Source organism: Strongylocentrotus purpuratus, unplaced genomic scaffold, assembly GCF_000002235.5.
Source record: "Strongylocentrotus purpuratus isolate Spur 01 unplaced genomic scaffold, Spur_5.0 spur5_scaffold_20, whole genome shotgun sequence".
Lineage (NCBI taxonomy): Eukaryota > Metazoa > Echinodermata > Echinoidea > Camarodonta > Strongylocentrotidae > Strongylocentrotus > Strongylocentrotus purpuratus.
This window is the reverse complement of record NW_022145606.1, coordinates 11719302-11863480: the sequence shown is the minus strand read 5'-3', so window position 1 is coordinate 11863480 and position 144179 is coordinate 11719302. Positions and strand designations below refer to the sequence as shown.

Below are 144179 nucleotides of genomic sequence, written 5' to 3'. Positions count from 1 at the left end.
TGATAATAACAATGACAATAACAATCATAATGATAATAATAATAAGAAGAAAAAGACGAAGAAGGAGAAGAAGGAGAGAAAGAAAAGTAGAAGAAGAAAAGAGGGAGAAGAAGAAGAAAATAAATTTAGATTCAGATTTAGATACAGATTCAGATTCTAATTCAGATTTAGATTCAGATTCAGACACAGACTCAGATTCAGATTCAGATTAGGTTTCAGATTCGTATTTTTAATTGTTCGAAATATACTAAAATGTGTTTCTCATTAGTGTTACAAACAATGTTAACACAGAGATAAACATGATATTGCATGCTGAGAGCCAGAAGGATGTTAAATGCTCCTAAAACGAGAATGAGTCGGCCCGTACCAGCTATCAGCAGACAACTCAAGAACAATATTCTTAGTAGCATAATGAATGCATTCATAAATAAATAGTAAACTGTAATAAATAAAAATACCGATTACTGTGAAAGTTTTTTCCTGATGCCTTTTATGTTAGGTAGATTTATACAGATAAATGTGTGTACAAGCAAAGGATGTCACCGGCTATTTCTGCTCATCATTATACGAGGCGGTTGACGAAAGGGCACATTGTTATATTGAAATGAAATTTGATATCATGAGCATGAGGTTGAATATGCTGTGATAAGGGGCACTCTTATTTGACCGTTAAAAGGTGTGATTATTTTACAAACTGTTTTTTTTACCGTTTTTTAGAAAAAAATGTATTCAAGCAATTCAAAACTGAGAAAAATCAGCCCAAAGAGGGAGTAACACCAAACATTTTTTTAAAACAAAAACAAGATTTCCGACCGACCGACCCATGTTTTGGCACATAAAGGGCAATATAATATCTTTTTTGTTTAGGCCTAATGTAATGTAATTATCAAAATAGTTTAAATTCGAAGGTGAAATTCTTATTTTGATACATTTCAATAAATTGTGATTTAAGAGACAAACAAACGGCCATGGGGAGATATACAGGGTTTTTTTCAATTGTAAAAGTGAAATTATTTTCTAAAATCACCCGCTCTGCACGAAAATATTAATATTTATAACTGTTGTTGTTATATCTGTCATTATCATGATAATTATTATCACCATCATCACTTCCATTATATAAGATTTACACCCTAAAAGGGTCGGGTAAAGGTTTCAACCAATATGAGTAATTCCATAAATTAGGGACCCACGTTGTGACATTTTTGGTGTCTCTGTTACATAAGGAATCCACACGTATTTGTGGCTCTGCGTAAAGACTTAAATAGTGGAGTGAGATCGTAAAGTGATTTCCAAGCATACTATCGCATCCTCATACCTAGAATCACTAAACAATCATACTCCACTGAGTAACACTTTACTCAGAGCCACAAATCCGTGTGCGGGTTCCTTATGTTACAGGGATACCATAAATGTCACTAAGTGGGTAACCAATTTATGGAATTACCCATATATAAAAAAGGAACATACACAATAATTGATGGGCGGAAAAATCGTACAAAGTATTCGGTAAATACCCCCAATTAGGTAAAAAGAAATGTACTTAATATTGTGTAATGTTTTACCCGACTAATATTTTACTATTTTTTTTAAAGATTGTAATTCAATTTTTTGTAACTATAATTAGTATCATTACCATAATCATTTATGTGCAGTGGTTTGCGTGAAAATGATCTCACGACATACTATATTCAGGTGAGTGCACATAGTAAAGGATTTTCGCTTAAACATAAAGTTGAGTTCTGGTCATGCGATTGCATTGTGAAAGAAAAGTTGTGGAATGGATCAGGAAAAGTTGATCATGTAGCATGTAAGTATTGGTGTGTACTGCAAAGTTCTGGAGTCGTCAAAATCATAATAAATTCGGCCCAGTCTTGGTAAAGTAACCAGCACTGTACTCAGAAGGATGCATATGGGACTACACAAATAGTGTCGGGGCTACTAACCTTGATTTCCTAATCGTTCTATGCTCATTACTCAGCCAGTATACATTTTCTACCAAAATTGTTTGGCAAATGACATTTATTTGTAATCTTGAATATTCAGTGTAAGTTTCGTTTGATTCTGTGAGAATTCGTTTTTTTAATTTTTTTTTATACCATAACTCACTGGCCTTTATCTTTAAATTTAAACATTGAGATAATCAAACTTTTGTTTGCCTTATGTGCCGATCGGAACAGAATGCTCGTTCACCACTAATGAAGAATGGCACAAAGTAACAGACAACAATTAACAAAAGAATGTCTTTGTCCAACACGAAAGCTTTGCAGAATTACACATTTCTGCACTGATAAGCTACATGCCGACCCTTCTACATCACTGTGCAGATACATTTTACACTGGAGACATTCGAATAATCTCGAATCCCTTAAGCTACGGTCACAAAGGTTCGTACGAACGATTATTTCGTATGAATCTCCCTGTTTTTCCATGTCTGAAAATCGCTCGTACGGCGTTCGTAGCAGTTCGTAATGGCATTTGTGACCGAGGCTTTAGGTATAACTATCTCATGATAAATGCAAAGCGACAAATGGAGCTAAGTTGCAATGCTGTAATCAAACCAGGGAGAGTGGTGATCCGAGTATTCACAATGCGTTCCGGAAAAAGAATCATGGCAGATACAGCGAAATCCATCGAGTTCCTCCATGCAAGTACCTCCATGAAGACACACCTGGTAATCACACGCTGGTGAAATAAAAAGGGATGAAATAAAAAGAGAGGTGACGATGGAGAAGGAGAAGGAGACACGAATACCTAGGAGGAGGAGGATGAGGAGAAGAAGAAGAAAAGCAGCAGCAGTAGCAGTAGATGAAGAAGTAGAAGGTAAAGGGTCGAGGGGAGGAGAAGGAAAGGGAGGGGGAGGAGGAGAAAAAAGAAGAAGAAGCAGTAATAGTAGATGAAGCAGCAGTCGCAGTTTTAGTAGTAATAGGGACTTTTAGATTTACACGACGAGAGCGTGGACTGCCGCGTGTGACATTGTGTTAAGGCACTGGGCCATGCCCGGCAGTGCCTTAAAAGGACGTCACATTACCTTAAAAGGATGTCACACGTGGCGGTCCACGTTCTCGTCGTGTAAATCTAAAAGTCTCTAATAGCAGTAATCGTAGTACATTGTATACACACTTCTAAATTTTTGATGCACTCGAGAGGAAGTATGTCAAAAACTGCATCTATACATTTTAGATATATATTATGAGTAAATGTTCGGATTAAAATGATTGAAGTACTCAATGCAGGATGAAGCTGTCTTAATGTATCACCAAAATATTGAAAGATAGTGCTATACTATTTCCGAATGCTTGTTTTAATGATAAAATATACTTATATTTCACTTACATAATTATTCATCTACCTTTTAGGGGGAGGGGCGTGCATGTCAGTGATATATTCAAATTGGAACACTTTTGACTTGGTGTTAATGATAGAAAATATATAATGAAGTTCTGCAGTGTGTTAATATTCACTTCGTATTTGAGTGGGAAATACATGTGTTTTTTAGAATTATTCTTTGAAACAGATTGGCTTATTTTCACCAAAACTTTTAAACCACGGTTGCTTCACGATCATTGATTAAACACTTTCTCACGGGCTAAAATAACGAACGACAATCAATTCGTACAATAGAGAATCCAGCATGCCCAACACCCCTACAAAAAAACTCCCAAACAAATCGAAAAGTTTCATACCTGGATGTGCGCAGTAGAGATTTATTTTATCCCTTGCTTCTTTCGGCGTTCGGACGTCATATTCCTGATGATCACGTGGTAGGTACTTGGGAACCAACTTGATTACGTCCCCAGTACGTTCAGAGACACCATAGGGACAGAAGTCTTGTGTTATCAAAGGACATATTCCGTCAGCAAGAATATCTGTTTGAAGCATGTTAATTGTAATCATGATAAAATTCTAAAACATGTACCTTATACACGTATATAATATATGCACATAACCCAGTCACCTAAACAAGGACGACCAATAACAGACCGGACGATAATAGGGACTTTTAGATTTGCACGACGTGAACTTGGACTGCTCGTGTGACATCCATTTAAAGCGATGTGACGTCCTTTTAAGTCACCGAAAGTGACGTCACATTGCCTTAAAAGGATGTCACACGGGCAGTCCACGTTCACGTCGTGCACATCTAAAAGTCCTTAATCTACATTATCCCGACTGGCCAAGGATCGAGAGTCAGCTTTGAGTGTGTTTGGCGTTGTGGCTGAGGTCCTTGTCAAGCCGACAAACTGACTTAGTTAGCATTAATTTTTCTTTTTCTTTTTTTGCCCCCGGAAATTAGAAAATCGCGCCGGCCGATATTCCGCTCAATCCCCCTCCCCCCTTGAGCAAAAAAAGGAAAAGTTTTGGCCACAAATTGTTTTTCCTTTTTTTATTTTATTATTCTTATTTTTTATTTAAAAATAAAAAAATTAGTCAAGGGAGGGGGGGGGGGCAGGCCCCCTCGCACCCTGGATCCGCGCCTGATATAACCTTAATTTTAAGATTAAGTTTGAAATTTATAAGATTATGTTTATTGGATTGTTTTTCGTAACTTATATCAAATTAAATACACTTACTCTGGGACTGAAGCTGGAGTAGGAAGATGATGATCGCTAATTTGAAATGCTGGTTCAAAGTGTGAAATAAAAAAGACATATTGCAGTGAACAAAGGGTGCTCTAAAAGAATGGAAGCCGTTTCCATATTTGTAATAGGGTCGTTCACACCTACATACAAAAGTGATATTTTATTTCAATCACTCATTGGTGAAATATGCATCAGCTGAGTAGCATCAAATACAAGAGGAGGATCTAAGCTTTACAAATATGTGTCATTTATTAATTACAATTGTGATTAAGTTATGATAAAACAACGATAATTCTAGGTTTTGTTTTTTCTAGAACGCACTGTATTTATATTTCTATTATATTTGATAAAGAAATAAATTGATATAAAGATTAACATTGGATTTGTATTACAATAGAATAGTTATTGCTCTTGCTAGATGTATCCGGCCAATATTGTGTGTACCAGATATTACCTTCCTTCTCTACCTAGTTTGATTTTTTTTGTTCAGATTCCTCCAAACCGTCAACTAGAAAAATGATATACAGTGTTATATATTAGAACAAATCCATGCGTTACAACTATTTTAACAGCAATTTATCATATACACCTAATAGGAATGCTTATATACATGAGCTTCTGTTTTTTGTGTGTGTCATAAAACCTTTATAAAATATAATAGAAATTTAATTTCTTGCTATGATCATTTCGAAGTATATCATTTACCCAAACCTATCCTGGAAATAGAATCTCCAAACGACTTTTAAAAAAGCAGATAGCAAAAACATACCATTTTGTTACGGTTAGTCAAAACGCTGTCAGCACAAGCCGTTGAAAATTCCTGTTCTTGCACTGGCTAACAACCGATGATTAAATGTTGCTGCCCCTTTCAGAGTTTTTTCATAGCATTGAATGTGCTTTCCTATAAGATTAATGAAAATTACGTTTGTTCGTTTTCTGCGTTTAGTCCCAGTTTCACTGAACAAAAGCGGTTCACCTAGATACAGCGGCGAATACACAACTGGCACATGCTCCCAATCTAATGACGAGACAAAGAAGTTTAAAGGCAGGCTTTACTGCTTCAGCTAGAAGGGATTAGACCACCCAGCGAGCAAGCGAGGTCACTGTGACAGGTGGCTATCTCATTAACTCAGCTCTCATTTAATATAAGAAAAAGAGGATCATGGGGGACCAACAGGCACCGATTGGGGAAGTTTTCTATATAGCCTAGAAGGAGCAAGTAGCTACAAGTAGGACAATGTGCCTTTAAAAAAGAGAAAAGGGGAAAAGAAGAGTGAGAGAGAGAGAGAGGGAGAGAGAGAGAGAGAGAGAGTCGATGTGTGTGTGTGTGTGTGTGTGTGTGTGGGGGGGGGGGGTTATAATAAGAAATAATTATTATGATTTTGTTTAAGAGATCTTTTAATCGAATGTTTCTTTTGTAAACAAATATTTGCTGTTTGACAATTTCTTCCAGTCACTCTCTGTTGCAGTATTCATTAATGTCTTTAATGTTGTTTGAGTTTACTTGATGTATAACGTCCATACTAAAATTATACAGGCAACACGTGTATTCATATGTTTTAGTTCCTGAAGATATTTGTGAAACCAAGTGATAGAAAATTTGAGAACTCGCAAACCTAATTCTTATCCGAAATTGTTTTGTTATATACGGTTTGACGCATACTCCTCCGTAGGGGGGGGGGGGGGGGGTTCGGCGGTTTAATCCCCCCCCCCCCCATCTTGGGCGGCGAGGTGAAAAGGGGGGGGGGAGGGTAAAAAAAGAAGAAGAAAAAAGAAGAAAACAAATTGAACGGTATAACGGCACGATTTTGGGGAAATCTTGGATCCGCCACTGGGTCGACCCCCCCCCTGGTAAAAAGCTAGATCCGCCCCTGAAAATGTCCCTTTTTTCTACCGTATATTACCATCAGAACCTTCTTGGGTGAAATTTCAATGATGTAGATGACTGTAGATTATTGTTGGTATTAAAAGTCATCAACTTTTTATGTTGGAATGAGCGTTATCGGAAAAAATGCCAAACTGAAAATATGATACTAAATGGAGTTAAAACTTTTGGAGACCATTTTTGTCATCAGCTTGTGACAAATAATGTTACTGTGACATCGAGGTAGGGCACATTATTGTCTAATAATTTATAAACAGATTCTGAGCAATTAATTGCCATGTTCTCGCGGTCTTTCATAGGAAAATTATAGTGTCGTCACTATAATTATAGGCCGTAGCGACACAATGGTATAAATTAGAGTCGTTCGCAATATTCCAATCGAAATAAAGTAACGCAGATTATTTTTCTGTCCACGGCATGCACCACTTACTGTGTATTGGTCCATCTGCATGTATTTGTATGTGTTGGTTATTTATCTATGGTACATAATTACATGCGGTGTTCATCCCTTTCCAGTGTACATGGTAAAGCATGCATTGTTTTTTATTTTTGTAGAATTGAGCAATCATGTGAGGTTTTGTGGTCAAGTGGATACGTCGCCGGACTGTCGATCACAAGGTCTGCGGTTCGAGTCCCGCCGCTGCACTAATGTCATTTGGCAAGACATTGATCTACATTTGCCACACTCCACCCAGGTGAAGTAAATGGGTACCTGGTAGGAATTTATTCCTTGAAACGCAGCGCGCGTAACAGCTGCACTGCTAAAGCCAGGGTAATTATGCTGCATTATTGTGGAGCGCTTAGAGACTTCTGACAAAGTAAGTGTTAGGCGCTATATAAGCACTGTAATTATTAATAATTATTAATTATTATGTGAAATTCTCGCCTCAAAATGGCTCATGTGAACGTCCTCGGTAAGAAAGGGTCGTCATTTATATTTGTTGAGTTTTAAAAAGAGTCATGGATGAATGCATTTTTAATCATCCCAAATTAAACCCCTCGAACATGCAATTACGGGTGTAAATGAATAAGTTTTTGTGTCAGGCATAATTGCGGTTGTCGTGACAACTTTATTGGATTTAATAAGGTTACATTTTCAGAATCGATGAGTTGGTTCGCTTTAATTGAGTGTTTCCAAATACGTCAGCCTGTAATATCTCAATCACCGATGTGACCGAATTCAGAACGACTACCAACCGAAAAAACGATGTACATTACGACTAACGGCCAAGAGTTGTTATACAGGGGACACTTTTTTTTTTTCGGTCTCGAAATTTGAAAATTTGACATTTTGCTCCGTTGGGGGGGGGGGGGGGGGGGGGGGGGGGGGGGGGGTAAGGTCACCTTCTTTAGGTCAGCCATGAGATTTTTTTTTTTTTTTTTTTTTTTAAGGGGGGTTTATACACATAAAAATACCAAAGGGGGGGGGGGGGGGGTGTTTAACCCCCCCCCCAAACACCCCCCTGCGTACGCGCCTGCTTATGAATGTTTTCGTACATTATAGAAATTCTACAAATTCATCATTATTTTCCTCTACTTCCTTCTCCTCTTTTTCTTCTTCTCCTTCTTCTTTTTTTTCTTCTTGTACTTTATATCATTTCTATCATCAGATTAATGTTGTTGTTATTATTATTATTACCTTTAATATGTAGTTCTTTTAATTTTCTTATCTGTCTGTAAATATTACTATTTTAACTTATTAATTTTTATACATTTCTGTAAGGGACCCCACTGGAAATAAGCTCTCGAGCTTTCGTGGGTTATCCTGATCAAGCTGACTTATTTTTGATCTGTTATTATTGTATATTGTTGTATGCTGGAAGCTTGTCGAATAAAAATCAATCAATCAATCAATCAACCAACAACATCAACTATGACCAAAAACTAGTCTGAAATGAAAGTCTGAAATGAAAGCCTATGAAGGCGCGAAATCCAATATGGCGCTGTCCACATCCTTTCACGAGGTTCTTATTTTGAGAGGGGAAACACATCGTTGGAAAGATCTCACAATAAATTCAGGTATGTGAAGTAATTTCTCTATATTTCATTTAAGGTTTATATTAACGAGAGTAATCAAAGTGCGTGAAACTTACACGAATTTGGGTATTTTGCTGTCGGACGCACACAATACAACTTACATGCAAAACTCATTTCGTTGTCCCACGTATACAAATTGGTGTTAGGTTGAATTAAATTTTCAACTTGTGTCACAAATGCAGATCGGAGCGACTTCAGAATACCCCACCACAACAAATCGACCAGATTGTCGTAGGTTAAAACGGACAAAACGGGCTTTATACATCTATACAAATCAATTATAAGACCAAGACTCGAGTATTGCTCAACGGTGTGGCATCCTGTATTGAAAAAAGACAGCACGAAAATAGAAAAGGTACAGCGTAGAGCAACACGCCAAACTGACGCCAAATACACATGCTACGACACTTGAGCTACGAGAAGAGACTAAAACATCTCAACTTACCATCTCTTGCCTACAGACGCCATAGAGCAGACATGATACAGATATACAAAATAATGCATGGCCTAGATGAACTAGATCTAGCACACTTCTTTGACCATCCAACTGATAATAGGGTGTCTGAACGATTTTTCAATTTTCAATTTGGGATCGTTTTTCACCATTTTTGTTTGATATTTGAATTAAAAATGTAATCAGAATAATACATTTCAAATTTCAAGTCTCGCCGATGTTTCTATCAAAAGATACAGCCCCTTCAAAATGCTGAAATATTCATAGCATTTTGATCAGAATCGACGAAAAAGACGTACACGCAGAGTTATGTTGTTTTGCTAAATTTAGCCAAACAGCTGTATCGCGCGATATGCAAGCGTATGCATATCGTACGCAAGTTGCTCAGCCAATGCGCGACTTGCAAGCTTGAGCCACGCTGTCTCCGCGATATGTGCCATTGACTAGTATGGGTGGCCGTTCCCGCTATAGAACCCGGAAGTGAATACACGTTGTAGTCAATGGCAATATCGCGGAGACAATCTCCGCAATACTGCCATTGACTACAACGTGTATTCACTTCCGGGTTCTATGGCGAGAATCGGCCACCCATACTTTCATTCACTATAAGCGCACATGTTACGATGTAACCATGGTTTGGACTGAGCGGAGCTCACGCCTCCCTAATTAGCTGATTCCAAAAATGTGGGAAGGGTATTTTCAAACTGTTATAACAAATGATCCCTTGGGGCTAGCGAAAAAAAAAAGCATCTGGATATTATTCTTACGTCTAGCCCTGCTTAAGCCGCGGGGGCACAGCTCAGGAAAGTGGCAAATTTTGGAGCTAGGATGCAAACAACATTTCAATCGCTGTTTTGACCAAGATATTTTTAGAATTCTGGGGGTGGCCCCCTATGGGGAATATGGAGAAAAACCTGCTCTTTCATATGACACCTCATTTATTGAGTTTCACCTTCAGGATCATTTGTTATAAAGGTTTGAATTTCAAATTTTTTCATAAAATCATTGACCAATTTTGGATGGTCGCGCAATGCACGTAGACCACATAGGGAAGCGTACAATCTCTATGGGAAGGGTTTTAGCACACAACATTGGGTGCGCGATCAGACACCCTACTGATAATAGAACCCGTGGCCATCGATACAAGATCGTTAAGAAGAAAGTCTACTCAAAGCTTAGACATGGATCATTTTCACAGAGAAGTATCAATGAATGGAACAACCTCTCCTCTGTAGTTGTGGAGAGCAAGTCACTAAACAGCTTTAAATCCAATTTGTTGAAGTTTTGGTCGTGAAGAAAAGATCAATTTGACCCAGAGGAGTCCTTCGCTTGTCCATGTTCGTCAATTGCTGTATAGCGCCACTAAACATGTGCCAAAATATGGATTCTTCATCTGAATGTCAACGAGAGGCAAATAAGTTTTTAACTTTAAATGCCTACTTCCAAGGTATATTATCCAAGGTATAGGTTAACCAATGATTCACCAAGATGGAAGGAAGCTAGATCTTAAGTAGGCAAATTCTTTGAAAAATATGTTCACAAAATTGACTCCAAAATTCGAAAACACATCTGACAGAAAATCTGATTCTGAACTAACTCTGTAATTTATGTGTAACCGATACTGTAAACGCTGTTAATTTTGTGTGAATAAATTTTCGAGCTGAGCGACCCCTAAACATATTCGCTGGTAGTGGTCGTGAAATTCGCGTTGCACGCAATAAACTCTGTTCAAAACACGCACAAGAAGTCATGCTTACATTTTTGAAAGTTCTAAAATTCGCAAAAACCGCACATAGAGTAAAGGAGCCCGTTTTCGGCCACTTAAAGGACAAGTCCACTCGAAAAATAACTTACTCTCACTAAAAGCAGAAAAATCAGACAAACCAATCAAAAAAAGTTTGAGCAAAATCGGATAACTAATAAGAAAGTTATGAATTTTTGAAAAAGTATGTAAAACTATGGAACAATGAGATTTACAACACAAATTGCCAAGATGGTTATCAGTTTGTGACGTCATGTCCTCACAACTTATCAATTGCTTTATATATAGTTTATTCCCATTAATTTCCCTTTTTATCCCCCAAAACTTGATTTCCCCATGCCTTTGCCCAGGTTATATGATTTGTACCATATTGCGTGCATGACATTTCCCAAAAACTTTTATGAATTTTGAAGAATTGATACTCTTTTCTGAATATCGTATTTCATAATTATTGATTTTTATATAAATAGTTTATCAAAATTCAATATTTCATGATTTAATTGGACATAAATTACTCTTTATTTGTGCATCCACACAAACAAAATGTTACTAACAATCTAACTTGGATGCTGGTGTGAAGAAATAAGATTCTTAGGGTGAAAATAGGAAATTTATAGTATCAATATAAAGAAAATAATTAGTGGATAGTGAGGACCATACGTCACAGACTCATGAGTGAGTTGCCAATTTGTGTAGTGATTTTCAAAGTTTGTTATGTCATTAAAAATTCATAACTTTCTTATTAGTTATCCGATTTTGCTCAATCTTTTTTTTGATTGGTTTATCTGATTTTTCTGGTTCTATTGAAACTAAGTTATTTTTGGAGTGGACTTGGGCTTTAAGACAAAATCCTTTTTTTAGGACCCTTTACTTCCTATTTATTATCATTTTTTGTTCAAATCATGAAGCAAATATTATTATTATTTAAACAAAAAAAGAATCCCAGAAAAAAATCACGAATTGCCATGACAATATTCATTTCAATTTTCACTGTTTTGGAGCCAGTTATCGGCCGAGCGTTTCAGTTTACGGCCGCATGTACAAAGTCAATACAAAGTGCTCGCGCGCGCGCCGTGCGTTTCCGCGCTGATGTACAGCACAAGCGGGCGGAGCAGGTATCCCACGCCGGAGCTCCCGAGTGCTCGCCTGGCCGAAGACAGGCACAGCGGTGATCGGAAGTTGGAATCTGAATTAGACAGACATATCGTGTGTGCGTTGCGGTGTGCGGCTGCATTGATTTAATACATGCGATGAGATACTTTTGAGCTTGCGACTAGCACAAAATCGGGCTCTAAATCTGAAAAATACTTGAAATAAAGCTCATTTTATGGTACCCATATTTCTTACAGACACGCGTAAAATACTCGATTTTTCAGATTCGGGTAGCGGGACCGCCGATTACATCGCTAAAATGTGATATTTTAGGATATATTTTTCATTGCAAATGTGGTTCTTCAGTGACACTGGCATGGTATGGTATGTGTGGGATATGTGTTATGCTATTATGCGATGTATTTTAGAGTGATTTTACCTTGTATCCAACCAATCGGCCGAAAACGGGAGCTGGCCGATTACCGGCTCCTTTACTCTAGACTATTTCTACTTTTACACATTTGGCCTGCTATATTCCAGCTTAAAGTCGATCTTTACTTAGGCCTACTTACTTTGATTTACTTTGGTGTTGAGGCTTGAAGCTTCAGCTTATGTGCCCATCTTTACTGCATTGGATTCGCGTTGGTATGGGTGGTATTTCAGCGGATGGTGCTTCCAATGATTTTAAAGTTCTGACTTGAACTTATTGATTGATGAGGCAGTAATGGCAATTTCAGGAAGGTTCTTCCAACTATTTATGCTCCTTAGTCTTTGTGAAACACTCCCCTGGTCCCAGGTTAGTGGATTGCTGTTTACATGTTGTAGGGTGTCTGATCGCGCACCCGATGTTGCAGGATCATGCAAAATTGGTCAATGTTTTTATTACCGCATTGAGATTCAAACCTTTATTTCTTGTGATCCTGAAGGTAATACTCAATAAATGAGGTGTCATATGAAAGAGCAGATTAACCTCCATATTTCCAAACGGGCGTCATCTCGGAATTCTAAAATATTGACTCATTCCATACTTGTATTTGTTTCTCTAGTCTCTTCCCTCTATACATATTCATTTCACATCATTTGCTTATTCACTTACATAATAATTTATTTCAATAGGCCATTTTCGTAATGTAACCAAATTTAATGCATAAGTCTTTGTGAAGTGCCTCAATACAAGTTATTTAATTCACCTGATAAGAATAATAGTATTTCAAAAGTCAGAATGCAAACTGCATATATTAAGTGTTGCTATAGTGCAGGTAGGTCAAGCCATAATGTTTGTCCAACCTGACACCAACTAATGTATGCAATTTGAATTCTGTCTATTGAAATACCATTATTCTTTTCAGGTGAATGAAATAGTATGTATTGAGGCTCCTCACAAAGACTTATGCATTAAATTTGGTTACATTTCGAAAATGGTCTATTACTTGACCCAATTCCTTCCTCCATTCATCTCCTCTACATACCAAGTCTTCCATCTCACCTGGTGGTATGTTTCTTTGTTCTCTTCTCATTCTTTATTCATGAATCTTGTGTGAATGCTTTAGGTATTTCCACTTTTTACTTATCATTGGTTCTCTTCTCATTTTCCTTATGAATATTCAGTCTTACTCTCAAATCCTATTTTGCTATTGGTTGATGATGTATTTCATTTGAATATACTTTGCTTAAGAATGTTCAATATGATGGTGCATGGCAGGCTATAATAAAACACATGCAGACCTGCACTGGACATGAACTGAGTGAGTTATACTGATTTAGAGCTCTGCTACTTTTATGTTGGAGACTTAGGAGAGAGGTTTTAAGTGAGGATTTGAATTGGGTTGAACCCAGCACACTATAGGCACATGGCACTCTATCTTTCCTCAGGCTTTCTATTTGTTACTTACTTCATGTACAATCTTGTGATTGGTTGTTATTGTTTCATGGACTGCATGTCAGCCATCTTGGCAGCCATTTTGAAGATGTATTAACATATAGCAGTGCAGCTCAAGTCAACAATCGTGTCAGACTAGTTCTGTCTTGTGTGAGTCTTACATTATTCTTTGTGGAACACCCCCATGGACACTTGCCTTAATATTTTGTGCACCATTCTCATGACATGACTCAAACTCTGACAGTACCGTGTTAACAATGCCTCTATTTTCGGTCATGCAGGTGGAACACAAGGTGTCCTTCAAGATGTCAATGTCGCGGATAGCGCAGGGGGATTCGCCTACAAGGACAGTCACAAGGTCAACAGTGCGACCGCTAACAGGTTCATCTACTGGTAAGGACGCTTGAATATGTGAGAGGGAGAGAGGGAGATGGGGAGGGAGGGAGGGAGGGGGTAGGGAGAGAGCCGCTAACAAGTTTATCTACTGGTAAGGTTGCTTGAATACGTCAATGATGAGAGATAAAGAGAGAGACAAAGAGAGAGAGACAAAGAGCGAGATACAGACAGAGAGAGAGAGAGAAACGGACAGAGAGAGAGAGAGAGAGAGATAGGAGAATTAAGCTATACTCCTTTATCCCTTGATTGTTACACTATAAAGATGCCATAATCTAGAAATGTATCTTGTTCTTCTTCCCGTCAGGCGCACTTCTCAGAATCGTGTAGAACTGGTGGAGAGCTCTCTCAATCACAATCTCCATGGCAACGCCCTGCGTCTCAACTTCCAGGGCTCGCCCATCATTCCAAGGGTGTCAATCCACGAGACCCATTCACACGTCGTGGTTCTGATCGCTACGTTCACATCGGTTCATCGTCTCCCATTCCCCCATCCCAACAAATTGAATAGACAGGTAAGCTCAACAAAATATCATTTACCTCAAGTAAGAACAAATACATCTAAATTTTCTATTTTCTACTAGGGTCCGGTCTGTGTTCAATTCAATACTTAAGTTTGAAATATGAGAATTCTACTTAGTCTCTGGCTTAACATGGGTGCAGCCATTTTATTGAAAATGTGACGTACCAGGCGGAGTCGTACATGTTTTTAATTTTAAGATAATTTTAAGACTTTTTAATTCAACAACACAACCTTTACTTTTCAATGAGGGAAAATCGTAGCCGAGAAGGTAAAAATTATATTTGGTGAAAAATTTATAATAGGGTAACAATTGTAACTCATTTATTCAGAAATGTGAAACCTTCACCCCAGAACAGCACCAACTTATTTATGCAATTTGCGTTATGGCAATTGGAGTACTCGGTGAATGAAATGCTTCAACACCACAAACACCTGGGAAGTAAGAATTCATAAATTTGAATACATTTAGTAACGACTTCGCATAGTACGTCATGCAATTTAAAAAAAAAATGGCGATGCCCATGTCTTGCTGAGAAACTGTACTTTATTCTTGTTTTATACTTTTATGGAAATGTTCTTGGAAATTAAATAAAATTTACATAATAATAAAATAAACGTTTGTGTCACGTCTCCCAGAGCAATAATGTTGTTACTAATATTTTCATTATCAGGATTCCAACAACCAGTTCACAAGCTTTGATCTAACCTCCATCTTTGCCGACGCCTCCGTGACGAACTTCCGGGATGCGTCTAACATCCATGAGATCGTACAAGGCGGAGCTCAGACCTATGAGTTCCAGGCATGCGGGTCATGGATGACCGGGGATGGAGAGGCCTGGTTCGCTCTCTCGGTACGCAGCGGTAGCCTGGTCTTGGTCAAGATGGCCCCGCTTGGCTTGAGAGGTAAACAACATCATCATCTTCTTCTTCTTCTTCTTCTTCTTCTTCTTCTTCTTCTTCTCTTCTTCTTCTTCTTCTTCTTCTTCTTCTTCTTCTTCTTCTCTTCTTCTTCTTCTTCTTCTTCTTCTTCTTCTTCTTCTTCTTCTTCTTCTTCTTCTTCTTCTTCTTCTTCTTCTTCTTCTTCTTCTTCTTCTTCTTCTTCTTCTTCTTCTTCTTCTTCTTCTTCTTCTTCTTCTTCTCTTCTTCTTCTTCTTCTTCTTCTTCTTCTTCTTCTTCTTCTTCTTCTTCTTCTTCTTTCTTCTTCTTCTTCTTCTTCTCTTCTTCTTCTTCTTCTTCTTCTTCTTCTTCTTCTTCTTCTTCTTCTTCTTCTTCTTCTTCTTCTTCTTCTTCTTCTTCTTCTTCTTCTTCTTCTTCTTCTTCTTCTTCTTCTTCTTCTTCTTCTTCTTCTTCTTCTTCTTCTTCTTCTTCTTCTTCTTCTTCTTCTTCTTCTTCTTCTTCTTCTTCTTCTTCTTCTTCTTCTTCTTCTTCTTCTTCTTCTCTTCTTCTTCTTCTTCTTCTTCTTCTTCTTCTTCTTCTTCTTCTTCTTCTTCTTCTTCTTCTTCTTCTTCTTCTTCTTCTTCTTCTTCTTCTTCTTCTTCTTCTTCTTCTTCTTCTTCTTCTTCTTCTTCTTCTTTCTTCTTCTTCATAATCTGCCTCCTCCACGTGTTAAGTTTCATTTATCCATCCATTTCAGCCACTCTTGAGATCATTACACCGGCTTCCTTTGAAACAAAGAATAATTTTTAAAATACTCTTGCTTGTGTACAAAATACTCAAAAATAAAGTTCCACAATATTTAGATTCCTGTTTGAATCTAAATACAGGGCATTGAGATCAGTGATGGGACATTAACAATATCTGCTTTAAAATACTGGAATGATCTACCACGCAAAATTCATCAGTCATTATCTTCAGAAAGGCCTTGAAAACACATTTTGCAGTTTGTATAATTTACATGTATTTATGTAATTGTCATTTTCTGTAATTTTTCTGTAATAATAATAATAATACTACCAATAATAATAATAAGTTATCATATCTGTAGGTATTACAACACAGAATGAAGTCAAAGAGTCCTCTATCATGGAAAGGTTGTGGACTGGTCTCGTCCCAGTCGCCATCAGGTATTGCTATTTGTACTCTTTTTCTTTTTTCCTTCTATGACAAGCAAATGCCAAAATGAGATTGTGGGACTACAGACTCTGAACTGTAGAGACGATGATGAAGATGAAGATGAAGATGGTGGTGGTGGTGATGATGGTGATGATGATGATGATGATGGTGATGGTGATGGTGATGGTGATGATGATGATGATGATGACGACGATGATGGTGATGGTGATGGGGATGGTGATGATGATGAAGATGATGATGGTGATGATGATGATGATGAAAATGATGATGTTGATGAAGATGATGATGATGATGATGAAGATGATGATGATGATGAAGATGATGATGATAAAGATGATGATGAAGATGATGATGTTGGTGATGAGGATGTTAGTGATGACAATAATAAGGCCTAAAAAAAAAGATTTTGTGTTGCCCTTCAAGACCGACCCCAAAATCTTTTTAATTTTTTTTTTTTTTAAACCGTTTTTCAGACAAAAAAATACTAAGCAATCAAAACTGAGAAATATCAGCCCAAAGACGGAGGAAAAACAAAATTCTGACCGACCGAACGATGTTTTGGCTGCTAAAGGGCAATGCAGCATCATTTTTTGAAAGGCCTAATAGTAGTAGTAATAATAAACAGATCATCTCAGTGCATGTTATACTATTATGTTTGATATCTCTTTTTGTGTTGCCAGGAGAGGCCAAGATGCGATGTATCTGGCCCAGAGTGTGGCTGTTCGACCCCTAGGCCAGGACATGATGGCTTTCAGTGTATCTAGAGACCACAAGCTAAGGATCTGGTCGTGCAAGGTAATATTAGTTCCAATTCGGCCTTTAAATAGACCTTTTCTTTATGTCTTGATGGGTACAGCTGTTTTCTTTTGTATATCAGTTGTCACATTTCTTATGTAAATCAATCAAATATACTATTATTCTTGTTTGATTGTTTGGTATTTGATTTTTCAATGAATGCAGATATGTTCTATTTTTAAATATTTCTTTTTTTGTTCACTTTTCTTTAGACCTTGAACTGCCTGATCACCAGTGACCTGACCAGCTTCCTGCCAGAGGGCATGATGGGATTGGACGAGCAGCCGATCCTCCGTCACGAGATCCGCGTGATCCAGGGTTCAACGCCCTCTAGTCTGACCCTCGGCATCTACTTAACCATCTCACAACTTTCACTGGTAAGTGAATTTAATACTACTGCTGCTACTGATACTACTACTACTATTAATACTACTACTACTACTACTACTACTACTACTACCACTACTACTACTACAGCTGTTACTTCTGCTACCACTTTTATTACTTTTATTACTTCTACTTCTACTGCTACTTCTACTTCTACTTCTACTGCTAGTTCTTCTACTTCTACTTCTACTTCTACTTCTACTGCTACCTCTACTTGTACTACTTGTACTACTACTACTACTACTACTACTACTACTACTACTGCTGCTGCTACTACTACTACTACTACTATTACCACTACTACTACTACTACTACTACTACTACTACTACTACTATTACCACTACTACTACTACTACTACTACTACCACTACCACTACTACTACTACTACTACTACAGCTGTTACTTCTGCTACCACTTTTATTACTTCTACTTCTACTTCTACTTCTACTGCTACATGTACCTCTACTTGTACTACTTGTACTACTACTACTACTACTATTACCACTACTACTACTACTACTACTACTACTACTTCTACTGCTACCTCTACTTGTACTAATGATAATAAAAATAAACGTGATGATGATGATAATAGTGATGATGATGATGATTATAATGATAATAATAGTAATGATGATAATGACAATCAGTAGCTTATAACAAAAACTGTAATTAGTCACTGATGACAAGTTTTGTGAAACGCCCCCCAGTTCATATCATATCTTGTCTCTTCTCTTAGTTCCTGATCTTGGAGCAGCAGTGGCAGGATGGGCAGTGCCGTCTGTATCATGTGACCACGCTGGACGATGTCAAGGGTCAAACACTTGTTGACTTCACAATGACGGGTTCTCATGTTGTTGCCATGTGGGGCTTAGCTGATGGTGGCACGGTAGTGAAGACGACATGCTATTCAAAGTGAGTAGAAGATCTGATGAAAGCTATTCATGAGTTCTGGTTAAAATGGGATTCCCTTTCAAGAGGAATTAGTTTAAGCCCGTCTGCACTAGTTTGGCCAGGAGGATTACTTCCCTGCAAGGTCACTGACAGGTGGTTATCTCATGAAATCAAATAAAAAAAACAAAAAAAAGGATCAAGGTGGACGAACAGGCTCCGATAAGGCATTGTTTGCTACATAGAGGGGGCAAGAAGCTATAAGTAGTGCAGTGGGGCTTAAAATGGAATTCCCTTCCAAGATGAATTAGTTTAAAGTACAGTCAGATTATGTATGAAATCAAATGTAATATCTTTGTTTACCTTTTTGTTGGAAATGAAATGAATATGAATATATAACATACAGTTGGCCATTCTAGACAGGTTCTACAACACACATTTCCTTCTAGAGGGGCATATTGTTGACAGGTGGCATTTCTGGATGGATTTTACAACAGACATTTCTCTCTCAATAGCCCACAAAAAAGAAAAGAGAGAGATAAAGAGAGAAAGAGAAAATGCATGGTCACTATAGACAGGTGGCCTTTATAGAGAGGTGTCCGCTACGACAGGTTTGATTGTTCTAGCTTGTGAAGCACATGGTAACGTATTCCATATTTTGAGGATCCTTATGTGGATTGTTTCATATGTGAACCAATGGCCCGTTCTTATATTCTACTGTAAACCGCCTTTTTTGTGTGTTAAAGCAACATAGTAGTCGGTGTCCATGTGCATTGCATCATAATTCGCTGACACTGGGTTTGAATGAATTACCATTATTATTATACCTGGGAGTGCAAGAGCTTCTGAAGCAGCGAACCTGTGGTTGTAGCTTCTAAATGAAACACAACTCAAAATAGAGACACAGAAAATGAGGGTGTGGTTGCTGTGAAGGTTTAATCAAGACATACTTTCTTAGCGGTCAAAATAATTTTGAAAATGAAAACCTTGTTAAATCGTTGTAGTCGCTGTATGTGAACGTCCCCTTACGATTCTTGATTAATGTTTTGTATTATGCAGGCAATGTCAAGAAGGATGGCAGCCGGTCTACCTGGAAACTGACCAACTGACCAGTGTCCAAGTTCCAGCTTTTCTTGACCCTCGGGTAAGCTTAGAACATTTCAATGAAAAAAAAAGATAATGAAGTAAGAGAGAGTATAGGCTATGTTTGTAATGTAACCAACTTTATACTTGAGTGCCTCGATCTGAATTATTGAATTTACCTGTTACGAATAATCGTATATCATAAGACAGAAGGCAAATTGCAAATATTACGTGTTCCTATCTTTCTCCATCTCTCTCTCTCTCTTGCATAATCTCTCCTTAATATTCTCTTCTGTCTCTCCCTCTTTGATTTTCTGTCTGTCTGTCTCTTTCTGTCTGTCTGTCTTGCTCCCTCACCCTCTCTTTACTTATCTCTCTCCTTCATTTGTCCTTCCTCTGATAACAGGAGGCGTACCTGGATCACATCTTCAAACCTGGCAGGTTCTCAGTTCAAACCATCCTCAGAGCCCTTCATGTAAGTACAAATCAGCATTACATTTTCAGGTTGAGAGTCTTTAACACCATCTTACCCTATCTAGCGGGGAGGGTGGGGGGGGGGGGGGGGCTTTAGAAGCCCCCCCTCTACATTTTTCGCGATAATTTTGTAACGCAAAAGAATCTTGCGCTGAAATTTTATGATTTTTTTCTTACAAGTCTTATTATTTTTGTTCTTGGTAATTTCTCATGTACAATCATATGTTTGAGGTTTTTTACCTTGTTAGGCGCCTTGAGCATCCCTTGGGGTGGATATGTGCCATTATAAATTTTGTCATTATTATTATTATAGTATATATTTCATGATATGTTCATTATGTTTGTTGTCTCCAGACATACAGTCGCTCCGCCGGGTCTGACCTCGGTACCCTGATGGACGTTGACCTACCCGATCCTTCCATCCTGCGACAAGATGCGTCCATCGTCGTGGAAACAGAGATACAGCAGCGGGTCGGGGGAGGGGAAGTCTCCCAGGGGGAGTACAGGCAGCTGGTGGAACAGAGCATGAGCAAGTTTCTAGCCTGCTGCGTGGAATATCATCAAGTGAGTTGCTGGTCTATGTAGGGAAATTACTCTCTATGTGAATCATTGCCATTGAAAATTTCAAATAAGGAATTGGTGTTAAAAAAAGATGTAAACATCTGTATGTAACAAGAAGGATTATTACCGATTCTTTCATTTAATTTGAAGTGATGAATTATTGTATTATTCAATGAAACCATTGACAAATCATTTTTTATCCATGCCTGCAACAAAAGATATTAATATAACTCTCATACTTGAGAAGTTTTTTGTACCCCATACAATTTCATTTGTATATATACATTGTTGTAATTCTCTTTCTCTCTCTCTTTCTCTATCTCTCACACTTTCTTACCCTCTCTCTCCTTTTATTGTTTAGGTTGCCAACAAGCCGTTAGGATTGTTCTTGGATCGTAACACACACATGCCGTGCCTTATCAAAAGAGTAAGTAAATCCGGCTTACTTCGAAACATCGATTCATGGGTCGGGTCGGGGGTCGGGTCGGGGGTCGCGTTACCTGACCTTTTGTGAAGACATGCCCCTTTATTTACCAGATACGGGGGTAATGTTTGTGAAATAAACCCCTCTCATCTACAAATGGTCTGGTCCGATTTCTTTCCTGACACCTTGTGAAAATTCTACGCCAAATTTGTCTTGCATACTTTGTTTTTGGTCTGAAACTAAATTTGGGCATACCGGTAGTTAAATAGTTAATTTTCACTGCTTTGCTTTATTTTTAGAATGTCAGAAATTTACATATTTCTTTTTGATCTGATATGTTTTAAGTTCACAACACCTACTTCATGGTATGGTAGTGTATAGCACCAACTTTTTTCAGGCACTTTAAACTTATGGTTACATTTTGAAGTCGGGTTAGGAGGGGAAGGGGAAGGGGGGCTGCTTAATGAGTTGTTCTCTTTGTAATGTACATAACATTCAGAAATTCCCTTTCTTCAGGTTGATATTAGGTTGTAGGGCAAAATGATTTCATTTCTCTCTCTCCTATTCTCTCTCCCTCCCATTCTCTCTTCCACTCTCTCTTTCTCTCCCACTCTTTTTCTCCCACTCTTTCTCCCACCCTCTCTCTCTCCTACCCTCCCTCTCTCTCTCTCTCTCCCTTCGCTCTCTCTCCCTTCTCTCTCTCTCCCTTCTCTCTCTCTCCCTTCTCTCTCTCTCTCTCTTCTCTCTCTCTCTCTCTCTCTCTCTGCAGAACTTGTTGTCTGTGCTTCAACCGGTCGGCCTGCTCGAGGACCTTCACATGGGGGTCAAGCGCACTTTCAGTATGGATGACCTCGGAGTGGAGCTGTCTGATGAAGGTATGGCAGATTATCTTTACGAATAATTCAGAATATTACGATTTTCTGGATTTTTAGGACCTACAAATCAGAATATTCAGATTTTTTTGATGTTTTGAAATAGCTAAAGCAAAATTAAGCTCGTTTTATCATGTTCCGCTTCTGTGATCAGTCCGTTCAAAACCATCAATAAGGCTTGTTTTGTGTATATTTCAAAAGTGGTGATTATGATGATGGTGATTATGAAGATGGTGATGATGATGATGGTGATGATGATGACAATGATGATGATGAGGATGACGACAATGACGATGATGGTGACGATGATGATGATGATGACGATGATGATGAGGGCATTGTAGATTATCAGTGTAGTTTCTAGCTTGTTATTGCTTCTGTGATCAGTTCATTCAAAACCATCAATAAGGCTTGTTTTGTGTATATTTAATAAGTGATGATGATGATGACGATGATGACGATGATGATGATGGTGATGGTGACAGATTATCAGTGTAGTTTCTAGCTTGTTATTGCTTCTGTGATCAGTCCATTCAAAACCGTCAATGAGGCTTGTTTTGTGCATATTTTATAAGTGATGATGATGATGCCACATGTTCGTGTAATCCCATATACATCTTTCTGTGTACAGTGCTTGTAACTTTACCAAGACTGGGCCAAAGTTCTTATCATTTTGATGATTCCAGAACCTTGCAGAACACACCAATACTTATATGCTAGATGATCATCCTTTTCTGAGCGATTCCACAACGTTCCCGTTCACAATGCGATCACATGACCAGGCCTCCAACTTACAAAGAGTTGATATCAATTGCAACTATGTACATACAAGATAGGAGATTGCAAACTTGAGATTGATTGGAGGACTTACGATTGATTTGGATCAATCGGAACTCTTTGTAAGATGGGGCCGGCCAGAACTCTACTTTATCTTTAAGGTTATTATTGTTACTATTTTCAATTATCTTGCCTTGGATTCATTCTGTTTCCCAAACGCAGACCCCACCATTCTTCAAGACATGCAATCGCTCCAGGAATGCATCCATCTCCTCTCATCCTCCTCCTCTGTTGCCATGGAGATGCAAGGCTTCACCGACTCGCTGATGCAGCTTGAGAGACCGGTGGATGTCGCCCAGAAACTGGCCAGCAAACTCCTCATGCAGGATGGGTAAGTAGGGCCAGGAGGGAGTTTCACTAAACTTGTCATTGACAAATGACAGTTTATGTTATAAGCTACTGAAATCCTTGCTTCTGATTGGTTATCAGCAGATTTGACACTGATTTTTGTCATTTGTCATTGAAAAAAGGCTTTGTGAAACGCCCCAAGTACTTAAAAAGAAGAAGTGGGTAACGAGTGACAGATAGAGCAGTAGTAGTAGTAGCAGTAGTACTTATTTGCCAGTGTTAAGGCCGCACCCCCGACTTTCGCAGAGTTTCTTCTACGATTTCACGATCATCCTCAGGAATGCCATAGAAGTTAGAATGCCTGTTGTATATCTCCATGAGGGTAATCTTGTCATTGAGATTAGTGATCTGAGCTTGGAGATCGTGCTTGAGTTCAGGTATTTGTTTTTTCTCTAGATCAGCCACCTTGTCGGAGTTAAAGGTCACTGAAGCTTCTAGGTCATCAATCTTTGACTTGATTGCTGACACCTCGGTTGTGAGGTTGTCCAATCTAGAACAGACCACGGCAGTTGAGCTCGTAATTGCTGCGTGCAGGTCGGCAGGTGTGAGCGTTGCTGGCGGGATATTAGTAGACTCCGCTTGCGGCGGCCCAGGGGCGGTTGCGCCCACGTGTTCAGGGTCCACTACCGTCGTAGTGAACAGAGGCTACGCATGGTCATGATGGGAAACCTACCAGTAAAAAATGTGGAAAAAAAGGAAAATAATTCAACAAAATCTCACCAAAACTTGATCAGTTCAAAGGTCATGAAGCAGCAATAAGGAAAGCGATGAGCTAGTCGCTTAGAGGAGATAATAACTGGGCGAAAATTGGAGTGAAAGTCATCAATATGTCGCTGGCATTTATGAAAGGGGATAGATCCCTTATTAGAAAGAAAAAAGGGCACGTTTCATTGTGATGTTTTGTTTAACTCACTTGGCTCTGAGGTGTCACGCTTATCTTCACTGTTAGTAGGTCAATTACACAATTTCTGATGGCAAAATGTGTGTTGATTGGCAGCCGTAGCATCTTTTCGATCATATCCTTGTCAATGCTTGTTGGGTTATTAAGGTATAACTCATAGAGGGAGCTTGAGTGGTAGCCTGAGTAGCTTCTCGATCATTTCCTTGTTGAAGGTCGTTGAATTATAACGTATAACTCATAGAGGGAGTTTCCCCCCGCTTTTATTGTCACAACTCCTCGTACAAATTCTCTGCCTTTTCCCCCCTGCGTTGTGGTGTGCCGCTGTTCGAAAGTATCCACCACAAACTTGTATACAGTCTTATTCTTGTTGGCCATGATGATCTATAGAGAAAAAGAGCAAAATATGAGTTGAGTGGCAGCCTGAGTATCTTCTCGATCATATCTTTGTCGAAGGTCGTTGGGTTATTTATGTACAACTCATAGAGGGAGTTCCCCCCAGCTTTGATCGCTACAACCCCTTTTAGAAATTCTCTTCCTTTTCTCCCCTGCGTGGTGGTGTGCCGCAGTTGGAATGTATGGACCACAAACATGTAGATTGTTGCATTTTTACTGGCTTGTCAAAACGCTGCCATGATGATCGATCAAGCTAAATTCAAATGAAAAGAACAAAGATATAATTCTGACTGATTGATACACGTCTGTAAAATCCTATACACACACACACACACACACACACACTCTGACAATACAAATACAGAAGAATTTCATTTTATTCCATTCGTCATATAAAAACATACAGAATTATAACATTGATATATACAGATAATTAAAGAACATACAAATAACATACAAGAGATAAACACAAAATACAAATATAAATATATGAATGAGAAAACGGCAAGAAAAAACAAAGTCTTATGTGGTGCTGGCCCCTTGCGACAGCAATAAAACGTCAGGATTACTGTAGCTCTTGAGCTGGTTGACTATCTGCAGACTGTGGTACGGAACCTGCGTCATAATGCTATATTTTGACCTAGAAATGTTGATAAGAAGAGACAATTTACTAATGGAAAATTCGGCACTAATGCTCTTTCGTATCCCACATATATAATACCCGCATCGGTTACACGATCATACTTCTTGAAACATTAATGCAAGAAAAGAGATTGATTAAGATTCTCAAACTCCTCATGCATGATGGGTAAGTACATGTAGGGACAGTAGTAGCAGTAGCAGCGGAGATAGGATCATGGTGAAATGAAATAACCCCTGAATCCTTAAGCATTCCATTCAATGCAGGTGAACTTGTTGTTTGCAAAATAGGGCGGCGGCGTCGACGTCAGCAACGAAAGCTGGCCAGCAAACTCGTCATGCAGGATGGGTGAGTAGGTTTTACAATGCGGTGGGTCAAGAAGAAGTTGGTAACGATCGACAGATAGAGCAGTAGTAGTAGTAGCAAATATATATAGTCAAAGAAACACTTTTTTCATGAAAAGAATAAATGTGAGAACGTATGCGTGTAAAAAAAAGATAGCATTTTCGGTCAAAATGATTATAAATACCTGCCAAGTTTACATCAAGGTACATACAAGATAATACTGTAATGCCCTCTACATTTCTATTAACTTCTCCAAAGTTGAACATTCAAGTATTACACAACATAAATGCTGATAACAAAACAAATATACAGAGATGGCAAGATTATTTGTATACAAAAAAAGAAATGTTGATCAAAGAAAATTTCACCTAAATAAACATGACTGGTATTCTAAAATACTACAGCTATAATGCACTAATCTACATTTTTGTATAACAAGAAGTGTTACAAGCACACTCCGGCTGGAACTCTGGATTTACAAATTTTTTTAAATGTCATTACACGACTATAACTTTATCTTGATGAAATGAATACTACTGGACATAATGTCCACCCTCTCCTGGTCAGTAGAAACTTTAAAGGGGAAGCTTGGGCTACCTCGATCTTCTTCTGTGGTTTTGAAGCTTCGCTGGCATCTGCATGACTATATCTTCAGTGTTGCTCAATAGCGATATACAGTTTAGGCATCAAACTATTTGTTAACAACTATGAAATCTCAATGGAATTATGAATATAAATAAAAAAAAACACATACACACTGACAATCATACAGTAATGATAAACTTTATCACACACAAATAAAATATTAAACACATTTTGATAATAATAATAATAAATTGCTTTTTTAAAGCGTTATATTGAATTTAGAACTGATCAAAGTGCTTTACAAAACAAATAAATCAATGAATTAAAACTCAACAAAAATAAGATAGAAAATGTAATGCTGTTAATTACATTGTAAATAGGTGTGTTTTGAGATGCTTCTTAAATAATTCAACTGACATACTACAGCGTAATTCACAGGTAACCTATTCCATGTAACCGGACCACTGTAGTGAAACTTCGCTCACTTATCTTCGATTTTATTCTAGGCACATGGAGAGCCGTTGTGTCTGTAGTTGAGCGAAGATTATATGTGGAGTGACGGGAAGATTGTAACAAGGAAGACAAACATTGAGGGGCAACATTATGTGTACATTTATAAACAAACGGTGCGGTTTTGTACATTATTCTCTTTTCGACCAGTTTCCAATAAAGTTGTCTAAGTAGGGGTGATGCGTGATCCTGTTTGATAATCATTACCTGGGTTACAACTCCCCTCACTGAAGCCCTTCGCTTGACGGGGCTCCTCTTCAGTTCCTTTGAGACATTTTGGGGTGTGAGGTACTCTCTTACCGCATCCATTTGTACTGGGAAAGGTCGCTGCGCTGAAGTAGATCTGTAAATACAACATGAAATACCAAAGCATTGTTTTAAATTACATCCAATCAGAATAAAAATTCAGCAATATCAATGCATATAATTCTGGTCCACTGACAAAATTTAACATGTTAAAACAATACCAACTAAAAAAAACTTGTACAACTTTATATAATATCACACCAGTATACGACTAAACAGCCGATACTAAACAATTTTGATACCAATTGTAAACTTGATAACATAAGATAGATAGATATAGATAGATATATTAAATATTAAACACATTGGATAATCATTGGTCATTACCTGGGTGACAACTCCCCTTACTGAAGCTCTTCGCTTCACGGGGCTCCTCTTCAATTCCTTAATTGAGACATTTTGGGGGTTGCGGTACTCCTGTACCACATCCATTTGTACCTCAAAGGGCGCTGCGCTGATGTAGATCTGTAAATACAACATAAAATACCAAAACATTGTTTCAAATTACACCCAATCAGAATAAAAATTCAGTAATATCAATGCATATAATTCTGGTCCACTATCAAAATTTTAAATGTTAAAACAAAGAACAAAGATACAATTCTGACCAATTGATACATGATCCTTCTGATTGATAGACATCTGTAAATACCCAATACACATACACAGACACTCTGACGATATAAATACAGACGATATATATACAGAAAAATCAATTTCATTTCATTTCATTCCATTCGTCATATAAAAACATACAGAATTATAACAATGATATTCACAGATAAGTAAAGAACATACAAATAACATACGAAAGATAAACACAAAATACAAATATAAATATACGAATGAGGAAACCGGCAAGAAAGAACAATAAAGTCTTATGTGATGCTGGTCACTTGCGACATCAATAAAACGTCAGGCTTGTGGAATTAAGGTCCCTCATGTGTAGCTTATAAGTATGTCCTAAATGAACAAACTCGTCAGATAAGAATACTGCATACATTAAAAATGCTTACAAACTAAACTAAAGAACTGAGAAAAATATGAACATAAATAAGTATATTAAAATCTACTGACTACTAAATAATGGCTATAAACAAGAGAAAAAAATGTGACTACTATTATAATTATTAGTATTATTATGATTTATTTATGTTTAGTCCTCAAAACCAGGCCGTTCGGGAGCAGGTTACACAAGCACTCGGTAGAATCATGGATCCAACGGGAGTCTTCCGAACGGTTCTGCATCTCGTTGATGTAGCAGGGGGCGAGCCAGGGAATCTGCTAGCTGAACTGGGTAAGTAGAAAGAAAGAGAGAGAGAGAGAGAGTGAGGGGGAGAGAGAGAGAGAGGGGGGGGGGGGAGAGGAGAGAGAGAGAGGGGGGGGGGGGAGAGAAACAAACAGACAAAGAAAAAGAGATAGAGAAAGAAAGAGAGCCAGAGAGAGATAGAGAGAGACAGAGACAGAGAGAGACAGAGACAGACAGACTGCTAGCTGAACTGAGTGAGTAGAGAGAGGGAGAGGAAGAGACAGAGAGAGACAAATATAAAGATACAGCAAGTGAGAGATAGAGAGGCAGAGAGACAGAGAGTAAGAGTTAGAGTGAGAAAGAGGGAGAGAGAGAAAGATAGATAGAGACAGACAGACGGAAAGAGACATGGACAGACAGAGTATATGGAGAGAGAGAGAGAGAGAGAGAGAAGACAGGTCTACAGAAAGTAAAAACAGCTAGATTCTCATTCAATTTCCCTTCTCTCTTCTTTCTCTTCACACTCTACCACCATCTCTCAGTCTTCTCCTCTCTCTCCCTGTCTTGCGCTCTCTCTCCCTCTTTCTCTCTTTCTCTCTCTTTTTGTTTATCTCTCCCTCTCTATCTTTCTTTCTCTGTTTAAATTTACCTTCATCTTCTAAAATTCTAAAATCCATATCCCCATATCCATTTTGTCTCTACTTTTTAATCTGATTTAAACTGGCAACTAAAGAAATGATTTAATGCTGTTACTTCCAGGTGCAGATTTTGTCCACGGTCCCATACACCACACTCTGAGTAGTGATCTGTCTGTGGTCTGCCTGGCTGCTAGCTTCACTAGGTTCGCCCAACTGAGGCTAGAATTCATGCAGATTCTTCTGGTGCTTGAGTGTTTGATACTGAGACTAGAGTCACAGGTTAGTGTTTGATAGAGTTTCAATCTCTGTTCCAGTAGGGGCAGATCCAGGAAGGGGAAGGGGGGGGGGGGGGGGTGCAGATCAGAAAAGTTAAAAAAAAGAAAATAATGAAATAGAGGTTACCACTTTCTTTCTCCTGTTTACTTCTTCTTCTCTCTGTTTAATCATTTTTTATCAACAAAATGAAGGAAGGGGGGGGGGGGGGGGGGGGGGGGACTGCTTGTATGCACCAAGAAGTTAACCTATGAAAGGATAACAGTCTTTTTAAATTGTATTTTATTCACCATTCTTATCCCATCTCCAGCTTCCATGGACTCTGAATGCACCAAAAAGTTAACCTGTGATGTGATACCAGTCTTATTTAATTGTATCTAATTCACCATTCTTATCCCATCTCCAGCTCCCATGGACTGCACCAAGAATTTAACCTGTGATGTGATACCAGTCTTATTTATTTCTCCATTCTTATCCCATCTCCAGCTTCCATGGACTGCTGAATGCACCAAGAAGTTAACCTGTGATGTGATACCAGAGACATGCACCATTCTGCAAGCCTACCACTCTTTAGTATGGCTCTCCACGTGTATATCCAGCCCTGTGCAAACAAAGACTGTGTAAGTGCATGTACCTTCACTTTTGTGATCTGCGCAAGCATTCAGTTCAATGCCTTTGTCATAAATATGAGCATTTTACTCATCTTTTTGGCTTAGATGAAATACTTTGCCAATTTCTGTGATTTTATTTTAGGGTGGACCAGGAGGGGTATAAACATTTAACAGCGACAGGTTTGAAATCCAGTATGTGTTAAATAAAAAGTAAAACAATAAAAACGTAACCAGTGGCATATGTAAAGAAGCATTCAAAAGAGAGGGCTTTTTCTGAATTTTCATGAATACTTGTTCCTGAATAGCTGCTATCATACTTGTTCAATGTCGCATACTTGAGTGAAATGTATCCAATGATTTCATGTTTAATGTTTGTACTCATGTTCATGTTTATGGGACTATTTATACTCTATTTTCTACTACACCACGAGCATCACGATTGTGATGGATACCAGCGCAAGCTAAGTGTCATATTATTATTATGAATACTTATTCATTTATTTTCCACGGTTTTTTAAACAATTTTCTTTCTCTAGGGAATTCCATCTCAGACAAATGGCAGTGCTTGAAATCTCCACCAACAGTCCCTCCCACCTGGCGGGTCAGACCTCCCATCTTCATCATCGACTAGTCCACCTTCACCCACCCTTGTGGAGCTGTTTCTTCAGGGAAGTGGAGGGGGCTACGTCCGTTCCATTCTGGCCAAGAGGGCAAACAGGAGAGCGGAGGGACTGCAGAACTGGGGAAAGTTGTACCCCGCTGCGATGAAGGCGATTGCTCAGTTGATGTATCCTTTGCAAGTGTGCATTTGATTTATACATTGGAATCCAAGTGTTTTGTTTCTGAAGGGTATTTACTCCTATTTAAAAAATTATTTGTGTTTACAGATTGCCCGTATAAAATCAACCTCAAAAAGTTCATCGGGTATTCTATGGGCTAACAGATAAGGAGTATGAAGAAACAAAATCATAAAACTGCTCACATGATCCAACTTGGGTTCCTTGTGGGTTCCTTGTGAGCACTGTAGGGGTGTGTCGAGTAGTCTACTCACAAGTCGCTTTTAAATTAATTGAGAGTGTATTTAATTTTGCAAAATCTCCTTACAGAAGTAATGCTAGAATCTCATAATCTTGAATATAGTATAGCAACATGGAAACCGTTACATCGAGAGCAAATCATGGTTTGGTGTTTGGTACACTTTAAAATCACTAGGGCTCAGGGTGACTTAGCTTGCAGATCTATTGAAAAGCTCCCATGCCTCTCTGAGTATACCCTTATAAATGGAGGTGCAATGGCTCAGTGGTAGAGCAGTGGTCATGTAACCAGGAGTTCCCAGGGTCGAAACCAATTTGATGCACTGGTGCCCTTTGGCAACCCTGTGGCACTAATCCTCATTACCAAGTCCCTTGGAGAGGGCTCATTGCCATTGGTCCCCTGGTTGCTTACTTACAAGCATACACATGCTTCCTTAGTATTCAGATGAAACCAAACCCTCTCAAACCATATTCATATTTGTTTTATTCATGGCATATGATATCCTTTGGGTAAATAAATTCTTTGTTCTGTCTTGTTCTGTAAAAGACCGAAAGGGAGGTTTGTTGGTACATTAACATTAACAAGTTGTTTGATATTGAGATAGTTATTCCTCTGTTTGATTTTAATATTGAATAAAGTGATGGACATAAACAAAATAGATAAATTTTAGAACATTAGTTACATCAGATAAAAAGTGTTTAAGATGGGGAATGATTGTTGAATATCTTTTCAAGAGCGATCATAAATAGTAACCTGCTACATTAAATGTGCAATTGTAGGAAGTGTGAACTTAAATGTCATCAACTCAGTTGATTGGTTATTTCCTTGACATTTGACCTTTGACCCTGATCAGTTGGCCAATCAGTGCTAACTTCCTGTTTGCCGAGTACCTGATGATGAAGTGCCAGTATACTCAACTGCAGGTAAGGCAATGTTTTCAAAATCTTGTAGCTATTTAATGGTCTTCAGGTCCTACTGTAAATGTGTTATTACTGCATCAAGGCTCCATCTCACAAAGAGTTGCGATTGATCCAAATCAATCGCAAGTCCTCTAATAAATCCCACGTTTGCAATCGCCATTCTCTTATGTAGTAGTTGCAATTGATATCAACCGCAAATGAGATGCAATTAATATCGACTCTTTATAAGACGGGGCTTAGATGCAGGGAGATGTGAGTTGGTCTAGCGGCACGTTCACTTGGTCAGCTCTCTGTCTTCGCCTACACACCGGCTCAGGTGACCCCCGGTTCGAAACTGAGTCACATCTTTCGGATGGTGACGTTAAAGGTCTGTCCCCAGATGTCAATAATCATATCGGATTGATACGCGTCTGTAAAATCCCAATTACACACACACATCAAATCGACCCTAAGGCCTCTAATTAATCGCAAGTTTGCAGTCGCTTATCTCCTATGTACATAGTTGCGAATGATATAAATCACAAATAACTTGCGATTGATCCAAATCTCCTTGATCCAAATTAACCCCAAGGCAATCGCCCATCTCTTATACACGTAGTTGCGATTGATATCAACTAGTTATAAAACAGGGCCCAGATGCACATCTCTAATTCTTGTGACTCTCTCTACCCAGGGTTACATCCGTCTGCTGTCCCTTGGTGCGAGTGGAACGCAGCGTCGCGTCAGTTCCTCCTGGCGCACTGCTACCTTAACACCGGGGAGCCCGTCAAGGCCCTGGGATGCTTCCAGGAGGCCAGTCAAAGGATCGGCGCCGAAGACTTCTTGCTGAACAGACTCCTGAGAACCACGGAACTACAGGGAAAGAAACTTGAGACTCTCTATCACCTAAAGGTAAGTGGAAAATAAATGATGCACAGAGAGAGAGAGAGAGAGAGAGAAGTGGTCGAAACTGAGTGATAGAGAGAGTGAGAGAGAAACAGACAGACAGATTGACTGACCAAAAGAAACGCAAAGTCAGCAGATCGTCGCTAAAGGCCCGGTCACACAGAGGGGACGCATGGGGGACGCACGGCCGGCGCATGGAAAATTTGCAATTTTGACCAGTGCGTTGTCGTGCGCCCAACTTTTGTCGAAGCTATACAGCTAGCTGACACCAAATGCATAGCGCGCTGGACGCATACAGGGCGTATACAGGGCGCACACAGGGCGCACACAGGGCGCACACAGAGCGCACATGAAAACAACTTCCACGAATGCACAGCGTGTTGCTAGCGCGCTGGACGAATGGTCCACGCATGCACCGCGTTCTACGACGCACGGCCAGCGCATTGGAAATCGGAAAAGAACGTGTGCCTAACTTTTGTCATAATTTTGGAAAAGCTAGCGAGCTGACACAAAATGCACGGCGTGTAGCTAGCGCGCTGTGCGTATACAGGGCGTGTGCTCCGCGTTTGTCTGGCGCTGGTCTAGCGTGCTCCACGCATGTCTGGCGCTGGTCTAGCGCGCTCCGGCGCATGTCTGGCGTGCCTTTGGCGTGTATATTCATGCGTCGAGCTCGGCGCACGTTTTTGAGCATGCTCAAAAAATCCCGACGCACACAGCGAATGACGACGCATGCATAGCGCTGGTCCAGCGTTGGTCCAGCGCGCTCGACGAACGAGTAACGAATGATGACGCACGCCTAGCGAACGACAACGCACTGGCCCAAATTGCAAATTTCCAATGCGCTGGCCGTGCGTTCCCCATGCGTCCTCCCTGTGTGACCGGGCCTTAAGAATTTCTTGCTGAACAGACTTCCGAGGACTAAGACTAAGGTACTACAGGGAAAGAAACTTGAGACTCTCTATCACCTGAAGGTATTTTTGTTTTGAGAAGAGAAATGATTGAGGTTTTTAAGATTTTGAGAGAAAGATGACAGATTTTGAAAGAGCTGTGGAATGGCGTCTTGTGCTTTCAGGAGGCTAGTTGCAGAATCTGTGCTGAAGATTTCTTACTGAACGTGCTAGTGAGGACTACAGAACTCCAAGGAAAAAAAACCTTTCAACTTTTGTTAATTGTTCAAAACTTTATGTTTCAGACCCATGCACACAAAAAAACGCGAATAACTGAAATTTGATGTAGTAAATCACTCATTGTTTTGCATGAAACTTAGTAATTATCTAGACCACTTGCAAATTTCTTCAATTTTCTCTTTATATCTTTTTACAGGTGATTGGTCTGTTAGAGCAGTTTGAATTGAGAGAGCTTGTAATCTCTCTCGCTAAAACAGCCCTCAGTGCCGCTGACATAGATGACCCAAATTTGGTAATATAACTCTTTCATTGTGTAACTTTCACTCGCATTCTTTTTAAGTCTTTCTCTTTCTTTGTTCATCTTTATCATTTTCTTTTAATTTCTACTTTATTAGTCTTTGTTTTTTTGGGGGGACATATCTGTTTCATGTTTTATTAGTATTATCACTTTAATAATATTTATGAAGAGTATGAATTGACAATAGTAAACAAAAAACAGCAACAAAAAACTACCTACTTTTATATAAACTATCTACTTATATATAAACTATAGGTCCTAATATGGAAATAACAACATTAGGAGTGGACATTTCTGCATCGAAAGTGTGTCGTGCATGGTTGTAAGTTTCGTTTCAATCAATTCCTTTCTTTTGCTTCAAATTCCTTTTTTTTTTGTCATCATGGTTCCTTTTTTTGGTTGCACAAGGTTGGCAGCTCTGCTTACCAAAATGGATAACTTTTTTCCACAGATTGTAAAAAATAACAATTTTTCAAATTTTTCTTTCATTTATATAATTTTTATTTTTTTAATTTTTTTTACAGCCGACACTTTGGGTGAAAATCTTCAAGTACCATCTTGAGCTGTGTCACAACGATGAGGCCTACTCAGCTATGACCTCTAACCCCGACCCTGAAAGGTGAGAGGTCAAAGGTCAAGGGTCAACCCCAAATACAGTCAATTCTGCATAACTCAAAGTCTCACAAGTCCAATTTGCCTCATTTTGGACCAAACTATTCAAAAAACGTATTATTTGTGGTCCCAACAGATTGGGACCATGGAGAGTTAACTATATTGACTTTTTGACTGTATTTTTCTAATGCCACCTGTGTCCTAACCAAACTATTTATTTACTGGGTCTATTTATATTTGCATTCATCAACCTAAATGTTTCATCAAATTTGATTTTTGTAAAACCATGAAATGATGCTTGTAGCTGAATCTTGGAGGAGATGTGCCATCAGTTTGATTATTGTTACAATCAAAGTTTGACTTGGAGAAGAAATATTGCATTGTACATTTTACATTTTCTATTGTTTTGAGCATTTTGTTTCGGCATACCAACATCCAAGCCCCCAAGAGAAATGACTAAAGAAAATAGAGAAATTAATAAAATTAAAAATATAATACCTTTTGTCGACAGAAGTAATCAATGTCAACATATTGCTTTAATTTTTGTTCTGTCAATGTACAATTAACAACTAAATTATTCATACCCTAACCAATTTTTGTAATTTTTGTAAAGTATGTGAAAAAGACTTAATAGTTGTTTGTGATGTCTTGTTTTGTTTATGCTACAGACGGAGGGACTGTTTACGCCAGTTTGTAGTGGTGTTATGTGAACAGAAACAGATGAAACAGCTCTGTCAATATCCCTACATAGATCTTCATGATGAGGTAACAAATATTCTTTCAACAAAAGACTTTATTTATTTAATCATTCATAAACAAAAGCAATTCAATGAATTTGAACAAATATGAAATAGTGGTTAAAATCATAGATGGTTACAGCAGTTATAGATGTGTCAAATTATTGTAGATACGGTTTTTCAAAAATGCTAGAAAATAAACTCTTGGTTCTAATCTTTTTTAAAGAACCTGATTTCAACTTTCTCCATTCCTGTCTCGGTTTATAAACCCCATCCCATGAAATGGTTTCTCCCACTGTTGGTAACAATAGTGCAGGTAAGATCATTTCATTAATGAAAATGGATGATATCAACTTAGTGATTATCCAGTTCATTTTGTTTTTGTTTTGAATAGATTGTGAGCATCATAGAGTCAAGAGCTAGGTCTGTGGATCTACTGACCATCAACTACTACGATCTTCTCTTTGCGTTCCATACCATCAGAGGGAACTATCGACAAGGTGAGATATTGTAATCTGTTTACAGTGTGTCCCAGAAAAAACGAAACAGAGAATTATTGATGCTTTATCATAATTTAATCACAATTATAATTAATAAATGACACACATTTGTAAAGCTTAGATCATCCTCTTTCAATTGATGCAACTCATATGATGCATATGTTACGCATGAGTGATTAAAAAGAGAGAGAGAGGAAACTAAAAAGTCATTTTTAGGGCAGTATCTGAATTTCAAAGAGAAAATCGTATTTCTAGAAAGTTCCATTTTTGCCCTTTCATATGACACCTAATTCAGGAAAAATGAGCCAAGAATAACAAAGTTCTGTTTGTTTAAAGTAATGCTTGCATTTCCATAATTTGATTAAACTAATTAGTTTTCACTTGCTGCCTGCTATAGCAACAAACGGAGTTGACTAAAGACTTAACTCCGCTTCGTTGAAGATCAGCCATGCACAAAGAAGACGAAAGACAAACTGATACCAAATTCATCAATATTCTTATAATTTACCAGAAGTTTAGCTAAAATGTGATCGCGGGCAGATTTGGTATCTGATATATACCCCAACAAAATGGAAAACAAAATGGCGACTTTGGATGGATGCTTCGCGCCAGCTCCGTTAAATGGTCCCTTCCTTTACTTTTGCAATGCATTTGCACGAATGTATATCACTTGCGTTTTTTAAATTTTTTTTTTACTCTTTTGCTGCAAAGGCCGCACCCCAACTTTTTGATATTTTCTCTTCCATAAATACTGCGGCCTTTGCGCCGGCAAATATGGTATATGTAACTTTTGTTATTCTTAACCCTCTCCACTCCCAGCTGGCAGCGTGATGTACGAGCAAGCGACCCGGCTAGCTCAAGAATTCATCGGCGTGGAGAGTCTAAACAGACAAGCGTGCTGCTACCTCGCTGCCATGAACTCACTCAGATTACTACATCCTCTATGTGTAACTCTCTTTGTTCTTATCCCTCTCCTCTCTCAGCTGGCAGCGTGATGTACGAGCAAGCGACCCGGCTAGCCCAGGAGGTCATCGGTGCGGACAGTCTGAACAGACAGGCGTGCTGCTACCTCGCCGCCATGAACTCACTCAGATTACTGCATCCGGACAATGCTTGGATTATCAAGCCTGCAGTCAGCGAAATGGAGGGCATTGTAAGTAGACCTGTAAGGCTTGTTAGGGTGAAGTATAGATGCGGATGAGAGAATTGAAATTAACTTTACTTAGCAAGGCGATTTAAAGCCCCACCGCACTAGTTTGGCTAGGAGGGATTAGAGGGTTTTGTTTGTTTTTACTGTCTTAATGTAGCTTACCTATCTAATTTGTTTGAATTTGCAGTCAACAATTAAATTATTCCTACCCTTACCAAGTTTAGTCATGTGAAAAAGAGATTTGTTCCGATTTAAGGCCCTTACTCAACCGGTCTAACTTTCATTTGTTACATTATGAAAATCCAAAAAAATACATCAAATTTACTTTGGCATGAATAATTAAGTTGCTGACTGTACATGTGTTCTCTATTATCAAAGTTGTTAGGTGTTCATGTCAAAGACTGGTATCTTATCCCTTCTCATGGTAGAAAACTGAAGACATGAATGGAGCGTCACCCAAGAGAGACTATGAAGGCACCCCTCTCGATGAACCAGGTATTTCCTCTTTTTTTCCTTTCTTTTTTATGCAATAAAAATTTTTAGTCAATTTTTCTCGAAGCATGAAACAGTATACCGGTAAGCATCTCTTTGGATCAGTAGAATCCTTAGAAACATTTAAAAAGAATCTAAAGTCATACATGTTTGCATGGTATTTTAGTTATTTAAATGTTTAAAGTACATCTATGCATATTTATTCTCATTTCTCTATGTATCTCATTCTAATTCTATCCCTCTGTGCCTCAGAATAGTTTACAAGATTGATGGCGCATAACAAATGCTGTATTTATTATTTATAATTGATGAAAATAGAAAATTCAATTTTTTTTTTTTTAGTTCCGAGGCGCCGAGTTGATGTTCTGGAGCTAGGGGACTTGGAGAAGGAATATCAGTTGACGTCCGCAAGGCTCAAACTAGCCAATCACCAGCCTGATATGGTTCATGTGACAAGTAAGCTTCCTTCTTATTGGTCGATGGTATCACTACTTATGCGAAAATGAAAATTTGTACGAGGTGCTGAAAAGAAACTAGACATTTTGTTTTTGACGATTTTGAAATATGATCTGTTACAACAATTGAAACTTCTCCTAGGGAGCCTTACATTCAAAGCTAATATCCTAATGGGGACTGATGAATATTGAAAAGAGGTATGTTTCCAGTTCATTGTGACTATGCCATGTACCAGAGATGGCCGGTGGTAGAGTCGCTGCCCAGCAAGCAGTAGAAGGCCAGTTAAAATCCCGCTGGTTCCAAGATTTGTACTGACTTGTTTTCAATTACAAGATCAAGCATGCAATCTTTATCTATTTGTTGCTAGCCAAATTTTTGTACAAGTATTCAAGAGTGTGTGTTTCATTGAACTGCTATTTCATTATCATATAGCATCTCGGATGTCGGTTTGATGAAACGGTGAGTTTCTTGGTTCAGAGTGGCCTATATGACACAGCTATCGATGTCTGCAAGACGTTCAGGTTGCCTCTTACTCCTGTCTTTGAGAACCTTGCTCATAGGTAAGATGCTGTGAGGGTTGTGATGGTAATGATGATGATGATTTAAATAGTGACGGTACAAAGTATTTTTTTCCTGATTTGTCTGTTCATGTCTTTCAATCTTTGACTTTCCTTATCATTCCATATTTTATTTTCATGATTTCTCTTCCCCTTGCACTCCATCATTATCATCATCTCTTTACTTTTCTTCTTCTTTTTCTTCTATTTCTTCTTTTTTCTTCTTTTTCTTCTCATCCTTTTGTTTTCTTTTTCTTCTCCCTTTCTTCTTTTTATTTTTCTTCTTCTCTCTCTCTCTCTCTCTCTCTCTCTATTTCTTTTTCTCTGTCTCTCTATGTCTGCCTGTCTCTCTCTTGCTCTTACTATTGACTGCTTACGTTATGATTGTACGTTATCATTCTCTTCTAGATGTGTGAAACTATCCCGGAATGGAGCCGACAGTGAGACCTGGAAGTGGCTTGCCGCTAATGATATCGGCTCCCTCAACTTAGGTCGAGAAGCTACGTAAGTACAGTTTTGTTTGCTTTCCCAGATGGTACGCAATCTATCTTCAATTTTGTAATTCTATATGCAAAACAATATTTATTCTCTGCGAAATACAAAAGGGAATGCCTATCTTTGAAACGCAATACATTTGTTGTATCACTTGATAAATGGAGACATGTGAATTGATGTAACAATGTTTGTTTTAACAATATGTCATATGTACTTTGTTCAAATCTATTGTTTTGTTCTTGCTCAAGAATGATTGGAAAAAAAAGTACAGTCAAACTTGCTGTAGTGACCACCTGTATAGAAAGACCATCTGTCTATAAAGACCATGTTTTCTGTTTCCTTTGAAAAGTGTTTTTCATTGAAACGTATATTTAATGAACCTCCACATGAAGAGCACCTACCTCCCAAGACTACTCTACCCGTCTCCCTTGAGTGGTCTTTAATTCACTGTGCCACCATTTTGATCACAATGCCTTTCAAGAAATGCACTTCATAGCCTAATAGTGAGTTGATGAGTACCCCATAGGAAGAAATTCCTGGAATGCTCGAGCGCATTCTCATGGTAGCTTGGCTAAAGCTGTGACAATATATACATTGTAGCACTTAATTAATAGATCTACGATGTCCCTACGCGCTTTACAGATATACTATTACCCCGGTCATTGGATTCAATGCTTGCCCGCACACATTGTGTGCACAATCTCCACTCCTTGAGGAGTATTCCAGCCAGGTGTTACTTGATGCTTTACTATTATTATTATTATTGTTTCTTCTTGTTTATGTAGAGCTGCTGAGTTGGCGTGGCATCTTCTTCAGACGTATCTAGAGAGGTACGATCAGAAGGGGGATCATCTTCACTTCAAGACGGTGATCAAGAAACTACTCTCTCTGGGCTTCCAGCTACCACAGTGGATCATCAACTCATACAAGGTAGGGTGTGGTGATGATGGGGTGGTGGTGGTGGTGGTGATGATGATGATGATGATGATGATGATGATGATGGTGATGGTGATGGTGATAGTGGTGATGGTAGGGTGATGGTGATGGTGATAGTGGTGATGGTAGGGTGGTGATGATGGCGATGGGAATTTATAGAGAGATCTTCTTCACTTCAAGACGGTGATCAAGAAACTGCTCTCTCTAGGCTTCCAGCGGCCACAGTGGATCATCAACTCATACAAGGTAGGGTGTAATTATGGTGGCAGTGATGATATGGTGGTAGTGGTGGTGGTGATGATGGCGGTGATGGGGATGATGGTGGTAGTGGTGATGGTGATGGTAGGGGTGATGATGGTGGTAGTGGTGAGGATGGTGGTAGGTGGTGATCATGATTATGGTAGTAAGTGGTGATGATGATGGTGCTGATTATGATATTGATGACAATGATGGTGGTGGTGCCGATTATGATGATATTGATGATGATGGTGGTGGTAGTGGTGATGATGGTGGTAGTGGTGATCATGATGATGGTAGTGGTGATCATGATGATGGTAGTGGTGATGATGATGATGATGATGATAATGTTCATGATGACAATGATTACGACAATGATTACAACGACAATACTGGCCTACCTTAATGTATTATCGGAAGGAGCTTTGGGTCAACAAACTTTGATTTAGCATTCCCTGTTGTTCCTCACCAACCTTTTAATATCACAAAAACTTGCGAGCAATGATTTATTTGTTTTTTTGTAAAATGCATATCGGCTTTTATTCTATATTTGTATTTCATCCCTCAGAAACTTGACCCTGGCAACCTGTTGTTGCTCTACATAACCTTTGACCTTTTGGAAGAAGCTGCCAATTTAGGCGTCGAGTTCATTGATGCGATCCTCGGCAAAGGAGTGGAGTACTTTGGCCTCAAGGTAGGTATCTTTTACCCCCCCCCCCCCCCACTGTACTACTTGTAGCTACTTGCTCCCTCTATACAGAAAAATTCCTCAATCGGTGCCTGTTGGTCCCCCAAACTATAACAAAATTGGAATTCTGTAGAATTGTGAGATCCCTTGAGAGACGAATGGTGAGAGCAACTAGGGGCACGAACAGTCTGCAATAGTTAAGTCCAACATAAATTTGATCTTAGTCTTTGTGAACCCCCCCCCCCCCTTAATGACGATGTTTTACTGTTACAGTGGAAACTCATTATAACAAGGTCCTTAGGACCAAGGAAATTGCCTTTTTATATCAGGAATCTTGTAATATCAGGGTAACAAAAACATAAGAATATAAAAAGCTGAGATCTGAGCTGAGATACCTCATTATATCTGGGCCCTTCTTACAAAGAGTTGCGATTGATCCAAATCAATCGCAAGTCCTCCAATTAATCGCAAGTTTGCAGTCTTCCATCTCTTGTGTACATATTTGCAATTGATATCAACTCTTTGTAAGACAGGGCCCAGAGCAATTTATACTGAGGTTCCACTGTATATATTTCTGTACCGTACATGAATGATGGATGTTAGGCCCTTGATAGGCTCCACGACTCCAAGCAAAATGCATAATTATTGGAAATTGTGATTTTATCACACACAGATAGACTCACACGATTAATATATGGAGCTGGTTAATACACATACTTTCTCCATTATGATGACGTTTTACTGTTTCTTTACCGTACGTGAATGACGGATGTTTCACTATTAATCTGTCTTTGTTCAGAACCCGATCCGCCCCACGTCACCCAGCGTGTGGCTTCCCTACCAGCAGCTGGACCATCTCCTCAAGGCCCTGAAGGAGACCAGGAATGATCCAGAACTCATACGGGTCAGTTAGTAACCCAACTTGTTAAAGGGGAAATCCACCCTGATAATAAATTTGTTTTAATACAAGGAGGAAAATGAGAAGAACAAATATAACTTTAAAAAAAATAAATTTAATTTTGACTAGAGATGCAAAGATCATGGGTTCAATGTTCAGATATTCAGTAGGATGTAATTTCTTGGAATGCTTTGTGCTAATATGGGTCATTTAATTTGCCATGTCACTGAATAGTTTTATCGGTCGATTGAATTGAATAATTTTCCATATGTCCATAAAAATACCAAAACAATAAACACAATATACATAATGATTATTCAACACATTTAACGACATAATAAAAGATTAGGAAGAAAAAAAACTCAACAAGAACTAAAGCAGGAGTAGAGAATAACAATACACTATAAACAAATTTTTGTCAATGTGGGGGATTATAAAAAGTGATAAACTTGTAATATAACCCCATGTTTAAAGATTTATTAATTGAATTAGAAATGGATACTAGTAGAACAAAAATATAATCGCATATATATTAGGCTTGAGTCGGTACGGTCGATCACACCGGGACCCGACCGTTGCCGTCGGGTCCCGGTTTCGTTTTTTGAGAACCGGCGCTCCGAAAAAAATAATGAAATATATAAGAAATTGCAGTTTTGCACACCACTAAAATCAATCCACCCTAAAACTTAAGTATTTAATTGTTACCAATCGTATTCTAGCTCATCCAGAATCAATCCGAACTGCCGATATAAATATGGGTTGCAAAGCAGTTCGCCCCATGGGGTTGTTATTGCCAGCTGCTAGCTAGCTACTGTACTGGCCGGGTCTCTCGGCAGAATTAATAAATCAGGTTGAAAGAAACATTAATGTCTGAATAATAAAACGACTTTCTAAAAAGTACTTCTTTATAACATACCGATCGAATAATTTTTAAAAGACAAAATATATATTTTTTCTTTGATTTTGAACACCGCATGCTTTTTTTAAAAGCTGAAAATGACTTGGTAATCACAAGAAGTTTCGATACGGATAGCTGTTGCAATGCAAGTTCAGACTAGTCTCGGAAAAATGCGCAGTGCTCTTTGTTAGCTATAATGCGTGCCAGAACGAACCCAAACAAAGACGTGATCGTAACGAGAAAAAAAATCATTAAAAACTACGAGAGCACAATTGGAAAGACAACTACTCAAAATTATCGTAAGCAGATACATAACTTGGAGGAAGAATACAATAGTTGTCCAAGAAAAGCCACATAAATAGTGATATTTAATGAGTTACTATAGATACAATCATTATCGGAAGGGCCTACTGCAATATATCTAAACGTGTTTAAATTGAACACGAGGCAAATACCGCCCTCTACGGTAAAAAGCAGTATAACAAAGGATTCGAATCAGTATTTGCAGCAGGCCCCTTGCGATAAAAATGTACCCAGTTACTCCTCGATTATCACAATTTCTGTGGCATTTCTTGGGCGATTATTGTAATTCTTTGTCCAAGTTATGTATCTGATTATGGTAATTTTGAGCAGTATATCTTTCCAATTGTGCTCTCGTAGTTTTTAATGATTTTTTTCTCGTTACGATCACATCTTTGTTTGGGTTCGTTCTGGCACGCATTACAGATAACGAGGAGCACTGCGCATTTTCCCGAGACTAGTCTGAACTTGCCTTGCAACAGCTATTCGTATCGAAACTTCTTGTGATTACCAAGTAATTTTCAGCTTTTAAAAAAAAGCATGCGATGTTTAAAATAAGAGATAAATATTTATTTTTGTCTTTAAAATATTATATGATCGGTATATTGTACAGAAGAATTTTTTAGAAAGCCGTTTTATTATTCTAACATTCATATTTTTTGACAAGATTTATTCAACCTGCATAAATCAAAATGGCGGCTCGATTGTAGTCTTTATATTTTTGCTAGAGTTTTTTTTACTTTTAGAGGCACGATAATGGCACTAAACATCGCCAATCATGGATGAATATAATGTCAAATGGAAGAATAAACCAATCTGTGCCGAGGTATGCATGTGTTGATTTATTTGACTGATAAAAATGTCACTTTTAAGGGACATACTGATGATATGCGCTTTTTATAGAGGCAAGTGACAAATCCTGCAAGCTGATTTCGGGACACCGGGTCCCGACCGGTGCAAGGCCGTCGGGACCCGGTTTATGAAAATCCCGACATGACTCAGACCTAATATATATACTTTTTTTCTTTCACAGCTTCACAATCTCCTGAATGGCAGACTGGAGGAATATCAGCACTACGCCGGACAGATATCAAAAGAAATGATTGCCATCGCTCACAGAAAACAGCAGATATCTCGCTAAATGCTAAACGAGCTTTATTTTGATGGTTTATGGACATGGGTATCGACAGAAATGATCGCCATTGCTCACAGAAAACAGCAGATATCACGCTAAGCCAAATTTTGATGGTTAATGGACATGGGTATCGACAGAAAATCAGAAATGATCTCCTCGCTCACAGAAAACAGCAGATATCACGCTAAAGAAGCCTTATTTTGATGTTTTGATGGTTTATGGACATGGGTATGGGTCTTCCTTCTGGCTATGTAAACACTTTTGAGAAAAAAATCTGCAGCCTTTTATCGTGCTATCATGATGGAGTGAAAGTACAGGTGCCGTACATCCCAGCTTTTAAAGACCTGGGGGGGCATTTCACCAAATTTGTCTTAAGTGACAAATGACAGTTTTTGTTATAAGCTACTGAAATCTTTGCTTCTGATTGCTTTGTAGATTTTCACTGTTTTTTGTCATTTGTCATTGTAAAAAGGCTTTGTAAAACGAGTACATGATGTAAGCACTATATGCTGGACAGGATCTCTACAGAAGTGATCACCATTGCTCACAGAAAACAGCAGATAGCAAACTAAACAACCCTTTAAAGCCCCACCGCACTACTTATAACTATTTGCGCCCTCTATATAGCAAACAATGCCTAAGCGGTGACCGTTGGTCCCCCATGGTCCCCTTTTTCTTATGTTAACTGAGAGCTGATTTGATGAGATAACCACCTGCCAGTGACCACGCAGGGAGGTCTAATTCCTCCTGGCCAAACTTGTGCAGATAGGCTTTAATAACACTATCGAGCAAAAATCTGCAGCCTTTTCACAGGGGTGGAGATTTCCATGCTTAAGACATAGTCGGACAAGGAATTCTTGTGAAAAAAAGCATAGAAAAGGCATCACTTAAGAATCACCCAGTGTTCTGGTAGCAGACAGGAGGAGTGTAAAAGAAGAAGAATCTATGAAGAAGAGATCGCCATCGCTCACATAAAACAGCAGATATCATGCTAAACATGAACCACATTTTTATGAACATATCTGCTTCATGTGGTTCAGAACATTATTTTGATGGTTTGATGGTCATGGAGTCTTTACTGACATCCCAGCTTTTAATGAATGAAGTTTATACGCTATCACTTGTGAAATATACAAAAGACTCCAGCTAAGCATTCAAAAACATACTGTATGCACTATACGCTGGACAGATCTCTACAGGTTGTACTGACCATTATTTTGATGGTGTATGGACAAGGATAGGGGTCCTTCATCTGGCTATGGAATGAAACTACCGTTAACTGACATCCCAGCTTTTTGAGACATACTGTAGGCAGAAAAATAAGAGAAACTGATTGGGGAAAGTTTGAAATATAACAGACCAATATTAACTAAGAGTTGTGAATGTTTGAAATATGAGATCACTATAAATATGGGAATCACAAATTGGCACTTTTCTCAGTGGATTGTTATGTGGACATGGACTATTCTATTGTTTGTCGTGTACAAAAATATGTACTCAAAGTATTTAATGGAAAGCATGTTATTACAGGTCATGCAAAAAAAAAAGATCCCCCGAGTCATACGTTTTGAAAAAGGTTACATTCTAGTCACTCTGTGTGTTGGAATGAAATGGAACGTTGTCCAGCTTCCAATTCTTATACATTTTTGTTCTTGAGGGAGGGTTGATATATCGGTAGATGATCACTATGAGCAGGTGTCCTTTTGTGAAGGGGGTATTGACTGTAATTTTGGTCAAATAGGAAATTCAGAACATTAAAGAATCATTAGATTATCAAATATTTCTGTGAAACTTATGTTTGGTCAGACATAAATCACATTATTTTGCAAAATGTTATGATATATGCAGTTTAGATGGTGAAATCATGCATTTTCTTCTTTTCAATCAAGTTCTTTCTTTCAATTGTAATATTTGGTTGCTTATTCTTAGTGTAAGAAATAGCAAAAATAGAAAATTCACTCCTAAAGATGATAATTTTTGTCAAATAATGAAAGATAATGAATACATTGTAAATGTAACGTCTGTATCATATTTTCTAGTGTATGTATGTAACGTGAATGAATAAACGCTCAAGAATGAGAATAAAATGTAAATAGAAAGCAAGATAGTTTAGTGTCAAGAAGACTTTTGATTTCCAATGGCTTGTGAGTGGTTGTGCAATTCAAGTACTGAGATCCAGAAGGGCTTTAAAGATAAAGTTGTGTTCTGGTCATGTAATCGCATTGTGAAAGAAACGGTGTGGAATAGATCAGAAAATTTGATCTTGTAGCATATAAGTGGTGGTGTGTACTGCGCGATTTTCAAATTTTTTTGGAGCAAAAAAAAAAATTAGTGCTCACTACCCCCCCCCCCCCCCCTGAATTTTGAATTGAAATATTAGCTCGACTACGCGATCCGAACGATTCGTAGAGAGCTCTTAAAAAACAAGACGCTGGCATAGCCAAAGGCTGCATGCCAAATAGCGCCATCTACAGGTAGATTCATTAAGTAATAAAAATATAAATATAATTCAATTGTCTTAACAAAAATACGGTTAAACAACTGATTGGTTTCATTCAAAACTAAAGTTTAGTTTAGATAAATGTTTTAATTATTACATTATTAATTTTAATTGTACAAATGTTATTTGATATTTATAAAAATGATATTTAGTTTAATTTACAGTGGGTTTATCCTTCATTATGTTGCTTTTTTTGTTTAAGGAATGGACTAATCGATTAGCTTTGTTTTCAACATCGATTTCAATTTTATTTAAAAATAATTTGTATACATTTGTTTAAATTGTAATTATTAAGAAATAGTTACAAGGAAATTATTAGTGTGCACAGGTAGGAGAAGAAAGGAGAAGAAGAAGGAGAAGAAGAAGAAGAAGAAGAAGAAAGAGAAGGAAAAAGATTTATCCTTTTCATGAAGTAAAAGTGTTTCTTTGACTTTATTTTGTATTCTTAATATTACAAGGTAATTCTGACTGACACGATTTGTTTTTGTTATGGTTTATTCAATTTCTGATTTTTACATCTCAGGCTGTTAAAAAAAAGGGGGAAAAAGATGAGATTCACAAACGGAAGCCTCATGCGAAATGTTATGTTTTTTTGAAATCTGTATCTATTTGCTTGTGTGTACGTTTGTGGTACTGTTTTTATGTTTGTAATATAATTTTGTTTGATTGTAGTCCTGTTTTTATGTTTGTAATATCATTTTGTTTGATCGAAATGAGTAATTCCAACAGCAGTGATGTGTTCTGAACAGCAGGCAGCAGTGGATTGAGGGGCAGACTTTATAAACATTTACACGGCGCATTCGCACACAGTAGGCAACCGTAAGCAACCCTACGTATGTACGCGGTGCCTACGCACAGGATACGTAACAGTACGCCACCGTACGCCCGCCTACGCATAACCCACGCATGGACTACGCCGAAGCATCATTTTGTTCATGAATACGCGGCCTAACTTCGGCGTAGTCGATACGTATTTCTACGCAACTCTACGCAGATCCGGTGTGAAAGGGGTTTCAGTGAATAAAAGTATTCAAATAATGGCTCGATGCACTAAATTGCAGCGAGCCTTACAAAAAGAGAAAGTACTGTCTAAAGCGAAGACAGTTAGAGCCGCATGATTGGCTCCTCGATTACTGTGGTGGTGAAACAAATGTATTCATAAAATTTAATTGTCTACAAAAAATACGATTATATTGCTGAATGGATTCATTCACAACTAGACATAAAGTTCAATAAATGTTTAATTAATACATATTATTTAATCTAATAATGTTAATGTATTGTTTTTTTTATTTTTTTTATTGACATTTAGTTTAATTTACAGCGGGTTTATGATTGTTTATCATTCATTATGTTTTTTTTTTTAAGCGTTAGACTAATCGATTAACTTTTCGTTCAAGATCGATCTCAATTGTATTTTAAAATTATTTGTATATATTTGTTTTAATTGTAATTATTAAGAAAAAGTTACAAGGAAATTATTATTGTGCAAAGGTAGGGGAGAAGAAAAAGGAGAAGAAGAAGAAGAAGGAGAAGAATCTTGCAATCTGATTGGTCTGCTGCCCCACTTGCCCATTGAATTAGCATATAGCGCATAGCAAAGTAGGTTACGCGAAATGTCAATGTCAAATGAGCGCGCATCGACTTAATTACATGTGTATGCATGTTGTGCTTTGTAAAATCTAGCTGAAGCTAAACTGTCTGCAGAATCAGTTCTTTTAATTATGTAAAATTCACTTTAAATAGACCTTATTGTCGATATGGGACATAAAACAAATATTAACCTCGTAGTCGATTAATATTTGATTATTATCCACCAAGTCTGGTGTCGGCGAATTATGACCTTCTGGATACAAAAATTGACGAGTGACTCCCATTAATACATACAAATCCTTAAAGATAAAGGTGAGTTCTGGTAATGCAATTGCATTGTGAAAGAAAAGGTGTGTAATGGATCAGAAACAGTTGATCATGTAAGCGTGTAATCATTGATGTGCACTGCAAGGTTCTGGAGTCATCAAAATCATAATAAATTTGGCCGAGTCTTGGTAAAGTAACAAGCACTGTACACATAAAGCTGTATATGGAACAACACACATGGTGTCGGGGCAAGTACTACTGTCTTTATATGCTCATTGCTCAGCCAGTATACATTTTTTTTCTTTCCAAAATTGTTTGGCTCATGTCATTTATTTGTAATCTTAAACATTCAGTGTAAGTTTCGTTTGATTCTGTGAGAATTAATTTTCTTTTTTTTTAAACCAGAACTGGAGATGATCCTTAATTGATAGCTCGAATACAAACAACTAGCAACGAGCTTAAGAAAAAATCTGCACTGGTGCCCAGTGCCTGTTTTACTAATTGGGTTGGGAAACAAATTTGTTGATAAAATTAATTGTCTACAAAAAAGTACGGTTAAAGTACTCATTGGATTCATTCACAACTAAATTCAAGTTTCAATATCAATAAATGTTTAATCAAAACACATTATTAGTTTTGATTATACAAATTTAGTTTTAATTTTGATTTTATTTAGTTTGATTTACAGTGGTTTCATCCTTCATCCTTTAATATATATATATTTTTTTAGAGCAAAGAATAATCGATTAACTTTGTTTTCAACATCGATTTCAATTTTATTTAACAATTATTAGTCTATTTTTTTAAAATTGTAATTGTAAAGAAATAGTTACAAGGACATTTTAAGTGTGCAAAAGTAGGGGAAGAAAGGAGAAGAAGAAGAAAATAAGAAGGAGTAGAAGAAGAAGAAGAAGAAGAAGAAGAAGAAGAAGAGGAAGACGAAGGAGGAGGAGGAGGAGAAGGAGGAGGAGGAGGAGGAGGAGGAGGAGGAGGAGAAGAAGAAGAAGAAGAAGAAGAAGAAGAAGAAGAAGAAGAAGAAGAAGAAGAAGAAGAAGAAGAAGAAGAAGAAGAAGAAGAAGAAGAAGAAGAAGAAGAAGAAGAAGAAGAAGAAGAAGAAGAAGAAGAAGAAGAAGAAGAAGAAGAAGAAGAAGAAGGAGGAGGAGAAGAAGGAGAAGAAGGAGAAGAAGGAGAAGAAGGAGAAGAAGGAGAAGAAGAAGAAGAAGGAGAAGAAGAAGGAGAAGAAGAAGAAGAAAAGGACAAAAAAGGAGTGGAAAATAAGCAGAAGCTCCGTGGTACTTTTTCTTCGATCTCTATTTTGTGCCCCACCATTTTCCAGCTTACTCAAAAGGTATAAATTCACATTTTGTGCTTTGCTCTCTATATGTGTTGGCCTCAGCTGGATCACGACCCATTAAAAGTTTGTCATGTCATTAAAAATTCATAACTTTCTTATTAGTTATCCGGTTTGCTCAAACTTTTTTTGATTGCTTTGTCTGATTGTTCTGCTTCTATTATAAGTAGGTCCTTAAGCTATGGTCACAAATCAGAGCAGCGACCGACCGATCAGTAGCTTGCTCGGTCGCTGCTGGAATTAAGCATCGCCCAGCAATTTTAACTCCGCGCTAAAACTTCAGCGGCGACCGAGCGATGCCCTAAAAACGAGCGGCGCCTGGGCGGCCCCCGCTCGGTGGCCGGGCAGCCGCCAGGCGGAATTGGTTAAAAACTCGCCGCTCGGCCGCCGAGCAGCCTACTTTTGGGTAATGTGACCATAGCATTAGTCATTTTTGGAGTGGACTTGGCCTTTAAAGCTAATCTTGAGCTCTGGTATGGGAATCGTATTTTGAGAGAAAATTGCTATCATTTAGTCTGGATTGTTTATCTTGTAGTAGATTTTTTTTTTTTTTTTTTTTGGGGGGGGGGGGGGGGGGGGTTATTAACCAGTGAAGTCATAACAAACGCACCAAAAACTTACTGGGCATCATCTGCAATAATAACCACATCTCCCATTTGAACTTAGTGACCTGTGTTTAAACAATGGTGTCGGGCCTACTTACCCGGATTTCCTTTAGTTTTCTATGAAACATACATTGTATTTCGCCTTTGTATTTGTTTGGGTGTTGTTGCTAGGGCAACCGGATAACGTGAGAATGAAAGGAGGACTTTGGGCCTAGTCGGGATTTGGTTAACTTTTGAGCCCCAAATATCTAGGAATAATAAAATTGATAATAATAATAATATCGATAAGGCCTAGTAACAAAAATATAAAAAGATGTTGTATTGCCCTTTAGGTGCCAAAACATGGGTCAGTCGGTCGGAAATGCTTTTGAATTAATACATTTTTTTTTCTCCAAAGAGGACACTTTTTTTTTTTTTTTTGGGGGGGGGGGGGGGGGGTCTCGAAATTTCAAAATTTGACCTTTTTTTCAGTGAGGGGGGGGGGGGAGGTCACATTTTTTAGGTCAGCCATTGGCATAATTTTTTTTAAAAATTATTTAGAAAAAAAAATCAAAAGGGGGGGGTTCCAAAAAAACATACACTTAAAAAAAAAACTCAAGGAGGGGGGGGGGGGGTTTAACCCCAACCCCCCCCCCCTGCGTACGCGCCTGGCTTGCGCGGTTGGGAGCTCATAATGATTATACGGTTTAAAGATCATTTTCATTATACACACCTACGTTATAGGCCGATCCGCTCCATATACGCAAATACGTATAAATATCTTCTTAAAACCATTCCCATCCCCCAGACAAACAAATATATATATTTAAAAATATAAACATATATATATATATATATTAACCTACAAATAATTTGTATTTACCTTTGGGGGGGGGGGGCGGGGGGGGGGGGGGAGGAGGCTGTTCATTTAAGAAGATAATATGGTATTTATCCCATTCTTCATTTAAACAAATATGTATACAATACATACAGAGTATAAACAAATTGAAATCAGAAATACATGTAGAAGGGTTTCATTACAGATAATAAGAATAAAAATGAACAAGGAAATAAGTTCAGAAAGCAAATGAGGAGTCAACAAAAAAGAGCATGTAGCCTTGTTGAACGTTATAAATAAAGTACATATTTCACAGAACAAGAAAGCAGGTGAAATCGGTAGAAGGGAAAAGGAAAACAGAAAACAGAAAAAACATCAATATACACGTCATGAATCAAACATGATATTTAAGTTGCTGAGTACAAATTTAATTTAAAAAACAACAAAAGGAACGTTTAAAACAATTTACTGAAGGTTGATTCTTTAGATGGTTTTGAATAGGACCTTTGTAAAAAAAAATAGTATTCTTTGAAATATCAGTTCTAACTTTTGGCAGATGGTATTCTACAGCATTACGTGTACTATAATCAGGCGCATAATCAGAGTCGTTGCGAAATATGTCCTCAAATCCTGGACCCCCCCCCCCCCTCCCCCCCCAAAAAAGAAAAAAAAAAGTGCCCCCCCGGCCCCACCCCGCTTCAACGGCTGGCCGCGAGTCGTTGCGAAATTCTAGGCGCAATTTTTAGAATTTTAACCCACCCCCTAGAAAAAATCCTGCGTACGCTACTGACTATATTATGTATGTTACAATTTAGAGAAGATAATGGTATCAACAAACGAAAATGTGGAATCCTTCATTAACCCCCCCCCCCCCCCCACGCGATTTACAGATCGACGGCGTTCCGGTGGCGTTCAATTTAGTTAGGATTTTATAGACTTTCTATTTTATTGATAATCTATTCTATAAAATGGTACAGACTATCAAGAAGCAATTTACCACAATAATAGGCACATTTTCAATAACTTTTCTTCGACCGCCTCTTTTGCTAGCCAAAATAACCACTTTGTCAAACGATTGATATTATATTTAAGACCTGCTTCAAGGACGCGAAACCAACCTAAAGATCTAACATGTCATACTCATCACTGTTTTCATTGTAATTTCATTTCATTTTTTTCATTTAATTTATTTCCATATTTCTCATGTTACACATACATTTCAAAATAAAGTACAAGTTTTTTGTTTGTGATGAAATAACAATCAATGATACTTAATAAATAACATAAAGATAACTGGTTAATATAGAGTACTGATTTAACTGAGAGAAATAGGATGGGACCTAGGCTACATGAAAGCAAGCTTGTAAAGCTGTAGGCCTCAGTGACCTAATTTGTGGTAATAAATAGAGGACGAATATAAATAGTGACCAATCGAAATAAATCAAAAAATAAAAAAGGAAAGAAAAAAGAAACATGCGGTAGTGCTGTTTATATTTTCCTTCCTTTTATAACAATGTAAACAAAAGTACTTAGTAAATAAAATAACAAACACAATGTTAAAGGTACTATGTTCCATTTGCAGGCCAAAAAAAAAATGAAAAGGTGCCAACGGCATTTGAAAGATAATACTTATTTAGAACTTACCTAAAAAAAAAAAAAGGGGGGGGGGGGCTTGAAAATGTCTTTAAGTGGGAAAATGACGAATATTAGTTGTCAAATCGACTTAAGAACTATAGAGCCAATAAGTAATAGTCTGATTGTCTGAGACCATTGTACCGAATGGTCGTACGTTTTATGCTGCGCAAAGATTCTATCAGTTTAATTTTGGCCATTACAAGAAGTGGGTTATTGATGTGGACAAATGCTCATATGTACCATTTACAGCTCATTTTATGTATGTTATTACCAAAGAAGAAAAAAATCCAGTCAGCCACTCTATTGTGTCTGACAGTGAAGTCTAGCAAGTAATAGGTTTCCTTGCATAATTTGAATATTAGGACACTGCTAACGTTTAAATTTCACAGATAGGAAAACCATGACATATTCATAATTCTTGCAAAGTTCTACAAAATTTGATGTTTGCTGCAAAAGGGACATAGTATCTTTAACAAACTTGTTACACTTTAAAAAAAAAAAGACCTTTATAGGGCCTGTTTATATATACATGTATAGACCTCTGCTCTTGCAGCTGAGTCTAGAATAAAGTCTTGGATTAATTTAAATATTATTTATTATTATGTTGAAATGATGATGTTTGCGTTTTGTAAGCCTGTTCATTTTTGTGTCTTTGTGGTACTAAAACAATCGACAATCATTCGATCTTTTAGGCTTTACTGGGTAGCTATAATCAGATTGATTGTAATTTGCTATTCTGGACAGTAGTCAATTTCCCATATATAACTGTGTTTTCCCCTAGACTTGAGGTCAACTCCCAAACTGACAGAATTATTCGCTGTCATGAAGTAGGATATATATCGCCCTCTATTTTAGCCATGAAACCCGTCACGTCATAGACTGCCGTGCTATTTAGGATAAATAGCCTATATGGAAGTTTGGTAGCAATAATACACGCAAGTCTATGACACTTTATGAACTTCCTGGAACTATGCATAGCGTTATGTGTATAATGTCTGTGTGTGAATTGCCTATCGGCGACTTCTGACTTTCCGTAAGTCAAGTTTTCACGTCCAATTTCGTCGCGATTTCTTTGCCGATGAGGGTATCTCGATAATTCCACGAGAGAGGATTTAATGAACTACGGGATTTTCTGGTTCTCTGAAAGTGGAATTTAGTCCAACTTTTTCGAACCCATCTCGGTCGGACGGACGATTGCGTGGAAAAGGGTTCGTCAAAAATGATGGCGGCCCAGGACGATAAGGCCCCGTTTGATGATAGCAATAAACATTTGTAAGTTGATTTAATTTTACGAATTAAATAAAAATGACCATCATCACTTAGCACCATGTAATTTTAAAGTATCACCTATCAATTCATCATCGTATTTCAAAGATTTGAGTTGTGAGATGATGAAAAACATCGGATATGTTGGGTGATGTCAAGCAGGAAATTCGTTCACACCCATAATGCAGTTAAAATTGGTGTAGTCCCACGCTATCAAATTTGTGTTGGCGAGATGAAACGTAAACTTTTGTTAACTGTGTGTGCGTGAGTCCCTGCTTGCTCCCTGATTTTAAATTGGCATGCAGAACATTTAGTTTGGCTATTTCCTTTAAAATTGTTAATGTTTTATTTTAATAATTAAAAACTGTTGGCAGGCCAGGTCAGGCAGGACTCTGTCTCCGTTGCCATCTCAGCTCGGGGCAGTGCCAGTGCGAGTCTATTCATTTTTTCTATCACTCGGTATCACATTTGATTTGTAGTGACGGAGCGGAATATAACTTACTGGGCCTAAATCTTAACTATAATTACATTAAACGACTATAATACGGATTTATCCTACCATAGGCTGTATACTATACTGCTTGAAGTCTGTCTCAAGAAGCGCTTGAAGTGTTGCTCGTTGAGTGGAGCTCCACCGTCGCTAGTAGTAGTAGACCGAAGAGACAGAAGAGACGGGCAATCAACAGTGTTTGTCGCGTGCAGTCTCAGGTTCAATCTAACGTTCCCAGTGATAAGCACGCCCGCGGAAACTACCGCGGGTGTCGCCTAATGCGGGACTTACGCGCATATGCCGCCAGAGCCGTAGTGGCTCAGGCTGAATCACTACATTATTCCCCACTTAATGAGTTTGAAGCCTACTTCTAACTAAAACTAAACTAAAACTAACTTAAAACTACTCCCGTACCGCAGTGCGGGGTCACGCCGTTCCCGCTGGTGGATGGGTCAAGGACCCTCCTTGCCAGCACCAGTGAAGTCTTGGTCTTTCCAGGGGGCGGGCGCCTTTATCATACCTTACAACGTACTGTATTCCAAACTTTGGTACGGGAAATATTATTTAAAGTACAGGTAAAATGCACTGTAAAATGTAAAATGCACTGTATTCCACAATTTGGTATATTTAAGTACTAAATAGGATTCAAGTCCCGGAAATGTCCCAGGGATCAAGAACAGAAAGAAACAGAAATATACCAGTTAACCCTTACCGTGCCGGTGTCACGTGTAAATGACAAAGAATAGCAGTCCTGGCACGGGCGTAAGGGATTAACGGGGGCATTACAGGCATAGAGAAACAGAAATATACCAGTTAACCCTTACCGTGCCGGTAATACATAATGAAAAAGTGCAATACGTCTTGGCACGGGCGTAAGGGATTAACCGGGGCATTACATTAAATTCCCAAGGTGACCGAGCATGAAAGTGTGAGTGATCAACATAAACGATGAATGGCAATAAGTGTGCAGAAAAGGGGAAGAGCCCAATGGCTCCCCATTCCCCAAGTGCAGTTTGGATGGTACAATGTCCAGAAACTGGGCAGTCCCACATGAGAGCCAAACGGCTCCCTACAGGCAGTCCAAACGGTGCATATAGGAAGTATTAGAATGATAAAAGCAGATCACTGAAATCAGATGGAAAATGATATAGAAGGTGAAAACACTTCAACAAAATAAGATTACATTTTCTGGGCCACTCGGCACCCGGGGGCACAATAGCCACTACCGGCAAGTTCCTGATATCATTCAGGGCACCCAGGCCCACAACACCATCAAGCAAATCCAAAAGGCTCTTGTTGATCCAGAGGAATTACTCCAGAGGAATTACTCCCCCCAAACATGATCATATTCTGACTTATTATTGGAACCACGTAGTGTCACTTGGGAGATATCAAAAGCCGGCCGTTTTATGGCCTCGAACACACATGAGTGCTCTGTCTCCCTGTGGAAAGAATGCTTCCTAGTCAGCTCTTAAAGCGGAGCAGCTAATTCAGCATAGATAACTCCGCTAACCGAAGCAGGAACTTTTCAGTTTTATTTAATTGTTATCTATTCAGTTTAAAAACATCAACACTTAAAGTTCAGGAACTCAGAATGGACGATTTACAATGAAATTAAACAGTGTAAACAAAAGTGAACTAAAATATATATATTTAAGACAAACATGTTATTTCCTAGGAACAGGAACCGGCACCATGTCCTCGCGGACGAGCCGTTGTGAATGGCTTTGATAATGAACCATAATATATATACTTAACATGTTATTTCCCCCGATCAAACACGATCCGAGGAATCCAAAATGGGAGCCTGTGGGTGGGCTGGAAAAGGGAAAGGTCCTTACTCTGGAGCCCTGGACTCCCAACAACCTTACATCCTACCCGCTTCCCACTAGAAGGAGGCACCACGGCCGTCCTAGCGACTACCTGGACAAAGGGACCGACCGAAGAGTCAGGCGGGTCACTAACATTATTTACCTTGACAAAGGGACCGACCGAAGAGTCAGGCAGGTCACTAACATTAACTACCTTGTCCAAGGGACCGACCGAAGAGTCAGGCGGGTCACTAACATTAACTACCTTGTCCAAGGGACCGACCGAAGAGTCCGGCGGGTCACTAACTACATTAACTACCCCAGTATTTACCGATTGTAGGCCTCTCGGTTTCCAGATCGGAGATCGGCCTCGCTCTCCGATCCCTCCAGGTTTTCCGGAACACCAGTAGCCACGGGAGATAGAGGGCGGGCATTGGAAAGCATAGAAAACTCCAAAGACTTAACAGTCTTCAGTATTTCTTCTAACATACAATCGGTATTGTACGCATGCGTCTTAAGACTGGCGACTTCCTCTTTTAAATAGCCAATGTCATTCCTGGCCTGAACTTCAAAAGGCGTTGTGACCTTCCCCGGTCCTCCACGGGAGCCGGACGGGGAACATCGTGACCTTTGGAAACTGTTGGGGAACGATTTAGGGGATGGGGTTGCCTATGATGATAAATTACCGTATCATACCTGTCCACCTCCTGATCGTACATGCAAGTCTGCTGCACCTGCTGCCGAGAAGCCGAATACGTACGGCGAGCCTCGCTCCCATAAACAACACGTTGGGTATGTTGCGCCCACCTGATGGCTTCCAGGGCCTCCTCGACGGACTTCGGGCGCGTATTGAGAGCTGTTAAACCCGCCGCCTTATCCGTACAACCCTGGCATAACTGCAATACCATTTGAGTGCTGTCACCCCGTTGGTCCCACCCAAAAGCTTCAAAGGACAAAGCTTGGAGCCGATCGGACCACCCAAGAAGAGACTCCTCCGGGAGTTGGCGAGCCGTTCGAAATTCGGCTATGGCCTCCTCCGGAAATCGGGTAGCCCCAAACCGACGCCCCATCGCTGTTAACATATGGTAATAAGAATTAGTGCCCATATCCCTAAGGTTCGAAAAACAATCTGAGGCTGACCCCTCCAAACACCAGCCCAGTGCGTCCAAACACTCGCTTGGGCTCCACTGACACGATACAGCATAACTGGTGAACTTCCTGAGAAAGGAATGCCAACTTGTTCGCCCATCGTAATTAAGTGACCTCGGCAGACGGGGGGGCCAATCCCGGCGCCCCTGCGACCGGTACTCTCCCTGACCCACAGGTGAGGATTCCCTGGGAGGATACTGAATGTCAGGTCGGGATTCCCCAGAAGGGGGATATACATAATCCCTACGTGGGGGTTCCCTGGAAAGCGGACCACAATTACTAGAAGGGGATTCTCTAGACGGGGGATAATAATAATCCCTACGGGGGGGTTCCCTGGAAGATGGACCATGATTATTAGGAGGGAAATCCCTAGAAGAGGGATAACAATAATCCCTACGTGGGGGTTCTCTGGACGGGGATTCCCTAGGAGGATAAGACCTGTCGGGCGGGGATTCCCGGGACGGCGGACAGTCAACGGCCCTAAGCCGATACTCGGCTGTGGGCTCGGCTGGGGAGCTGGCCGGTTGCGGCGAGCTCCTCCCCTGCTGTTGCTCAGCCGTAGAACTAGCTACAGGCCCAGCTGGGCCTCCATCTGTAGGTTTAACTATCTTAGCCTGATAAGGCTCAAAATCAAATAAACGTAAAAGCTCCTTGGCTTCATGGAGACGGGGACACTGCAAAAATAATTCCTCTGTTAAGTTACCACATTGCTCCCTCCAACTAATAATTTTGCCAGACTTTGTTTTATCGACAACGGCCAGTAAAGCCTCCTCAGTCCCATAATTCACTTTAACCTTCTCTGAGGCCATAACCGGCTTTAAATCAGCAACGATTAAATAGCCAAATGATAAAATTAAATACACAAACACTCTTTCCTTCTTGCTTACTTAATAATACCCTACTTAGTTTCCTAATACCTTACTAAGTGCTTGACAGGTAAATACTGAAACCCTAAACCTCACCGAAAAAACACCGCGGAATTATCTCCACGGTGAACAGCTTCAGCGAGAGGGCCAAAACTAAACCCTCCTAAGTAACACTAAAGGACTACACTTAAACCGGCAATATACCTCACCGAAAAACACCGCGGAACTATCTCCATGGTATAATGCTCGGCGAGATGGCTGTACAATATTAGTAATGATGAAATGAAGATGAAATTAAATACCACCCACGATTTAACCCAAAATCCACAGATATCCAAAACAAGACTGACAGTCAAAAATCCCACTTAGGTACCTACCCAATCCTTCCTTCTTGCTTACTTACTAACGTACGTAGTTCCTTCAAGGAAAATACTTCTTGCTTAGACTACTTAGTTTCTTAAAGGAAAATACTTGCTTACTTACTTAGTTTCTTACTTAGTTTCTTACAGGAAAGACCTATTGCCTACTTAAAAAGTAAGAACTTACTTGTTTCTTTCCAAAATCTTACTTAGTTTCTTTCATAATCTTACTTAGTTTCTTACTAAAAAATTCCTACTTAAACAACCCTATACCCATAGTATACCTCACCGAAAAAAACACCGCGGAATTATCTCCACGGTAATAATACTTCGGCGAGAGGGTTGAAACTAATTTAATTATACTCCTACTCACTAATTCTACTCCTACTTAAACAACCCTATACCCATAGTATACCTCACCGAAAAAACACCGTGGAATTATCTCCACGGTAATAATACTTCGGCAAGAGGGTTGAAACTAGTCTAAATAGAGCCTACCCCTACTTAGAGTCTACTAAGTTCTACTTAACCGACCCTATACCTCACCGAAAAAGAACACCGTGGAATTATCTCCACAGTATAAAACTCTGGCGAGAGGATCAAAACTACGAGCACGACAAAAAACGGCTGTACAACTAGTCTAGTGAGTAGAAAAAAAACGAGCAAATTTAAGTACAAAAACTGACCGAAACCGATGTCGAAATCGAAATACGGCCGTAAAAATACCAACGAGTCCCTAAAAAACTATCCTACAACCCTAAGTAGACAAGAAATGAAAAAATATGAGCTTAGAAGGCCCTACGAAAAAAGTTCCAAAAATAAAAAATCCCTTCAACACACGAGTCAACGTATCCAAGATGGCGGCTCGGACATGTGTGCGACCACAAAAAATTATCCCCAAAACACCGAAATGAGTACCCAAAAACCGGAATACAGCACTGAAAATACTCTACGAGTCCCTAAAATACTAATCTACAGCACTAATCAACTACCAATAGGGAATAAACAAGCTTACAAGGCCCTACGAATGAAATTACGAAAATAGAAAATCCCTTCAACACACGAGTGAATACCGACAAAGATGGCGGCTCAAAAACGTGCGCGATAAAAAAAACTAGCCCCTACAGGTCCGAAAAAGAGCGATTACGCCATTGTAGTGACGGAGCGGAATATAACTTACTGGGCCTAAATCTTAACTATAATTACATTAAACGACTATAATACGGATTTATCCTACCATAGGCTGTATACTATACTGCTTGAAGTCTGTCTCAAGAAGCGCTTGAAGTGTTGCTCGTTGAGTGGAGCTCCACCGTCGCTAGTAGTAGTAGACCGAAGAGACAGAAGAGACGGGCAATCAACAGTGTTTGTCGCGTGCAGTCTCAGGTTCAATCTAACGTTCCCAGTGATAAGCACGCCCGCGGAAACTACCGCGGGTGTCGCCTAATGCGGGACTTACGCGCATATGCCGCCAGAGCCGTAGTGGCTCAGGCTGAATCACTACAGATTTGATGGAAATAAACAATTCCTCCATGGTATTTTTGATAAAATATGGAATGAGATATTTGTAGTAAAGCAAAAGTCTGCAATAGATCTAGATCTGGAGATTAGACCAACTTTGACCATGGATGCATGCTGTTGTTTGTATTTCCAGACGTAGACTCTACCTGATTTTTGTATGCATGACATAATTAAAATTACTTGCTCCAATCCTACTCCTAGGCTCCCCCCTTCTCTCACATGGTGCAACCGTAAGCCTACTGTAATATATCTACATCACCATGCAAGCTGATACTTATAAGCAGCATCTATACATCATGTAGGCCTAGTAACATAGTTGGTGTACGAGTCACTACGACGCGACGTGGACCAAGTTTTTTGTGGCTATTTTTATTAGCGAACTCGATTGAGATGGAGCTTATTCATGATAATATAAAATTTGGAAATCCTGGTAAACCAAGGAATAACTGAATTATTAGGAAACAAATGAAAGTCTGAATTAATTTGTAATAATTGATCGTAACATTTTGTAATAATTGATCGTAATATTTTGAAATAATTGATCGTAAGATTTTGAAATAATTGATCGTAATATTTTGTAATAATTGATCGTAATATTTTGTAATACTTGATCGTAACATTTTGTAATATTTTGTAATAATTGATCGTAAGATTTTGAAATAATTGATCGTAATATTTTGATGCCTTTCTCTGCTCCCATAGATGGCACTTTGGTGGTATCACCCGATCGGAGACGGACAACCTCCTGATCCAAAAACGACCCGGGACTTTCCTGGTGCGTGACAGCAGGACGTGTCCAGGCGACTCAGTGCTGTGTGTTAGGTAATACAGGGTTAGGGTGAGAATTAGAATTAGGGTTAGGGCCAGGGTTAGGGTAAAATGACAAAAAACTGACCGATTTTGCATTGGGACCGAGTTGTCCCGGGTTCGAGTTAGTCCGGATCCGATCTGAATATGAATGAGTTTTATTTCACCCAATTGGTCGTACATACCTTCGGTCCCATGCAGGCAACCTTTTTTCCCTTCCCCTCTCATACTCTGTTTGCACAGTTAAAGGGGAAGTCCACCCTGATATTATGTTGGTTTTGATAGAAGCAGAGAAATGAGAGGAACAAGTCAGTGACAGTTAGTTTTAGCAAATTCTCTGATTAAAAATAAAAAAGTAATGAATTTTTAAAATTCCGATCGATCAAACACAAATTGTCAGCACTGTTTTCTATTTTCCCTTAAGAAGAATTATATGATACATGCACCCTAAATATGATTAATATATTTTTCGATATAACACCGGTATGATCTGTTCCGGTCATATTCTGCTTCTATTAAAACCAACTTAATATCAGGGTGGACTTCCCCTTTTAAAGAGTAAAGGGTCAGGATTCACAACAGGTAATGTTGATTAATTTGGTCGTATGCTAACAATATTTACTGTCTATTTTACAGTGAAGTAATATCATTTTAGTATCTCATATTATGACAAGGAAAAAAAAAAAAAACCAGTTTGTGATACATGTACATGTAAATGATTAGATTTGTAGGAAGCTTGTACAGATTGAATCCATTAAACGTAGGCTCTAGCCGTTCATGTCAAATGAAAAACTAAACTATCAATTAACTTTGTAATGTATATCTAATATTATATATATCTCTCTCTCTCCCTCCCTCTTTTTGTATCTCTCTGTGTTCTTATCCTTTTCTCTACAGTGAAAATAGTAAGGTATCTCATTATATCATCACGAGGAAAGCGGATCAGTTTGTGATCGGTGATCAGATTTTCTCTACGCTACCTGACATTCTGAACTTCTACCGAGGTCACTATCTAGACACTACCGTCCTAGTCGAACCGGTAAGTAATTCTTCAGACTCTTCCAAGAATTTGTAGACGAAAAAATGCATTGACATAAAAAGAAGATAATATGCCGTTCTTGTATAGCACATCACATTATGATATGACCTCTCTATGGATATTATTACCCTAGCCTTAGCTCCGGCAACTGTAGCGCTCGGAGCATTCAAGGGATCAATCCTACCAGGTACCGACTTACTACACCTGGGTGGAGTGTGGCAAACGTAGTTATAATGTCTTGCCGAAGGACAGTGCTATGGTGGGATTCGAACCCTGTACACTGTGGTTCACAGTCCGGAGACCTATTCACTAGACCAAAAACCTCTATATCTATTCTGCTAGGGATACAGGGTCCTGTTTCATAAAACTTGTTATCAATAACGAATACTATATTCAGGCCTTAAAAAATAAATCATTTTTAGGGCAAGGCCAGTTTGGCCTTAGAGTACCTCATATTTTTAAGGGCACCAAGGCCAAAATATTTTTACAAAAAGGCCATCAAGTATGAGGCAAAAAAAAAATTGATTCTATTTTTGTTAGATGTCATGTGTATTTTATGAAACTTGTGCGGGATCAATTTCCCATGACTTTTAGCACCAGCTTCTTCACAGAATGTATAGAGGTCTACGGTACATACAAACAAGGCGGCGGCCCGCAAGCCTTAGGCTTAGATTAAGCAGCCAGGAACAAGGGGCAATTTTTTATTTTAAGTTGCCCCTTGCCCACAGGAATTTACCAGAGCAAGGGGCAATTTTCCAAAAACAGATAGGCCCCTAATCTAATTATAAGTTTAAAGATACAATGTTAATTTCATAATGTGAATAGGCCTAGAACGATCAATTTAATAACTTTTTAATCTTAACAATATGAACAGGAAAGATTGATTAAGAACATTAAACTTGCACATTAAACAGTATTTTAAAGTAACTAAAAATATTGATGAGCAAATGAATAAATAAATCGTCAATTTCACAAACATCGAAAGCCAGAAGGACTTGGCAAGTTTACCGGGTATCCCAAATCGAAATCGCACCTCACACGCAAACCTTCCGCCACACGCTCGGTAGAAGGAGCAAATTTGAAGAAATTATCTTTTTAACTGTTGTATAGTCTAGGCCTAACCAATGAAATAAGATGTAAAATGTCCTTAGACATTCGACAGCTGAAAGTGACACGCTCAGCTCAGTTGCGTAACGTGCGTTCACGAAACCAAAATCGTTCCTCGCACACACACTCTCGCCACTCTTGGTGGGAAGCTGTCGGCCTGGAAGTTTGCCAACGAAACCGATGCACCTTCGGAGATTCGCAGCGCGTAATTTTACCGGGACTCAAAACGTTCATCGTGGGAAGCTGGTGGGGTAGCTTTTTGCCAAAACGAAGCTAGGTCGGCTGGTGGCAAAATGAGAGTAACTACGATCGAGAACATCGTAGGTGTTCTTAACTTATTAATAAGATAATTCTAAATTCTATTTGAGATGAAATAATAAACTAGACCTACAAACAAACCTCGACAGATCTCTAATGACTATTTGAATGCTTGTTTATTTCTCCATTTGACGATTTGTTTTCTTGATCCTGGCCTTCGATTTGTACGTACGTACATGTACGTGCGTCCACAGCATGCACCATATCAAGTGATTGCATGAACGTGCGTACGTGCGCTAGCGCATAGCCTATATATAACAAAGGGCGCATTTTCACGGCACTTGCGCCTTATTAAAGCACTAAATACGAAGCTAGTAGAGAGCTCGTGGGCGGCAAACTGTTTGTGATTCGTGTATTTTTACTGTTCTAATAATTTAAGGGCGCATTTTCACAGAAAACAGTTGCGCCTTGCTGTCTAGTTTTAGAAGATTATGGGCGCAATTGGTGGTTTTATGAGCGCAAATTTCGAAAAAGGGCACATCCAGTTGGAAAAAAAGGCACGTCGGCCAGTTTGAAAAAAAAGGGCACGGCCTTTTTGGCCGTGAATTTATCTTTTTTTGGGAGGGCATCACGGCCAGTCATAGGGGCATCGATGGCCTGGTCGTCGATGGCCGTCGATTAATTTAAGGCTTGTATATTTCTATAACAAGTTCGCTCTCAACCAATCAGATTGTCACAATTTCAGTGGCTTATAACAGTTATTGTAGCATGTTATCGATAACATGTTTTATGAAACAGGGGCCCAGTGCAATTTCCTATTGTACAGGGCCAAGTTTTAATTAAACTTGTTATCAATAAAAAATACTACATTTTTATAACAAATTCGCTCTCAGCCAATCAAATGCCATGATTTCAGTAGCTTATAACAGTAAATGTACATGTAACTTGTTATTGATGACAAGGTTTATGAAACAGGGCCCACAACCAAACAACATAGGAAGGACAAGTTTCCGATGAGGCTATGTACATCTACATGTAGTATGGAAACTTTCTCTTGAAGTGCAACAACCTTCAGGCAGTAGTGTTGTTACTTAAAGGTACTATGTCCCATTTGCAGGCCAAAAAAATGAAAAAGTTAAATTCCAACTGCATTTGAAAGATAATACTAATTTAGAACTTCCCTAAAACAGGTGGGGCTTGAAAATGTCTTCAAGTGGGAAAATAACGACTATTAGTTGTCAAATCGACTTTAGGGCTATAGAGCCCAAAAGTTATAGTCTTGATTTTCAGACAATTGTACCTAATGGTCATACGTTTTATGCTGCGCAAAGATTCAATCAGTTTAATCTTGGCCATCACGAGAAGTGGGTTATTGATGTAGAAAAATGCTCATGTACCCTTTACAACTCTTATCATGTATGTTCTTACCAAAGAAGAAAAAAGCCAGTCAGTCACTCAATAGTGTCTGACAGTGAAGTCTAGCAAGTAAACAGGTTTCCTTGCAAAATTTGAATATGAGGACACTGCTAACATTTAAATTTCACAGATAGGACATACATGACATATTCATAATTCCTGCAAAGTTCTACAGCATTTGAGGTTGGCTGCAAAAGGGACATAGTACCTTTAATTAAAGACTTTGGTGAGACTGAATAAATACTATATATACATGTACAGTATATGCTGTATTACTTCTTGAGATGTCACTTCCAAGAATATTAAAGCAACAGTGATTTATAGCATTAATATAATGACAATAAAACGGTGCTTATGAAGTGCTTCCCACCAAAGTCTCTAAGTGCTTTTTCATTAAAAACTTCACAATTGATACAAACATAACAACACAGAAATTTTCCCTTCTAAAGGTTCCTGGTATAAATTTCTTTCACTGGTGTAAATGTATATTCACAAAGATCATTAAAAGGCACTTAAAGTAACAGAAAATGAGAGAGCACATACATGTCAGAGCCGTCGCTTCTAAGAAGCACCTCTTTACTGAGTCGATAAAAAAAAGTGTCATGTCAGTACTTTCCTCATGAATCTGAACCATCGTTGAAAGGCACAAACATGGCACTGTCTCAAGAAACTTGTCATCAATAACTAGTCACAATAATGGAAGCTACTGAAACCATTGCATTGTATTGGCTGTCAGATGAGTTGTTTAAGAATAGAAGACTTAATTTTTTTAGCAGGCCGTATTGAACTATTCAATTCAGTGTGCCAATTAAGTATTTGGCTGAGCTAAGTAAAAATTCCTAACCGAAATCATTAATATAATCGTGTCTTTTAAGTGCAGACAACAAATAAAAGGGAAAGCAGAATTTTTTGTTAAATTGATCCAATAGTTTCTTTGTGCACAGGACAAATTTAAAGTATCAATTTATCAAATAACATTGAACTCTCCACGGAAAACTAGGAATCAATTTGAGTTTCAGTTTCAGGGATCAATTGTATTTATTTTTTAGATGCAAGCTCCATGAAGTAGGATTGCTTCATCAACATATGATGTTAAAGGGCAAGTCCATCCTAATATCATTTTGGTTTTAATAGATGCAGAGAAGTGAGAGGAACAGGTCAGTTAATGTTTGAGCAAAATCTGATTAAAACTAAGAGAGTTGTACATTTTTTAAATCGAGATGAATCATATGCAAATTGACAACTCTGCGACATATCACTCCCATTTGATCTGCACCCCTCCAAAAAAAAAAAAAAAAAAAAAAAAAATCAAAAATCAGAATTTTCTATTTTTCTCTATAGTTATTGCAAATATGTTTTTATACAACCCCTGTATTAAACAAATCTATTACGTCATCAATCAATAACTACTGGTAAGAAAATGAAATTTATGAAATGTGTGTACAGAGCGAATTGGAATTTGTCTACTATAAGACCACCTGTCTACAAAGACCACTCTCTGTGTTTCCCTTGGGCGGTCGATATCTAGACAGGATTGAATGTTCATTGCACATGTACACACTCATACATGTTTCCATGATGTGGGCACTAATCCGGTCCATCTGTATTCTTTTATGCACAGTTTGTACATGGATGTACACTACATGGCCTCATTTTCATGTAATTTCCTTACTTGCCAAGCAATCAAGCATGGTTCTTTTGTGTATTGTCCAGGCAGTGGGGATTCCCCTCTCTGTCTTTTTTAAAGCAGCATGGGACACGCCCATGGCATATTTACAACCTTTCATAAAACGGGCGTTAATCCTACATCTCTCTTATCATGGAAATCACCTTTGTTTCTGTTTCAGGTGTAAATTAAGGACTCGTTTGTACACATACCAGTTTCTTTTTACATGTTTGAGGACACACACGTTTGTAGGAATATATAGCATTCTGTGGACGATATGGAAATTTACTACATAACTGTGGACCTTTAATATACATATGCTCTCTATGAAGTTCAAGGAAATCCTAAACAACTAGAGTCCCAGATGCTTGAAAACTTAAAGAATAAATAGACGAATAAGTACTTTTCCAAAAACTGGACATTTCTTTTCTGGTGTAATTTGAGGACTCGTTTGTACACGTACAAATGTACTAGTACACGTATCTATTTTTTGAGGACAAACACGTTTGTAGGAATATAACATTCTGAGGACAATATGGAAATTTACTGCTTAACTAAGAACCATTAATATACATTTTCTGTGCCAAGGGAGCACCTAAATAAACACCCCTTTATACATGTACAATGTCAAAGGAGGTGCACACCCTCTTATTTCTTGTTTGTTCGATCTTATGTTTGATCCTATGTTTGACCTCATGTATGTTTGATCTCACTCTTATTTTTATTATTATATATGCATGATTTATTGAATAAAGAACAGATGTATAAGTTGTGTGTTTATTATAAGCTTTGGTAAATATTTATTTAGTCAGACTATGGTGCGCTTAGAAACACCAGTATTAAGCGCCTAATGAATATTGTGTATTATTATTATTATATATTTACAAATATATATAATATGGAAGGCCCCCAAATTTTAAGTAATTTACAGGGTTTTTGAACCAAAGAACTCTTACATGTAGTCTGTGTGTTGTCGTCAAAATGAAGGTACGCCCGGTACAATGTTGTCCATGGTTTGTAGACAGATATGCACAACATGTACATGTACATGTACATGTACCGGTATGTGTGACCTGACACATCACACCCTGTTCACACATGATCTCCTGGCTTTGGCATGATTTCCTATTGCTTAGTGTGATGTCTCAAGGTTCTTCTTTAATAGCGAGTGTGAACAGATCCCTCTCATTAACTGCACAACCCTGAAGTAATCAGGCTGTGTGCCAAAACGGATTAATGCTCAGCGGAAATTAGTCTACATGTTCATTGGAAGTGTAACGTTAGACTTACTGATAATATCCTGCTGCCCTCGTTTGGCTGTCTGAGCCTCTCTCTCTCTCTCTTCCTCTTACCTCCCTTTCTTTCGCTCTCTCCTTATCTACAGTGTACCGGTATGTCTTTCTCTTTCCCTCTCTCTCCTTATCTAGATGTCTTTCTCTCTCCCTCTCTCCTTATCTAGATGTCTTTCTCTATCCCCCTCTCTCTCTCTCCTTATATAGATGTCTTTTTCTCTTCCCCCCTCTCTCTCTCTCTCTCTCCTTATCTAGATGTCTTTCTCTCTCTCTCTCCTTATCTATCAATTATGTCTTTCTCTCTCTCTCTCTCTCTCTCCCTCTTTCATATACATTTTCAAGTTAATGCATTGACATTTTTCACAATGTGAATGGGTCATGTCAGTGAAAGTCAGTGTTAACAGGATCTGTACAAGTCACTGCGTTAAACTTTATTTAAATTCACCTGAATTTACATTTTCAAGTTTATGCATTGACGATGTTTACAATGTGAATGGGGCATGTACATCTGTTATGGTACAGTACACGAATGTACATGTAGATATGCATACACCTTGTGACCACTTCACACTGACATTTTCAAGTTTATGCATTGACTATGTCTACCATGTGAAATGTGAATGGGGCATGTCGATCTGATATGATACAGCACACGTACACGTATGTACACGTAGATACACCTTGTGACCACTTCACACTGACATTTTAATCCTATATTAATCCTAACAATGTTCGTTCCTCCTCTACCTGCCAGTGTCCCAAGAACAGGATGGTTCAGCCCCCTCCTCAGCTCCCAGTATCATCACCACCGGTAGGTAAAGGGGGATTCCCCCACCCTTCCCCATCATACCTTGCATGCATGGAGCATCTGTGAGTGTGTGTGTGTTTGCATGGCATGTAAATGGCTTTCTCATTGGCTATCAGGCTATCGCATTGGGAAAAATACTTTTCTGTTTGTGGGAGCTATTTTATGATTTGGTGCTGCAAGAGCAATTTTCTTACAGTGATATTGAAAGTATTACATCGTTTTTACCAGAGCATTTTTTTCAATTTACATAAGCACCCCCTTTGGAGCTTTCAATTATCAAGAGTTAATTTGCTCACTGTTCCTGGGGTTTTTCTTGGGTGTTTTTTTGTGATTTTTTGTTTGTTTGTCTTTGCTGGGCTACTCTGATTAGTCTGCAGACACAGACTCTCATTTGATACTTCAACACAATTTCATAAAGTCTTGAGCAGAGCCTTCATGTATACGTAGCTTGGTCAGTCTCTGGCTGCATGTAAAACACAGAGCCTTTGTGGAGCACTAGACCATTCAGTCTACATTCATCATAGAGGCTGTTCACACCGGCAGAGATAGCGCGCGCTATCTCGCGCTATCTCTGCGGTTTGGAAGGTACAACGTCGTTTCGGTCCGCCCAACAGCAAGCCACGGTGAGCCAAATCGGCGTGCCACTGGAGCACCTCTTGGGGGTGGTCCACGAGAGATAGCGCGTCTAGCGTGGGCTAGAAAAAAGGGGGTGCTACGATAGACTGCGCTATCTCATTGCGGTGTGAACAGCCTCATAGTCTCTTATAAAAATAAAGATCTCATGCCTTAATAGTAATTGTTTCAGCCACTGTTATGCACTAGAATTTGACTTGAATTCACATTTATGCAATTATCTTATGAAATTCATGTAAAATAGTTTTAAAGCAAATGCCTTTAATTTGCAAATAAAACAGTTCACCAAAGACCTTCTTCTTTCTTTTGCTGCTTTTAGTTTAAACATCTAATGTGGCTATGTTGTGTTTTGCATGTCTCGTGCTATTAATTAAAAAAAAATACATACCATATGTGCATACAGGTATACCCCGTATTATGAAATTGTGCGTGCATGCATTTTTGTTTGTGTGGCTTGAATAACATGTCTGCAAAACGTTATAAACGGTACATTTATTGTAAGAACTTGGGAAGCTCCAGAAAAAATGCATCGAAAGCTACAAGCACACTTTGTTTCCTTCTACATTTTTTCTTCTTTTCGCTATTGCTAGAAGTAACTCAAAATTGCTGAATTAAGAAATAAAACACTTTTTGATGTACAAGTGCACATACTTCATCAGCATCTTCATCACCATCCTCTTGCATTATTGAAGAAAAACACTCTTTTTTCAGGTGCTACCTGTACAGTAGATATGTACTTGTCCAGAAACAATCAATCATTTTGATAAATGGAAATATGACTACCGGTTTATTTTGGTAAGAGTATTGGTTATCAATTTACAGCTTTGATTTAACAGTACAAGTAGAGTATGACACAGAATCTTTTAAGCGGATTATTTGTTCTGCATCAACCCCCAAAACAAAATAGAAAACAAATCAATTATCAATCGTATCACACCTAAGGAAAAACTAATCAATTGCCTTATAAATTAACCAATTCAGTAACTCTTTTAAAAGCTCTGTTTTGTTTAGTTACAAAGTTTGTCTTCTTGTCTGTATTGCCAATTTGAATAAGAAGCTATATAATAAACTCTGAGAGCCCTTGAGGAAATCTGTATTTGTTGACAAATATTGTTGCCATGGATGCACAGCACAATGCTTAAAACATGTTTAAAAAATGCCTAGTATCTGCTTTTATACATGTACTGTAAGTGCATTTAAAGGTACTATGTTCCTTTTGCAGCCAACCTCAAATTCTGTAGAACTTTGCAGGAATTATGAATATGTCATTTATGTCCTATCTGTGAAATTTAAACGTTAGCAGTGTCCTCATATTCAAATTATACAAGGAAACCGTTTACTTGCTAGACTTCACTGTCAGACACTATTGAGTGACTGACTGGCTTTTTTTCTTCTTTGGTAATAACATACATGAAAAGAGTTGTGAAGGGTACATGAGCATTTGTCTACATTAACCCACTTCTTGTGATGGCCAAGATTAAACTGATTAATCTTTGCGCAGCATAAAACGTATGACCATTCGGTACAATTGTCTGAAAATCAAGACTATTACTTTTGGGCTCTATAGCCCTAAAGTCGATTTGTCAACTAATAGTCGTTATTTTCCCACTTGAAGACATTTTGAAGCCCCACCTTTTTTAGGAAAGTTCCGAATTAGTATTATCTTTCAAATGCAGTTGGAATTTAACTTTTTCATTTTTTTGGCCTGCAAATGGGACATAGTACCTTTAACCTTTAAAAGCATTTTTTAAAGTTATTTTTTTTCCTAGCTTAATCTGTTGTCTTGCCATCATGCCTTTTGCAAACCCGGATCTGTAGTATCTGAGATTCGGAATCTAAATTCTGAAGCACACAATTCTATTAATATGTACATTATTATTCTAGGCCTTATCATTGCATCGCATGTGAATGTATGTGTATGCATGGAACCTTTGAAAATTTCATACAAATATTTGCACAGGTCCGATTCTACTCTGAGATTCTGATCTTTTCAGGCACATTGCAACACACACTCTATATTTGCATGTACTTGTACATGTAATTGTGCTATTTTGGGCTGCGGTTATAATGTCAGTGTTGCAAAAAATCTTTTTTTTTTGTTCTTCCTCATGTGATGATGTCATAGGTGAATTCCCTTGTCGTGTACTGAGATCTACATTGTATATTTAGCCCATACAGTTTAGATGTAGACATTCTAGCATAAATGTTACATGTACACGAATAAAGTTCACGCCTTTGCTTTTTTTCATTATTTTTTCATTAGTATTATTATTCTTTGTTAAATAATATTATATCCTGCATCAAAAATTTGTTGGCTTTTGATTGGTTGAGAGCTCGTCACATGACCAAAAATATTTGAGCTATTTTTAGAAAGTACTATATGAGAGTACTATTTTGGTTTACTATTTGGGAGTTGAAAAAAAAATGTGAATTTTTTTTTTTAATTGAATCAATTTTTTTCTTCAAATCTTAATTTAATGAAAACAAAACATTTTAAATCTTTTTAGATAAAAATTAACATTTTTTTTGTTCCAAATTTTTTTTTCTTCCCAAAAATGTTTTTTTTTTTTTTTTTGTTTTAAAGAAATTTTTGATGCAGGATATAAAACAAATATACCATGCCTTCTATACGAGGTACTGGTTAAACTATGGGCCTCGGTGACTCCAAAAGTACCATTTGCTTCGGGGCTGCGCCCCTCAGCAAATAGTACTATTGGAGTCACCTCTTGCGCATAGTTTTAACCAGAACCTCTCAAGACAGTGTATATTTGTATAATATACTGCACACCAAGCATAATAATAATATACTGCACACCAAGCATCTAGACCAAGAACTAGATAGTTTATTCCTCAGCACTACATCCTGACTTATGGATCCTGCTGAGTATCGTCGTAGAAGTAGAAGTATTACAAATTAAAAAAAAGAATTGTGGCAAAGTGAGGATTTAATGTTGCTTGAAAATCATCTTTGTGCATCTTTATTTTTCTTATTTTTTCATTTGCTTTGTTTTCTAAATCCTTTACCTCAACTCATGACCCAACTCTAAATAGCTAGAAAACAGATTTGTGTACATGCACATGGTACCTTTAACCCTTTCATGAAATTTATTTTTATAAAAAAAGGGTTAAATTGATCACATGTTGTTTTTCAAATTGGTAACAACAATATTTTTCTTTTAAAGCTAAGTCGTTCAAATAAAATGCAATGTTTCTGAAAACTTAATAATGCATATTAGTAATATTTTTTGGAGAAGTTAAAAAATTACAAATTTTATAGAAAATAACGATCTTGAACCCCACAGCATGTCGTTAATTTGAGAATTTTAAGGCTCACAATCCTTTTGATGATTCCTGGCCTGTAACCCAATGTGGTCAGTGAACAACAATAGGCATGTAGTGTATGTGCAGACATTTGTGCCTTTTCTTTTCATAATGTTGCCCCTACATGTACATACCGAGCACCAATTAATGTACCGGTATGCATTCTGGCTATTGAAATACAATTGTTCATAACAGGTGAATGAAATAATTTGTAAATGGGCATTTAACAAAGATTTGTGCATTAAATTTGATTACGTTACGAAAATGTTCAATTCATACATTACCAGCAAAAAAATATATGGGGGCTCAGGGCGCAGTAGCCACCAAAATGCCAAAAAGAGCCCCCAAAAGTCATAAAAGGCCCCCAAAAGGCCCCCCAAAATTTGCATAAAGTTCAATGCAAAACAAATTTAAGATTGATGTTTTCATGCAAGCAAGCTTGAAAAGTAGCCCCCGAAATGTTTTAAATATGTTTTTCCCTGACTACCAATAAGCTATTAAACTGTTTTGTCTTTTGAATGGTCCAGTTGAACGAGAGAAAACCGCCCACACCGAACCCGGATGTTCCTCCTGTCACTCCTATACCGCCACCTGCCATCGTCAGCAATGCAGAGAGATTCAGAGTTAAATATGACTTCTCAAGTGAGGTGAGTACTGTATCCTAACCCTAAACCTAAACTCTACCCTACGGTTGCTGGAGCCTAGTTAAATAGTTACCAGCCTAAACTGTAGTTAGTTACCAGCTAGTTAGCAGCTAGTTAGCAGCTAGTTAGCAGCCTCGCTAATCCTCAGCAATGCAGAGAGATTCATAGTTGAATATGACTTCTCTAGTGAGGCAAGTATCTTAACCTTAACCTTAAACCTACGGTTGCTGCAGCCTAGTTAAATAGTTACCAGTCCAGTTAGTTTTTGGCTAGTTAGCAATGCAGAGAGATTCAGAGTTAAATATGACTTCTCTAGTGAGGTGAGTATCCTAACCTTAACCCCAACCCTATGGTTGCTGCAGCCTAGTTAAATAGTTACCATCCTAGTTATATTACCAGCTAGTTATCAATGCAGAGAGATTCTGAGTTAAATATGACTTCCCGAGTGAGGTAAGTATCCTAACTCTCTTAAACCTAACCCTATGGTTGCTGCAGCCTAGTTTAATAGTTACCAGCTAGCTAGATATAATAATATTAATTAATTAAAACAATTGATAAATGGGGGAAGAGTAAGGGGGAGGAGTATAAAGTATGTGCCTTCCAAGAGGGAGGCAAACAAATGAACTTAAATGTATAATGGTCATTTAGAGTGAAATGCAACACATTTGCATGGAAAAGTGGGACTTCTATCAGTTGCTACGGGGATAACAAAAGCAGGAGTTTTAATATGGTTGCTTGGCAGGATGTCTTGTGGTCTATGGCACCCGGAACTTTCAATTTCAAGCCCATGTGTGGTTGGAATAGCATCTGTTTGGAGCCAGAAGGGCATTAAATCATGAATATACAGATGTACTTTAAAGCCCCACGGCACTACTAGATACTTGCGCCCTCTATATAGCAAACAATGCCTAATCGGTGCCTGTTGGTCCCCCATGATCCCCTTTTTGATGAGATAGCCACCTGTCCGTGACCTTGCAGAGAGGTCTTATCCCCCCTGATCACACTAGTGATGTACTTTAACATGGAGTTAATGTCCTTCTGGCTCTGTCTGGCCAGGTGATATGTTCAGGAAGGTGTTTCACAAAGACTAAGATTGACTTTAAGTTGGACTTAACTATGGCAGGCTGCCATGCCACTAGTTCCTCTCACCATTCCTGGCATTGTTTTCTCAAGGGAAGTACCAATCTTTGTCACAAATCTACAGAATTTACATTTTTTGATAGTTCATTATTGAAGGGAAAAAATATTATCTAAAGATCATAATTGAGGGACCAATGATTTGAGGAGGGAGTTGGCTCAGTCGGTAAAGCGTCTGCCTGTCGAACCAAAGATCCCGGGTTCGACTCCTACCCAGGTGGATGACTGAAGCCTGCGTTGTGTGTTAACGTGCCCCTTCCCTTGTTCATAGACGCAGGTTATGTCAAGTGGAAAACACTCCGTCCCTCGGATAGGACGTTAAATGGAGGCCCCGTGTACAGGAGAGTCACAACCCTTGCACATTACACTATGAACATGACTGACAATGAGAGCGGACAAAATATACAGTTCCTCAGGTAGACAAAGGAACATCCCTTCACTGCTATTATGTAAAAATGTGTAGAACAGGTGTCACATGCATATTCACCTTTTTACATAATAGCTGTGAAGGGATGTTCCTTTGTCTACCTGAGGAACTGTATATTTTGTCCGCTCTCATTGTCAGTCATGTTCATAGTGTTAAGAACCCATTGCACTAATCGTATAAGAGTAGGGGGAAACCCCGGTGTAATGGTCCACCTGCATACCCCAACCAGGCCGAGTATACGGCATCTGCAAGAATCTTCAGTATTGAAGGAGGCAGATTATCTCGAAGAAGAAGAAGAAGAAGAGAGCAAACAGTGGCGTGAATGGCCTGCCATAATTAAAGTCGATCTTAGTCTTTGTGAAACACTCCCCTGTTCCTTCCTATGTAGCTTCAAAAGCAGACTATTCAAACATAGAACAGGAAAACAACATATTCGCTGTAAACGATTCTGAAAGTCACTCTCTATGCAACACTTAGCATGCTGATGTACTTTTCTATAATCTAATAATCATACATAGCAAGAGAACTTGAATTTGAAACTTGAAAATAACAAATATCAAAACATAATTGAGCAGAAGAAACATGTCTGATCTACCTTGTACCTTCCAGGATGTTTATAAGCACTGTTTGTTTTTGTATGGGAATTAGTAAAACCGTGTTTCCTTGCAACCGTTTCCTTTCCTACTCAATGATTGATTAGTCTGTCATTTAAGACTCTAGAATTGGAGGAAATAAATGTTTGAGTTTGGAGGGATTTGTAAGGAGCTCTTTCGATCCTGCTAGACACACAATCGTCTGTTTGAAACTACATGTAGGATGTGTACTCATGTAATATTTTCAGGTTTTTGAATTGTATGTTTCTTCTTTTTTTTAACAAATTGCTCATAAACTTCTGTTGTGAATAAAAGTGCAGAATCCATACAGTGCAGAGGCATTTATTTTTTTTCTATCTTCTGCTTTTTGTCTTCATATCCAGGATGCATTGCAACATAAAAAGAACACCACCTTATTTTCCCCTCTTGTTGAGGGAGCTCTTTTGAGTTTTTCTGTGGCGTAACACTGTTTGAGTGTTTGAGATCTCTTTTCTGTGCTGATCAGACCTCGCTAGTAACATTAACAATTTTTTTTTCATGGCCAGATCGCTCATTGTTCTTTTTTCTCTCCTTTTCCTGCTAGGATGCCGATGATCTACCGGCACAGAAGAACGAGATTCTGACGTTAATTAATCGAGACGAAGCTGATTGGTGGACGATGCGCAACTCAAGAGGGCAGGAAGGCCAGTTCCCCGTACCATGGATGGAGGCTGTAAGCAGAAAATAACAAAAGAAAATTATTCAGGATTTGTTTCTTTTCCTGTTATCATGAGATTTGCACTAAAAATGAAATGATGTACATGGGGACAAACAAAAACAAAAACAACAAAATTATCATGTGTGAGGAGTACATTACAGTATGAAAGTTACAGAATGAAGAAGAACTTTAAGACACTTTCTATAGAAATTCATGATTACAAATAGTTGCATTTCAAGTTTATCCTTTGGTCTGTCTTATACGATATCTCATAGGTTTATTTCACTTTCTTCTTCTTTCTCCTCGGGTATATCCCTCTGTTTATTCAGGCCTCAACTCCGTTGGGGGGGGGGGGGGGGGTTGAGTGATTAGTTTTGAGTGTCGATGTGCATTACATCACTCTTTAATATTTTGAAATTTTGGGTTGTTCTGACTGAGAATTCTGAGGGGCGTCTGTAAAAGAAATAGTGTTGCACCTCAGTTTATTTTCATCTAATTGAATATGCCTTTTTTTTTTTTTTTCTTTACTCATCTTTCTCCATCTTTCTTTCTTTGACCTCTGATCTTCCTTCTATTCTCCAGCAGCTGCCAGTTGAACCACCCCCAGAGGTATACCGCACTGTCACATCGTACGGTAGAGCGACGCAGAGAAGAATTCCCAACGCATATGACACGACACAACTTAAATTTGAGGTAGGTACCAGGTGTTATCCACATAACTCATTCAAACCAGAGACCAACACCAGTCTGACTGCAGTTCATTACCCAGAATGGCTAGGTTTCAGTCAGATTGGCATTCTGACTTCTGGTATGGTATCAGGGCTTGCTCCAATGCATTACACACTGGGTGCTAATAGCGTGCCTTTGGGAACTCCAGAAATAAAAATACCAAGGGGGAAGTCCTATCTGACAAGGGTACATACATGGCACATGGGTGATATATGTCAATGTATCTTATTAGAATGTTATACCTAAAGGTATACTGCACTGTCACATCATATAGCAAAGCAGTACAGAGAAGAATTCCCAACGCATAATATGACACAACAAAACTAAAATGTCCATTTCTGGAGTTCCCCAAGGCACTAAGTGTGTAATGAAACAGGTACCTAGATAACATTTTAAACACCATTCACCACCAGTCTGACCGCAGAAGGAACCATAAAGTACCTTACGCCAAATGGCTAAGTTTCAGTCAGATTGGTATTCTGACTTCTGGTATGGTATAAGGGTTTGCTCCAGCGCATTACACACTGGGTGCTAACAGCGTGCCTTGGGGAACTCCAGAAATGGAAATACCAAGGGGGAAGTCCTATTTGGCAAGGGTACTTTATAAGGGTGATGAATATCTGTCAATGAGTTAAAATACTTTGTTCTTTCTAGTCCATTCCCCCTAGTATGCTGCAGATTCCATTTACATGTACTAGGTTTGGACCAAATATAGATAATTTTTGGCAGAGAATCCTTTATTCGTCCTCTCCTTCTGTAAGATAAATATTGGCCTATGAAAAGGCCCCTTCCTTGAGCTTGGAAGTAAACAAACTTTCCCTTGAAAGTGACTTACTTGAAACATTTTTTCAATTCATGCAATAAGTCTTCTATTCAGAGCTACGATACAATGACTTTAAATCCCATCCCCCTTGTTTGCCACACTAGACCCAGGTGAGGTAAATGGGTACCTGGTAGGATTATTCCTTTAAATGCACTCTGCGCTTATTACGGCTGCCGGAGCTAAAGCTAGGGTAATAACTTCCAGAGCTCTTTGGAAGCACATAGAGACGTTATATAATGTGATATGCGCTATAGAAGAACCTAATATTATTATTATTACCATGTGCGTCGACCAATAGGCCTTGTGCATTATTGTTCCAATTATCGAATCGAATGATTGTCCGCTGCGCTGGTCCTCCCGTAGAGTATAAAACACTCTTACTTACACTAGTTTTTATCACCTGACGAAGTGTTGCAGTGGCGCACGAAACGTTGTGATCTTTTAGATCCCTTATTGACCACATTGCGAGACAAGCGAATATCACTAGCGATATTATTTTCGATATTATTATTAATTTTTTTTTGCAGAGAGGAGACATTGTGAAAATAATCAAACAGCATATGAGCGGATACTGGGAAGGAGAACTAGTCAAAGACGGAACTCAAGGATTCTTCCCATTTACATTTGTAGAACTCCTTCCCCCGGAGGAAGCGGATAGAATAGGACAGAACGCCAGTCAAAACGGCATGGAAGGCAACAACTCTCTTCTGAACTGAGCCTGGACTCTTATCATATTATTTTTGTCGAAAACCGCGACTTGAAATCGCTCAAGGAGAGAAACGTATGAACGTGCTCCTATATTATGTGTATAGTAATCATCTATAATGAACCAAGAATGAATAGATTTGTAACCGTGCAAGGAGTGATTGTGTGGAGCACTGAAGTGGTGGCAGGAGTGGGATCGTGGAGGATCAGGGATCAGGAATGGGATCAGAAACGGGATCAGGAACGGGATCACAGAGGATCGGACAGGAGTGGGATCACGGATGATCGGGGATCGTTATGTTGCCATTGATAAAGACACGCAAACGGGAGTTTCAGTGTGAATCGCATCACAATTCACCGACAACGAACTTGATGGCATCCTCGATGTAGCAACGAATGAATCCCGCATGCAGCGAACTTGTGATCTAACCTAAAGATCACGCAGCATCATGTCGATAAGATATTTAGAACAGCACGTGGTCCTGGCTCGGACGTGGAAAGTGCGTGGATGACTTTTCTTTATGGGGCGGTCCTTGATAAGTGCATGAACGGAACGTGCATTGTAGAAGGACCAATCCTGGAATGCAGAAAATGAATGCAGATTTTGTAAGCCACAGCGATAGGGGATCATGCCGAAAGTGAATGCAGGAGTTGAATGCAGGAGCTGAATGCATATGAAAATGTCTTGTAGCAGGTGGATACCCAATCAGTGTTGACTCCCATGAAAGCCAAGCTTATGTGTCTTTAAGTTGCGTCAGGAGTGGGATCGTGCATGTTGAGAGTGTTACCACTTAAACATAGCACAAAGCAGAGGGAGTTCCTTCCCAGGCAGAGTATGTCTACGGAAAGAACAATGATGATCAGCAAAGGATGTCACGAGTTGGATCTTGCAGATAGTGGATCATGGCCAAAGTGAATGCAGGAGGTGAATGCAGGAGATAAATGCAGGAGTTGAATGCAGAAAATGAATGCAGATCTTGTAAGCAACAGCGATGGTGGATCAATGCCGAAAGTGAATGCAGGAGTTGAATGCAGGACGTGAATGCAGGAAATGAATGCAGATCTTGTAAGCAACATCGGTAGTGGATCATGTCGAAAGTGAATGCAGGAGGTGAATGCCGAAGATGAATGCAGAAAATGAATGCAGATGTTGTAAGCAACACCGATACTGGATCATGCTGAAAGTGAATGCAGGACATGAATGCAGAAGGTGAATGCAGAAAATGAATGCAGATGTTGTAAGCAACAGCGACTTCAGGAGAAGCTATTCCATGAGCAGTTCATCCGCACCACCTGCTCATTCATGGAAGCAACTTGATCCTGCCACAGCGGACGACTTAAACTTAACGCCATTACACGAAAGCCAAAATATGTGTATGGACGGTTGCATCTTGCGCCCTCTTGTTGTTGTTTTTGTCCAGTCCTTCAAGCTCGTCCTGACAAATAACTTATTGTATATCAAGCACTATGTAATTAATTGTACTTTGCCAGAAAAAAAAGTCTTACTGATTAGATTTATATGTTACCTAAAGCCCACTGCACACTATACGATACCCGTTTCACAAAGCCTTTTTTCAATGACAAATGACAAAAATCAGTGACAAATCTGTTGATAACCCATCAGAAGCAAGGATTTCAGCAGCTTATAACAAAAACTGTCATTTGTCACTGATGACAAGTTTTGTGAAACGCCCCCCTGAATTCCAGATAGTCAAAGAAATGGCAATCTTCCTGTTAGCTTCTAAATAATGATATAAAGAAAGGTGACAACCGGAATTGGAGCATTTGAGCTTTTTAGTGAGCATAAAAGCCTAATCGCCTTCAAGTCGTTGATAAGCACACTACTGGTCTGAAGTCACAGTTTTGAGCCGATTTAGCTTTTTTTCCTTCAAGAAAGCATTAATAAGATTTTATTAATCATATGACTACTCAGAACCTCTGTAATTGAGATTTTACAAGTTGAATGTTCATATCAAATGCTCTTGCAAAGTCTTTCAAAAATTGGATGGTAGTCAGATCGTATAGTGTTCAGTGGGCATTACAATCAACGGGAAACTTGATGACACATGTGTACCTCTATAACGTTGTCCGTATTATGCCTATGAAAAGACGGAAAAAAAAGCCCTACCGGCTGGTTTCTTATACAGTTAACAATCAGATTATTCATACACCTTGTTAATTTGATGTTATTTGTGTTTTTTTAAACTCAAGAATGAAAAGTGGAATGGTTGAATTTGGGTCTTTGTAGAATACTGTGTAGATGGAACTTGAATAAGACACATTCTCAGTAATCATCAATACTGTAGGGATAAATAAATGTTCACATAATAATAATAATAATATTCCGCTTATATAGCGCTTAATACAAATGTCTCTAAGCGCTTTACAGATAAACTAGTACCCCGATCATTGGATTCAGTGCTTGCACTTACTAAAATAATTACACAATTTGGTATGGGGATGATTAACAGCCTTTTCACACACAGCTAAAATTCATCGTATCCAGAGATGATTAGTTTAAACGTGTTTAACTCAACAGTTTTAAACATGATTATAGATATTTTCCCAGTGTGAACATCGTTTATACAATGTTGGGATAGATACGAAGTCGCGATTCATACGCCCCTAAAAGCAGGCTGCAGATAAGAAGTTCGTATCTAGAAAGCTTGACATTTTGTGTGTGAAAGGTTATTCGTGTTTAAACGTGTTTCAGACGTGTTTAAACTGGATGGAGCGTGCACTTTGATTGATATGGCATGACCTTCAATGCGCAATGGCACTACTGCGCATTTTACGAGCAGTAGTTAATCACGAAACGATTAACGATCGCACCAACATTTCTGTGTGTGAAAGGCTCGTGATTAGTTTAAACACGTTTCAAACACGTTTATACTAATCATGTTTATAGAATTTTAGCTGTGTGTGAAAAGGCTGTAATTTAGTTGTTAACTGTACAAGATACAATACATGTAATTGGAATTTACCCTAATCATGAAGACTGACTATGAATTTAAACAGTATCATGACAAGGAATTAGATATCTATGAAATGCAGTCAATAGATATCTATGAAATGCAGTCAATAGATATCTATGAAATGCAGTCAACATGAAATCATGTTTGTTGGTGCTTGTAGCTTCTCTGTAGTCAGTAGTTTGCTAATTTTTCTTCAGAGGGTTTTGGAAGCACTGGATTTAAATATAAGCAATCTAATACAAGCACAAAGTTGCTTTGGGGAGAGAAGAATTTGTTTTAAAAGCACGAGATTTCAATGATATTATTTTGACAAGCAAAAACAATTTTCGGGGATAAAAACAAGTTTGTTAGAGAGGTAATGGATATTTAGAAAATATTATTTTGCTTAAGACAGACAAAATGTATTAAGAATTAAACAGGTTTGCATGGATTTTGGTAATATTGGGCAAAAACAAGTAAAGAATTTTGTTTTGAAAAAATAAGTTTGTAGTGGAAGCACTAGATTTTGACGACATTATTGGGCTTTTAAATAAGAAAAAACAAAGTTGTTTTGGGGGATGGTTTTATGTAGTTTCTGGCTGATGGACATTAAAACCCAAGGTGTACATATTTATTGTTTTCCTCGGATCGCACTTTGGGTTTAAAAAAAAAATACTAGGATAGAAAACATTTGAAGTGTACCAATCACTCACCTGGGACCTGTTTCACAGTCAATTACAAAAGTCAGTGACAAATCTGCTGATAACCAATCGGAAGCAAGGATTTCACTAGCTTATAACAAAAACTGTCATTTGTCACAGATGACAACTTTACCTGGCATTCTGTAGGTAAATGGTTTAAGAGTATGAAGAAAAACAAGCCGTGTATAGGGCTCGTAATGTACCCAAGTTGGGTTCTGTACGAGATCCTATACTATGCAAATACCTACGCTTGGTTTAACTATTTATCTCAACAATAAGTTGTGCTGTTTACTAAGAATTGAATTGCAAGTTTGCAACATCTCTTTGTAGAAGTAATATTCAAAGCTCATTTTATTTATACAGTATAGCCACTCAACCCCTCACATCGAGCAAAACACGTTTTGATAATTTAGTACACTTTAAATCTTGTAAGTTGAGATGGATCGAGGCAATTGACGGCATACTTCAACACAGAGTATGAAATTGGAATCATTTCAATTTCCCAAGGTTAAATACATAATCCTGTTGTTATTAATAATATGATTATGGAAAATGATGCTTGAAGGAAACTTAATTGACTTATGTTCTCAGATCACAATTTCCCCCTCCATTTTCACTTTCTGGCATTCAAGGAATTTCATATCTGTATCTCTTTCAGTTTCCATTGGTGTTTCTATTTTCATATCATCATAATTTTTATATCAAAAAGTGCAAAAATATGTTATATCTGATTGTTCATTGCTGTTTTAAAGGGTCAGATTTTTCAGATTTGTTGTTTCTTCTAATTTTTAGAAGTGGACTTTTAATTTGTTATTGGATTAAATGCAGTTCAATATTTATAATTTAACAATGGCATAAAGTGTGACCTTTAAAAAAAACACCATTAGAATTGTCAGGGTATATGCATCGTAGCTCTTTATTGAATATGAGATAGACAAGACGCTGGATATTATTTGGGCATCTCCATATTGATTTCTGAAGCCATTACAATCCCATTTTCACAAGAACTGACAGATCTAACATTGATTAATAAATGTTCCAGACTGATTTAAATTGCACTTGTCTTCACTCACATGGGAATCACTTAAAACTTTTGGCCTGCAACCAATTGAGAATGCTAGATCAAGCAAAGAAATATGTGGCTTTGTTAAACTTGCAATTATGGTGGCTTTGAATAGAAAATTCTTTAAAAAAATAAGAATGTGAAATCGTGGCTTAAAGTTAAATGTACTATTTAGCAGGGTGGGATCGAGTCGTGGACGTTAGATATTGTTTTTGAAGATATTTAGCTTTAAAAGCAAAGATAAAGTGTTACGCTTTTAAAGATATTTTCATGAAGAAAAAATGCAGCGTATATATCTTAGAAACAGGAAGAGATCTATTCTTATACATGATTGTTTGTTGGTTTGTTGTCCGGGAGAAGACATGAAACCTGACAAGAGAAGGTTTGCATTTAGAAGCTCGGATATCTACATGGAAATATATTTATTTATGCGGCCTGATACCCAGGGCAACGGGCATCTTTAAAAAGACTATTGACCGGTAGGCGGGCATGCCATGGCTAAAATCACAACTCCAATTTCGACCAATCAGATGGCTAGATTTCTAAAGAGAGGTATATACAATTTGATACATCATGTACATTATTTGAATTAAAGTGACTGTAACATTCATTGCTTTTTTTTCTTGAATGCAAATTCTAATAATGTAATTAACATTGGTTGTTTGTTCCCTCTATTTTTGAGATTGTTCTAAAGTTAACTACCCTTTGGGGGCTATAACTTACAACCATAGCTATCTTTCCAGGCCCCTCAACTCTTCTATTTAATTGAGATCAGTCTTTTTAAATTTCCTGCCTGCAAACAAGTCTATACAGTGTATGAGGTTTTCTCTTTCTGTTTTATGTATCTGTTGATTGAATTCACATTTTTTGTACCATTTTATTTGTGAATTCATTGCAGAATGTGAAATATATACTCGATACATGTGAAATTGAAACAATAAACTAAAACTGAAACTGGAAATGCATCCGAAAACAGAAGCTATGTGTAAAGGATAGTACTGTATATGGGACTATTACATATGGCTCTAAGTAGTGCACCTGCATGATAGAATGCCCATTAATCAGCGACCAGCTGAAATCCTCCCCAGGGAGTGGAAAATGTACACTGTCATGTCCAGAATGGTAATTGAAACCAGTGACCAGAATAATGATAAGACTGTAGGTACTTTGGTCACTTATAAGTAATTAAGCGCTTTAAAAGAAACTATAGTTTGATTATTAATTGACTAGCTAAAGAATGAAGTTTTTACAAACAGAAAAGCTGGTGAATGGGACTAGCAGAAAGAAAAGAACAAATAGTTGTTCATTATTATGTGACGAGCCATACAATTTACTTTTTACAAACACAAAAGCTAGTAAGTGGGACCACAAGATAATGACTTGCATTTTGTGTGTATTGTTAGTTGGGTAACGGTTGGCTAATTGTCTGACACTTATCTGAAAGTGAAAGTATTTACAAGAAAAGCACTTAGATCTGAAACCGACATCTCTTTAGACCTTCTCAATGAATACCCGCTAATTTAGCTCAGCTGGGTAAATTAATGTCGCAAACCAGTTCATCGATCTGATTAATTCTTGGCTAGAATTCAAGAAAGAGTTGAATACTAGTTAAGCAATGACATAGTGAAATAAACTGTCTGGAGTAATTAGGAACGGTTGATTATGTAGTAGAATTGATTGTATACTCTGAGGTTTTAGAATTATTAAATGAAAGGTAAATGACTCTCGTGCTTAAAATTGGATGCACTGCACACATTAACTGGAAAATGGGGCTCTTTACATTACACATGTGGCATTCTGTGGTTAATTTTAGTATCATATAATTAATTTCATTTACTGAACACCAAATGCCAGACAAAGTTATAATGTGCTTAGCGTCAAGTCGTGAAACTTTATTTATTTCGAGTAGAATAATATTGCTTGTTAAATTGAAGTACTAGTGTTTTGGATGGTGTTAGTTCTCAAGTACCAACACTCAATGGAGATTATTTTTCAATTAGCGTCGAAGCCATCAATGTTCACACTAACATTCTTCAACGCGCTATTATCTGGAGTCAGAAAGGGGTCGATTCATTTACTAACATATAACGCAGAGTTAATGTCCTTCTGGATTTTAAAGGCCGGCTGTACTAGTTCAGCCAGAAGGGATTAGACCACCCAGCTAGCCAGCGAGGTCACTGACAGGTGGCTATCTCATTAACTCAGCTCTCAATTAACATAAGAAAAAGAGGATCATGGGGGACCAACTGGCACCGATTGGGGAAGTTTTCTATATAGAGGGAGCAAGTCGCTACAAGTAGTGCAGTGTGGCTTTAATGCAAGGTATCATGTAAAGTTATATACATGTACGATGAAAATTATGTGTGAACTAAAATCTATGCTAAATCATATTTTTGTATGATTGCTGTTCTGGCCACTTCCAGGTCTAGCTTCTCATGAATGCAATACATGTATTGGATTTTGAGGTTGGTTGTGTCTTTTTAAAAGATAAATGAGAAGTATCATTGATAGTTTGGAAATTACTTTTCTATTGGAACTCTAATTAATGCAAAACATGTATTGGATTTTGGATAGTAATACATGTATGTTGAAGAAAATGTAATAGGTCATCTCAGTTATGTGGTGGTTTTTAAATTTTTTTTAAAGGTAAATAAGTCGGAGTATCATTGATAGTTTGGAAATTACTTTTCTATTGGAACTCTCTTTCCTCCCATGAAGACAATGATTGTACAGTCAAACCTGTCTAAGTGGCCACCTCTATATAAAGACCATCACCTGTATAGCTCCCTCTAGAGGGGAAACCTGTCTAGAAAGGTGACCTGTCTACAGTGGCCACTTGTTCTTGATTTCCTTGGGTGGCATTGATAAGACAGGTTTTAATGTAATTGTTCTATATGGGATATTTATTTAAAAAAAACTGTTATTTTATTTTCAGAGTTGCAGGAAAGGGAAGAGTAAAGTTACCAATATACTCATGGAAATATAATCTCTTGTTTGTAATATAAAGCATATATATTTAATTGGACAGGAATGGTTTGTTGTTATTCTCTGCTTCGTTGCATTTTAAATTTATTTCTTGCAAGTTTTATGATTGGTATTTATCTGGCCATGATAATATTTGTATAGGTTTTGTTTTGTTTTTCTTTTTTCTAGGTTTTAATTTTGTTTAGGATGTTTTATGATATATATATGTACCCGTTCTTTTACTTTTCATGATATTGTAACTTTCTCTCTCATTCCCTTCTTCACTGCTCTCTCCCCCTCCCTCTCTCTCTCCCTCCCTCCCCCTCTCTTTCTCTCCCTCCCTCCCCCTCTCTCTCCCCTACTCTTGAATGCACACACATTTTCTTTCTCTCTCTCTCTCATCTTCTCCTACGCACCCACTTCATACAAACAAAATTTAAAAAAAGGGGAGTTAGGGGTAGGAGTCGAGAGATTCTAATTAAACAGTCACTGACTAGGAAAGCACCACACAAACCGCATTGTCTTTTTTGCCCGGAATCGCTTTCAAATAGGGGTTGATTTTTCAGATGGTGGTGACCCCCATCCCTGCCCCTTCCCCCTTCACTAAACTTCCTTGCATGCATCCCATATACCATAGTAATTATGTATTGTCAACAGGCCTATCACCTTGTTGTGTTTTTTGCAAGACTTCTGTCAACCTCCCACACACATTAACATCTCAGAAATTTGCAGTCTTCGTAATATTCATGCCCACCTTCAACAGTCGCAAGGTGTGTATATTGGGGGGAAACTCCCTTTTTTGATGACGGGGAATCCCCTTATAGCCTTGTATGCTTTGTTATAGACCTGTTTTTTACTAATGTTTTTAAATTTAAGCTTGTTTCAGCACCCCCGTTTACTAATTTGCCTGCTCTACATAACACCATCTCTATAGGTGGAATCCACTTTGCATACATTAGCTGTTGCTATGTCTGGCAAGCTTTTAAGTTATCAAGGGAAACCCCCTTTTTTCAAGAAGTATGCACGAAATTAGTAAACCGGTCTATTCCACAAGAATGTGATTAAATTTCAATGTTGTGAATAATATTCTTATATTTGACCCGAGCGTAATACACATATTCCCTTTGTTGTTGATGTGAATACATTGTATTGAAACAGGATAATATTTATTCCTAACCGTCATAATGTCTGTAATTTTTATTCATTATTTCATCAATTTAAACAATACTTTGATATTGATGCTATATGCTTTGTGCTGCAATGACGAAAATAAACATGTTAACCGTGTTTGAAATATAAGGAAGTGTTTTCTTTTTTTAAATTTCTTTGTAGTTGTGTTATAAGTGCAATGTGGCTAGGACAAGGTCACTGGAGCCGAGGTATTATATTGCTTTCATAAAATCTCATTTTTCTATTGCTATATTTTCCCCTTTCTTTCTTCGCTTCTTGAATTGAATTGAATTGATTAACCATATATATACATGTAAAAGCAAAACATACAGTAGAAAATAGAATACATACAAAATACAAATATATGATCAGGACCGCAAAGAAGCAAATTGCTTATAAAGAGGGCCCCTACTATCTTCCTGTTATTCCCCTTCCCTCTTTTTCTTTCTTGCATTCTTTCTCTTTTTCTTTCTTTCTTTCCGCACTTATTTAATATTTCTTTGTTTCTTTATATGTTATTTGTTTCTTCTTGTCATTCTTTGATTGCTATACTTCTGTTGGTCTCTCTTTCTTTCTGTATTTATTTAGTATTTCTTCATTCCTTTCTTTCGGTTATTTCCTTTTTCCTTCTTTTTATCTTTCTTTCGTTGTAATTTCTTCTTTCTCCTTTTTTCCACTTTCTTTCTAGATTTTTTTTCTTTCATTTCATTATTCCTTTTTTTTTTCTTTTCCTTTTCCTCTTTTCATTTATTTTTCTTGCTTCACTTTTCTTCACTTCTTTCTGGTATTTGCTTTCCTTTTTTCCATTCTCTCTTGCTATATTTCTTTTCTCTCTCTTTCTCTCCACATTATTTAAATATTTCTTTCTTTTATTTCCATCTTCTTTTTTCTTTCTTTCATTGTGATTTACATATGTATTTCTTTCTTCCTTTCTCCTTTTTCCACTTTCTTTCAATATTTCTTTATTCCTTTTCCCCCTTTTATTCCTTCTTTCGTTCGTTTATTTATTCCTTTTTTATTCTCCTTTTTTGCTCATTTCATTTTCTTTCTAATTTCTCTCTTTTTTAAAAATTTTCATTTTCCATTTTCATCCAGACGAATATACAAGAAACATGTGTAACACTTAAATACAATGAAACACTTCATAAAACATGACATCAAGTTCCTATTGTTAAAAAAAAAGATTTATTCTAACACTCTCTTCTAATCATTCAATATTCGTTTTCGATCGTAAATATATTGTCATTCTTGTATTCTTGTTTAATTGGCACTATACAGTAGTCGTAGAGGCACGTTTCGAAAATAGCCCTGTAGACGTTATGTAGCTAAATTCACATACCAGGTGTTGCATCAAGGATTTATTACAATCTCCTTGATGCATACAGTATAGGGGTGTTTCATAAAGCTGTTCGTAAAGTTACGCATGACTTTACGAACGACTTGTATATGAAGTGTCAGATAGGATGCCCAAAGTTTTTTCTGATATTTCCAATAACCTCAATTAAATTATGGTAAAAAATATACTTTGCATTGAAAATGTTTGTTATGATAAGAATGTTAATCTAAATCTGCACATTTCAACTTAAGTTGATGCAGTTAATAATGATTGAGCATCCCATTTGGCATTTTCGTATTACAAGTCGTTCGTAAGGCCATGCGTAACTTTACGAACACCTTTATGAAACACCCCCAAGTGCGCATAAGATTGGTTCAGGGTTGGTGGTAGGGTTGTCACTATTTTTTTTTAGAAACATGCATCTACTGCTGATTAAATAATGACTACCATCGGAAATTGGGGAAACTAATTAATGAGTCGGCTTTCCGCTGAAGGAACACAACCAACATGTATTGTCAATGACTACAAAGTAATTTTCTTTTAGCGGTGAGATTAGAAACTACTTTCAGACATCAAATGCTATTAGCTTGGTGCCTATTTTCCGTTGTCTGTGTTAGTGACGTCACAGGTAGTACAGAGGTATAAACAATTTATAAATAACATATATTAATGTTATATAATAGGGAATAGGGGATATAGGTGGTGAACAACAATGCACATCTTCTAAAGACAGATAGGCGATATCATTATACAGTGAAACCTTTCTATAAAGACCACCCAAGTGAGACAAAGAAAAATGGTCTTTACAGGCAGGTGGCCTTTATGTACAGGTTCCTTTAGTACATGTTTCAATGAGAAACCTTTTTTCAAGGGAAACACAACATGTGGTCTTTGTAGACGGGTGATCACTAAAGCAGGTTTGACTGTATAATGTACACTATTTCTTATCTTTGTCGTCATTATCTTGTTTGTCAACGCTAGGTGGCGCACTCTTGATCCAGTCTGACCATTGGTAAAACCTGTCGCAGTAGAAAAGAGAAAACATGAGGACATAAATTAAACTTTTGTTTTGAGGAGGTTTGAAGTTTGGGTAGCCTTGAGAGTTAATTAAAAGGAATTATAAATAAAAAGAGGAAACAAAGAAAGAAAAGAAAAATGTAATTAAATAAAATTCTGATAAATAGATGTTGTATTTTCCAGATATAATTTGTGGTTTGCATAATAGACCTGTTTACTAATATATTCAAATTTATGGCTGTTTCTTTTGGGAACATATACAATGACGAGTTATTCAATTAACCTGTCATAAATGACTGAACTAAAATAATCGGAATCCAATTTGCTTGCATTACTGTCTTGATGTTATGTCTGGCAAGCCTTGGACAAGCTTTCAGGTTGTTGAAATATGCATACAGTTTAAATATGTTAGTAAGCCGGTCTATTGGGTAAACCGAGGATCAAAAAACGATGTGGCAAGAATTTGAATTCGTATCTGTTCTTCACTGAACACAGTGACTTCATACTGTATTTATTTTCTTTTTACATAAACTTAGACTTGTACACCAGTTGTTTTGTCAGGAGCCATTACTTACGTGACAAGTACTGATATTGGAACGTATAGCGCGGCCATGACAAGGAAAACAAGCCCTCGAAAGTAATCCAGAGTGAGACTGTAGATGAGGTTAAACAAGGATGGACCAATCAGATTGCCGAGACTTTCAACACAGCCTGCACAAGCCATTATAGCACCTGTTGAATATAAGGAATAAATAAGGAGAAAATGTGAACAAATGTGATCGCAAAGATGTACCTAAGCTTTCCTAAGAAAATTTCCGTTGCTAGGTTTTTTTTCAAGTTCAGTTCACTTTATTCATTTTTCTCAGCATGAAAACAAATATAATATATACAAAATGGCAAATAAAGATAGTAAGAGAAAAAATGGAAACTACAAAAAAGTGTATAAAAGCTTGTACAGTAATAGGAAAAATACATGGTATAAACAAGAGAGAGAGAGAGAGAGAGGAGAGAGAGATCTCCCCCCCCCCCCCCCCGTGGCTACGTGCCTGTCAACATTACACCATTGTCATCACAGACACTCATAACACGTAGGGCCATGCACCTCAGATTTACTACATTGCTAAACGATGCCTTTAAATGCAATTGAAGCTATAATTTCGGTCAGTTTGACTTCCACTTGCACCATGCGGTTTTTAGTGTCCAATAATTATTGTGTCTCCATATCCTTTCAAACCTGTCCAATCTAACCTGAATCATGCTACATTGATCCGTCATAAAATCAAGGAGCGGTACTTCCTCGGCATCAGCGCCCTTAGGTCCGGTGGGCCCCGCCTGGCTAGACGGTCGTGCATATAGATTGTGTGTACACGGTCGTGCATATTATATGCATTTGTAATCGATTATCAGAGGTTGACATTTAATTACAGAAAGAAAAACAGCAATATATTCCAAAATCTAATACAAAATCCCATTTAAAATTCATTTGCAGAATAAATATAACGATGAGTGGGTTATTTCTATGCAAATAGGTCTGTTTCCAAAAGAAAAAAAATTGTATTTGAAAAGAAATCGGATAACTACTTATAATAACCAACAATAGCTGATATTAATTTATAAATAGATTAGTAATACTTTCACACCAAATATACTTCAAGTGATCTATGTGATGAAGTTAATGCAATTGAGATTAGAATATACTTTTTCTGGTGGACAGTTGCTAAAATTGATTTTGATTCATCATTATTGATTTACCGATAGAAGCCATAGGACTTTAACTAGGCGTTGTGGCGTGCGCCTGTAATCCAGCTAAAAAGTGGAAGTTAGGCCTACAAACTGATTCAGCCGAGGACGCAGGTTCGAAACTGAGTCACGTCTTTCGGATGGTGACGTTTAAAGGTCGGTCCCAGACGTAAATAATCATATCTGATTGATACACGTCTGTAAAAACCCAATACACACACATCACAGTAATTCATAGTAAATATATATCGAATAAATTTTGCAAGTGCACAACTTTGAAGGTCGTGTGCTTAATTCTCAACCGCTAAATGATGACAAGAGGTTATTAAAGACGCTGATAACACGTAAGGCCATGCATCTCAGAATTAACATTGTTGAAGGAATAGTTGACTTCTTGTTTCAGACCGCAAATACCTTCAAAGTGCATGGTTATTGCTCTTATTCTTATTTATGACATTTCTAGTAACCTATGAGGATCTAAAATTCTAGAAGGTAATTTTAGACCCCAAAATGTGTGAAATTCTCCCAATACGATCATACAAATTCAGCTCTACTTTCTAAAAATACAGTTAATCAATCAATTAATTAATAATCTAAAATTAATACCTTCAAAGTGCATGGTTATTGCTCTTATTCTTATTTATTTATTATGACATTTCTAGTAACCTATGAGGATCTAAAATTCTAGAAGGTAATTTTAGACCCCAAAATGTGTGAAATTCTCCCAATACGATCATACAAATTCAGCTCTACTTTCTAAAAATACAGTTAATCAATCAATTAATTAATAATAACAATACATGGGTCGGCTGGTTGTACGTATTATAACCAACACGAAAAAGCCAACATCGGCAACTGGCTGGAATAAAACGGATGAGGCGCTATATCGTTTATTCAACGGCTGGATCAAATTATCTAATATTTGTGGTGGTACACAAAATATATTAAAAATGGTTATATTTATGGATATTTAAGCCGTCTCTGAACCGATTTTGTTCAAACAAAGATGATTTTGTAATTTAAATTGTATGTTCTTTCAAATTTGACATTCAGTTTTTCATTATCTCACCAGAAAGTGCCCTCTGCAACAGAACTCAACCATCCCTATGCCTTTAAGAGGGATATAGTATAAGAATGTCTCCGCTATCGTTGACTTCATCTTGATTATCAAAATAACTATCATCATCATCACCTTCATCATCATCACCATCTCACCGTCATAACCACCATCCTCCTTCTCTCTTCCTCCTCCTCCTCATCATCATCATCAGCATCACCATAATCATTATCAGTATCATCATCACCCCATCATCATCATCATCATCAACATCACCATCATCATCATCACCAATGTATTAACCATCACCACAATCACCATTATCATCATCATTATCGCCGTCATCATCACCATCACTATCGCCACTATATAAACAATCACCAAAATCACCGTTATCATCACCATCACTACCACCACCATCATCATCATCGTCATCATCACTACCACCACCACCACCACCACCACCATCATCATCGCCATCATCACTACCACCACCACCATCATCATCAAGGGACCCCCTTAACAGTGCCATGCCACAATCTACTGGATCTTCATCACTACGATGGCGAGGTGTGGTCTTCAAGGTATATTTTTGATTTGATTTGATTTTGATTTGATTTATTTATTTTCCACTCAAATATCCACAAATTAAATGACATATATAAACCATACAGTAATACAATATATAATAGAACAAATGAATTATACAAGTAACGAAAAACTGACAAGTATGTTCGTAATCAAATAAGTTTACAAAGTACATTTATGTTTGAGAATTAAACAACATATTTAAGGTATATTCATCACCATCATCATCAGCCCCATTATTGTTGAATTGGTGTCAGAATTTTATTATGTAACTGTATACATGGCTCTGCTCCGCAGTACAACATCGGCTTGATCAAGCGTTACTTTCCCTCTAGACAGCTACGTTCTCAAAACTCTGGCTTACTTACTCCTAGAGTTAAAACAAAGTGGGTGAGCAAACCTTCGCTCATGCTGGGCCTTCATTATGGAATACTCTCCTTCAATGGATTAAAAATAGCAGTTCTGCTGAAGTGTTAAAAAGCAATCTTAAGAAATATCTGTTTAATTTAGCTTATAATTGATTACCATTACCTTTCATGTCTGTACCTTTCCTATTGCACTTATATATATATATATATATATTTATCATTTCATCTTTTGCACAAGCTGCACCTTGAGCATTTGACTGTCAAGTGGATTTGGCGCCTTATAAATCTTACGTATTATTATTATTATTAATTATAGTTACCCTGTTCATTTTCATTGGCCAGTTTGGAAAGGCTTGATCTCATCGATGGTGACGTCAGAAACCGGAATGAACCCAAGGTGGCGGCTATGGGTGAAGAAGAAGAAGACGACGGCGGAGAAAAAGAATAAAAGCGATAACGATGATGATAACAATAGTGATGATATAGAGTACCGAAGCTGTGACATCATACAAATCTATTTTTGGAATTTCTCAATTTTTTCTGCATTTTCCGAAAGAGTATCAAAAGAAATGTCCAAATGTCGTAAACCAATTGAATATGTTAAGTATTGGCTGAGATATGACCATCTGAATAAAAAGATTTCCTATAGGAACTCAGTGTTATATTGCTCTGGCTCCTAATGTTAATTGAGAAATTACAAAAATAGATTTTTTTGATGACGTCACACTTCACCACTGTATAGTGATGATAATAATAATAACAATAATTGTAATACTACTAATAATAATGATAGTAACAATAATGATAATAATTATGCTGATAATAATGATAATAATGATAATAACAAAAAGGAAAGAAGGAAAAAAGGAAAAAAAATAAAAAGAAGGAGAAGAAGAAGGAAAAGAAGCAGAAGAAAGAGAACAAGAACAGGAAGAAGAGAAGGGAGATATTGATAAAGAAGGTGAAGGAGAAGAAAAAGGTTGAGGATAAAAATAAGAAGGAGGAGGACAGTTAGGAAAGAGAAGAAAAGAAACAATCATTCGAAGAAAGAAAAGGAGGAATAGGAGCAAAAGAAGAAGAAGGAACCAACGGTTCGATAACAAATAAAGACCTTGATTTTCCGTCTTCGTGCACAGACAAAATTAAATAAGGAATCCTTCCAAAACAATTACAGATAATTTCGTTCAGTGCATACGTTTCCCTATCTTTAAAAGAAATTCTGAACATCCCAACGGTCCAAAATCAAAGTCACTCTAAATTTACTGTCGAAAACCTGCCCTAATGAACATCTCTATGTAGAAAGTCCACTTGTCTATAGAGATCACACTTTTCGATTGTTTCCTTTGAACATCATTTCTAAGGACCCTGTACATACATTCCATGAAAACCATTTTTCGTCTCTCTTAAGTGAATTTTATCTACATTTTGTAACTGTATTAAATTTAATATCATCGTGATTCATTGCAGCAATAGACAATACTTACCGATAAAGAGCACAAAACTCGAATCACCGAAAGCGGTGAATGTTAGACCAATGAGACTAGACCAGATCCCGACCTGAGCGATGGATAGATCGTCTGTCATGCCGCTGCAAATCTTCCCGCCAACCATAGTTCCTGCAATGTCGGACAATGCGTACAATTCGTGGTTATCAACATTTAGATGGCATTCATTTGTAATATAGGCTGCAATAAGTTTTGAAAATGCCATCGAATTTATTCTCGAAAGTCATTGCGAATTACGAGGTGAATGTTTGAAGTTTTACAAGGTTAAAAAAGTTATGTTTCATCCTAGATGTACCGTTTACATGATTTAGTCAGTTTAGGAGATAGACGTATTCGGAGGACAGCGAGTGTCCTCTTTTTAAGAGAACGGTGAGTTTAGGTAAAGACGGACAGATGGTTGTGAGCATTCAAATCCCTTTTTGTTTGATCTGGAAGAGTATCATAGAAAAAAGTGAAGCACCTAAGTGGCCTTCTCTTCAAATGCCCTCCTATTTGAAATAAAACAATAAATAGCTGAAAAGTTTGAACCAAATATCCATGTCACATGTATTATGTGACAATCTGCTACAATGAGTCAATTTCTACACTAACCATGAACCCCATGTTATAACTCACCCTAACACTAAACCTAAACTCAATCTGAACCTAATAAACCCCCATTGCAACCCTGATCCTAACCCTTTATACTTTTCACAAATAGACCCGTTTACTTGAGGACATCAAAACCGGTCGTCTGCTTGATTGTGTGTTTTTCCAAACATCACTTACCAACTGAACCAAGTAGAAGAGAACAAGCTACGTAGAATCCTACAATGATAGACGTCCAACACAGCGGTGGGCTTAGAACAAATAATAAGACCAACAGGTAAGTTGAATGGAGAATCATCATGTGAACGCTAAGAACGACTAGGTAGGAGACTAGCTGACTCCTCTTCTTCGATTCGGCGTTCGCGAAAAGCGCGTATATAGCATCAAACTGTGACGCGGAAAAAAAGCTTGTCGGCTCCTCGCCGGCCTTCAAATTGGATTCCTTAATGAAAAATATAATGTAAATAATGGCTGTCGCGATAGCGGCGATAATAAACCAAAACGGAGCTGTGAAACCTGAATAGAATATCGAAAATCCGATAGCGACTTGTGATACACCGGTTGTGAATTCGATTACGATACCGAGAATGATCATGCGATATGTTCGCGATTGGTGTGTAGCGATGTCACACATGTAAGCATTGCAGACGGCGAGAAGTGTTGGGAAATCCCCAAACGATCCCATGATAAAATGTGCGATGGTGAGATAGGATTTTGGTAAGCTATAATAGACAACTGCAAGCCAAATTGAAATTCCGATCAAATAGCCGATAGTTGGTAGCAGCATCGCCTTCTTGCGACCTGCGCGATCACTCCATGATCCGATCAACGGTGAGACAATCATCGCGGGGAATATTTGAACCAGATTGTAAATCAACAGCCAATAGGAAGCGTCGGCTTGAGCGTTCTCCATCTTCGCGATGGCTGAGACGCTTGCGTTGATTGGTATATCGCAGTCATCCTTCCAGGGGTCAAGGTTCAAGTTCAAATCGTTATGGATGTTATACTCTTTGTAGATGCGCATTGTGACGTATTCCGTTCGCATTGTCGACGTCATACTGTACGCCATGTAGAAGAGGAGAACGACCGGTTCAACTGTGATGCAGGGAAATTTATTTTTGAGGTCATCATCGTCGTCGTCGAATCTGTTTTCTTCGACATCTGAATTTTCCTCGAATACCTTCTCTTCGTCCTCGTCCACCAGTTTAGTGAATTTGAAATAACTTCTTCCTGTTGCCATCCTGATCTAATATGAAGTCCACAGACACACTCCCTAGACACAAAACTTCTAATGATGATACTATAATATGCCGTTCTTCCACAGCGCTATAGCATCACGCGCTTCCAAAAGAACGCCGGATAGTATCCCCGGCTTTAGCTCCGGCAACCGTAGCGCTGCATTCACCCGGGTCGAGAGTGCAATATGTAGCATCATGCCCTGCCGAGGGACGATAGTATTGCTTACTGTGGCAGGGATTCGAACCTTATGATTCACGGCCGGGAGACTTATCCACTTGACCACAGCACCTCTTGTGATTCAGACTAGCTACTCATACTGCAGCTTTATATGTATCAAAGATCCTACAGTTCAATTTCTTTAAATGGAACACATAGCTTCCCTTTGTCTAGCCCTCAGCGCACACTTCCACGCTGAAATCTGCGTACACACGGCCGATGCGTTCCATACACCGGTTGGGGTTTTACTTCCGTAATTTTCCAAGCATTATAAAATTTCACATTTCGCTATCCATACATTCTGCTCCTCCTTGAAAAAAAATAGTCCCAATACTTCAAATTGAGCAACAATTTGTTACATTTTATTACTTCTTTCTTTTAGAGCTTGATGTTTCCCCGGCAAATTTGCCAACGTCCAAGTCATTAGCCTATGTTTAATCGTTGTGTTCCAGAATTAGGTAAAGAAGTATATTAGGGTACCAGTCAATCTACCTGGAGTTTGTGCAGGTAGGTGATTCATCATTATAAATTCCATACTATTACTACATGATCAAAACGAATAACAGGGTAATACAGAACTTGCTGAGGTTAATGGTCCTTAAGGATAGACTACCAGCATAAATAACTTTAGTCTGTACACAATCATGTTATTTACATCATGTTTGGTGTGCCATGGTTTCGGCATCCACATTAATTTTGCTGATGTTCCACTTGAATGAATGATAATTATCATTTTAGAAATATGCAATGCCAGGGGGTGTTTCACAAAGATCCTAAGTTGAACTTATCTCTAAGTCGGACTTAAATATTATGGAGAGCCATTTGTAGCCTTATAATGAAATATATTCAAAAGCAAAAATTCAAGTATTTTAGACTTTTCATAAATTCCACGCCAAGAACATGAAATCTTCCATGATAATAGAAAGTATGAACGATTTGAATCAACATTTTATGCCTTTAAAAAATTTTACAAAATATTTTCAAGGATGCTAATGGCTTTCCATTATTGTTTTAAGTCCAACTTAGAGTTAAGTTAGACTTAAGATCTTTATGAAAGTATGAAACACCCCCTTGCATGGACCTTTATTACCTGGGGAGTGTTTCACAAAGACTAAGATAGACTTTAAAGAAAAGGTTGAGTTCTGGGAAGAGGTGAAAAATAATTTGTGAGCGTTATCATTCTTATTATGCAAGTGTGGAAGAACATCAGATAAGACATGTTCCCTGAAAAGCATGGCTCTTTAAATGCCTTCATATTATAAATATGTCATGTAACATCGTAAAAATCCAGGGTAGGATTTTTAAGTCACGTGTTCGTGTAGTGCCATATACATCTTTCTGTGTACAGTGTTTGTAACTTTACCAAGACTTGGCCAAATTTCTTATCATTTTTGATGATTCCAAAACCTTGCAATACACACAAATTCTTATATGCTAGATGATCAACCTTTTCTGGTCGATTCCACACCGTTTCTTTCACAATGCAATCGCATGACCAGAACTCAATTTCATCTTTAAGTTCGACTTAAATAATTATGCCAGGCCGATCATGCCACTGTTTGCTCTCACCATTGTGATCTTTTGATAATATTGTTTCCTTCAGTAATGAACTATCAAAAATGATAAATTCTGTATATTTGTGACCATGATTTGGACGTCCCTTGAGAGACCAATGCCAGTAAATGATGAGGGCAAACAGTGGCATGAACGGCCTGCCATATTTAAGTCCAACTTAAAGTCGATCTCAGACTCAGTCTTTGTGAAACACCCCCCCCCCCTCCGGTACATGTATATTTAATAAACTAAAAATGTAATAATATTTATTTTTACAAGTCGAGTAGACGTTCAATGTTCAAAGGCCATAATTATATAATTAGGAAACATTGAAGTTGTAAATCTATAGTCCTGGAGACGCCATCCCCCCATAAACCGATAAATCGCAAGTTCACATGCATACACAAAGGGATTGACATCCTTTATTAATGTTTGATTTTCCTGGTCTTTTATTGGTTTTGCTTGTTAGCTGCTAAGCGAAGTTTATAGACATGTATGCTCTTTGTTAAATAATAAATGTCTCTTGACTTTTTCTGTTCAAAGGCCATAATAATTATATAATTAGGAAACATGGAAGTTGCAAATCTGAAAATGGAGACGCCCATCCCCCCATAAACCGATAAATCGCAAGTTCACATGCATACACGAATGGAGTGACATCCTTTATTAATGTTTAATTTTCCTGGACTTTTATTGGTTTTGCTTGTTAGCTGCTAAGCGAAGTTTAAAAATGGAGACGCCCATCCCCCCATAAACCGATAAATCGCAAGTTCACATGCATACAAAAAGGGATTGACATCCTTTATTAATGTTTGATTTTCCTGGTCTTTTATTGGTTTTGCTTGTTAGCTGCTAAGCGAAGTTTATAGACATGTATGCTCTTTGTCAAATAATAAATGTCTCTTGACTTTTTCATTTTAAGGTACAATATTTCGAGTATTTATTTGTTATTAATAGGGGGGGGGGGTAAGTTGTGTCATTCAAGAAGGCATCAGAACAAAAACATATGCTTTCTCCATTCCCCCCTCTTCCGACCTTCTCTCTCTTTTCGCGGGCTCTCTCTCTCTCTTTCTGTATTATCTCTCTATCTCACCCACTCTCCCTCTCTCTCTTGCGCCTTGTATATCTATCTCCATTTCGCTCTCTACATATCTCTCTTTTTTCTGGCGGGCTCTAAGTATCTCTGCCTTTATATATCTCTCTCTGCCCCCTCCCCCTCTTTCTCTCTCTCTCTCTCTCTCTCCCTCCCCCCCCTCTCTCTCCTCCTCTCTCTCTCTCTCTTTTAAACTGGTTCCCATGCACAATATTCAAGCCTTGTAACCAAGCGCTTAAGAATGCTTAAATATTGACTCCTTTACAAAGTGGAGTAAATAATCTGCATTGTATTCTCCACGAATATTTGTCTTCCTTTTACTCCGCCATGGGGATTTGCTTGCAACGACAAAGTGTAAATTAAAGTCTGCTAAAAATAACCGGGTTCTCTTTAATAGACCCGTAGGCTTTCTGTTATCTGTTTTCATATAATTGTTTTATATGGATTTAACCTTTTGGCTACGGGAGTCGGGTGGTCACTGTGATAACTCTATGGGAATGAGTGAATTCAGTAGTCAACGGGTTAATATACAACGTTTGATTCTGTTTATCTTTATAGCGGGAGTTTCCAAATTCGAATCCGGTGCGATTTGATGTCTTTTGGTAGGGCTAAGGTAATTTGTAATTACTATGTTTCAGTTTCAGTTTCATTTTTATTTTCATTTCCAACATTCCCAATGAATAGATCAAGATCACCTCCCCCCCCCTGAACAATAGGTATTAATTACAGATCTACGCCCATGCCAACAGAACAGTCATTTTGACAAGAAATCAGATATACAATTCAACATTCAATAATATAATTCATTTTTACATATATACATAAATATCCAGTATTATTGTTTATTTTAAAGTTTTTTAAGATAAACCTGTGGAAATGGAGTGATCCACTGAAAAGCACTGTCAAAGCCGTTAAAGACTCAATTTTTCTTAATAATTTAGCAGGTGTCACAACCCTCGGACAGGACTTAAAGTCGTATGCAATTGCTTGTTATCTGTAAGCATATACTTGCCTTCTGATAAAGCAGGCATAGGCCTATGTAAAAACAAATCACGAAAAACAGTTCAATCGTATTGATGTGCGTGCCCGAGATGGTTCAGCTCCTCTCGTTATTAGTCTGCTCTCCCTTCTGTAGCCCATTTAAACCAATTTCCTATTTCCACGACCACGTTGGGATGTGTTTCAGTGCAAGAAACGACTGGACCGAGAGACTAAACAGTAAACCTTCAATAATTTGAAGGTTTAGCTGACTTCTTCGGAAGTTTACCAATACACCCTGTCGTATACAGTCACGTCTTTGTAACATCTCAACATTGCCTTGGACTCATCCGACATCGTCGGAAATATAAGTAAGCATCGTTGCCAAGACAACACAGCTTCTTGGATGGACCAGGTGATCAATGAAACGTCATCAATGAGAAAATTATCAAGCTAAATAAACTGTTATATTTGAGGACAGGATGGAATGAGGAAGACTGTCTCGCAGAACTGCAGATAGACACACCACACTAAACAACCAACGGAAGCATTGACGAGACAGATAGCTGTAAGATTATTTTTGGGGGCGATTATTTCGTTATGTGTCTACGAATCAAAAGCAAATGTTATCAAGGAGATAATAATTGTTTCTCGGCCTTGGTTTGATACTGATTAAATTCACCTCCAACTGTTGTATCAAGATTGAATGGTTGCACCGTGAATGACAACGCTCTTTAATTGGGATAGTCACCAAAGTGTTACCGCAGTGGAATATTTCATCATTCATACAGCATATCTCATATCACAACTTCCGTCGTATAGCTTGAAAAAGATTCCGCAACTCATGGCGCAAATTCGGATGTCTTGTGCGGAATTTCCTTCAAATTGGATGTTTTCATCTTGTTGGACTTAAATACACGTGGCTAATATTATCTGCAATTGAATAGAAAAAAGGGAAGACCAACGTCACGCTTACTATGATGACAATATATGGGTAAGATAAATTCATCAATCATTTTTCGATTGCATTATGTATATTGTCTTTTTTCACAATTTACATTCAACTTTAATTATTGAATATACATTAATATGATAGGATAATAAATAAAATATAGGCTACTCCAAATATAAACAAAAGCAGTGTTCAAAATTTCTTTGTTGATTCGGTCATCTATCATTTTGTGACAAGGTAAATTTCTTTTGATTTGATTTATTTTTCATAATTCCTCTTTATGATTATCGCAGATTTCCTTCCATTCCTCTTTCTCTCTTTTATCTTTCATACTCACTTTTGCTCTCCTTTTCCTGTTTCCTCTCCCCATTTCAATCTTAACTATAGACTGATTCTTTCTATGTGTCTCAAAATTTCTCTCTATATATTGCCCCTCTCTATTATTTTTCATATTTGGTCTCATTCGTTCCTATATAATTATGTATCTCTCTTCACACTCTCCAACTCTCCCCTCCTATTAGTTCCCCTTCCCATCTCCCCTCTCTCATATTCTCTTCCTCTCACTCTCTCTCTCTTTCTCTCTCTCCCAGTCTCTCTCTCTCTGTCTCTCTCTCTTCCTGTCTCTCTCTCTCCCTCAGTCACTCTCTGTCTCTCTCTGTCTCTTCCTGTCTGTCTCTCTCTCTCTCTCTCTCTCGCCCTTGCATCTTTCTCTTTCACTTTACTACTGTTTCTCTCCCTAAATCAATACAAGAATAAATAAAAAAGAAACTGAGCCATTGCAATCGTGTTGGAAACGTTAATTTATTAAATCTCAAAGTCATGGCTTCTTCCCCCCTTGTTTTTTAAAAGGGAGAAAGGATTATAAAATGATGTGAAAAATGGACGCCATTGTAGACACTAATACGTATCAAGAAATTGAAACGAAATATAGAAATTGAATAAACCCCCAAGACATTCCGTATAAACATAGTTGTGGGATACGCCTTATCAAGTGTAATGAGGGAAAAGATAAGTAAAATGTTGAAATATTGATTGAAACCACGCCCGCCATTGCAGATAAAAGACAACAAGAAATCAAATATTGAATAAAATTCAGAAAAAAACCTTTAGACAGAGTTATAAAGACGGACTCAAAGAAAATTAATGGAAAAAAGAGATATAGTAAAATGTCGAAATATTGATCGAAACCACGTCATTGCAGAAAAAAGCTACAAGAAATCAAAAATTGAATACAATCCCCAATAAAAAAAAACCCAAGATAGAGACAGAATCAGAGAATAATAGAGATTACTGAAAGGATCACCTGTCTCAAGAGTAGTTCTTTGTATCGCGTCCTTCCAGCGTATAATGACAACACCTGCATGCCTGGTTTTAAGGTTTTCTACAATTATAAGCGTCATCATCATCATCATCATTGCTATTAGTATCATTATCATTATCATCATCATCATCATCATCATAATAATCGTTATCATCATCTTCATGATTAAAAGTAAATGTATTATCAGCATCATCATCATTAACATCATCATGTTATTTTTATCCTTGTGCTGGTTCTTGTTTTATTTCTTCTCGTTTTCTTGTTCTTCTTTTTTGTTTGTTCTTGATAATGTTCTTGTTCTTGTTTTAGTTCTTATTATTATCAATTATTATCATCATCATTTTCATCATCAACACTGGTCAGTAGGCCTAACTACTACTACTACTACTACTATACTATACTACCGTGTCTTACCGTTAAAGCGACTTAGCGTGGTGCTACTTTGTGTTACTAGTTTCACGGTCTTATTTATCATGTAGTTGCTATGTTATGTTAACGGGAATATCAAGTGGTTTTTAATCGTTTGTCTAATATTGACTAAAACGGGTAATGTTTGCTTTTGAGAGAGAGAGAGAGAACCAAAGTAATGGAGCAGGAGTGTTTCACAAAGATCATAAGTCGAAATTAACTCGAAGTTGGACTTAAATAATATGGAGAGCCATTTGTAGCCTTGAAATGAGACATATTCAAAAGCAAAAATTCAAGTATTTTAGAATTTTCATAAACTCCACATCAAGAAAATGAAATCTTATTGATGATAGGAAATATGGATGATTTGAATTAACAATTTAGCCGTTTAAAATAATATTTTCAAAGATGCTAACGGATTTCCATAATTTTTAAGTCCAACTTAGAGATAAGTTTAACTTAGGATCTTTGTGAAACACCCCCTGGTTTGGTTTGGTTTGTTCTTGCTAGATTTCTGTTTACTTATTTCTGATAGTCACACATTGATCTAATTATAGGATATATTTTCCTTTCCTTCTACCATTCATATAGATCAATTTTTCTATTACTTGTTCACCCTTCTTTTTTTAGCTCATCTCTCTTTCGTCCCTCTGTTTGTTTGTTAGTCTGTCTTTCTCTTTCTATCAATTTAAGCTCTATCTCTCTCTTTCTATCAATCTAATCTCTCTCTCTCTCTCTCTCTCTCAATATAACCTCTCTTTCTCTCGCTCTGTCCCTCTCTAAGTTCTGATTGCGTGAAAAAATAATATATGGCCAAATAATTTGACAATATTAAACTTTCATTCTTGAAAGCCTTTAAAAAATTGAAATAAGAGCGCCGTAATTGTTTTGATCCAAAGTTTGAATTAAAAAGATGTTCTCGATAATAATTTTTAATCTATTTTCTAAATTTCGAATTTCTTTATTTTTTACTGTCATTCACAGACTGATGATCTAACGTCGACTGACTTGCACGGGTCGCTGATCAACTCAACATGAGCGGGGTCCGCAAGAAAAGATGGAAGGGCCCTCTACCGGTCAGTGCTATACAGGGAGTTCTCCTCAAAGACAACCGTTTCGCTGGTATGCTCCTTGAAGACCAAATGAAGCAAATGACCATAGACCGGAAGCGAGCGAAAAACCTCCTAGACTGGCAACAGCAGTCGTTTTTATTAAGCCAAGCCATAAAGGAAACCGAGCTACGAGAGATGGGTGTAAATCACACTTCATTCTTGCCAGAACTCACAATGAAAGTAACAGAACCAGACGTGAGGGCCAGGCGTCCTTTCGGGAAAGTCCGCCGCTCTGCGTCACATATGCTTGAGGATTTACACGTTTTTGAAAAGCGATCCTCGCTGCCTGATATAACGACTAGAAGGAGTCTAACCCTGCCTGAATTTTCGGTGTCCGTGCCAACTTTTAGCAAAAGAAAGAAAACACGCACTGATGAATGTACGTCTACGCAACACGTTCCAGGCGAAGCTGCTAGCGGAAATTTCACGCAGCTACATGGTATTGATCTAAGCATCCCTAGCAAAAGTAAAACTGAAATCGAATTTAGACCCGGGAGGAGAATGTCGCAGGGAGCCGCTACTAAGCGAATGTGTGGGAGTCATCTACCGCTCTACGGGCCCGAGGCTGAGGCAGAGCGAGAGGAGAAGGAGAAGCGACATGTGAGAAACCTGCAGCGAAAAATGAGAGAGCTGAAGGTTTACCAGGACGATCGATTCAAACGACTGGTAATGAGTTTAGTACGTGATTCGCCGGACTCAGCCGAGTCGGATGCCAAAATCAAGATGTCGGGTCTAGAAAAACTCGTCGCCTCTGAGAAGATAGAGGACATAGAGCGAAAAGAATCTATTCATGCTAGACTCGATCATCCAGACTCTTCTGAGAGCGAGTATGACTCCGAGAGCGAGGATGAAACGACGCAGCGCACGGAATCCAAACTATCGAACTAATTGTGGCGACTGTCCGCAAAGTCTACGCAAAATGATTTTTTCTTTGTTGGTTTAAACTGAACCCTCTGAATTTTTCAATCAATGTGTACATTACATCTCTATATTATCCACGCAAAATTGTTATTTACTGCATTGACATACGTGGCCCTCTACACTACTAACATTTAAAGATAAACTTGAGTTCTGGTAAAAAAAGAAAATGAATTCTCACAGAATCTAACGAAACTTACAGTGAATGTTCAAGATTACAAATAAATGTCATGTGCCAAACAATTTTGGAAGAAAATGTATACTGGCTGAGTAATGAGCATAGAAAGATAAGGAAATCAGGGTAGTACTAGCCCCGACACCATGTGTGTTGTCCCATATACATCTATCTGTGTAAGTGATTGTTACTTTACCAAGACTCTGCCAAATTTATGATGATTTTGATGACTCTAGAACCTTGCATTACACACCATTACTTACATGCTATATGATCAACTTTTCTGATTCATTCCACACCTTTTCTTTCACAATGCAATCGCATTACCAGTACTCAAGTTCTTTAAACTAGATGATGGGTTCATTCTTGGTCTAAATAAAGATGACTTTCAAAATGGAAGTTACAATGAGGTATAAGTTTTTCCTTTGTTTGAAGTTTAAAGTTTGAAGTTTGAAGTTTTATTTATTCCACATTTTACTTAGAAAAACAGTTTATATTCTTTTCTTTTTTATACAGGCGTATATTATTATAAGAATAGATTTCACACAAGATTTTTTTTTAATTAAAACAAATTAGAGAATTCACTAGATCAAATATAATGGGACTTACCCCTGATGTCTGGTTAGAGAGAGAGCTATGATTAGTTTATTTAGTTATTTTTTGAGGGGGGGGGGGTGGGACGAACCAATTTCTGTGACTGGTATTACTTTACTTACCAATTGCAGGAATTTCGAAAGAATTCAGAACTGAACGAACCATATGAATTACAGAAATGTTGTATAGTTGATGTTTCATGCTTATGTCGAAATAATAAAAGTTCATGTTATGCTAATGTTTCAATTTTGCATTTGTCAATTTGAATTTCTGTCTTCATCAGTGTTTTGTCATTAGGTTTAATAATAATAATAATAATATTTAATTCTTATATAGCGCTTAATACAAATGTCTTTAAGCGCTTTACAAATATACATACCAATGCAATGGGTAGGTTCGAAAAACATCTCCGAGAGAGTACGGGGTCACCAAGAGAGGGGATGTTGTGGAAGTCTAGGGATCACTTTCTTTTTACGCTGAATAAGCAGGGAAGGGGAGGGGGGGGGGGGGGGGGTAATGAGCACTGATTTTTTTTCTTTCCTCAACACTCCCCCTCCCCTTGATAACAAAAAAACAATTTACTTTTTTTGCCAGGGGTGGGGGCCCTTTTTCCCCCTTTTTTCAAAGGTGTTTTTGACTTCTTTTTTTGCCAGGGGCGAGGCCCCTGTCGAACTGGCCCCCTGGATCTACCACTGTGTTCCACAAAATAGTGGTTCAACAAGCCGCGTTCCACTTTAGTCGGTGATAAACAGATTTTATTTGCACATGACCGATACAAGATAACGCGCATCCCTAATGGTAGAACGAGGTTAGGCGTTATCTCTGTTTGTGATACAAGAGTTGCGTTGACAAGTTGTTGACCCGGTGTAACGATGGTAATTGTCCGCCGGAAATATTGTCCCATCAACGCCATCCAATTAATTAAGTCGATCACAAGCCCTTCTATGTGCATTATCATAGATGGAGAAATAAACTTTATTAGGGGCTGGACACGTCGGTCCGTATCCTACTAACTACTAGACGCTGAATTTAAGTTTGGCCAATGAAAAGTCGACGTAAACCAGGAACAAGATCACAACTGTTTTGAAGACAAAAATCAACTCAAGGGCATGGATTTTGATACCATATCGTTATACTCAATGGAGGAGGTGTCGTGGCATATAGCGCTTGCCTAAAGGGATTAGGGTTGGGTTTGAATCCCAGTACGGCACTCTCCACCCAGGGGGGGTGTTTCATAAAGCTGTTCGTAAAGTTACGCATGAATTTACGAACGACTTGCATAAAAGTGCCAGATAGGATGCCCAAAGTTTTTTCTGATATTTTCAATAACCTCAATTAAATTATGGCAAAAAATATACTTTGCATTAAAAATGTTTGTTATCATAAGAATGTTAATCTACATCTGCACAGTTCAACTTTAGTTGATGTAATTAATAATGATGGAGCATCCCGTTTGGATTTTCATATACAATTCGTTTGTAAAGTCATGCGTAAATTTACGAACAGCTTTATGAAACAACCCCCCCCCCCCTGGTGTAATGGATACCTTGCAATTGCAGTATGGAAGCCCAAACTCTAATTTTTATAAACTTTACCACTTTTCCTAAAACCTAATTGAGCAGAGCATATAGACCTGTCAGTTTCTGGCTGCATGTATCACAGCTCAGAGCGACTAAAGTACACACCTTTCTGTAGTCTACTATTACAGACACTATAACACACACCAAGAGACAAGGGTACGCGCCTGCAAACTATATCGGTGGTGTGACTGACGTTTCAAACCACGTTCAAATCATCCGGGCGGATCCTCCTCGAGATGCGGACAACAACGGCCGTGACACCAGGCGGCGCATGTCAGAATTACGCACGCCGAATTACCAGGGCATTTAAACGTGCTGATCACTACATGTATACACGTCTTCAGCACATATCAGGACTAATCGCATATATATTAGCTCTCAATGTCCTGCATGTCTAAATCTACGGGTACCCTGACTAAAACGGAAAATATAGAGAGGGTAACAAAATTCCTTCACGTAGCTGGTCTCATGACGAGTTGTAACTGAGCGGTACAATTGAGCGTCTATCTTATAGAACCATAGGACCTATCGCGGATAGCCTTTGCTTGTATTAAGTCAACATTGAGGAGGTACGGTATACATTGTTTACTTTTATCGTAATGTTTTACCTGTTGTTATTACTGCAAACTGTCGACGTATTTACTCGAAACAGTTCAATTTTTGACTATTAATCCGAAAAATATTGATATATCCAATTCTATGTCGTCTTAGGTAAGCGGAATGTGGGTATTATGTTGGAGTTGTTGCTATGTCGGAAGCATAATCGCACAGACTTTCGAGAAATCAATGCAATAGGGATTACAATGCCCTATTTTATATCCCACAGAAAAGTTCGGATTACGTAATAGTTCGGTGTAAGATACAGAAACCTTTTATTAAAATTCACCAACCTCGAAATTTCGTAGGCTTTTGTCCACTTTTTTGGCAAGCTTTTGTCCACTCCAGACCTGTGGACTTTCTCAAGCCAAGTGATTATTCTCATTACACAATTTCTTGCTGTCTGCTGCCTTAATATCACGATAAAGAGCGAAGATACAATATTTTCGTAACAATTATGAATAGCCAGAGTCCTTATTCGGTGAAGGAATATTGTTATAATTATTGTTTGTATCCAGATTGATTCTTTCATTGACCTTTTTTGACCGGGGATAACAGCTTGACTGGTTGAAATAGGGTATTTGTTGAATACTTTTAGACGTAAGCTTAGTATGTCACATTCTCAAGAAAAAAAGAAAAAAAAACGGGACAAATCCGTTTTTCACTTGTTTAACTGTACAGGTAAAACGACTGTAAAGCCTTTCGATAAATCAAATCAAGAGTAATTCCAATACCCTATTGTTTATCCCATATCTATCATGTTCAAGATTACGTAATACGTAGATGACGTAATTGTGATGTCCGGTCATGATTGTATGTGAAGGACATAACTATTGGAATAAGCGACGATACTTTCGAAAGTAGTTTTAATTGTGTTAAAATGTGTAGGCGATGTCGGTTTCTACCAGAAGTGCTTTCTTGACGAAATGAATGTAGGAGGAAAAAGTGAATCTGTGGAAGACACTCTTTGTTCCTTAAATTTTTTAAGAATATTTTAAAAGCATTTTATACCGAGATCGGTGTAAAATGCAATATCACTCTTAATGCCAACATAATACTTTAACGCGTTCAAACCTTCCCCCTGCACATCAACCCCCCGGATAACCATCCCCAGTCAACTGCCCCCTAGGACAACTACCACCTAGGGCAACCACCCTCTAGGACGACTACCCCCAAGGACAACTACCCCCGTACTACTACCCCCAAGACAACCACCCCTAGGACAACTACCCCCTAGGACAACTACCTCCGGACAACTACCCCCGGACTACTACCCCGGACAACTACCCCCAGACAACTACCCCTACGTCAACCATCCTCTAGGACAACTATCCTAGGGGGTAGTTGTCTGGGGGGGAGTTGTCCGGGGGTAATGGTCGTAGGGGGTAGTTGTCTGGGGGTTAGTTGTCCCGGGGGTAGTTGTCCTGGGGAGTAGTCGTCCTATAGGGTGGTTGCCCTAGGGGTAGTTGTCCTAGGGGTTAGTTGACTGGGTGTGGTTATCCGGGGGCTGGATGTCCAGGAGGTAGGTGTCCGGATACGGTCGTTCAGATATGACCCGGCAAAACCGCGGCGTTTTTTTTTTAAGATGAGGTTAACATAAGTGAAATACGTACGCTTCAAGTTTCTGTGCCCGAGCTGAAAACATAGCAAAGTGAATATGATTTCGTTTGTTGATGGCAATGTTCATGATGAACATCAAAATGTCGTGATGGTGATGATGATTATGTGGTATCGTTTTAGCGTGTTGCTAATTATTCTTCATTTGATGGTAGTGATGCTTCCGATGACGATAATAATACATCCATGATAACAACCTTTTTTTTCTGACACTTTTCTCTTTCTTTCTCGCATCTAGAACAATCATGGAATCTGACAAAACCATCGCCACAAACAATAACCCATCGCCGGCAAGAAGATCGTGGAGGAGTAGGCTCATCGTTGAGCCACTTACTGTCACGTTCATGCTGGCGTATGGCTTGCTGGTGACTATTCGGGTGGAATACCTCAACAAGCGGCTGTCTGAAGAGGCTAATTTCACCCAACCTTCAACGAATACCAGTGTCGTCTGCTCTCTGAATACATCTTCTGAAGAGTATGATCGATACCTTGAGGTTCAAACACAGACGTCCTATTGGACGCTCTATCTCGCGGTTGCGCAATCCATTCCAGCATTATTTTCGGCCAACTTCCTCGGGGCTTTAAGCGACGCTAGAGGGCGTCGTATCGCGATGTTGTTTCCGATCGTTGGTTTTGGGATTTACTCCATCGTCTATGCTTTGGTTGCCCAATTCCACTGGTCGCTGTACTTTTTATTCGCTGGGGCGATTCCGTTAGGGCTCTGTGGCGATTTCCTGACGTTGGTGGCGTGCTCATTCGCGTACGTCGCGGACACCACGACGAGCAAGCAGCGAACGTACCGCATGGTTATTCTGGAATGCCTTACAACTCTCGGGGCTGGAGCGGGGCAAGTGCTAGTCGGTTTCATGATCGAAGCCATAGGTTACCCACCCGTCTACTATGCCATCCTCTGCATTATGGTCCTATGCGCTTTGTACGTCTACCTCCTCCCCGAAAGCCATCCGAGCGTAACCGGAAAGGTCCCCGGAGAGCAGCCGGCAGATATCGTGCCATCACCGCGAAGTGACTTCAACATGGCGAAGTTCTTCCGAAGTTTAGCCGATCTCTTCCGACCGGATCCGAAGGGACGATGCTGGAAGATGATTTCATATAACTACATTCTCTTTCAGTCTATTCTCATGATCGTGTCATTCCTGTCGACCAATGTCCTCTTTGCAGAAGGTAAGTCAAAAATAAAGGCGGGGGCGCCGGGAGGGGGGGGGGGGGGAAGGGTTTTCCGAAATGGTGTCGGGGTGGGAGACTTTTCATTCTCCGACATCAACTTTTGAAAGTATTACAACTTTAGGCATCCACTCAACCCTCTCAATGCTCTTTCAATGTTTGTGTGTAGGTGGGAGGGGGTGGGGGGGGGGGGGGGGAGTGTATAGATCCCCCAAATGTATTTCTATTATTAGAAAGTAATTATTTGGAAGGAAATATTCAAAAGGACCCGTGATTTCATTTAGAAAGTTCAGCGTTAACGATTATACAAAATACATATTATTGAATGCCTTTATTTCACGTTATTCTCTCTATTTTTTTCTTTTTCAGGAGAGCCATTTTGTTGGTCGGCTGCCCTCATCGGTATATTCAACGGTCTGACTTTCATCTTCGCTGGGCTTGGTAAGTCAATGCATTTAAAGTGTACCAATCACCTTTAACAAAACATTGTGTACAGTTAGAAAGCATACAATTAGAATATATTTACCCTGCAGTATATAAGCTAACGGTTATACTATTATTATTGTTATTATTAATAATAATAACAATAATAGTGGTTGTCAGACTTCACACTCCTGGCGCTCCGCAATTATTATTATATAATTATGATGATGATTATTGTGATTATAATTAACATTGATTTTGTTATTTTAATCATTTTTAATGTCATTCTTCTTATTCATCTTTTTCAAACATTTTATTTATTGATATTATTACCATCATTTACAATTTGTATTATTGTTGTTATTATTATTACCATTAGTAGAAGTAGTATTGATATTATTTTTGTTGTTATTGTTAATACTAAATCTTTTATCGTGCACTATATTTGTTGTGCGTAGGTCTCGTAGTCGGTGGCTACGTGCTTCGGCTCTTTTTCTCGGACCATTGCACTATGCAGATATCCATGCTCTCCTTCGTGGCTTGTCTCGTTATGACGGCTTATTCCAAGACGAACGTCGTTCTCTTTTGCGGTGAGTGAATCACGTGATCAGAGTTTATTTCCTATCATTGGATGCTGTTGTTGTTGTTGTTTTTGTGATTGGGTGTTCATTCATTACGAATATTAAAGATAAAGGTGAGTTCTGGTTAAAAAAATATATCAATTCTCACAGAATCAAACGAAAATTACACTAAATGTTCAAAATGACAAATAAATGTCATTTGCCAAACAATTTTGGCAGAAATGTATACTGGCTGAGTAATGAGCATAGAAAGATTAGGAAATCAAGGTTGGTAGCCCCGACACCATTTGTGTAGTCCCACAAACATCTTTCTGTGTACAATGCTTGTTACTTTGCCAAGACTGAGGCAAATTTATTATGATTTTGATGACTCCAGAACTTTGTAGTACACACCAATACTTACATGCTACATGATCAACTTTTTTCTGATCCATTCCACACCTTTTCTTTCACAATGCAATCGGATGACCAGAACTCACCTTTATCTTTAACGCCACTAACTTGTTATTAATATTCATGATGCTGTGCGTGAGTGCGTGTAGGCATTAGTGTGTTTTGTGGGGGAGTATGTGTGTGTGTTTGTGCGATGTGTTGAGAGTTATTTGGTAATGGATCAATCAGATTCGATATATCTCAGTTTGGAGACCCGCTTTTAAACGTCACAATCCGAAAACCGCGATTCATTCGCATTCGTATCCGATCGGTTAAAATGTCCTTCAACGCTCCCCTAAATAATAATACCCGCCTTTGAACGTGACAATCCGAAAACCGTGACCCATGCGTATTCCAATCCGATCGGTTAAAATGTACTTCAACGCTCCGCCAAATGACAATGCAAGTTCATCTGTGCTCAGTAATGGTGTGTGCGATCATGATTGTGTAGACCTAACCCATTCTCATTTCTCTCCCCCCAAAGAAAAACACCTCTCTTTCTCTCTCAATCTTCAATGCTGTTTCATCATTAGTTTTGTACGGTTCATCTTCTTAATAACTGCAATTTTAATTATCATACAACCAGAACTGTTAAAGCCTGTCTGCACTACTTGCGCCCTCTATATAAAAACAACGCCTAAGCGGTACCGTTGTTCCCCATGATCCCCTTAAAAAAAAAGAAGTTAATTGAGAGCTTATTTGATGAGATAAACACCTGTCAGCGACCACAGCAGGGAGGTCTAATCTCTCCTGGCCATACTAGTGCAGACAGGCTTTAATATGAATAAAATTAAAATAACGATTAAAACAAAAATCTTATCAATTAGTATTATTATTATCGTTATCCTTATTATTATTTACTTATTTATTTATTTATCTGTTAGTATATATATATATCTTTTTACAGGGTGGCATGGTCAGGTATAAAACTGTTTTCCACAATACACCAGTTTACAGTTGTGTGCGCCATTTTAAACAAAGCCAATGTCCTAGAGGTCATGTATTTATGCGTAAATTAAGATTGCGCCCATGCAAATTTTGATAATATCACTGCCCTACGCGCTGCGTTGTGCGCGCACATCATCATTTGCATGGGCGCAATCTTAATTTACGCATAAATACTAGAGGTCAGAGGTTATTGGCCCCGTTCCGGGGCCAATGACCCGAGGTCAACTGTCTGCGCATGCGCCCTGATACAACTGTAAACTGGTGTATGGCCTTGGTGGTCCACAAGTACTAGTAGATTAATCATACAATACTCATTAAAGGTTTAAATTATAGAAACAAATACTTGCTAAATACAGGTTTGCTCTGACTGATTGCGCACGCGTATGAGCGCTTCCAATTTTTTTTGGTCAACTTTTAAAGGGATCCCGTAATTCTGTCTTAGATCCTTAAAAAAAAATCCTTGATTAAAGATAAACTTTAGTACTGGTAATGCGATTGCATTGTGAAAGAAAAGGTGTGGAAAGGATCAGAAACAGTTGATCATGTAGCATGTAAGTATTGGTGTGCACTGCAAGGTTCTGGAGTCATCAAAATCATAATAAATTTGACCGAGTCTTGGTAAAGTAACAAGCACTCACATAGAAAGCTATATATGGGACAACACACATGGTGCCGGGGCTAGTACTACCTTGATTTCCTTGTATTTCTATGCTCATTACTTAGCCAGTATACATTTTCTACTGGAATTGTTTGGCAAATGACATTTATTTATAATCTTGAACATTCAGCTAAGTTTCGTTTGATTCTGTGAGAAATTAATTTATTTTCTTTCTTTTACCACAACTCAAGTATATATAAATCTTTAATGATTGAGAAATTAGCGCGCAATCTCATAAATTGTGCGCATCAAGATTTGAGTTTGCAATGACTACCATTGCAGATTTAACAATAATACAAGATGAAGAAGCATTTTAATATATATAAAGTACTTAATATTAGTTAATTTTGGTTATTATAACTTGTTGTCCAATTCCGATTCAAATACATTTTTTTCGGGAGAAAATACCTATAAACATAACAATTACCTACTGATCAGCATATTTTGCTCTGCAAATGAATTTAGAATGGGATTTTGTTGGTTTTTATTGTATTAGATTTTGGAAAATGTTGCTGTTTTTCTTTCTGTAATTAAATGTCATCCTATGATAATCGATTACACATCCAACAAAAGTCGGCCGTGCATAATTATATGCACGACCGTCTAGTAGCCCTGCTAGCCAGACGGGGCTCGCGGAACCTAAGGGCGCTGATACCGAGGAAGTACCGCTCCTTGATTTTATGACGGATCAATGTACCATGATTCAGGATAGATTGGACAGGTTTGAAAGGAACATGGAGACACAATAATTATTGGACACTAAAAACCGCCTGATGCAATTGGAAGCTAAACTGACCGAAATGGTGGATTTTATAATATATATATATATATATATATATTATATTAATTCAGTGAGGAGATTGATCAGGAACCCGTTACACAAATCCTTTTTTTTCAATGACAAATGACAAAAAACAGTGACAAAGCTGGTGATAACCAATCAGAAGCAAGGATTTCAGTAGCTTATAACAAAAACTGTCATGTGACACTGATGGCGAGTTTTGTGAAATGCCCCCTATAGGTGACTTGGGAGTTGGAGAGGATCAACGTATACACAGCTCGGGTAAATTCGTTTGTTCTCGGGACCCGAGAGAGAGGCAGCCGGGGACAGCCAGATACGAGGAAAGTAAGGGCCAAGAGGACAACGGGGTGTGTGGCGTGCGCCTGTATTCCAGTTTATAATGGAAGTTACAAATTGATTCAGCCGAGGACGCATGTTCGAAACTGAGTCATGTCTTTCGGATGGTGACGTTAAAAGTCGCCCCCCCCCCCCCAGACGTAAAATATTCAAAACGCTGTTTTCACGAGGTGACGGTAGTGAAAAAAAATTGCATTCACTTTGCGTTACGATTTTCCTCACTACCGTCACTTCGTGAAAACAAGGACGAATTGATACACGTCTGTAAATATTCAATTGCACACACATACACAGGACCTAGGCATGTGCCTTGTGGGACGCCAGCATGATTCCTCTTCCAGATCAGAGAGAAAGTGAACCATAGTTAAAGTTAAACTTTAGTACTGGTAATGCGATTGCATTGTGAAAGAAAAGGTGTGGAAAGGATCAGAAACAGTTGATCATGTAGCATGTAATTATTGGTGTGCACTGCAAGGTTCTGGAGTCATCAAAATCATAATAAATTTGACCGAGTCTTGGTAAAGTAACAAGCACTGTACACAGAAAGCTATATATGGGACAACACAAATTGTGCCGTGGGTCGTACTACCTTGATTTCCTTGTCTTTCTATGCTCATTACTCAGCCATTATACATTTTCTTCCAAAATTGTTTGGCACATGTCATTATTTGTAATCTTGAACATTCAGTGTAAGTTTCGTTTGATTCTGTGAGAATTCATTTTCTGTTTTTTACAAGAACTGGAGTTAATCTTTAACGAACAAGCATTCATTCTGAACGAAGATTAAGCGCACGACATTCAAAAGTGTGCGCATTCAAAATTGTTAAAGTCTACTTGTTGTAGACCCATATGTGCAAATTACATAATGGTTTCATTATTGTAGTATAAGATAATATATATATATAAGTTAATCTCGGTTAACCATTCATTCGATTGCTATAGGATTTTGTTTGTAAATGTTTTTAATTAAGGCTTTTTTGTATAGGTTACCCCACTCATAATTATAATTTTGATTACAAAAAATAAAAAAAAAGAAATTGCAATTTACACTGTTTTGAACATTTTGAGAAAAAAAAATGCTGTTTTCTTTTCGTAATTTGTAAATATTTATAATGTCTACTCTCTTATAATCGATTACAGGTATACGTTAAAGTAGATATTCATTGATTTTTAAAAACTAACTTTATTTTCATTATTGCAAAGTTGAACGTGTGATTCGACAAGGTTATCAAAATTCAATGCTTGGAAAACATTCGAAGTAATGATTATTATAAATTACAAAACGCTTAAATACAGCCCCGGCAAAGCACCTGAAGAGCTCTCCGAGCGCTGCTGAGATGTGTGAGATCACAGTATGGACATGACTTGCACAAGCAGACGATGCCACATGACATCTCACACATTTTCAGTGCCTGTGTTTTCATCTTCTCTTGAGTAATTTCTCTTACTTCTCTACCGTCAGGCTAAATGTATAAACTATTGCCTCACTCTAAACCCCGCTCATGTTTTTTTTAATGACAAATGCAGCGATGAAAAAATAAAGGAATCTGTCGCTTGTAAAAAAAATAAGACGCCATTGTATATTCAGCTGCACACACCGGGGTATGTTCGGCGTTCCAAGAGGGAACAAATGCCGTCCTTAATATCATTCCGGGGGATTTACAATTTGAAAGTCTGGTTTCTTTGATTGTTAATTAACACCTATCCTGTGTATTTTCAAGCAAAAGATGAATGGTTTGACATGCCATTACATTTATATACACTAAACTCATTATAATTGGAGAAATAATAGCTTTGCAATATTTATTATGTTCATTCTCTATGGGACGTCGTCTGCTTGGGCAATGTTGGTCCATATAGTGACGTCATTAAACATCGTTATTTTTCCGGCGATTCTCTCGTAGCTGCTACGGAGGTGGTTGCATTTGTATTTTTTATAAATCCCCCGATATGTAGTTGACCTATAACTTGTACGATTGCCATCTGTTAGCTTACCAGTTCCTAGTGATACATCTGTTGGCATATTTGTGATTTTCTTTGAATTTCACCTTTAAATATCGTCGGCCTTATGCCAAAAGGGCCTTAACCCGATTTTGGGGGTTATTGAGTTATTAATATCACCTTGTAGATTTCATCATTCTCTTTAAAATGATGTGCTTCACTTGTTGAAATTCGATTTATTTATGAAGATAATTATGAATTTCAAAAGGGCCTTAACGCGTATCTCATCTTTTTCCTTACGCCAAAAGGGCCTTAACCTCCACGGATGATCCATTTGCGTTAGGAGGGCCTTTCTGGCAAACCAAAGGTTTTTCGAAACAAGAAAATTTCCTTATGCCAAAAGGGCGCTAACTATGCGCGCGTACGCGCGCATAGTTACGCGCATAGTTACGCGTACGATAACGGCAGGTTAAGGCACTTTTGGCATAACGCCGCGTAGGTTACGCCCCTTTTGGCATAATGCCGAGTAGGTTACGGCCCTTCTGGCATAACATACGCTAACATACGCTACATTCAAGCCTTATGCCAAAAAGGCCCTAACATGTTTTTTGCACATAGCATGTACAATTCTGAATATTTTATAACAAATTTAACACATTTCATGTAAAACTTAATAACTTAACACATTTATCGAAATTGGCTTCAAAAGCAAAAAAACGACCACAAACTTTTGATTATTAGAGAGGCCAAAACCTTTAAACGCGATTATCTCGGAATGGCCAAAAGCAGTTAAGGCCCTTTTGGCATAAGGCCGACGATATTCTCGATTATAATGGTTATGGTTCTGATATTGATTCGCATATCTTTATAAGAGGCGCCCTCGACGACGATCTGAAAGCCATGATAGGAAAAACAGCCCCACCAAGAAATGCCTAGGGCTAGGGTGATAGAAATTAAGATGACAGTAGGAGATATTATAAGGGAAAACGGATGTAAGGGCATATGAAACAACAACAACATAAGTCGGGGTAGAAAATTGTTTGGCAAATGACGTTTATTTGTAATCTTGAACATTCAGTGTAAGTTTCGTGTAAGTTGCGTTTGATTCTGTGAGAATTTATTTCCTTTTATTTACCAGAACTCACCTTCTTCTTTAAAGGTACTATGTCCCATTTGCAGGCCCCAAAATGAAAAGGTTAAATTCCAACGGCATTTGAAAGATAATAATAATTTAGAACCTCCCTTAAAAAGTGGGGCTTGAAAATGTCTTCAAGTGGGAAAATAACGACTGTTGGTTGTCAAATCGACTTAGGAGCTATAGAGCCAATAAGTAATAGTCTTGATTTTCAGACAATTGTACCGAATGGTCGTACGTTTTATGCTGCGCAAAGATTCAATCAGTTTAATTTTGGCCCTTACAAGAAGTGGGTTATTGATGTAGACAAATGCTCATGTACCCTTTACAGCTAATTATAATATGTATGTTATTACTAAAGAAGAAAAAAAAAACAACTAATCAGTCACTCAATAGTGTCTATAAGTGAAGTCTAGCATGTAAACGGATTTCCTTGCATAGTTTGAATATTAGGGCACTGCTAACGTTTAAATTTCACAGATAGGACATACATGACATATTCATAATTCCTGCAAAGTTCAACAAAATTTGAGGTTGGCTGCAAAAGGGATATAGTACCTTTAAGATTTGGATAAGAGTTTGGGTTACAGTCTGGGTTCAGGAATATAGGGTGGTGGTCATGATTAGATTGAGATTGGGCTTCTGAGAAAGCTGTATAAGATGATGCAGCCATACGAGCTACACGATTGATCTTCGACTCAGACTTAGCATTGACTGACCGTCCGCGCGTGCGTGATCTTGCAATTTTATTTGTAATCTATCTAATATAACTCAAATATTTATCTTAAAGGTAATACAAAGTTTTGGGAAATTTTGAAATTGGGTGGAAAGTGATTCTTTACAATTTTGATATATTTGGATGCCCCTGTGGATGTATTATAAGCACTAGAAAATTTAGCACCTAAAATACTTCTGCTTTCGAGAAAAATTGAATTAAAAAATTTACCGGTGCTCCCGGTAAATTTTAATATATTTTCAAATAGCGCCTACCTACGGCCCTCCAATACTAGCTGCGACCATGAAAATCTCAGAATATGTAGGTGCAGATATATAAGTTAGAAACGAGAATAGCTAATCGGTCGATTTTAGTCAAGAAACATTGTTTCTTAGTCTAATTATAATCTTGACCTTGAGAGGGAGGTATACAACATGAAGAGTGTATCATTAACAATTTCATAGCTTTAGAATAGATTTCAACCGCGACAACGATCACTGAATATTGTAGGATCGCATATGATTCCAATATGTTCATTTGAACCAAATTCATGACCCCATACCAAAGCTTTGATTACCTTTAAACGATTTAGGAATAAGTGCGCAACCTGGTATGTTGTGCACGACAAAATTAGATTATGCAATTAGTACTGTTGCACAATTCTGAGATACTACAGGAAAGAAATCATTAAAAAATTATATCAAGTAAATTATATTATTTAATTTTGGTTATTATAACTAGTCATCCAATTCCGATTCATATACATTTTTTTCGGGAGAAAAGACCTCTATAAACATAACAATTACCCACAGATCAAAATATTTTTTCTAAAAATGAATTTAGAATGGGATTTTGTTGGTTCTTATTGTATTAGATTTTGGAATAAATTGCTGTTTTTCTTTCTGTAATTAAATGTCATCCTATGATAATCAATTACATATCCAACACAAATCGGCCGTGCATATTTAGTATCCACGATCGTCTAAAAATAATTATATGCACGATCGTCTAAAAATAATTATATGCACGACCGTCTAGTAGCCCTACTAGCCAGGCGGGGCCCCGTGGAACCTAAGTGCGCTGATGCCGAGGAAGTACCGCTCCTTGATTTTATGGCGGATCAATGTAGCATGATTCAGGATAGATTAGACGGGTGTAATGGGAACATGGATACACAGTTACTGGACGATAAAAATTGCGTGGTGCAATTGGAAGCCAAACTGACCAAAATTGAGGATTCAATTACATTAATGCGAATGAGACAGAACGATTAAAAGCAGAGGTGATACCAATATTCGACCCCAATTCATGGAGGAGAATGATGAGGAACCCGTTACACAATTTTTTTTTCAATGACAAATGACAATAATCAGTGACAAAGCTGTTGATCACCAATCAGAAGCAAGGATTTCAGTAGGTTATAATAAAAACTGTCTTTTAACGCTTCGTTGAATAGAATGTTAATCTTTCAACTCATGAAAATTTTCGCACTACTAAACGAATGTAGAGATACGCGCACGGCAGAGAGGTACGCAGTATGCATGTCAACAAAAATGCACGCCGGTGCCATATAACATCTATTGAATATCATGTGACCAACAATCCTCCAATCAAATATGACAAGGATCCACGTAGATGTTGTATAATATAGTTTATTAAGGTAAGGTAAGGTAATGTCAGTTTTTTTTTTTCTTCACCCTATGGCACACAACAGTTAAAAAAAAAGGGGGGGGGGGGGTATCCTCCGATACTTTCACATAAAAACATTTTTTGGGGGTAGGGGGGGGGGGCGGAGTAACAGGGCGTAAGTGAACCACGGTAACGAACACACATTTACTACGTACGAGGATTCAGCGCACGACATTCAAAAGTGTGCGCGGTCAAAATTATTTATATTCGACTGTATTGCCGAATGACAACAAATGTAATTAAGAAAAATAAATAATATTTAATATCAAATAATATATATAAGTTTATCTTGGTTAACTATTCATTCGATTGCTATATAATTTTGTTATAATGTTATGAATTGAAACCTTTTTGTATAGGTTACCCCACTTGTCATTTCAATTTTAATTGAAGAAAAGAAAATGCAATTAACACTGTTTTGAACATTTTGAGAAAAAAATGCTGTTTTCTTTTCGTAATTCAAAATATTTATAATGTCTATTCTCCTATAATCGATTACACATATACTCTCGATTATAAAGGTTTTGGTTCTGATATTGATTCGCAAATCTTTATAAGAGGCGCCCTCGACGACGATATGACAGCCATGATAGGAAAAACAACCCCAACAGCGTAGAAATGCCTAGGGCTAGGGATGATACAAGTTAAGATGACAGTAGGAGATATTATAAGGGAAAACGGATATAAAGGAGTAAGAAACAACAACAACAACAACATGATACTGCGGGCGGACACGGAACCAAAGTAAGACTTAGGCGCGGGCTGCAATTTTTGTAAACGTAGGATGGCAAGTGAAGGTCGACAGATAAGGCCTATGCAACGAATATGATCAGTAACAATAATAATAATATTCAGCTTTTATATAGCACTTAAAACATCTCGGAGAGGGTGAAGTTAGAAAAAAAAAAGATTAAGGAAGAAATGTAGAAGAGGAGAGATAGAGAGAGAGATGGGTACAGTTACCAAATGTCGTTATTTAACTGATCAACCTCTTGAGTTATGTTCCCTATGTAATATTAAGGTACAGGGTGATGAATTTCATTATGTTCTGGTGTGCCCAGCTTTCAATGAATTTCATGAGCAGTATGTTAAGAAATATTATTACAGTAGACCTAACGTTGTCAAATTTCATCAGTTATTCAATGCAAATTCTGTTAAGCAGTTAAAGAACCTTTCCAAATTTTGCAAGTTTATTATGTCTAATTTTGGAAAATTTGTTTTGTCTATTTTAATATGTTAGAGTTATGGTTTAATGGGTTGTTGCCGTTTTAGTAGCATAGTGTATATGTATATAGTAGTGTTAGTACTGCCAGTTGTGATGTACATTATCATGTATTTTTTTTTAAAAGTAGACCCATATCCTAAAGCTTGCCTTCATTTGTTTGTTGTTCGTTGCCAAAGATTTTCTTGGTTTTAAAGATTTTCTGTGTGTGTTTAAAAAGAAATAAAAAAATCTAAATGAATATCATTGTTGAACATTATATATGTACTATTCAACTGTTTTTTTTCTTCCGTGCCCCAGAAGGGGCCGTTGAAGAAAAAAAAAAATCACTGTCATTCTCAGTCTGAAACACATTCTATACGGGGAGATTCAGCGCACGATGTTCAATAGTGTGCGCTGTCAAAATTGATCGTTATTCAAGAATAAGAACATTCGTTAGGAATCTTATTATTTATGAATTGAATAATTTGTATAATTTAATCTTGGTTAAATATTCATTCGATTACTATACATTTTTAAAAAAATGTTTTGAATTGAAACCGTTTTGTATAAGTTACCTCACTCGGAATTGTAATTTTGATCAAAAAAATAAATTGCAATTAATACTATTTTAAACATTTTGAGAACAAAATTGCCGTTTTCTTTTCGTAATTCAAAATATTTATAATGTCTACTCTCTTATAATCGATTACACGTATACTTTTTTTTATTTTTATGGTGCGTTTTTATTCTTTTCTCTCTTGAAACAAATTATAATCATAGTAAAAATTACAATTATCATATGTAACGCTCACTGCAAATGTGATGACATTATAAATCAGTATAAATTTTTGTCTTACAAACGGCTTCAAAAGAAACTTACATAGTTAGTTCCTATACATCATATTTGAAACAAACTTTTGTTTTAACAATGTAGCAACTTATACTTCTTTTATACTGTTGTCCTGAGAGAAAAGTTTTCTTTTTTTGTTAACCCTACCCTACCCGACCTCTCCCTTATCCCGCTCCCCCCTTAACCGGTGGACGACTGGCTCTGGGTTCCAATTGTTTGTCTAATACTTAGGTTTTCCCATTTAGAAAATGAATAGTGAGAGTTCCCCTCATTGCTGCCAATTTCCTTTCTTCTACTTTATCCCCTATTATACTATTCTTTATTTTATTAAAAGAGGGTGGTTTTTTAAGTTCTCTATTTCTATAAATCAGATATTTAACAAGAATTAAAACATGATTCATTAATTGATATTTTCCTTTATTTCTCTCCTCTTTCCCATACAGAATTTCCTCCAAACTACAGTTATGTATTTCAAAGTCTAAAAATCTCGTGCACATTCCCCACACTGATTGTGCAAATTCACAAGTATAGAATAAATGTTTATATGTTTCTTCATCTTTTTCGCAAAATGAGTCGAGACAAGACCAAAACGGAAGAGGTGATGGTTTGTATATAATATATTATGTATAAGTTTGAACTGAAACTCTCTTAATCGACTGTTAAGTGTACACTGTCTTAGTCTTAAAAATATGTTTTCTATTTCCTTACAGGAAAAACCATAGTTCCTTCCAATTCTCTCAAAAACCAAAGGTTTAAAACCATCTTTCTTTATTAATTGTACATTAAAATCTTTCGATTATAATTTCGCAATTAAAAAAATAATGAATTGAAGTTATTGTAATAATATATAATAAAACTTGTCCACTCTCGTGCTATTATATATTATTACAATAACTTCGTTTCATTATTTCATTAATTTTTTTAATTTGCGAAATTATAATCGAAAGAATTTACCGATTATATGTAATCGATTATAAGAGAGTAGACATTATAAATATTTTGAATTACGAAAAGAAAACAGCATTTTTCCCTCAAAATGTTTAAAACAGTGTAAATTTCAATTGTTTTTTTTTTTTTTTTGGTAATTAAAATTATAATGATGAGTGGGTTAACCTATACGAAAAAGACTTAATTAAAAACATTTTTTTGTTTTATTATATAGCAATCGAATGAATAGTTAACCAAAATTAACTTATATAAATTATTTAATATTAAAATAATAACACCATATTGCCATTCGAATATTAACGTCAACAATGACTTAAAAATAATTTTGAACGCGCTGACTTTCGAATGTCGTGCGCTGAATCCCCGTACAGAATGCATGCTCGTTACTATGGTTCACTTTCGCACTGGAAGAGGATTCATGCTGGCGTCCCACAAGGCACATGCCCAGTCCCGTTGTATTCTTGGCCCTTAGTGACGATATAATGTGAGTTTCTTCATCAGGGAGTCACTGGAAAAAAGTCGACGACATGTCCATTGCCGTCTCCCACGATGCACGCAACCAGCCACGTGATATCTCCCGTTCGCTATCCACTCTTAGACTAGAGGATAGGTGCAAAAACAATTTCGTTAAACTTAACCAAGAATGACGTTCAATCATGCGATTGTCCTTCAGTAAAGTCCGGCTAACCTATAGGACTTTGTACTTATAGATAACGTCCCCCTGAATGAGGTTAACAGCGTGAAAAACCTCTGAGAAACCATTGCAGACACCTTAATGTGGAACGTACAGGTTTCGGATACGGTTTCTCGTGCTCACCGCTGCATTTTCAAGTTAAGATCCATGAAAACATTTGATCTCCCCACTAGCGACCTCGTTACAGTATACATAGGATTTGATGCTGCTTGTAAGTATCGGCTTGCATGGTGATGTAGATATACAGTAGGCTTGCGGGTGCACCGTGTGAGAGAGAGGGGGAGGATTGAGGGGTCCTGAAAAGGACTCTCGGTAATCTTTCTTGAGGGGTTTGTAGTCGTGAAAAGGACTGTTGGTATAGTCTTGAAAAAGACTGTTGGTTATCTTTCTTAGCTATAGTTCTAAGGAGAACTATAGCACTTGGAGAGGATGAGTGGCGGGAGTGGCTCGACGTTTCAAACAGGGTGACTCCTCAATCCTCCCTCTCTCTCACATGGTGCACCCGCAAGCCTACTGTATACATATGATTTGTTAGACCACTCTTTCAGTATGCCCGCCCTGCCTGGAACGGAGCATTGACCAACGCCCAGACTAACAAGAACAAAAACGTGTTAATAAAAAAACGGGAACTAAGAGTTATCCTAAGACGTAATTACACATCCTATCCAAATGCCCTATCAGAGACCAAGCTTCAAACTAGCCATGCTCGCCGGGAAGAGCTATGTCTCAAGTTTGCACAAAAAGCACTACATTTTGACCAATCAAACTGGTTTGAACTAAACGTCTGCATAAGAAACACGCGGAAAACACGTATTTGTATAAAACCAAAGTTCAAAACAGATCGTTATAAGGAAAAGCCCAGTCCCGTATCTAACCAGGTTACTGAACAATGCATAAATTCCCCTGATTCCTGCCCGATTCCACAACTCTTATTCAGATTGCACGCCTTCTCCTGCTTTAGTGGTACCGCACTTAGGTACACGTGTTCCCATGTATATTTTATCTCCTCTATATTCAAAGTTTTGCGCATCGATTTTGTTATTATCTTAGTCATGTTCAATTGATAAATTTTACTGTTTTTCTCTGTAAAGGAAACTTTGTAATTTACTCTGAAATTTCTAATCGCTGTTCCTTTGTCGTCTTACTTTCATCATAATTCTTCTTATATCCACGTCTTACAAGTTCCATTCGTTCCTCTCATCCCCCCAAATCACTCTCTTTCTCTATCTCTCCTCTTCTGCATTTCTTCCGTACTCTTTTTTTTCTTCTAACTTCACCCTCTCCGAGATGTATTTAGTGCTATATAAAAGCTGAATATTATTATCATTATTGATCATATTTGTTGCAAAGGCCTTATCTGTCGACCTTCACTTGCCATCCTACGTTTAAAAAAAATTGCAGCCCGCGCCCAAGTCTTGCTTTGGTTCCGTGTCCGCTGGCAGTATTATGTTGTTGTTGTTGTTTCTTACTCCTTTATATCCGTTTTCCCTTATAATATCTCCTACTGTCATCTTAACTTGTATCATCCCTAGCCCTAGGCATGTCTATGTTGTTGGGGTTGTTTTTTCCTATCATGCCTGTCAGATCGTCGTTGAGGGCGCCGTCTTATAAAGATTTGCGAATCAAAAGTCTTTTTTTTTAAAATTATCGTCGCATCGTCTTAATAAACTCTTTGCAACTGACATAAAAAGCATGCCATAACAAACTATAACTCTTATAACGCCTTAATTTTATTTCAAATATCTTATCTTATCTTATGTAAGGTCAAACTCTTAATACGCCCCCCCCCCCCCCCCCCCCCCCCTCACCCTAAGATCTCGGCCGTGAAACGGCCGATCGCTGCGAAAATTTGCACGCATGTCAAGTAAAGTGTATAAAATACTATGGTAGATTTTGTTGTTGTTGAAAAATCACTCATTGCATATTTATGGTAAATTATGCAAATAAGGTCATAACATTCACCTTTTTACACATAAACCATATATTTTTTATGTTTAAGCATTCTTTTGCACTACATGTATTTTTTTTAGACCATTTAACACAATACTAAGACCAAAAAAGGGAAGAGCTAGGTTATTCCTTATGTTATCTCTTGTTTTGATAATTTCTTATGCATTTCATTGTTTTTTAACTCATGTCTTTTATTGGTTTTGTTGTTATATTTCATTTTTAACTACAATTCAACTATTTTGACTCCCAAAACAAACACCTAAACTTTAAACAAGACCCAATAAACAATGTTTTATGTCTTTTTAGGAAAAATGACATTTCCATATGTTTTGTACACAAATCAAGAAAATGAGCGATTTTCGGGCTGACATGCAAAAACAAAAGGTCAGGTGACTTAACTGTACGAACGATTTTCAAAAAAATTGTTTTAAAAGATGTGCAAGACTTGAAAACATAGTCAGCGAGCGGGGCGCCGCTCGCTGACTTTGGTTTTTCAAGTCTTGCGCATCTTTAAAACATTTTTTTTTGCGAGCTTCCGTAGCTTGTTATGTATGGAGGTGAGTTCATACTGGAATCTGGGCTCGATTGAGTAGGAACAAAATAAGACGCTCCCGGGATAGGCGCTAAACAGGGGATTAAAACAGAGTGTGAGCAAAGCCTATTAAAACAAGTTTGTACGGGGCTAAGGATAGTACGGTGGGGGTGAGCGATGTACGGTTTAAGCTAAACAAATGTGAAAAGAGAAAGATTGCGCACGCTCATGTGAGCATGCATGCACATTTTCTCAGTTTATTTTTTAGCGATAGCGGAAAAAGCGCACGACCTACGATGGCTGTGCGCTGCCAAAATTGGATAAATTTATTTTATGGAACTTCTGAAGCTGGAAGATGGATGGACGAACAAAGGTACAATATCAAAATATAAAATAATTAACATCAGTTAATTTTGGTTATTACAAGTAGTTATCCAATTTTTTTCTTCAAATACACTTTTTCATTTTTAAAAATATCCACTAGCATACAAATCACCCACTCGTCGTATATTTTTGGGGTAAATTATTTTAGAATGGGATTTTAAGGTTTTTATTGTATTAAATTTTGGAATATCTTGCTGTTTTTCTTTCTGTAATTAAATGTCAGCCTCATGTAATCGATTACATATAGACATAACGTAAGAAAGAAGATCTAAATTATAAAGAAATCTTAAGTAAAATAAAAACACTTTTAAATTTTTGGAAGCAAAGGGATTTAACACTTATGGGTAAGATTCAACTACTGAAAGTGCACATTTATTCTAAAGTTCTTTATCGGGCGTCACTTACTCCTGTTCCAAAATGGGTTTATGATTCACTGGATGAATTAACTTTTGATTTCATATGGAAAGGAAAAACAGATAAAATCAATAGAAACACCATGTTCTTAGACTATAACCAAGGGGGGTTAAAGATGTTAAATTTTTCTGCACAAGTTAAATCGCAGCGAATTATGTGGATTCAAAAACTTCTAAACAAAGATGAAGACATGAAATGGAAACAATATTTTAACTTTGTCACTGAACACGTGGGTGGAGATTTGATATTTTCATGTGACTATATACCAAGTTTATTAAAAGTGACAGCTCCACAATTTTATATGGATTTATTAGAAGATTGGGTGAATACGAGACATATAAGGAGTATAGACATTGGTGATGTGGTAATTTTTAATAATAAACTTATTCGATATAAAGGAAGTTGTATATACGATAAGAGGTTGTATGACAAAGGAATTTACAAATTAAAACATATTCTGGAAAACGATGGTACACTAAAAAGTGACAGGCATTTTATCGATTTAGGTGTTGAAATAAATGAAATTGAAAAGATCAAGCACTTTTATGCCTGTTTACCAGTTTGTTGGAAAAATAATTTTAAAAAGGGAGAAGAAAAAAATAATTCTGGAACTGATTTCACTTTGGGGAAGAAAACAACTAATATAGCTGATTTAAAATCAAAACAAATTTATGTACAATTAATAAAGAAAGATGATTTTAAACCTTTGGTTTTTGAGAGAATTGGAAGGAACTATGGTTTTTCCTGTAAGGAAATAGAAAACATATTTTTAAGACTAAGACAGTGTACACTTAACAGTCGATTAAGAGAGTTTCAGTTCAAACTTATACATAATATATTATATACAAACCATCACCTCTTCCGTTTTGGTCTTGTCTCGACTAACTTATGCTCATTTTGCGAAAAAGATGAAGAAACATATAAACATTTATTCTATACTTGTGAATTTGCACAATCAGTGTGGGAAATGTGCACGAGATTTTTAGACTTTGAAATACATAACTGTAGTTTGGAGGAAATTCTGTATGGGAAAGAGGAGAGAAATAAAGGAAAATATCAATTAATGAATCATGTTTTAATTCTTGTTAAATATCTGATTTATAGAAATAGAGAACTTAAAAAACCACCCTCTTTTAATGAAATAAAGAATAGTATAATAGGGGATAAAGTAGAAGAAAGGAAATTGGCAGCAATGAGGGGAACTCTCACTATTCATTTTTCTAAATGGGAAAACCTGAGTATTAGACAAACAATTGGAACCCAGAGCCAGTCGTCCACCGGTTAAGAGGGGGGGGGGGGGGGGGGGATGGGGATAAGGGAGAGGTCGGGTAGGGTAGGGTTAACAAAAAGAGAAAACTTTTCTCTCAGGACAACAGTATAAAAAGAAGTATAAGTTGCTACATTGTTAAAAAAAAAAAAAAAAGGATTATACAACTGCATATGTTTTTTTTGAAAATATGAATTTTTGTTTCAAATATGATGTATAGGAACTAACTATGTAAGTTTCTTTTGAAGCCGTTTGTAAGACAAAAATTTATACTGATTTATAATGTCATCACATTTGCAGTGAGAGTTACATATGATGATTGTAATTTGTACTATGATTATAATTTGTTTCAAGAGAGAAAAGAATAAAAACTGACCATAAAAAAAAAAAAATAACGTGCACGCCCGTCTGACTACAAGTTATCGGGTAAACACCCGAATGGTGTCTTTAAGACTTTTTTTCCTTTCCATTCACTCATATTCATCATTGTGCGCTGGGAAACCAGGATCTACACACAAGGCAATTTTAAATCAAAAATAAAATTAGATAGGCCTAGATATTTGATGTTGTAATAATATATATGAAAGAGTTTTCTCAACTTTTGTGCTGTAAAATGATTGTAGTTTGGTTTCAATTGAGCATTCTTGTAGCGACTTTTGAAATATAAAAGATATAAGGTTGCTTGGACATGCTTGTTGGGTCAGTTGCATAGAATTTATTACAACAATGCGATGGCAATTTTTTTAATTTATAGAAAATCTAAACCTGCAAACGCACACTGAAAATAAGTCGTACTCGGGTGCGGGCCTATTTTTTTGTAAACGTAGGATGGCAATATACGAGCTATACGATTGCTCTTCTACTCAGACTGGTCGCAGACTGACCGTGCGCGCATGCGTGATCTTGCATGTCCATTTGTATTTGTAATATTATCTTTGAAAATATGGCGCACACAACGTTCAAAACATTGCGCGCGGTCAAAATTTGTCTAATTTTAATCCTTAGATATAGATATGTTGTGAAGTACTAGTGTGAGGGATCTACCATTAATATATAAATTAATTAATATTAGTTTATTTTGGTTAACTAGTTATCCGATTTCTATTCAAATATGTATTTGTCTTTTAGAATAGAACAAGTTTGCATAAATTAATCCACTCATCACTATATTTGCGCTGCAAATAATGTAAAAAAAATATATTTAAAGTTTCAATTATTGTATTCAATTTTGGCAGCATTTGCTGTTTTTCTTTCTGTATTTTGACGTCATGCTCTGATAATCGATTACAATTATGCACGATTTCTTTCATGCCTATCGCTGCATAATTATGTGCATTTTTAACAATTTGGAATTGAAAGGAAGGGAGAGGTTTTTTTTTTTTTTTTTTGGGGGGGGGGGGTAGATTGTGTGTTTTAGTTAAAGAAATATTTTTCTTGAAAATTCTTGTAGCGACTTTTGAAATTTAAGGGATAGCAGAGGGCGTTACACAATTTTTTTTGGTCCGTGAAATAATGAAATACTGAGTGTCAAATTTGAAAGAACAAACAAGTTAAATGACAAAATCACATTATCAAAATCGGGTTAAAGACGAACTGAAATATCCATACATAATAAACGATTTCTAATATTTGTGGTACCCCACAAATATTCGATGATTAGAACTAGCCGTTCAAAAAACGAGATAGCGCCTTATACATTTTATTCCAGCCAATGCCGATGTTGGCTTTTTCGTGTTGGTTAAAATACGCACAACCAGCCGGCCCGTATATTGTTATTATTAATTAAATAACGGTCTCCGTATTTTTCTGAAAGTGGAGCTGAATTGGTATGATCGTATTGGCTTAATTTCACACATTTTCTAAAATTTACCTTCGTAGAAAAATTTAGGTCCTAAAAGAGCACGATAAATAATACGATAAATAAGAAAAACAGCAATAACCATGTACTTTGAAGGCATTTGCGGTCTGAAACAAGAACTCAACTATCCCTTTAAAGAGAAGGTTGAGTTCTGGGAAGAGGTGAGAAATAATTTGTGGGCGATATCAATGTATTATGCAAGTGTGGAAGAACATCAGATAAAACATGTTCACTCAAAGGCATGACTCTACAAATGCCTTAATATTCTAAATATGGCATGTAACATCATAACAATCGGAGGCGGATTTCTATGCCACATGTTCGTGTAGTCCCATATACATCTTTCTGTATAAAGTGCTTGTAACTGTCCTAATACCTAATACCGGGCCATATTTCTTATCATTTTGATGACTCCAGAACCTTGCAGGAGACACCAATACTTTAATGCTAAATGATCAACCTTTTCTCTTCGATTTGACAACGTTTCTTTCACAATGCAATCGTATGACCAGAACTCAACTTTATCTTTAAACTTTAAATATAAAAGTTATAAGGTTTGCATGCTGCAATAAAAATGACTGTCTATATCTCTCAGTCATTACTTTTGGAAGTCTAATCCTACAAAACAGTTCGTATGGTTTCGAGAGTGGTCTCTGACCAAGTCGCTCTGCGGAATAAAATTAGCCAGATTGAGGCTGTTTAAAAATACGAGGTCTTGATTTAACCCTAACCCTAAACTTTCCCATAGGCTCAACACGCACCTAACCCCAATCTGTGCCGCAGGAAAAAAATAACGCATCCGGGGCTAAGGGTAGTAGAAGGTTAGGCAAAAGAAGTGTTAAAGGTGAAATTCAAAGAAAATCACAAATATGTCAACTAATGTATCACTAGAAACTGGTAAGCTAACATATGGCCATCGTACAAGTTTAAGGTCAACTACATATCGGGTGATTTATAAAGAATACAAATACAACCACCTCCATAGCAGCTGGGATATACGAGAGATTCGCCGGAAAAATAACGATGTTTTGATGACGTCACTATATGGACCAATACTGCCCAAGCAGACGACATCTCATAAAGAATGAACATAATTGCAAAGATATTATTTGTCAAATTATAATGAGTTTAGTGTATATAAATGTAATGGCATGTCAAACCATTCAAAAGGGATATGACCCGATTCTGATAACTAAAATCTTTTGCTTGTAAATACACAGGATAGGGGTTAATTAACAATCAAAGAAACGTAGAAACCAGACTTTCAAATTGAAAACCCCCGGAATGATATTAAGGACGGCATTTGTTTCCTCTTGAAACGCCGAACATACCGCGGTGTGTGCAGCTGAATATACAATGGCGTCGTATTTTGTTTACAAGCGAAAGATTCCTTTATTTTTGTATCGCTGCATTTGTCATCAAAATAAAATCATGCGCGGGGTTAGAGTGAGGCAATAGATTATACATATAGCCTGACGGTAGTAAAGTAAGAGAAAGAACTCAAGAGAAGATGAAAACACAGGCACTGAAAATGTGTGAGAGGTCATGGGACATCGTCTGCTTGTGCAAATCATGTCCATACTGTGATCTCACACATCTCAGCAGCGTTCGGAGAGCTCTTCAGGTGCTATGCCGGGGCTGTATTTAAGCGTTTTGTAATTTATAATAATCATTACTTCGAATGTTTCCAAGCATTGAATTTTGATAACCTTGTCGAATCAAAGTTTCAACTTTGCAATAACGAAAATAAAGTTAGTTTTTTAAAATCAATGAATATCTACTTTAAGAGAATAAGATTGCGCTCGCTTGTGATTGAGCATACATGTACGTTTTCTACTGCCTTATTTTTTTGCGTTTGAGTAAAAAGCACACGACAGATAATGTCACGCGCTGTCAAAATTATGTTCTAATTGTGAATTATAATTGCCTTATTGGTGGAGAGCTTTACTGACGTATTGAATAATTAATACCATTTAATGTTGGTTATTATAAGTAGTTATCCAATTTGTTTTCGAATACATATTTTCTTTTGAAATAAAACCTACTAGCATAGAAATAACCCACTTATCTTTAAATTTATTATGTGAATAATTTGATAATAGGATTTTGTTGGTTTTTATTGTATTAAATTTTGGAATAACTTGCTGTTTTTCTTTCCTTAATTAAATGTCACCCTCTGATAATCGATTACACATGCACATAATATGCACGACCGTCTAACTCTAATAGCCCTGTTAGCCGAGGAAGTACCGCTCCTTGATTTTATGACGGATCAATGTACCATGATTCAGGATAGATTGGACAGGTTTGAAAGGAACATTGAGACACAATTATTGGACACTAAAAAAAATCGTGATGCAAATGGAAGCCAAACTGACATAATTATACCTCCGATTACATTTAAAGGCATCGTTTAGCAATGTTAAATCTGAGATGCATGGCCCTACGTGTTATGAGTGTCTGTGATATGTCTGTGATATGGTGTAATATTGAATCCCTAAACAAATTGCGCTTCAAAATTATCATGAAGTGTCTTAAAATAAGTATAACTCTTTGAGTGACCGGTTTTACCATACTCATTTTCCCCAATAGGATAGTTGTTCCATATCGAACAAACTTTTTCACTTAAAAAAAAAAATGCCGATAATTGTGTCTCCTTTTCCTTTTTGCAGAGGCAACACAAATTAGTTTGGGCAATTCCAAATTGATCCAAATGCACATAATTATGCAGCCATTATGTAAGCACATATGAAATCATGCACACATATGTAATCGATTATTAGAACATGGCATCAAATTACAGAAAGAAAAACAGAAAAATGATTCTAAAATTTAATATAAAAAAACAAAACTTTAATGTAATTTTTACATTATTTGCGACGCAAAGATAGTAATTAGTCATTTTTTTCATGCAAAATGCCTAAATTTAAAAGACAAATATATATTTTTGAATCGAAATCCGATAACTAGTTAACCAAAATAAACTAATATTAATTAATTTTCAAGATAATGAGAGATTTTTTAAATGACTCACATTTCCATACATCTTACTAAAGATTAAAATTAGACAAATTTTGACCGCGTACAATTTTTTTGAACGTTGTGCGCCATATTCTCAAAGATAAGATTACAAATGGACATGCAAGATCACGCATGCGCGCGGGTGCACGGTCAGTCAATGATTAGTCTTGGTTGAAGGGCAATCGTTTAGCTCGTATTTCCGTTTCGGTTTAATAAAATTTGGAGTGGACTGTCATCATTATTATTATTATTATTATACTGCGTAGCTCTCTCGGAAGATTTGCGTTTTAAGACACACAGGGTACGCCGCTCTAATGGGTCACTTTTTTCACAAACAAATCTCTAAACATATGTGTCCCATTTTAAAGAAAAATATCTTTAAAATGGGTCCGTTTTTACAAATTTTCTAAAATAATTTGGCGGGTGTTTGCATAGAAAAAATATGAAAATTGTGAAAAATGGGCCTTTTTTCCTCGAGAAAATTGCCCCCACATTTCAAGAAAAATATTTCTTTTAAAACACCCAATCTACCCAAATAAAAACCTTTCCTTTCCTTTCCTTCTCTCTAACTATTTGGACTCATTAAAAAAACAAATGCCGACAATTGTGCCTTCTTTTCCTTTTTGGAGAGGCATCACAAATTAATTTGGGCAATTCCAAATTGATAAAAATGCACATAAATATGCAGCCATAAGCACATATGAAAGAAATCGTGCATAATTGTAATCGATTATTAGAGCGTAACGTGAAATTACAGAAAGAAAAACAGCAAATGCTTCCAAAATTGAATACAATAATTGAAACTTTAAATATAATTTTTATATTATTTGCAACGCAAAGATAGTATTTAGTAGAGTATTTTTATGCAAACATGCCTAAATTTAAAAGACAAATATATATTTGAATAGAAATCGGATAACTAGTTAACCAAAATAAACTAATATTAGTTAATTTACAAATCATTGAGAGATTCCAATAGAGTAACACTTTCCCGCATCTTACCAAAGATTAAAATTGGACAAATTTTAACCGCGTACAATTTTTTTAAACGTTGTACGCCATATTCTCAAGGATCAGATTAAAAATACAAACGGACATGCAATATCAGGCACGCGCGCACGGTCAGTCCACGATCAGTCTGAGTTGAAGAGCAACCGTGTAGTTCGTATACTGCGTCTTATACAGCTTCCTCGGAAGATTTGCGTTTTAAAGCTTATCTGCCGTAGTTTACAGGAGGGATTAGACCGCTCTGCAAGGTCACTGGACAGGTGGCCATCTCATCAACTCAACTCTCAGTTAACATAAGAAAAAGAGGATCATGATGGGGGACCAATGGTCACCGATTAGTCATTGTTTGTTATATAGAGGGCGCAAGTAGCTACCAGTAGTGCAGTGGGCCTTTAATGGGTCACTTAAAACAAAAAATCTCTAAACCAACGTGTCCCATTTTAAATGGGTCTGTTTTTTCAAATGTTGTAAAATATTTTGGCGGGTGTTTGCATAGCGAAAATTGTGAAAAATGGGCCTTTTTTTCGAGAAAAATGCCCCCATAATTATGAACCTTAAAAATGGGTAGAGGTTTCGAGGCTTGAGCGGCATACCCCCGTCCAAACTATATCTGAGACATTGTGGAAAGTGGGCCTTTAGTTCGAGAAGAGTCCCCCCAAATGACCCTTAAAAATGGGTAGGGGTTTCGAGGCTTGAGTGGCATACCCCCGTCCAAACTACATCTGAACCCCCACCCCCCCCCCCCCCCCCCCCCCCCCGCCTCCTGGGCGTAAATCTGCAAGCGCACACGGAACATAAGACGTACTCGGGTGCGTGCCGATGTTTTGTACAAGTGAAGATCGACGGATTAGGCCTATGCAACGAATGTAATCAAATGTGTTGCTCGCCAATATATCATTTATTGCGGTCCCATCCGTTATTATTCGTGACCAGTTTCCGACTTTGCCAGCATATCAACCCGAGTTCCTTATAACCAATTATACCCTTTTTTAATTATCAAATTTATTTCGAAGTTATATTACCTAGCGCTTTGTCTCGATTATTTTATTTTACGGCTTGTACTGCAAATTACTGATGAGCTGCTGATCGCTCATGATACTGGTTACTGTGCATACTGCCGTATCCCTACTGAATATTCACTCTATACAATGACTTTGTCCGGGCTAACGAACTGCAGTATGAACAGTACATGATGCCGTATCCAGTATGAACAGTACATGCTGCTGTATCCCTAATGAATATATTCACGCTATACAATGACTTAGTCCGGGCTAACGAACTGCAGTATGAACAGTACATGATGCCGTATCCAGTATGAACAGTACATGCTGCTGTATCCCTAATGAATATATTCACGCTATACAATGACTTAGTCCGGGCTAACGAACTGCAGTATGAACAGTACATGCTGCCGTACATGCTGCCGTATCCAGTATGAACAGTACATGCTGCTGTATCCCTAATGAATATATTCACGCTATACGGCAATGACTTAGTCCGGGCTAACGAACTGCAGTTTGAACAGTACATGCTGCCGTATCCAGTATGATTATTCACGCTATACAATGACTTAGTCCGGGCTAACGAACTGCAGTATGAACAGTACATGATGCCGTATCCAGTATGAATATTCACGCTATACAATGACTTAGTCCCGGCTAACGAACTGCAGTATGAACAGTACATGCTGCCGTACATGCTGCCGTATCCAGTATGAACAGTACATGCTGCCGTATCCCTAATGAATATTCACGCTATACAATGACTTAGTCCGGGCTAACGAACTGCAGTATGAACAGCGTGAATGTTCTTATCCCGGGATAGGAGCTTAGTACGGAACTAAGAGAGCGTGTGTGAAAAGCCAAAAAGTCAGTCAGGGGGTGAACAAAACAAGTGTGAAAAGAGTATGATGACCTATACTTACGTGATCTTGCATTTAGGCCTACATTTTCTCTAGATACAATTTTACGATTGAGTACTTTTGACACACGACCTACAAAGTTATGCGCCGTCAAAATTTATTAAGTTATTTTATTTTGAAAACAATTTTCTGAGCGGTATTATAAATATATCCAAAAATTAACACTAGTTAATTTTGGTTACTATAAGTAGTTATCCAATTTCTTTTCAACAACACATTTTGTTTTGGCAAAAAACCTATTTGCATAGAAATAACCTACTCATTATTATATTCATTATGCAAATTAATTAAGTATGGGATTTTGTTGGTTTTTATTGTATTCAATTTTGGAATATCTTGCTGTTTTTCTTTCAGTAATTAAATGTCACCCTCTGATAATCGATTACATATGCACATATCGTCCCTATTAATATGCACGACCGTCTACAAAAAATATATGCACGACGGTCTAATAGCCCTGCTAGCGTATAGGATAGCAAGTGAAGGCCGACGGAAAAGGCCTATGCGACGAATTAGATCAATATACGACCACCTCGTAATTATTGATGATCTACCGCGTGTCCACACAACAAATTGTTTATCCCGAAACTCTATAAACAACGTCGTATAACGAATATCATCGTATACATTCCAGGGCGTCCACACACAAGAACCGTCGTGTAAAGAATCATCGTCTAAATTCCAGGGCGTCCACACACAAGAACCATTTTATACATTCCAGATTTCCAGGGCCTCCACACTCACAAGAAAGTAATCCCGAAACTCTACAGTGAAACGTCGTATAGGTGCGCAGTTTGCTACTGCGGTCATGAAACGGAAGCGAAAATGAGAGATCAGGTCCCGGCCCCCCCACTCCGAGAACGAACGGACCGCATGCGTGTTGCCAAAATGTCCTTTTCGTAACAAAAGAAAAAGGTCGACCCGTATTGACTTTACACACCGGACTTTTGCTGAAAGGGGGGGGGGGGTGGTGCTGAAAAAGGCTCGTATACAAAAGAAAAAGGTCGAGCCGTATTGACTTTACACACCGGACTTTTGCTGAAAAGGGGGGGGGGGGGGGTCGGTTGGAACACGCATATGCGTACCCTAAATAACACTGAGTGGGGGGGGGGGGGGCGGGGATCAGGTCTCCTTTCGCGCGCGCTCACGTTAAGCCCCGCCCAGTTATACCGTTCTAGTTCGACCAGTTATATACTAGTTACGTCCACACACAACTCATTCCGTGAGTCTTTTGTCGAGTTCTAGTTCGAAACGATGCCCAGACCCACGTTCGTTATACGGCGTATCGTTAGTAAGCGTATACACACACAATTTCAGCGTATAACTATCCCGAAACGGTATAGCTGTACGATCAGAGGCGGCGGAGCGACTTCCAAAGTGGGGGGCACCAACAAAAAGGGCACTTTTCGGGGAAAAAGGGCACCTAAAAGGGAAATCTCAAAGCGAAAATAAACAATTTTTAGACATTGGTATATACCCCTAAAATTTGATTACATTATCAGGGATGATTTCAATATTTGTTTCTCTTTATACATCGTATAGAATATTGCTTTTTAAAGCATCATAACTTGCAGTTGGGTGTGATGGTCGAAAAAATCATTTGCGAGCGAGGAAAAATATAAGATTTGTGAGGTCACAGTGCGAAAACTACATCTTATAAAGAGGAAAAAACCAATCCTCATCGGATTATAAAAAAGCACATTTTAATAACAGCAAAATGAAAAGACCTTTGATAAGTAACATAATTATAATATCTATAAATGTGAGCGAGCGTAGCGAGCGAGCTTTGGGAGATATTGCTCTTAGTCGCTTGAAATTAGGGGCACGTTTAATGATGAGAGGAAAGGGGGACAGCTATCGAAGGGATAAGACACTTATTAGAAAATAAAAGGAGCACGTGTCAAAGTACAAAGGGTTATTATCAGAGGTGAAAATGGGGCACTCACCAGGGATGAAAAGGCACTTATGAGAATGGAAATTGGGCATTTGTCGACGGAAAAGAGGCAACCATCAGATTTTGATAGGGGCAATTATGAAAAGGGGATAGGTTCCTCATAAGAAAGGAAAAGGGGCACGTATCATTGTTAAAAAAGGTTAATTATCAGAGGTGAAAAGGGGCACTTATCGCACCTGAAAAGGGGCAAACACCATATATGAAAGAGGCACTTATGAGAATGAAAAAGGGGCACTAATAATAAAGGGAAATGTGCATTTGTTGAAAGAAAAGGAGCACCGATCAGATTTTGATAGGGGCATTTATTGGAGGTGAAAGGGGGCTTTTATGAAAAGCGGAAATTATGAAGAAAAAAGAGCATTTATTAGGAAGGAAAAGGGGCACGTGTCAAAATAAAAGGGGGTGTTATTAGAGATGAACAGAGCACTTATCAGGAGGAAAAGGGGGCACTTGTCAAAATAAAACGATTGTCTCTCAGAAATGAATAGGGTCATTTACCAGACATGAAAAGGAGCACTAGTAGGAGAATGAAAAAGGACTATTTTCATAGGTGAAAAGGGGCATTTATGAAAAGGCGAAGGGCGCTTTGTTAAACGGGGGCACTTATCATAAGGAAAAGGGGCACTTATTAGAAAGGAAAGGGGGCACATGTGAAAATATAAGGTGCGCTTATCCGAGTTAAAAAGAGGTAGTTATTAAAAGGGAAAGGGGCACTTCTCACAAAGGAAAAGGGGCAATTGTCAAAGTAAAAGGGGCACCTCTAAGATTTGAATAGGGCAATTAACAGAGGTGAAGGAGGCGCTTCTATAAGTGAAAAGGGGCGCTTCTCGTATCCGAAAAGAGGCACTTACTAGAGATTAAAAAGGGCACTTATGAGAATGGAAAATAGACACTTATTGCAAAAGAAACTGGCGATTTTGTCTGGGAAAAGAGGTACGTGTAAAAATAAAAGGGGCACATATCAGAGGTGGAAAGGAGAGGGGGCGCCTTTAAAAATTAACAGGGGCACATATCAAAGTAATAGGGGCACTCTTTATGTAAAAAGGGGCGCTTCTTACAAAGTTAAAGGGGCACTTATCCCATTGCAAAAGGGGCACTTTTGGGGTACTTGAAAAAGTGGGGGGGGGGGGCACTGTGCCCCCCTGCCCCCCGGCTCCGCCGCCTCTGTGTACGATGAATTTGTTGTGTTTGGACACGGGGCTAGAATAATGTTAGGAGTAAAAATGTGATTTAAGATTTGGGTTAGAGTTCGGGTTACAGTCAGGGTTCAGGATTTTAGGGTTAAGAGTCATCGTTAGGATAGAGATTGGGCTTCCGAGAAAGCTATATAAGACCAGGGAGTTAGAATGGATGGAGAAACCGTCTCGAAAGATTTTTCCTGAGGGAAAGTTATTCAGGATTAGGCCCCCCCAAGAAAAAAAAAGTAATTGTCCTCGATCGTTCTTCCTGAATAGGGGCGGGCGGGCGGATTTTTCTTTCTTTTTTTCCATTTCATTTTTTTTCTTTATTTGGACTCTTTACTTCCTATTTGTTTTCATTTTTTGTTCAAATCATGAAGCCAATATTATTATTATTTATACACAAAAAGAATCCCAACACAAATCATGAATTTCCTTGGCAGTATTCATTTTCATTTTAGCCGTTTCGGAGGTAGTTTTCGGCTATAGCGAGGCAGTTTTCGGCCGCATGTACAGAGTCAATAGGGAGCGCAGACGTGCGTCATTCGTTCCCCCGCTGATCTATAGCGCGTATCCCGTGCCAGAGCTCTTTGCGCCACGTCTTATTTTTTCGTACCATACGGTGCCCAGATTGAGCTCGCGGAGGAAACCTGCGCATGCGCCCATGGTATCCGTTAGGGTGGATAATAGGGTTATAAAAATCATGCAAACCGACCTTACATCAACCCATCGTTAGCTCAATCGGTAAGGACGATGTAAAAGAAAGTTGGAGTTGTGGGTTTGAATCTCAGTATTTATCCAGTTTTTTTGCCTTTATAAATAGTGAGGTAAAGCAATAAATAATCAAAGTCTAATTGTATGTGAGCTCTTTGCAAGCTTCCGTAGCTTGTTATTTATTGAAATGAGTTCATACTGGAATCGGGGCTCGCTTGAGTACAAACAAAATAAGACGCTACCGGGATAGGCGCCTAGCAGGGGACTAAAACAGAGTATGTGAAGAGCCCGAAAAAATTAGTCTGGGGTTAAAGGTAACAAGGAGTTAAACAAGTATTATTATAGTAAGATTGCGCACACTTGTATGAGATAGCGTACATGTAACCCTACACTTTCCCTTGTCATCTTTCTTGCGATTTAGGATTCAGCACACGACCTTCAAAGTCGTGCGCTGTCAAAATTTCAATTTTTATTTTTAAATAATTTTTTTCCTTCTGCAAGGACATTGATAGCAAGAATTGAATATATAAAATAATTAATACTTGATAATTATGGTTATTACAAGTAGTTATCCGATTTCTTTTCAAATACATATTTTTCTCTTAAAATAAGACCTACTAGCATAGAAATAACCCACTCGTCTTTATATTTATTTTGCAATTAATTTTAGAATAGGATTTTGTTCGTTTTCATTGCATTAAATTTTGGAATAACTTGCTATTTAAAAAAAAAAATTAAATGTCACCCTCTAATAATCGATTACACATACACATAATTCTTTTAATGAAATAAAGAATAGTATAATAGGGGATAAAGTAGAAGAAAGGAAATTGGCAGCAATGAGGGGAACTCTCACTATTCATTTTTCTAAATGGGAAAACCTGAGTATTAGACAAACAATTGGAACCCAGAGCCAGTCGTCCACCGGTTAAGAGGGGGGGGGGGGGGGATGGGGATAAGGGAAAGGTCGGGTAGGGTAGGGTTAACAAAAAGAGAAAACTTTTCTCTCAGGACAACAGTATAAAAAGAAGTATAAGTTGCTACATTGTTAAAACAAAAAAAATTTGGATTATACAACTGCATATGTTTTCTTTGAAAATATGAATTTTTGTTTCAAATATGATGTATAGGAACTAACTATGTAAGTTTCTTTTGAAGCCGTTTGTAAGACAAAAATTTATACTGATTTATAATGTCATCACATTTGCAGTGAGAGTTACATATGATGATTGTAATTTGTACTATGATTATAATTTGTTTCAAGAGAGAAAAGAATAAAAACTGACCTTAAAAAAAAAAAAATAATATCTTTTTTTTTCTTTCTTTTTCTTAGGTGGCGCTCTTCAAAGTTTGTTTTTTTAAATAATTTTTACAATTCAGTCCCATTCGTAAACTTTTGTGCTTTGTTGCTTATGTTTTCGGGCGTATTCAGAATACTAGTCTCCTTCTCGTAATATTTGTGATTCTCTTCTGGAATTTGGAGATCATCAAAATTTAATGTACAGTTGAGGTAAGTTGATATTGATGGAACTGATAACTTACTAGGCCTATAAACTTGCAAGATATAGACTTCTAAGTAACTTAGATCTACTGTCTTTACAGTTTAATCTAGATCTAGATTTTTTTTTTTTTATGGTAAGTTTTTATTCTTTTCTCTCTTGAAACAAATTATAATCATAGTACAAATTACAATCATCATATGTAACGCTCACTGCAAATGTGATAACATTATAAATCAGTATAAATTTTTGTCTTACTAACGGCTTCAAAAGAAACTTACATAGTTAGTTCCTATACATCATATTTGAAACAAAAATTCATATTTTCAAAGAAAACATATGCAGTTGTATAATCCAAAAATTTTGTTTTAACAATGTAGAAACTTATACTTCTTTTATACTGTTGTCCTGAGAGAAAAGTTTTCTCTTTTTGTTAACCCTACCCTACCCGACCTCCACATATGTAATCGATTATCAGAGGGTGTTTTTAAATTACAAAAGGTAAATGACAAATGATTCCAAAATTGAAAAAAAAATTATGAATAACAAAATCTGTTAATAAAATTATTTGCAATAAAAATCTTATCATGCAAATTATTATCTAAATTAAAAGACAAATCCACATACAAAGAAGAAATCGGATAATAAGTAACCAGAACTAACTAATATTATTTTTTTTATATAACAATAATACGTTAGCTTTAAGTTATCTGAAAATTGCTATTTTTAGCATTAATCTTTAGACGCGCACAACTTCGAAAAGTAGTGCGTCAAATCGTCAATCCTACGAGATAGACAATAAAAAAAGGACAAACAGGCGTGCAAGCATGCGAGTACGCGTGCTCATGCACAGTAAGTCTGCGTGTTAAAGGGATCGTTTAACAATGTTAAATCTGAGATACACGGCCCTACGTGTAATCAATGTCTGTGATATGGTGTAATATTGAAGCCCTCGAAATATTGCCCTCCAAAATGATCAAGAAATGCCTCAAAAAAGTATAAAATCTTTGAGTGACCGGTTTTACCATACTCGCTTTCCCCAATAGACTGTAGTGTTATGAAAACCGTCAGGCGAACGGTTTTCAAAATTTGTAATTCCAATCATAAATATCTTGATAATCAGACAGGCGATCGGCTTGTAAAAGTCATGGGGTTCCTGACTGACCTAAAGGTTTATAAGTATCATTGCATCATGAGCTAAATCCAGAATTTTATTTCAGAATCTGAGACAAAGATACCGGATCGCTTTAAAGAGACTTGCCCGTATCTCGAAACCCTAATGACATCGTCATCATAACCTTAAAACTAAATTCCTGAAACCTGAACGTTACCCGAACTCTACCCGGAATCTTAAATAACATTTCTACGACTGCATTATTCAAGAGCATCAATAATAAGAGATGGTGTTATGATTGATCATATTCGATGCATAGGCCTAATCCGTCGACCTCCTCTTGCCATCCTACGTTTAATAAAATTGCGGCCCCCACCGAAGTCCGACTTAGGTTGCCTGTGCGCTCGCAGTTTAATGTTGTTGCTGTTTAATATCCATTAAATCCGTTTTCCCTTAAAACATCTCCTACTGTCATCTTAATTTCTATCACCTCTACGCATTTATATGCTGGTGGCGTTGTTTTTCCTATCATGGCTGTCAGATCGTTGTTGAGGGCGCCGTATCACAAATTTGCGTATCAATTTCAGAACCACAACTTTAAAAGAAGTCACTAGTAAGTTTCCATGTGCAGAAGGCCATAATTCGCAGCAAACTCGTACGCCATTCAAGAATCCCCCCTAATATCTCAGAGAATACTCGAGAGTCTTCGGGTGAGGGAAAAGCAAAGCATTACATAAGGTCTAATGGTCATAAAACTGAATGCTAACCCTGGTGATTGACAACACCTGTTATTTGGTAAACACCCGAACGTTGCCGAATTCCCCATGAGAGCCGACTACTGAGTGTCTTTAAGTAGCTGTGCGAAGAAATTTCACAAAATGGGCAAATTATACATGTAAGGAAAGCTTATATCTCATTGAGAACAGG

At 37.7% G+C, this 144179-nt stretch overlaps 6 protein-coding genes across 9 annotated transcripts; 5 read left to right on the top strand and 1 right to left on the bottom strand.

The window, feature by feature from the left end:
- Positions 1-8382: 8382 nt before the first annotated feature.
- LOC593835 (nuclear pore complex protein Nup160) lies at positions 8383-32535 on the top strand. 2 transcript variants are annotated; one of them, XM_030992756.1, is made up of 20 exons: positions 8383-8487; positions 13974-14085; positions 14393-14600; positions 15280-15511; positions 16593-16671; positions 17362-17476; positions 17689-17853; positions 18606-18781; positions 19817-19901; positions 20247-20315; positions 20669-20878; positions 21237-21302; positions 22069-22174; positions 23171-23339; positions 28197-28333; positions 29045-29202; positions 29683-29816; positions 30344-30594; positions 31696-31765; positions 32436-32535. In XM_030992756.1, the coding sequence occupies exons 1-18, from the start codon at positions 8406-8408 to the stop codon at positions 30573-30575; spliced, it is 2535 nt and encodes an 844-aa protein (XP_030848616.1). In that variant the 5' UTR covers positions 8383-8405; the 3' UTR covers positions 30576-30594; positions 31696-31765; positions 32436-32535. The 2 variants fall into 2 exon arrangements, with proteins under 2 accessions (XP_030848616.1, XP_030848617.1); XM_030992757.1 differs by lacking the exon at positions 8383-8487 and adding an exon at positions 13504-13558.
- Positions 31088-38585, top strand: LOC115927584 (nuclear pore complex protein Nup160-like). The gene is made up of 11 exons (XM_030993655.1): positions 31088-31125; positions 31696-31745; positions 32436-32653; positions 33971-34066; positions 34597-34691; positions 35353-35449; positions 35816-35921; positions 36905-37074; positions 37500-37566; positions 37906-38019; positions 38452-38585. Exons 1-11 carry the CDS (start codon positions 31088-31090, stop codon positions 38469-38471), a joined length of 1071 nt encoding a protein of 356 aa, XP_030849515.1. The 3' UTR covers positions 38472-38585.
- Positions 38585-44256, top strand: LOC100891063 (nuclear pore complex protein Nup160). The gene is made up of 6 exons (XM_030993654.1): positions 38585-38589; positions 38985-39080; positions 39857-40001; positions 40813-40938; positions 41732-41836; positions 44062-44256. Exons 1-6 carry the CDS (start codon positions 38585-38587, stop codon positions 44167-44169), a joined length of 585 nt encoding a protein of 194 aa, XP_030849514.1. The 3' UTR covers positions 44170-44256.
- A 9552-nt stretch (positions 44257-53808) lies between these two features.
- On the top strand, positions 53809-80603 carry LOC115927221 (crk-like protein). Of its 3 annotated transcripts, none has more exons than XM_030992754.1 (8): positions 53809-54203; positions 61096-61215; positions 62098-62239; positions 68733-68789; positions 73268-73387; positions 76125-76253; positions 76824-76931; positions 78318-80603. In XM_030992754.1, exons 1-8 carry the CDS (start codon positions 54151-54153, stop codon positions 78504-78506), a joined length of 918 nt encoding a protein of 305 aa, XP_030848614.1. In that variant the 5' UTR covers positions 53809-54150; the 3' UTR covers positions 78507-80603. The 3 variants fall into 3 exon arrangements, with proteins under 3 accessions (XP_030848614.1, XP_030848613.1, XP_030848615.1); XM_030992753.1 differs by having other exon boundaries at positions 76821-76931; XM_030992755.1 differs by lacking the exon at positions 68733-68789 and having other exon boundaries at positions 53810-54203; positions 76821-76931.
- An 8929-nt stretch (positions 80604-89532) lies between these two features.
- Positions 89533-97444, bottom strand: LOC100891142 (proton-coupled folate transporter). The gene is made up of 5 exons (XM_003727726.3): positions 95727-97444; positions 94938-95069; positions 93774-93857; positions 90276-90432; positions 89533-89702 (listed from the first exon to the last, which is right to left on the bottom strand). Exons 1-5 carry the CDS (start codon positions 96784-96786, stop codon positions 89621-89623), a joined length of 1515 nt encoding a protein of 504 aa, XP_003727774.2. The 5' UTR covers positions 96787-97444; the 3' UTR covers positions 89533-89620.
- A 10584-nt stretch (positions 97445-108028) lies between these two features.
- LOC115918865 (proton-coupled folate transporter-like) lies at positions 108029-112118 on the top strand. Its single transcript, XM_030992752.1, has 4 exons — positions 108029-108255; positions 110139-111082; positions 111452-111523; positions 111964-112118. Exons 2-4 carry the CDS (start codon positions 110146-110148, stop codon positions 112101-112103), a joined length of 1149 nt encoding a protein of 382 aa, XP_030848612.1. The 5' UTR covers positions 108029-108255; positions 110139-110145; the 3' UTR covers positions 112104-112118.
- Positions 112119-144179: the final 32061 nt, after the last annotated feature.

Excerpts from the sequence above, each read along its gene's own strand:
- LOC593835 (XM_030992756.1), top strand. The coding sequence starts at position 8,406 with ATGGCGCTGTCCACATCCTTTCACGAGGTTCTTATTTTGAGAGGGGAA. Across the intron at positions 17,477-17,688 it reads TAAGGATCTGGTCGTGCAAG|ACCTTGAACTGCCTGATCAC; the intron begins GTAATATTAGTT and ends ACTTTTCTTTAG. Across the intron at positions 29,817-30,343 it reads CCTGTGCAAACAAAGACTGT|GGAATTCCATCTCAGACAAA; the intron begins GTAAGTGCATGT and ends TTCTTTCTCTAG.
- LOC115927584 (XM_030993655.1), top strand. The coding sequence starts at position 31,088 with ATGGAGGTGCAATGGCTCAGTGGTAGAGCAGTGGTCAT. Across the intron at positions 37,075-37,499 it reads TCAGCGAAATGGAGGGCATT|AAAACTGAAGACATGAATGG; the intron begins GTAAGTAGACCT and ends TTCTCATGGTAG. Across the intron at positions 37,567-37,905 it reads CACCCCTCTCGATGAACCAG|TTCCGAGGCGCCGAGTTGAT; the intron begins GTATTTCCTCTT and ends TTTTTTTTTTAG.
- LOC100891063 (XM_030993654.1), top strand. Across the intron at positions 39,081-39,856 it reads AACTTAGGTCGAGAAGCTAC|AGCTGCTGAGTTGGCGTGGC; the intron begins GTAAGTACAGTT and ends TTGTTTATGTAG. Across the intron at positions 41,837-44,061 it reads ATGATCCAGAACTCATACGG|CTTCACAATCTCCTGAATGG; the intron begins GTCAGTTAGTAA and ends TTTCTTTCACAG.
- LOC115927221 (XM_030992753.1), top strand. The coding sequence starts at position 54,151 with ATGATGGCGGCCCAGGACGATAAGGCCCCGTTTGATGATAGCAATAAA. Across the intron at positions 62,240-68,732 it reads CTACCGTCCTAGTCGAACCG|TGTCCCAAGAACAGGATGGT; the intron begins GTAAGTAATTCT and ends TCTACCTGCCAG. Across the intron at positions 76,254-76,820 it reads CCGTACCATGGATGGAGGCT|CAGCTGCCAGTTGAACCACC; the intron begins GTAAGCAGAAAA and ends TCTATTCTCCAG.
- LOC100891142 (XM_003727726.3), bottom strand. The coding sequence starts at position 96,786 with ATGGCAACAGGAAGAAGTTATTTCAAATTCACTAAACTGGTGGACGAG. Across the intron at positions 95,070-95,726 it reads TCTTCTACTTGGTTCAGTTG|GAACTATGGTTGGCGGGAAG; the intron begins GTAAGTGATGTT and ends CCGACATTGCAG. Across the intron at positions 89,703-90,275 it reads CCAATATCAGTACTTGTCAC|GTTTTACCAATGGTCAGACT; the intron begins GTAAGTAATGGC and ends CTACTGCGACAG.
- LOC115918865 (XM_030992752.1), top strand. The coding sequence starts at position 110,146 with ATGGAATCTGACAAAACCATCGCCACAAACAATAACCCATCGCCGGCA. Across the intron at positions 111,083-111,451 it reads CAATGTCCTCTTTGCAGAAG|GAGAGCCATTTTGTTGGTCG; the intron begins GTAAGTCAAAAA and ends TTTCTTTTTCAG. Across the intron at positions 111,524-111,963 it reads TTTCATCTTCGCTGGGCTTG|GTCTCGTAGTCGGTGGCTAC; the intron begins GTAAGTCAATGC and ends TGTTGTGCGTAG.